Genomic DNA, 134,157 nt, shown 5'->3' on the forward strand with positions numbered 1-134,157 from the left:
ATTGAAGGCCTTGCCAGGCCCGGCCAGGCCTTGCTAGGCTTGCACAGTGTGGTGGCGTAGAGCTGTGTAGAGCCGCAGTGCCGCAGCGCCCCGCCAGCCGCGGTTACGTAACCTAAGCGTGAATGCATGCTGCACGTCGAGCCACCAACGAGTGAGGCACGACTAGGCGCGGCTACGCGGCCCGGCTCGCCAAGGCGCGGCTACGCGTACGCGGCCAACGATGAACAGACGAACGTGTTGTAGTGTGCGCCCCGCGGCCCGCGCGTCGACGGCCCGCCACTCACGCTCTCGCAGTGTAAACAAACATCGGCCGTCGTTCTTTCCGTTTTTATTGTCGTTGTTATTTGGCGGCGAGCGGGGAAGAAATTACTACACTGCCAAGGGAATGCACACTGTGGCGCCGAGTAGTAGACCAAACAAGGCGACCGCAGTGCTGGCGGTGGCGGACGATGGGACTGCCTCGGAGTCACGATCGGCCAAACAGGCCGAACAACGTCGAGGACGCCGAGGACTCGGGGCGAAATGAACCGGCGGCCACTATGAAAACAGCGAGAAAGTGCCGGGGATCGAACGCCGAACGCCACTTTGCAAATCTTTCGTTTCGACTGGTTGTGCCGAGCTTTCCACGGCTTTCCGCCGCCCTCTGCTCTGGGACTCCGTCGACTCCAATGGGCCCAGGCAAGCCCAGCTCAGCCCAGCTGGTGCGGCTGGTGCAGCTGCGGGTGGGGAGATGGCGATGGTGATGTGACCTCGCGGCGAGGCTAGGCGAGGCGAGCACGAGGCGAGCACACCGCGGGGACGCTGGAAAACGAAATCCCACGTGATTTGCAAACGGCACTGCAGCCACTGCAGCACCAGGGACGCCTGTAGTCCTTCCTTCGTGTTTTCGCCTTTTTCGGAGTGCAGTACAAAGGACATCCAAGGACAACGGGCAGTAGCAAATGTCCTATGCACAGAACGAGGCGCCCCTGGCGGTCGCGCATCGCTGCCCAATGCTTACTGCATGGAGCCAGTCTAGACCATTGCACACACACAGACTCAGTCACACACACAAACTCCGAGCGTGCCGCCGTGCGTTGTGCAACAGTGGCCACATGTCCTCGGCCCCGCCGCTTCGCCGCTTCGCCCATTGTCCTGGAGTCCCGGACGGCAGGACGGCCTCAGCGACAAATCCCTCGTCGGCGGCCCTAAACTCCGCGTCCGTCGGCGCCGCGGCGCTTCCGGGTTCAAACCCAACCCGCGGCGAAACACCGAAACACCGAACCCGCAGCGCGCGTGCGGAGAATCCAACAGGTTCTCGGTTTTTCGATCCTATCGCTTTTGATCGCGGCCTGCCGAGCGAAAACGCAAACGCACCCCGACGCGGCGGGGCGCGCGGTGCGGCCCGGGCAGGGCAGGGCAGGGCGGCGTCGCTCCGGTCGCCCGTCGCCCTGGCAACGGGGCTTTGGAACAAAATTTCGGGCTCCAGAGGGCTGGTCCCGAACACGGCTCTCGTCGCCCCGTCTCCCTCGCCTCGGGGAGCGCAGCGCAGAGGTGCGAGAGAGACGGCGTTGTTCGGAATCAGCCTCCAGTTGAGCCCCTCGCTTCGTCTGCCGCTGGCTGCCGCTGGCCCGGGCCGGGCCGGGTCGCCCTGAGGGGCGGCGGCGGGGGCGGCGGGGGCGGCGGGGGCGGCGGGGGCGGCGGGGGCGGCGGGGGCGGCGGGGGCGGCGGGCGGGCGGCGGGGGCGGCGGGGGCGGCAGCGCAGCGCACTGCACCACCATGGATCAATACGTGGCGGGGTGTGGGGCGACCGGGACACCGCCGGCACGGCCGGCACGGCGGGCACGATGAACAGACGACGCGCCTAGCGGGGCCTAGCGGGGCCTAGCGGGGCCACGGCACGGCGAGCCAGGCTGCCAGGCAAGCCCCGAGCCCTCTACTAAAACAGGCCGCCCAAGTGGCGAGCGCGTCACGTCAAGTGGGGCAAGTCGGCGAGGGGCTGCCCCGAGCTGCCCCGCCGAGTGAGCCCCCGCGGTAATCCGAGCGCCAAAATGAAGCGCACTCCTTCAAAGTAAAATCAAACCCGGCTGCAGCGAAATAACCAACTTTGTATCGGGGGTTTCTGTCGTGAACCGGGTCCAGGATTTGCCAGTGGAGGCTCCTCCTTGGAGGGATCCAGGCGGTAAAGTTTGGGAAGGAAGCCACGTCACGTCTGGGAATGCATACGGATGCCACGCCGTGCCACGCCCTGCTACCCGTGTCTGGCTATGCAGATTCCTGCCTTGGGCGAACCCTCGTCGCATACTTACTGCCAAAAAGTTAACGGGTTTGACGTGGCCAACATCGAACAAAACATGGCGTGGTTTTCCTCCGCCCGTTTATTCGCAAACAATCTCGAAAAGTATTTAGCAGGGAGTGCCATTGATTTCCGCCTCCACTTTGCAGAAAAGCCCGTCAAAGGCCGGACAGTCCGCGGGGCAGCGTCCGGGAGGCACAGGTTGGCTGCCTCCCAGCCTGCTCGCCGCCGTGGCCACGGAGTCCACGGCGTCCACCGCGTCCACGGCGTGGCGCTGGTGCCAGACTGGTGCCCCTTCGATCAATACCGACACAAATATGCCACGATACTGCGCGCCACCCTCTCTGGACCCCCGCAGCCCCCGCAGCCCCCGCAGCCCCCGCAGCCCCAGCGAGCGCCTCCCGCGAGAGGCCGGACCGGGCTGGCCTGGCTGGCTGGCCTCTCGAATGCACCTAGAAACAGGAGAACAGAGGCACGCCCCCGGCGAGCTCCTTGACAGCGTACTGTACCTTCGCCCCCAAAACAATGGGCCTGCAGGCCGGGCCCGGGCCGGGGCGCGGGGAGGAGAGAGGAGAGGGCTGAGTGCTGAGGGGCGGGGGCGGCGGGGGCTTCGGCTGGGGCTGTACGTATCGACCCGGACCAGAAGGCAAAGCGTCAGGCCGCCAGGCCCCACGGAAAACTCACGGCCTGCTATCGAGTCCATGACGACCTGACACTAAAAACATAGTCATCATCGGAATCGTGTCGTATCCCCATCGATGATCGTCTGCGCCGCCGCGGCCTGGATTGGACTAGTATTTTTGTGGCTCCGCGGGAAAGAAGGCGAAGGGAGCCATTCGTGCCCGGAAGTGGTTAGAACAGCGGTTCTCAACCTTTCTCGTCTCGCGACCCCAAATTTGAAGCCAAAAATTTCCGCGACCCCCAGGAAAAATTTCGTGACTCCACGGGACCCCTCCTTTAACATGCCACGGCGTCTGATCCAAGGCGGGCATTTTGCTCCCTCAACGGGAAACTGGTCTTTGGACCTTCCTTTAGCATGCCTTTGTTACGGAGTGCAATTATCAGTCTTAGTTTGGGAGCAGTATTGTCTCAAAGTTGGCCAAAACGCTCAGAAATGTCTTTGAAAAATCATGTTTTGGGTCGATTTTAAGCAGCCACAGCGTCTGATCCGAGCCGGGCATTTTGCTCCCTCAACGGGCAATTGTTCTTTGGACCTTCCTTTAGCATGCCTCTGTTACGGAATGCGATTATCAGTCTTAGTTTGGGAGCAGTATTGTCTCAAAGTTGGCCAAAACGCAGTCACAACGGTCTTTCAAAGACATTTCTGAGCGTTTCGGCCAACTTTGAGACAATACTGCTCCCAAACTAAGACCGATAATCACACTCCGTAACAAAGGCATGCTAAAGGAAGGTCCAAAGACCAATTGCCCGTTGAAGGAGGACGAAATACCGCCTCGGGTCAGACGCAGTGGCTGCTTAAAATCGGCCCAAAACACGATTTTTCAAAGACATTTCTGACCGTTTTGGTAAACTTTGAGACAATACTGCTCCCAAACTAAGACTGATAATCACACTCCGTAACAAAGGCATGCTAAAGGAAGGTTCAAAGACCAATTGCCCGTTGAGGGAGCAAAATGCCCGCCTCGGATCAGACGCAGTGGCTGCTTAAAATCGGCCCAAAACACGACCCCAGCTACCTCGCCGCGACCCCTTAAAATTTTTTCGCGACCCCACTTGGGGTCGCGACCCTAAGGTTGAGAACCACTGGGTTAGAACGCCAGCGTGGCTGGGAAATGTTTCTGTTTTCTTTCAGCCCATATGGGAAGTCGTTCCCTGGACCGCTCCAGTCCTTTGTCTACCCGGCCGGCCGGCCCGGCCGTCCCGTGTCAAGGGGGCCCCGGTCATAAGCCGCCCGTCACCCGCGCCGCGGCCCGCACCGAAACTAGGTTACTGAGAATTGGGCAGGCCCGGCAGGCCGCGCTAGGGCGGGCTGTCGTTAAACGGTGCAGTAGACTGAGGGTCGTTTTCGTCGCTCTGTTTCTCTCGCGCCTATGCGGGACGCCCCAAGAGTGCGAGAGAGACAGAGCGACGAAAACGACTCTCGGAATCAGTCTGCAGTAACGGTGCCGGCGAGGTCGCACTATGCCCATTCTCGTCGCATGGGCCCATAGGCCCATAGGGCCATAGGGACGTCCGCGTAGCCGTCGGCCCACCGGAAGTTCCAGCAGTAAAAGGCTGTGTCGCGGGGCTGGCGGGGCTGGCGGGGCAGGCAGACAGTATCGACAAGCCGCCGGTCCTACACCGTTATTACGTTTTAAACAACCCAGAGCAACGCCTCCCTTACGGCCTCACGGTGTGGGCGTCGCGGTCCGTTGGAGGGGGTGCCGCACTGCGCTAGCCCGGCGCCCCTGCACCCCGCCGCGCCCCGCAGCTTCCAGCCCCACCCCCGTGGCCCCCGCGGCCCCCGTGGTCCCCGTCGTCGGCGTGCATTGCAGAGGGGATGCTCCAGATCGGCGCGCTGCCACCTCCGCCATGGTGGCCGTGCTGCTGGCAGCCCTGCCCGCACTGCCGTCGGCAAGCCGTCGGCGGAGTGCTGGCGGCGTCATGAGGGGAAGGGCGTGCCCTGGCGTGCCAGCGGAGGGCGCCGAGGGTCCGTCAACTTGGTGACCCACTTCTGGTAGTGGATGGCGTGCTGGCCGTCGTTTGGAGTCCCCTCGCGTCCCGGCCGCTGCGGGCGACAGCAACCCCTCCAGTGTGGCCGCCACCGCCCTGTCCTCACAAGGCCCCAGCACCGGGAAAGCGCCGACAGCGGCGGCAAATTTGAAAACGGGATGCCGGACTCGACTGGGATGGAGTCGGATCCGGCAGAGCGGTCAAGCCAGCGCCGTCCCGGCCGGCCTGGGCCCACCTCGCTATTCCGAACCGATCCGAGCAGTGGGATCGTCGCTCTGTGCCCCTCGCACTCGCGGACCGTCGCCTAGCGTAGCCTAGCGGTGCGAGAGAGACGGCGCACATCGGTCTGCAGCAGCTGCCGCTGCAGAAATAGCCACGACGCCCCGCGGCCGGCTCGGCGGCGCTCGGCGGCCTGCAGCCAGTGCAGTGTGCACCTTGCCGAGGCGCCCGAGGCCACCCTCTTGCACGGCGGATTAAAATAGAGGCCCGCTGCAGTTGCAGCCTTGCAGCCTTGCAGCCCCGCGACAAAGTGACGACCGCCATCTATTTTTCAGCCATAGCCCAGGACGGAGCCCCCCCTCCCCGGCAGGGCTGCAGAGTGGCTGCAAATGAATTATGAAAAAGTTTGGAACGGCCTCTCTGCCAACGCGGCAGCTCGGCTCCATTGGCAACCCTGCGTCGCCCTGGTGGTGCCGGGTGTAGTCCTCGAGGGCCGAGCCGAGGCCGAAGCCGAGGCCGAGGGCCCCACCGAGGCTTCCCGAGGCCTATCGACCGGTGGGGTAGGGGCCGCCAGGGCCGCCAGCCCAGCAGACTGATTCCGAGAGTCGTTTTCGTCGCTCTGTCTCTCTCGCACCTTTACGGGACGCCCCATGAGTGCGAGAGAGACGCCGACGAAAACGACTCTCGGAATCAGTCTGCGGGGCGGGCCGCGGCCGGGGCTCCACACCGTGGCCGTAGGGGTGGGACAGCCAGCCAGCCGCCCGGTGAGGCTGGGCCGGGCCGCCACGCCAGGCTACGGCCCACCGCAGGCACGCCACGCCACGCCATGGCACGGCACGCCACGGCACGCCACCCCCGAGGCAACCAGCAGCCCCAGGTCACAGCGCGCTTGGAGCTGGCGAGCCCCCTCAGCCGCCACGCCGACTGATTCCGAGAGTCGTTATAGCGTCGCTCTGTCTCTCTCGCACCGATACGGAACGCCCCATGAGTGCGAGAGAGACAGAGCGACGACTCTCGGCATCCGCGTGCAGCAGGGGGTGGGAAAGTCGTTCGCGCTGCTGGAACGACGTCGTCCCCCGCCTCCACCCCACCCCGCGGGCCTCTACCCCCTCGGTGACCTGCTTCCCGGATCCTGGCGGGGGCTGGCGACGCGGTCCGCTGCGGCCAGAGCGCGCTGCCAAATTCGGCCAATTCGTGCGAGAAATAAACCCATTTCGGATCTGAATCGGTGAATCAATCCTCCAACGCAACTCAAACGCGCTCTCCTCTCGCTTCTGTGCACCCCGCGGAGAGACAAAGCGACGAAAACGAGTCTCGGAATCAGTCTGCTGCTCCGCCCCCTGGCCTGGGCCCTGGGCCCTGCGCCTGTGCATGGCCCGGGCCAGCATGACTCGGTCCCCCGCAGCCCCCGCAGCCCCCGCAGCCCCCGCGGCCCCCGCGCACTCGTGGAACTAGGTCGAGTGCGGTATCTGCCGTCCTGAGGCCCCAGCCAGCGGGGCCAGCCTAGGCTGCCTAGGCCAGCCCTGGCAGGACCTCTATGACGACCATGCAGGGAGGGACGCGTCACTTCGAGAGCCACTTTGAGAGTCACTCCCGGACTCCCCCAGAGAGACACTCCCATAGTAGAAGGAAATTGAGATGTGGGAACATCAGTGCCAATATTTCGGCAGAGGGGACCTTATTGAAATTCCGATGTTGAAACGATAGAATTGAAAACCGATATACATCGAAAAACGAGGCCCAGCCCAGGCCCTGCCACCGACGCCTTCCCTGCCCAGGGGCCACCCCCTCCCCCTCCCCTGCGCGATGACCTACTTCGCGCGGAGGGGAGGCAGGCGTTGCCTTTCGCGCGGGGCAGCGCGGAGCTTGATGGCACGTGGGCTGGCTACAGTGTACGAGATCCACCTTGATCCAACCCCCATCCAGGACCATCCCGCCGACCCAAGGCGGCGCGCAGGGCGGGGCGGGTAAGCCGGCCGGAGTGGCGCGCGGAGATCCGCCACTTAAAATTCACTTGGAAATCAATTTGGCCGCCGCACGCGTATGACGAAGGAGAAGAAGAAGGAGAAGGAGCAGGAGAAGAAGAAGCAGAAGACGCCCCGAATGTCGTCCGGGTGTGCGGCGTGCGCGGTGACTGACTCGGTGTCCGCCTCATCGTTCTGCGAGAGCCCCTCGGGGCCCCCGAGACTCATTCCGAAGCGGCGTATACTCTATCTCTCTCGGAGCGCCCTGCCCGGCGCCTCATGAGTGCGAGGGAGACAGAACGACGCAAACCGCACCGTTCGGACTCAGCCTGTCCCGCTCTGTTCGTTCTGTTCCTGCTCCAGGGCGTCACCATTGTGCGGGCCGAGGGGCTGAGGCTCCGTGGGGCTCAGACAGGCCGCAGGACTTGAGCCGGAGAAGAAAAGCTCGGGAGAAGACCCGGGGATGCCCCAGAAATGCCCCAGAGATGCCCGGGGCTCAGCGGAGGCACCGGAGGCCGGACCAGTCTGGCGCAGCGTAACCACCCCGGCGTCTCTACTGGAAACACCTCTCAAATACACAAACACTCAGCAATCACAAGAGCAAAATACAAAACACGACTAACCTAACCGTTAGTTAGGTTAGGTTAGGTACCAGAGGCGACTAGCCGGGTCGTGCACGATGAGTTTCGTCGGGATTTGTCACCGGGCCGGATTGTTCTCTTTCGAGTAATGGATTGAAACCTCGACCGCTGCTCGCGGCTCCGCCCGTCGCCACACTGCTAGCCCGGGGCCCCGCGGTAAAGCCCGACCGCGCTGTTTTTGCACTCTGCGGTTTGTGGTGCTGGGGGCAGCTGCTGCACAGCCTGGGACTGTACGCAGCCCGACTGTACGAGCGGCAAAAAAACAAACAGAAAACTAAAACGGAAAAAAGGAGGACGTAAGTATCGAACGCGACGCGCTCTGCCGGGCTCTGCCTGTCCGAACTCCAAATCCAGCCGCTTCTGGCGTGCCTTGTCAATCAGGCCTCGTTTCCCCCCCAGTCCGCCAGTGGAGGAGGTACTTGTGGCACTTGGCGCCAATGAGGCAGCGCGCCAGCGTAACATCGGGGATTAAAAATGCCGCTCATTTCCAGTAATGGCAAAACGAAAAATAAAATAAAAGTGGCGCGGTTGGCAGCAGTGGCTGCCAATAATGCTACCGCTCCGCCTGGCTCCGCCGCTCGCTTGCGCTCGCTCGGCTCTCCCTCGCCATTATACGCACGCGAGTCCCGGATGGCTCGGCGTGGCGCGGCGTGGCGCGGCGTGGCGTGCATACACCTCTTGTCAAGGTTGCCAACCGAAGCGACGGCTAGCGCGGCTAGCGTCGCTAGCGTCGCTAGCGTCCAGCCCCAGGCCTGCCATTTATTCAAATCGGGGCGTGGTGTGCCATCCAGTCATCCCTCTCTCTCGCTCCCGCGGCTGGCTCTTCGTTCTTCCGGCTCGGCCGAGGAATGTGTCAAAAATGTCGTGAGCAGGCGGGCAGCGCGCGCAGCGTAGGCAACCCTACCGGCCGGCCTCCCAGCCGAGCGATTTCGATCAGCGTTTCGGCGCCCCGCCTCTACAGCCATGAGAGCGAGAGAGACAGGGCGACCCAGGGATCCAAGCAGAAGCCTCCTCGCTTCGTTCTGCTTTGCCAGTCTCTTTCTTTGTTGCCGCGCTGCTCCTACACTGGGCCAGCAGACCGTTTCCGAAAGTCGTTTTCGCCGCTCTGTCTCTCTCGCGCCCGCGGGGCGTCCCGTCGGTGCGACGAAAACAGTCTGCAGACCGGCGGGTAGCGCCGCGACGGACATGGCGGAGCGTGGCGGAGGCACGCCGCGCCGGAGGGAGATAGGCCCTCTTCTTTCTCTGTCTATCCCACCTCCAAATTGCCGGGCTTGTCCTTGAGCGCGGTCTGTCGGTCGCCCGGTCACCCGGAGTGAGCAGGTACCTGCGGCTGCGGTACCCGGCGGTACCCGAGCCTCGAGTAGCCGGCAACCTACTGGCAACCTGGCCAGGGGGCTCACTCCGAGCCCTGCTTTGGTCGCTCTGTCTCTCTCGCACCCCTGCGGCCCCATGAGTGCGAGAGAGACAGAGCGACACCGGCAGCGCAGGAGCGGGGCGGCGTCCCGTCGCCATGACGACGCGCCGCCGGCTACCGCCGGGTCAACCGTTTGAACCTCCGCGCGGGCCGCGCGGGCACCTGGCGCCGCACCAGCACGCACCAGCCCTGCACGAAGCTGGAACGCGCGGGTTCATTTTGCGGCTCTCCGGAATGAAGCGCGCTGCTCAGCCTCTGCTGCTGCAGGCGCGCCTTTTTTCCGGCAGCCCGGAAAGCATCCATCATGGACAGCTTCAACCAGGGCGTAAGGCCGCCACCCACCCTCACCTCGCCGCGCCGTGCCGTGCCGCGCCGCGCTGCCATTGGTCGGCCGGCCGCGGCCCCGACCGACGGTCGATAGCAGCTCTGAGGGGCCGGGCGTGCCGAGCTGGGGCCGAGCCGGGGCCGAACAGGGGGGTGCGCGCAGCCCTGCAGCCCTCGGCTGCCCTCGGCCTCGGCACAGCCATGGCACTGCCAGCAGCCCCGCGGCCCCCAGCCAGCCAGCCCCGCAGCCGTGGTGCTGGTGGTGGTGGTGGTGCCCCTCATCGAGGGAAACCAATGAGCGACGAGATGGGGCATCTCGGAGAGAAAAGATATCAAAGAAACGTTAGTTTGCTCCATCAAAGTCACTTTGGTCTCGGGGGATTTCAGTTTGACCGCAGTCGGCGTTCGGTTTGACCAGCCAACGTTTTGTTTCTGAAGGCTGGCGGTTGGTGCCGCCCTGCCTCGTGCGTTTGAAGTCGTGTATTTTACAGCGACCGGCGTGCAGCTCAATTTTGGAGCGCCATAAACTGGGATACAAATATCGAGCCGGAATCAACATATTATCAAATTAATTCAGTACGTACTCAACACCCGGAGGTTTTTCCGCCTCTCGTTCAAACAAAGACCTTTGTCCAGGGCGTCCAGGGCACTGGTAGGGCGGTGGTTGTGGCCGAAATAATGACCTAGTTCGCATTGCGGCGGTATCGATTGAGCGACCGGGGGGCAGGCTCGGGGGCAGAGAGGAGGGGGCTGCGGGGGCTGTGGGGGCCGCGGGGGCTGCGGGGGTGGAGGCCCCACACAGGCCTGGCCCGGCACAGTCGGACTAACTTCCTTTGTTCTCCGCTTTCGTTGCAAAACAGTAAGGGTAGCATAAGCCCCACGCTCGCGCTCTGTACCGGCGGAAGGGAAACATCAAAACGCTCCCGATGCAGTGCGACCAACGTTTCAGCCAGTAGCGTTCCAGCTTATCGCGAACGCAGTACCAAAACACATCGCCATTTCCATCCCAACTCGGCTGAAGCGTGAACCAATATTCGCTGGGCTCAACACGCGACGATGGCGAGAAACTCCACCGGCGTGCAATTCGCAAATCCACCTGCCTCGAGGCACTTGAGAGCGCGTAAAAGCTCTCTCAGCTCGCGCGCGTTTTTATTCGCCGCCAACGTTTTCATTTTCCTTTATTTTATTCTTTTTACTTTTTTTTATGATTTCCCATCGCGGTCTCCCTGGTTGCCAACTTGTGCCGCATATGCCCGCTCTTTTTCCACCGCGCGCGACGCGAGGTTTCACAATTGCTTGGCGGCGGTCTTTTTGAATGGCGCGGGGGAGGGGCGGGGCTGTCTACGCCGTCTACGCCGTCTACGCGGACGCGGAGGAAGCTGCGCCCTGGCGCGCGCGCGCGTTCCAAGGCCGCCACAAAATCCGCGCCAAAACGCGCTAACGCTTCTGCGACGGAAGTTGGAAAAACAAAAACAACAACTCTTTCTGCACGTGCAGTCTGCTGCAGGCGTCTTCGTTGCCAGGGTGCACCTAACCTAACCGCAATCGCAGTATAATTGGATTATCCAACAGCAGGGGTGCGTCGGTCGCCGTGTTGGTTAACCACCGTGTGGGATGTGTGTGTGTGTGTGTGTGTGTGTGTGTGTGATTAATCTGCATCCATGTCGCGCGACACGTGCACGCGTGTGCAGGACACTTTGGAACATGTGTGCTTTATTAAGGGGGGGGCACCTGTTGTCTCCCCCCCCCCTCCCCCCTTTTCCGCCCTGACTGCTTTCTTCCGCAGATTCCGTCCATCTTTAATGCGGCGAGCTGAGCATGCAGTTTGCATTAGGGGAAGCGGGCTGTGGCGTGAGTGTGTGTGCGTGAGGGGGGAGGGGGGGGGGCCTTCCGGACGGGGACGCGGGGGAGGCGCCCCGGTCGCCCCTCGAACCCCGGGACTTACTCGGCGGTCGGGACTCGCAGGCTGCATGCAGGCCGCTGCCGTCTCTCTCGCACTCGCGGGTCCTTCCGTCGCGGTGCGAGAGAGACAGAGCCAGGCTACAGGTAGGCTCAGCGCGGCTTGCAGGTCAGGATGCATAATTCAGGGCCCCTCCCTGCCCCTCCCCTCCCCCCTCCGGTGGGGCGGCCAGACAATCTCCAAGTCGGATGTAATCTGCCCTAACGGTGCTGCACACTGCTTGGTGTTGCCTAGCGACAAGCTTGCAGGGAGTGGCGGCCCGGCGGCCCCCTGGACGGTGAAGGGGTAGTGGCGCCCCATTGGCAGGCATTTTGCGATCGGGATCCCAGTTCAGGCTCACGTTGCAGTTCGGGGACGGCACCAGGGCTCCACCCGGCACGAGAGGCAGCTGCAGCGCTATCAGCCAGTCTCTCTGTCTCTCTCGCACTGCCGACGACGCCCCTCCGACTGGCGGCACGTGCACCAACCAGCCGATAAGCGGCGTTGCAGGAATCAAAGGCCGAACACCGAATCTTCTGCGACAGAAACAGAACGAGGTGATCCTGGCAGGAGCCCCGCTGGGCCGCTGGCCGGGCCGGCGGCGGCGCATGTTACGACTTCGGACGGCCTGGGCACGACGAGATGAACGTTGAGCTCCTATCTCGCGGCCCACGCTCTTCGGCGGTAAAACTGCCGACAGGCCGTGTGTGTGTGAGTGTGTGGCTCAGGGAGGTGAATGGTCGAAATTTTATCGGTTTTGAACCGGGAAGCGCCCGGGCGCAGCGGGGCCGAGTGTCAGGTCACCAGACTGTTTGACTGTCTCGGCTAGGCGCGCCGTGCCGCGCCGTGCCGCGCCTGCCCGCCCCGAGACCTTGCAACTGTGTTGCCATGTCGCGATAGGGCCACAAGGCGCGAGGCGACATACTACTCACACAGTCACACATTGTCCAACTTCTTTCTTTCCTTTGCCCTCTCGCCGAGCAGCGCGTCTCTATCCGAGAGGACGGCACCGCCGGGTGCGCGCGGGTTGCGTCGTTCAGAGCGCGTTTTGGCGCGCGAAATATACCAAATTGGCTCAGCCAGGCCCGCCGGCCCACCTCTCTGCCTGGACGCCGGTGTGTGCGGATACGTGTGTGTGCGTGTGTGTGAAGGGCATATGGGGGACGTCCGGCCTGCGTGTCAGTTTTGCCTGCCTGCCTGCCTGCCCGCTTGCCTCTGCCTGCCTGCCTGCCTGCCCGCCTGCCTGCCTGCCTGCCTGCCTGCCTGCCCGTGGAGGGGCGCACGACGGACACGCCCAGCTTCCCGCTTCAACAAATTCCGCGCCTCACATTGTAGTTTGACTCGTGGAACCACCTTCCCGGCACACCGCGCGCGCCGTCAAATTAGAACCAAACACAAAAGAAAATGAACTTTTCGGTTCGTCTAGCCGATCGCGTGAATTTCTGTTAGGGCTCGACACGTTTTCGTGTTCAAGTGCCTTTATCTGCACTATGACGCACACACGCGCTCGCACACACGCACACCGATTACCTGCACGTGCCCGGACGGACAGGCCACGTGGACAAGGGGAGCCATGCGTAATGCACAGTGGTGCAGCCGGCCGGGAATCAATTAGACGCATCAGTAAAGGCCTACGTGGACGGCCAGGTTCCAACGAAGACGTCGACGAAGAGTCGAAGACGTGCCTCTGAGGCCTGCGACTTGTTGCCGAACCCTTCGCACCTATGCGTGATACGAGTGACTCAGCGTGCCGCCCGGGGAGGGCCAGCACCCTGACTCATCCAAAAGTCAAGAGAGAGAGAGAGAGAGACAGACAGAGAGACAGAGAGTTTGAACCTGCGACAGCGCGTGCAACCACAGCAAGTTCTTGCGGGGTTCGAACGTTGTCGTCGTGGAGGTTCAAAGGTCTGCCCTGTCCTACTGGACCTTAGAGCTCCGTGCCGCGTGCGCGTTGGCAGAGCGAGCACGATCCGTGCGCCGCGCTCCGTGCGTTCCGTGAGCTGTCGTGTGCCCGCGGTGAGGCGGAGCACAGCGACAGAGACGGCCACTACACAAAAGCTTTTGCTTGTCCAGTTTTTGATTGATTTCGTTCCCGGAATCAATCATTGTGCCCGACAATTTTCCGTTATACACAAATCGTGAGACAGCAAAAAGTTTGGTGGAAAACATTTTGAGTTTTGTAAACTTGTCAACGGTGTTTCTGCGAGTGTAAATCGCCGTGCAGATTACGCTCGCCGCGAGTCCAGACGTGATGTTTGTCTCGTCAGCGAGAAGGTGAGAGAGGAGAGAGGCGAAGAGCGGAGGAGGAGGAAGAGGGAGGAGGAGAAAGAAGGAGGAGGAGGAGAAAGAAGGAGGAGGAAGAAGAGTCGAACGGAGTGGAGAACAGAGGCCGAGAGGACTATGCCGTCTAGATTGGCACAATAGCTTGATTGCAGGGGCCATGTGCCATGAGCCTCGCTTCAGCGGCTTCGGCCCATGGATGGCGTGGCGTTGCGTCCCATGGCACTGCCCATGGCGTGAGGCGCATAGAGAAGGACTCGCCCACAACGAAGGTTAGATACACCAACCAAGGTCCCAACTCAACGAATCATTGCACGTCTCTTTGGGAGCAGTGACTAATCAACTATCCGAAATGACATCATACTTTCGGGGATTCATTCCTTTACCTTTTGCGGGAGGGCAGCCCCAAACTATCATCCAAAGCACGAGGAGAGAGAAAGAGAGAGACTCAGAAGTTTGAACCTGCGAGGGCGGCTTACAGCAGGTAATTGGGGGTTCGAACGTTGACGTCGTGGAGTTCAAAGGTTTTCTGAATTCATTGGACTTTGACATTCCGTGCCGCGTGCGCGTTGGCAGAGCAGCGGTCAAGCCTCCCGGGCGGGGATGAAGTAGGGTGTTCGAACGTAAGGCGGCGGAGGCCATGACCAACGGCCACTGACCAACGCTCTTCGCAAAAATTTTGATTTTTAAATTCCCGGAATCAATCATTGTGCCCGACAATTTTCGTCCCAAAATCGGGTAAAGCCTAAGGGGGAAAAATTTAGTGGTTTAATTGTAAGGTGTTTCTGCGAGTGTAAATCGCCGTGCAGATTGGCGCGGCGAGTCCAAGAAAAACGGTGTTTTCTAGAATCTAATTTTGAGATTTGCGAGACCAGCCCAAGCATAGCGGAAAGCTCCGAGGGGGGATGAAAGAGAGGGGAGAAAGAAGGAGGAGGAAGAAGAGTCGAACGGATGGAGAATCAGAGGCCGAGAGGACTATGCCGTCTAGATTGGCACAATAGCTTGATTGCAGGCTTTCCGAGCCTCCGCTCAATAACCGCTTCGGCCCAGGAATCATATGCCTGCTAAATCTAATACAAAAGAATCCCATGCGTGAGGCCATAGAGAAACTGCACATGCAAACAGTGGTTAGATACACCAACCTCCCTAAACCACCTTTCAGAATGGAGATTTGCATCTTTTCGACGGACAAAATTGAGCCCTCGCTCCGCCGAATGAAAAGCCAGACCCCTTTGCGGATGACACTCCCTCATGCGCGTCATCGACGAATTCCACACAAGTCCGGCCGCGCCGAGCGGGAGAGAGGAAGGGTCCGAATTCGATTTCGAGGAAGCCATGGTCGCTGCTGCTGGTGCAGGCTGCCCTGTCCCCGCCCCCCGCCTCTGCCTCCACGGCCCGGCAGCAGTGCGGGCAGCAGACCCTAGTGCTGCAGAACAGAGACCCCCAACCCAAACTCGCCCCGCCCTCATTATAAACCCCGCCAGCCCTGCCTTGCCCTGCCTGGCCCTGCCTGGCCTGCCCAGCCCTGCCTAGCCAACCGGCCCCCTCCGGCAGGGCTGCTGGGCAGGCATGGCTGGCGGGACTAGGGCCCCCTCGAGCGGGTAGAGGCGAGGCGGTGGTGGGGGCGGCTAGGAAGATGGTGGAATGCACCACCATTAGGACGGGCTAGGACGGGCCGGCCAGCCCAGCCTCGCACCTCGCACCGGGATTGGATTATAACCAAGCGCGACTATGAGGATGGAAAAGTCATTACGCGGTCCAGCCGCCCCCGGCACGTCCTGCCCGTCGCTCTGTCTCTCTCGCACTCACGGGGCCGGCCGTGTAGGTGTGAGGGGCTGCGCGGGGCTCGGCGGGGTGGCCCCGTGTTCCTCATTAACTCGATAAGGGCGCCTCGCCGCCGCAGCGCCGCATCAAAGCGACCTGCCTCCATTCAAACTCGCCGGCGGGGCCGGCGGGGCTGGCGGGGAGGGGCGCGGTGTTCTTTTTAGCGCTGCTGAAACTGCCAAACGAAAATGGCGGCCTGGCTTCGCCGCGCTTGCCCGATTCCCGGCGACGCGACACTGCTGTGCGTGCTCGCGACGTGCTCCGCCCTTATCAGGATATTTCTTGGAATTCCTGGCCGTTCCTGAGTGGCCTGGCGGGGCGGGGCGGGGCGGGGCGGGGCTGCATACCGAGGGCCAGACCCGGCCGGCTCGGGATGACGCGAGGCCCGGCTCGGCCCGGCTCGGCTCGAAAAGCGCGGGAAAGCAGATTTCGCCGCGCCGCCGCGCCCCGGCCGCGGTGGAAAAACTAAAAAAAATAGTTTCGGCGAGTTCGGCAGATAGATTACGCTAGAGATTACGCCCGCGGCGGCCTGCAGAGTGATTCCGAACGGCCCTGCGTCTCTCTCGCGCCGCGTGGGAGCGAGGGAGACAGAGCGACGGGGCTCGGTTCGGAATCGGCCCGCTGAGTCGGCCCGAGCACGCGCGGCGATAAGATTAGCGCCCTGGTTGGCGAGCCCGAGCCGGCCCGGCGGGCCTAGAGGCGGGCCTCGTGCACCTTCGCGAGGCGCGGCGCAGCGGCGACGCAGCCAAAAGGGGGAGCTTCGTCCAAGACCTGGTCACGCTGAGGGCGTTCTTGGTGTGCTCGCGGACGGGCGGGACGTCGCTCTGTCTCTCTCGCACTCACGGGCAGGTGCAAGAGAGACGGAGCGGCGGAAACGACTCTCGGAATCAGTCTGCTGCTTATCGGTTTCCGCCTCGGCGCCGAATTCAAACAGGTTGAGGGTCTAGTCGGCGGGGCCGGGCTTCTCCGCCTGGCTTGGAAGTGAGTGACGGCTAACCTATACCGGTGGGAATCCGTCTCCGTCGCCCTTTTCGGATTAATCCGGCGGGAATCTAGTATCTGCGGGCGTGCGGCCCGTGCGCGAAGCCTTGCGCGCTGGCGGCCCGCGCTAGCCTAGCCTAGCCTCTAGCAGGCTGCAGTGTGCTGCAACACCGCGAGCGGCGAGGCGAGGCGAGGCTGGGCCAAGGCCGCGGGTCCGCCGGGGTCCGCGAGGTGCTGCTCGGAGTCCGCGGGCCGCCACGCTCCGCCACGCCTCGCCAGCTGCCTCTCCGCTGCACGCCTTCAAAGACGGCCGTCCGTCGTCGCGCACACCCCGGCCGAACAGGCAGCCCGTCCGACGGCGGGATCAAGTGTCCGCGGTTCGATTCCCCCGGGAATTTCACTCTGGCGCGGCATGTTTATAAACATGCGGGAAGGCTACTGTACAGGCGTCTAGTTGACCCAGAGCCGCGCCGCCCCGCGGACTTGGGCCGCCCGCCTCGGCCCTCGCCGCCATGCGTCACCGTGTAATGACTGGAGGACACTTCTTCATCCTGGAACGACTTTGCTGGCAGCAACGTCACCTTTCGGGAATCCACCGCGAGAATCGACTCGTCCATCACGGATAGATTTGCAAATCCTTTTCTTTGCGACAGAGAAATCAAGGCCGACCGCACTGCAAAACCAGGGCCGCGATTTCGGTGTGGGCACGCAGCGTGCCACATGTCAAAAGGACATGAGCCATGCCAGGCCGGGCAACATGCCGGGCAAGGACGACATGGAGGGAGGGCAATCCTTGTGTATCGCCCACCAGATGCTGCCCAGCCTGCACACTGTGCCTGCACAGCTAGGCCTGGCGGTCCGACCGTCCGCTGCCAACTGTTGAACAGCAAACAAATGACACAGTGGGGCCAACACATATGCGGGCCGCGCCACAGTGCCGCCTTTGTGAGCGCGCCTAGATTTTCGCAGGCACGTCCCGGCCGCTGCTAGATAGCAGCGACAGCGGCGCCCCGCCGCCCGGACGGCGGAAAAAACAACTAAAAATACTGGCCCGCCAGCCCGCCAGCAGTGGAGGCGAAACGCACGTTGCACCGCGCCTTTTTTTGCCGCGCCAAGTCAAGCAAGCCGAGCCAGCCATGAGGAAGAACATGTCCTGCCGCTCGATCCTGACTGATGGTTTCCATGACGTCACCGTGACCTTGGCGGCGCAGCGCGGCACGGCAGTGCTTTGTTTCTGCGTGGGTAATAACCGAGTAGTTGAGCACCTCCTCCCCCTCCGGCGGCCTGCCGGGCCTGTCTGCTGCCGCCGCCTGCAGAAGACCGCCAATTCTCCTATTCCTATGTGTCGGTCCGCGGCGCCTTGTCATGCTCGATGCAGCGAGTTGCAGCGGGCGGAGTGAGTTGAATGCATGAACGAATGAATGAATAAATGATCAATCAATCAATGAAAGAGAGAGTGGATGAATGAATGAACCTCTGCAGAAACTGCCCTTTCTTGGTGGCTTTGAATGAGTTTCTGCATATTCCTGTACGCGTCAGGAAGGATATGTGTGAGTGTCCGTATCGCGCCCGAGCGATCCATGCGAGTGTGTGTGTGTTTGTCTATGGCTGCGCCGAGCTAGAGTCGCAGCTAGATGAGGGACATGGGGGAGAGGAAGAGGGCGTCAGGCGGTAGGAAGCGAGCCTCTGGGTTGGCCTTCAGCTGACATCGCGCGAGTAGTAGGGGCTCAAGCTGCCCCGGCGCGCCAGCGTAGTGCAGCAGTGTGGTGTGGCAAGGAAACGCTTGCGTGGTGCGGGTTAGTTCAAAAATGCGAGATGTCGCCGTACCAACCGCTGTCCTCTACGACCAAAAAGAACCGCGGCCCATCTCGAGCATGCTTGTCTGCATTTCTCTGCGGAGACTAAAGGTGGTGGGGGTTGCGCGGCCTCGCCCACCTGGGCACGCTGGGCACCTGGGCCGGGCCTGGCCGGGCCATGGCTCCGGAAGTGCTGGGCATAGCAGCGGGCAGAGAGGTCCGACCCCGCGCTACCAGCTCCCTCCCCCAACAGGCATCTTGTTCTTTTATTCATTTTCTTGGCGAGCCCCTCGTTGGAAACCAAGCGCCGCGCTCGGTTTGCTCCAATGTCTCATTCCGTCCGCTGGGCCGCGCCGCGCTGCAGACTGATTCCGGGGGTCGTTTTCGCCGCTGTGTCTCGCACTCAAAAGGTGTCCCGTGTACGTGCGAGAGAGACAGAGCGACGAACACGACTCCCGGAATCAGTCTGCCGCCGCGGCTGGCGCGTTATGTGCTGTGTCAGCGCGTCAGCATTTCCAGTCCCTGGGAGTCGTTGTCTGTGGCCAGGCCACAGGCCGGCCACGGGGATCCGGTTGCATGTGGCTGCACTATGCGCCTGCGTTGCACTCGAGGGCGATCACTGGCCGGGGCACAGCAGCAGTCGCCGGACACTCCGCCCAGCCGGCGCAGCCAGCCACCCTGGAGGTCTCCGACGAGTACGACAACTTGCTGGTAGCCGAAGAATGTGAGCGGCTGCTCTATGGCCGCGTCGGGCTGGGCTGAGCCTGTGGCTGAGCCGAGCTGGGATGTCTAGTCCGACCAACGAGCCACTTCCTCATTGAGAGCGACTACCACCGGGCCGGCAGGCCGTACGCCAGGCCGCCCCCACCACCGGCAGGCTGTTCAAACTGGCTTCCCGCGCGCGCCAAAACTCCCGCCAAAACGCGCGCTGCCAACCATGCGGCGTCCGCGAAAATTCCGCAACTGAACAGACAAGAGTGATGCTCTGCGCGAAGCGAGCGAAAAGCACGACGCAGGCTGTCTCTCTCGCACGCGCGGGGCGCCGCGTGTGGGAGCGAGAGAGACGAAGCCGCTGCTGATTTCTGCGCCGTTACGTCATTCCTGGACGTTGCGTTAGCTAGTCGCCAGACAAGACGCCGCGGCTGCACGCACAGAAATGTGAAAGTATTCTCTCTAGAATGTGGGACGGGACGAACGCTGCTCGCGGCGTGGCGTGGCGCGGCCTGCTGGCGTGGTGGCGTGGCGGCGTTCCTAAAAGCTTGGTGGTATCGAGCAAACGTGCCGCTACCAGTTACGCACGACACGACTCTTTAAAAAATAAAAAGCCGAAAAAGAATTAAAAGAAAAATTATAAATTATAAAATAAAATTTGCTTACTTGATCCAACCTGCTCTATTGCCTTTGTCGAATTTCTATCCACCCTTTCCTATGCGCTTTCCCCCTTCACACACACACACGCACTCTCATACACATAAACATAAACACACTGCGCAATGTCCCTCCCAGCGAGGCGGTGTCCAGTGTCCTGGCCACGTTGCACAACTTCATCGCGATGGCGATGATACGGAGAATCCTCCTCTCCCACAAGTCCTCCTCTGCGAGCTAGGCGAGGGAGGCCAGGCCAGTGTGCGTGGGCCAGCCGGCAAAAAGCGCGCGGAGAATGGAAGGGAGGGAATGATAGACTCAACCCTTATGTAACGCGTTGCCGCGCGTTGCAGGCGGGTGCAACTGTGACCCCTGAACTACTGGGCTGGCCGGGCTGCTGGGGGCCTCCACCGCCATCCCCAGCGCCAGGCCCACCAGGCCCGCCAGGCCCGCCAGGTTGCCATTTCATCACATAGAGACGGTGTGAGAGCCACTCCGTTTCTTCACATCACTGCCCTCCGGGAAAGCAGAGAGAAGCCCTGCCCGCGGCAAGCCAGACAAAAATTGGAGACGAGAATTCAATCTCGAGAAAGGCGAGAAAAAGAGGCTGGCAGCGGTGGGATTCGAACCCACGCCTCCGAAGAGACTGGTGCCTTAAACCAGCGCCTTAGACCGCTCGGCCACGCTACCCGATGATAATCACTGCAGTGGACACCGATGTATAGATACAACAGCTCGGGCGCGGCAAACGTGTAACACCGGCAGCGAAAAGTGTGATTCCGCCCAGGATCGAACTGGGGACCTTCTGCGTGTTAGGCAGATGTGATAACCGCTACACCACGGAATCGCTTGTGTGCTGTAAACGTGCAGAGCGCGGGTGCCGCTTCGGGAGCGACCGCGGGACAGGCTCGACCCGAACCCGAAGCTTGCAGCCGAAGTGGAGCCGAAGGGGGCCCGGCGGGAGCCGAGGGCAGGCAGGCAGGCCAAGAGGGCCACGTGTGTCGCGGTCTGGGTTCGGCGTCGCCGCGTCGCGGTGTCGGCACGTCGGCCATGACGAAGGGGCCCGCAACGAGGGACAAGGGTCGAGTGTTGCCTTAGTGCCAAAACCCCCCCGCCATTGTCGGGCACGCCATCGCCGGCATCGCGCGCTCGTGGAGAAGAAGACCCCCGCCTGGTCGGACTCGCCATGTCGGCTCCAATTGGCCGCCAAGTGCCACCCACCCACACGCGTGCTGGCCGTGCTGGCCGCGCTAGCGCCACCGGGACGACAAGTACCCGCGGCGTGACGACGTGCCGCGTGCCGTGCCGCGTGCCGTGCGGGTCACGAGTGCAAGTGCAGCCAAGTGCACGCGGGAATGCCGGCCGGGCGTGCTGCCCTCGTTTTTCTGTCGCTGCACTTTTCTAGTTTGAGTCGGCCGGTGCAGTACCCTCGAAACGCGGCGCGATCTGATACGCCCTGGACAATGGACACACAAGTCCTGCTTGCTGCATTGTGCGTGGCGCGGAGTGGCGGGGCGGGGCGTGGGGCAGGGCGGCCGCGGCAGTACTATTCTACTACAGCGTCCTACATGAGTCTAATTTAGCAAGGCCCCGAGCCGGATCGGGGGCCGCTGTACGGCACGGCACGGCCTCAACAAAGTGCCGGCCAACGGGATGCATTTTCTCCGCCGCCGCCATTTGTCGTATCTCACCGATTTGCATAGGCATGAACATGCCCACCGAGTGGCCGTGTGTGTGCGTTGCGGCGTGTGCGTGCGTCATGGGCGTTGCAAATAAAGTCAATTTGTACCAACGACCCGCACAGTGACTGACTGTAGCCTTACTTTTACCCAAGAGGCTCTGTTCGAACCAAAGTACCTAACCTAACCTTGCCGACTGCACCCTTACTTGCAGCCCGTCCGGCTGCCTCGCTGCCTTGGGAGCGCCGGGCCGGGCCGCGATACCTCTCGGCCGCACGGCTGGCCGGCGGGCGGCCTACTCCAGGCACCGCAGGGGCCTCCGTGGCGGGCTGCGGGAGCAGCACCGAGGCTAACAGGTGTCGCCCGAGTAGCGTAGCGGCGAAGCATGCGAACCAGCAAAGCATGCCCTTTGCAGTGCATCGCTGCATCGCAGTGCAGGCCCTGCAGGGCCCCACTGGCCTCGCACCATTAGGCGCTAGATTCCCCGCCGCGACACTAGACCGCGCTGCCCCACATTCACTCCTTGGGCAAGGCCCCGCACCGCCGCGCCACGCCGCGCCACGCCGGCTCAAGGATGGAGTAACCAACCAACCAGCCCCGACACAATCGGCCGGGCCTCCCGAACCAAGCACCACGGCCAGGCCTAGGCGACACTGGACCGTTTCGCAAGCCACGCCCCCCGGACCCCCGGCCGCTGCGCCGCCATGGTCATGAATGGTAGTGCGATCGCGGCTTCGCGGCCCCTCGGCGCACCTGCACGACCTGCGCGGCCCGCGCGTATCGGCGACCACGTGCATTCTAAGTAGGTCAGGCCGAGCGGCGCGCCAGGACTAGTCTCTAGCAGGGCCGGCTGGCTGGCAGCCTGACTGCCGGGCTGGCCTCGACGTGGCGCGGCGCGCTAGAATGTTCGCCGCCCCCCTCCACCGCCGCGGCCCCGGCTAGGCGACCAGCTATCTAGCGGTCGGCCTGTACTACGTCTAACTGGGCCAGGCTAGGCCAGGCCCGTTGCCTAGCTCGCCAAGAAGGGCGTGTTCGTCCAGGGGAATCATGCCGTCTCTCTCGCACGCACGAGCGCCTCGTGTGGGTGCGAGAGAGAACGAGCGACAAATCAGTCTCCTGGGCCACCTCGGCGCGGCATCCCTCAGGATAAGATTGTGATGCCGCACTCGCAAGGCGCCGACAGAGTCGTTGGATTCAAAGCCAGTCTAGCGAAGGCGGAAACCCCAGTGTACGTGTTTTCTCCTTGTGAAATGGGGTTGGCAGGCAGGACGCAAGAAGCAGTGTAGACTCGAGGTTACTTTTATTAGACAAATGGCACTGAGGTTTACACAGGTAGGACGTCATCACTGCAGGCAAGCCAGTATCCTCTGCGCTGGGGCGCGCCTGCCGTGACGACCTGCACTGGAGCACTTTGAAAACACACAACACTGATATCCAGGAGAACCAGTCTCGACGAAGAGGCAGGCTCACTCGGGGAAAACCCCAGAGCCCGGCAGGTGGAAGCGACGAGGCAGCGGCCATGATGATTTGAAGTTTTTGGTGCGGAGTATAGGAGAGAGAAAAAGACTGACTGACATTAAATTCAGAGCCAAAGCCCTTATCTCTCCCCGAAGCTCCAAACACCTTACACTGCTAGGCAGCGGTGCACGAAGAGGCGCTCCAGCAGCCGGTGTGACGTCACTAAGTCCACTGGAGGCGGCGGGCGGCAGTCGCGCTGGAGAGGCAGGCAAGTCCGCTGGCTGCAGGCTGGGCGGGTTGCTATCCAAGGGGCACTAGAGCACTGGGGACGACTGGGCGAAGGGAGGAATGCGGTCCTCCTCCGACGAACCTCCGCTGGCGACTGGTGCTAGGCAGGCCGCGGCCCGGGCACGGGGCCTAGCCTAGCGCAGCAGCCCCCACCACCGAGCACCACCCACCCCCCACCGCGCCGCCGTCTTGCGCAAAGGCTATGATGGCTCCGCTGCTCCGCTCAATACGCCATGATGTCAGACCCCCCACCACCCTCTGGACTAGCCCAGCCCGGCCCCTCCCGCGGCGCCCCCGCCCCCCTGGCGGAACAACCATGACGGAAGCGGGAACGCACTGCGCGGGGATGCAAAAAAATTTAAACCCGGAAGGAGGACTCTCACAGCGTCCAAAGCACGCGGCGCGGCACGGGGTCCAGTCCACAACTGCAGAGGGGAGCGATCACTAAGCAGGGCACAGCACTGGCAGGGCCGTAGAGTCCGAGGCACTGGGCGAGCCAGGCGGGGCGCGGGGCACTGGGTCGCGGCAAAGTCCGAAGTAATCCAAGAGGGGCGCGGGAGGCAGTGCCAGGCAGGTTGCTAGGCTGCCCAGTGGGGCACCAGAGCTCGCGGCCCAGCCTCGGACGACGGCCGAAGGACCTGACGGGCCGACTGCACGCTGGGAACTGGCGGGGCGGACGGGGAGCGGCGGACGCGTCCCGTCCTGCCCCGATGACGAAGCAGGCGAAGCAGGGCACGCCGAGCGAGGCCCCACCACCCCCACCACCGCGAGGGGGAGGGGGAGGCCGGCCGCCATTGGTCCGCGCCGCGCTCGCTGCTTCCTCATTGGCTGAGCAGGGTCAACGATCGCTGGTTGGACGAGAGCGGCGGCTGCGAGCCTGCGCCGTGCCGCCGTGCGCTGCGCCCTCGCAACGTCTCTCTCGCTCGCGCGGCGCACGCCAAGCGCGGTGCGAGAGAGAGCTGGGCTTACGTCATCCACGCAGTCGCGGCGGGGAGGGGAGGGGGCGCGGCGCCGGAGGGGAAGCGGGCAGCACCGGAAGCTGCAACGCAGGAAGAAGGGCGTAAGTGCGGCGCGGCTCGGCACGGCCAGGCCCGAAAGTAGGTTGGCCCGCGCTGCCTGGCCGCCCGGCGCTGCCGCCAAAGCACGCCTGTTCCCCAAAACGGACGGCGGCCCGAACGGGTCCGAACGCCCAGCGAACCCAGCCGAGTCGACGTGCACCTGTTATCAGGCCGCGGGCAGCGCCTGGCAGCGAGGGCCGCGACGAATGCAACGCAGCCTCACGTCGCCGAGGGATATCGCCGCATCGCCGGCGCGGCTAACGCGGCAATACCCCGCGCGCGCCGCAGCCACTGCAGCGCGGAGTACCGACGACGGCGAGCCTCGGCTGGACGGACGCGCGCGAAGCGATAGTGCAGCAAACGGCTCACACAAGTCCCTCTCTAGGCAGGAGAGCGGCGTCGCGGCGCACACTAGTGCAGCACTAGTGCGGCTCGAGGCTAAATCGTGACTGGCGTGACTGCAAATAGGCCGGGGCGAGGCAGGCGAGGCTAGCCAGCGAGCCAAGGTCGCGCGGATTGCATAGACCGGAGGGGAGAGGGGGGGGGACACGTGCAGAACGAGCGAGGCGACGACGGCGAGGCCACGTGGAGACGGAGCGACACTGCGACAAGCCAAGGCAGTGCGATAAGCTATGCACCCACCCACGCCACTCCCACACCTAAACCCGTGTACATCTGGCAAGCACCCGACACGTTTCGACACCCCGCTCCCTGCCCCTCCCCGTCCAACCAGTCCGACAGCTAGCCGAGCCAGCTAGGCTAGAAGTGTGTCAAGGCCAACACTGCCTTGGACTACGGTCCACTCTCTCCCTTTGCCTCTGACTTTCACCGCGCACCCACCGACAAAATGTGCCTGGCCTACTACCCCCTCCCCCCCAATCCTAGCAACAAAGACACGAGATTCAACGCGCGCGAGACGACAAAGCAAACTCCCGCCACGATGCTTGCCTTGCGAGCCGCCATGCGGCAAACCCCGCCTCGAAACCGGGAACCGCCACCAGTCCAAACCCGCGCCGCACGCCCGGCGCAGCCAGGCACAGCGGCACAGCCTCGCGCCCAAACCCTTGGAGGTTATGTCGGCCGGCGAGGGCCCTGGGCCGCGCAGCCGGACACAGCGCAGGGCGGCCCTTGCAACCAAGGGCTCAAACGGCCACCCTGGAGACACTCTCCGGGCTACGGCGGCGTCGCGGCGTCAACTCCAAGGGGAACGCGAACGACGCGAACGACGCGAACGCAGGAACAGGGACAAGGTGGACACAAACCGGATCCAAGATGGTCGGCCGGACGGACGGACAGACAGACAGACGGCCTGGATGCAGGAACAAGGCACTGTAACGGGACTCGCCGCCACGCCACGCCCTGCCTGGCCCTGCCACGCCGCGCGGTCGACCGTTACCACTTACGCCGCACCGTCCAGCGTGACGGTTAGGACGGCCTCGGACACCGCGGCCACGACGGCCAGCCCTCGCGCCTCCTCTAGCCGTGGGCCGACGGCCGGCCCGGCCACGGGAAGTGAGGTTAGCTACTGGCGATGCACCTTACCGAAGACTGGGGCAAGCTGGCGGCAGCCGGTTGACACGGAACACACTCTTGCGGCACCAAACACTCCTCTCTCTCCAGAACCTCCCCTTCCAACCTCCACCTCCTTTCTCTCTCGCGCTGCCTTGGAGCAAACCGACCTGGCGAGACAATCAAGCGTGGTGGCAGCAATAATCCTGAGGGCTGAGCGCCGCGTCGGCGGTGAGGCCAGACAGGCAGAGGCACGTCGCGAGGAAATCACTGTGGGCCGCGAGGCTGGCTGCACCAAGGCCTGCGCGCTGCGCGCCTCGCGCCTAGGCCAGCAAGGCCGGCGGCAGGCAGGACACTGCCTGGAGGCCTACAGGCCCAGGAGCAGTGGTGGGACGTAGGACCGGCGAGGAGCAGAGCTGAGGACCGACTGAGCCAAGTCAAGTCGCTGCGCGCTCGCGCTCGCTCGCCGTTCGAAAGGACCGCCTCTCCACTGGCCGTCTCCGCGTGGATACCGGATTCACTCTAAGCTGGCGCAGTGCTCAGTTCGCGCGAGTTCCCGCGCACCAGGCGACGCTAGCGCGCTCTGGCGGCGCGGCCCGCAAGCTCGACGGCGTCCTTGTCGCTCCCGCTCGTGTCCGCCGCGCGTCGTCTCGCTCGCTCCCGCCGGGCCGCCGAGGCCGGGGAGCCACCGCTGCAGCGCGGCGCTGCTGTGGTTGCTGCTGCTGCGGTGGTGGCGGCCGTGCCGCGTCGTCCGCCGCGTCCACCGCGTCGCCGTGAAGCCGAAGCCGAGCCGCGGCGATGGCGGCGGCCGCGACTCGCAACGCACACTCGCACGGCCACACGGCCACCGCGAGAAGCAGGCAAAGACTTGGGGCTCGCTTTGCCCTGCCTCGCCGTCGGCCGCCTTGCTGTGCTCGCGGCTCGGCTGTGCCAGGCTGTGCTCCTACGCGGGGCCGCGGCGGTGCGATTCGTAATTGGCTCCCGATGACGTCATGGTACCCTTCGCTGCCTGGCTGGCCCAGGCTGGCCCAGGCCTGCCGTTCAACCGGGGTGGAGGGGGGTGGCTTGGTCGCGTGGGGGAAGGCGCGGGGAAGGCCAAATGCGTGGCGGGGGGGGGGAGTGAGAGGATTCCCCCTCGCGGCCCTGCAGCCCTACGGCCCCAATGAGACACAATTTGGGTCTCTCGCGAATTTGCCTCGCTGTCTCTCTCACTCTCTCTCGCTGTTCCACCGCCAGCTCGAGTGCCTCTCCTATGTAGGACCGCGCCGTGCCCTGGCCGTGCCCCGGTGGCTCCTTTTCCGACGCCCCCCCCCTTTACCCCAGTGTCCTGCCTGGTGACCCACACTGGCGCTGCGCCCGGATCCGCCCCCTTCCGCCCCCCGCGGCCCCCACGGCCCCCAAGGCCCCTTCACTCGGAGCACCTTTTCGGCAAGCGGCTTACTCGTCAGTCTCCGACGGGGCCGAAGGTCCGCGGCCAGGTGACACCTTGGCCCGGTATCTGATTGGAGGCGAAAACCGCCTTTTCCGCAGCGGCTTCTGTATTTCACTTTTCTTTCTTTCGAGTCTACTTTGGGAGTACACCATAATATACCGCGTATCTCCACTCCACAGCAGTGCGGCACTGTGGCACTGATTCCGGGAGTAGTTTTCGTGACTGCATCTCTCTCGCACGTACACGGCACGCCCCACGAGTGCGAGAGGGACAGACAACGACTGTCGGAATGGTTGTGCAGTGAACAGGGCGTAGCGGGGCGTATACAGGGCCGCTCCATAAATAATTTAGCGGGTCAGGCACCTCCAAGTTGCCACCTTCCGAATGCATGAGAACGGGAATGCGTTGCCGCGTTGCCATTGGCCATTGCCTGCCAGACTTCCTGGCCGGCCGACATTCCTCCCGTTTCCTTGGCGTGTGTTTCGATCACCACGCCGGGCACCACGCCGATCCCGGCGACAAGTCGGGCCAGTGTAGTTGCCTACCGCCGTCGTGTGTTTCCACGGCATCTAAATTGGTAATCGGGCCGGGCGGCGGTGGCACTGCAGCGCACTGCACTAACGTACTGCACCGCGGTGCCGTTTATCGGCCCTGCGGTCTCTCAGACTCGTTCCGACAGTCTCTCTCGCACTCGCGAGCTCATGGGCGTTCCGTGCAGGTTCGAGAGAGACGCCGCGACAAAACTGACCCTCGTAATCAGTCTGATGCGATGCTCGATTCCTGAATGGAAACAGCACGGCGCTGCCGCAGCTCATGGCTGCCGCGCGCTGCCGTTCACCACCGCCCCCTTCTGCGTATAATGACGCCGTCACGTCACTGGGAAGGCACTAAAAGCTTGAGAAATTGCTCACGACACGCGGAGCCACGCGGAGCGCGCGCGTGTTTTCAAAACGATGAAACATTGTCTGCAGTTTGTGTGTGTGTGTGTGTGTGTCTGTGTGTGTGTGAGCGCGCGCTTATGCGGTACGTACACTGTATACCATCCAAGACACCTTTAGCCCTGCTGAGGAGAACCGGTTCCTACCCCTCCTTTACCTCTCTCACACACACAAACACACACATACACGCACATGCGCGGCTGATACTACTATTCTGTTTGATGGAAACACATTATACAGCGAATAACGGCGACTCTCCAGCTGTCTTAGCGCTCCGCGCACGAGCACGCATTTTGGCCATTTTTAATTTTCGCAGTGTGGCCGCGTCAATCATGCCACACGTCGCACGGCTCCGCGAGCTCCGCAAGCACGTCACGAAGAGGGCGTTCCGGGCGAGCGCGTCACCGGCCGGCCCGCCTGCCGGCAGCTCCGAAGGGCAGTCTCCGTCTCTCTCGCATCCGCGCGGGACGCCCGTCGAGTGCGACAGAGACGCGGCAATGAGATCATCTTTCGGAAGCGGCGCGGCGAGGGCGGCAAATTTGGCCGCGCAAAACGACCGAAAACGCAAAAGGGCGGCGCAGCCATCCGAAAAACCAAACCGCGCACGGCTCTTTGTCTTATCTGATGGGGTGGGGTGACGGTGGCGCGCTCTCGTGGGGCCGTGCGTGCGGGTCTCCGGCGCCCCGCCACGCCCCGCCACGCCCCGCCACGCCCCGCCACCTGCCTGTCAAGTGTGCGGCGGGTAACTGCCGCGCCAATCTTGGGCTGCCGAAAACCTAACCCCACCTAAACTGGTCGCGCCTCGCTGCTTCGCTCCAGGCAAAGAGGCAACGCGAGGCAAAGAGAGCCCTGTGGCCGCGCCACTGCGCCGCCTCGCTTGCGAAATTTCCCACGTCCCCTTTGTTGTGTGCGCACGGCTGGCAAAAGCTGGCCAGGCGCAAAGCAAGCCCGCCGTGTGGGACGCCTGGGGAACCCTTGGGGAACCCCCGCAGTATGGTTTCGTCGTGTTTCGTAGAAAGGAGAAGGAAGGAAAATAAAAAGAAAGGACGACACCGTGTTTTTCAGAAATGCCCCAGGAAGTGCTGCGTTCGCTGCGGACGCGCGGTTAGAGGCCGGGCGGGCCTAGCTAGCTAGCGCGCTGATTTGGGTCACGGGGTCGTACACAATCGACTCATCGATCATGTTCGACTCGATGTCCGATCAGGCCCGGGCTGGCTGCCTTCCAGCGACTCCCAGCTGGGTATGTGGAGGTGTGGCCGCAGCCGACGATTCCGCGTGTGCAGTCGGGCAGCCACTCGATGAAAATAATAAAAATCCCCGCGTTCCTTCCTGCTGTTTTCTGCTTTGCGCGACTGTACGGTATCCGCGTGTTCGCGCGCGTGTGCGCTCCGCGGTGCGTTTTTGCTGGGGCGAAACGGATCGCACCGCAGCGCACAGAGAGAGGTGTGTCTGTGTGCAATAACACTGCGTGCGTGGCTTTATCATAATACCACTGTACACGTGTGCCAAAGGAAGTGGCCAATTAACTTCACACGAAGACTTTAGTGCTGAGACTGTGTGCGAATCGGGAGTGTGTGCATCTCCCTCCGGCGCTCGTCACGCGCGGCTGTCGGAGTGAGACAGATAGACAGCCTGCTGGCGTGCACTTGGCGGCGGCAGCCTCGCGTTGTCTAGTCGGCCTTGGGCCACACCTGTGTACAGCTGCAGCTGGCGTCTCCTGGCCTCCTCCCACAGCAAGTGGGCAGTCAGCCCCGCGAGTGCGAGAGAGACCGCTGCACACCTGGCCGGCGTGCACCTGCCCGGCGCCCGGGCGCGTGTTTCAGATCCCTGCGCGCTTCGGTTCCGGCCGCGCCCCCTGCTCTGCCTGCCGACTGATTCCGAGAGCCGTTTTCGTCGTCTCCCTCGCACTCATGGGGCGTCCCGTATGGGTGCGAGAGAGACAGAGCGACGACTCTCGGAATCAGTCCGCTGCGCGCCGGAAGCAATCAGGAGAACGCTGACAATTACACGCCCAGGGCCATGTCCAAGCCCAGCTCTAGTTTCAGCTTCCAGTGGCGAAGCAGGCGAAGTAGGCGAAGGCGAGCGAGAGGAAAAATCTGGTCGAAGTCTTTCCCGCCCTTCCCTGCTTCCCCCCGGCGCTTCTAGGCGCTCCCTGGCGGCGTTCTGACGCCACACCGCCTCTGGCAGTCATTTCACTCGACTGACGTCAACGCTGCAACACACTCACACATACACACTTCATCAGCCGCAGGTATCAAACCGTAGCATTATACTAATTCCATCGCGTTCAAAACTCCGGCAAATTTGCCGTTCGTGAGACTGTCTGAGAGATGAGGGACCACCATCATGACCTTGAGCTGCAAATTGGACCCGCACCGCCCGTTTTCCCCGACACTTTTCCGATCTCCTCCCCCCCCCCTTCCCTCTGCCCCCTCATTACACGCCGATTGCGGCTCGGTGCCTCCGCTCTGCCGTTCTGCGAATAGTGCAGTGCACTGGCAGTGCCGTGCGCATAGAGAGGCTGTCCTGGAATGCAGGCCTCTCGTCCAGCCTCTCTTCCTCGGACTCTCCAGGCCGCCGCGGCTCCGGCTGAGACGCACGGACCGACTGCTGCTGTGGAAACGTGGAAACTTCCGCGATAAAGCGAAGACGGGCGGCGGCGCTCCGTCGCTCTGTCTCTCTCGCTCCCCTGCGGCACCCTGCGGGAACACCCCGTGTGCGAGAGAGACAGAGCGACGACGGACGCGTCTCTGGGAAAAGTTGGCAACAAACAAAAAGGCCTCCGAAACAAAAGAAAGGTCCGCAAAACGGCGGCGGTTTGGTTGGCTGACGCGCGTAGGGGTCCGGGACGGTCCGGGGGCGGGTTGCGGGTTGCCGGCCTGGGTTGCCGGCGAGGCCGGGCCGACCGACGCACCACACTGTAATGACCGTCCCGTCCGCTATTTAAATAATTGGACGGATAACTAGTTGGCCGGGACGGCGCCATCGCCGCCATGCCGCAGCCTCGCGTGCACGCACCAATAGCTCTGTCTCGCTCGCACTCGTGGGGCGTCCCGTGGGGGTGCGAGAGAGGCGGCGTGTCGCCGTGGGGCTCTACACTGGCGAAAAGCGCTGTCGCCCCCCCCCCCAACTTCCGGGACTTTCCCCGCGATCGCGGTCCATCCGCGGATGACAGTGCATGCGAGCGATCCGCCACGGCGACGCCACACTGTATACGCCGTCTCGGATGTCCCGGCTGTCTCGGCACTGCATGGAGGATGACGCGGCGCTTTCCAGGCGGGGCGGGTCGCGTCGCGTGTTGCATTGTCAGGACTTCGCTAGCAGACAAAACAAACAGCCTCGGTGCGACTACAGGGACTGCGGGGCGTAGAGCGAGAGAGAGAGAAGGACGACGACAAAGAGCGACAAGCCGCGGAGTCGCGGGCATGCAAGGGCAAGGCGGGCCGACCCGGATATTGGGTGGAGGACCCGAGTGATCTTGCTTCTTTCCTCGCGTGTGCACACACTGGGAACGGGGCGGTGTTTGCCTACTGCCTACTTCGCGGGGTGCAGTGCCTGCCGGGCACTACTACGCGGTGCAATGCGGCGCACGGTGTGGAGTAATTCTACCGGATCGATTAGAGTCCCGGCCGGGCCGCCGGTGTGGAGGCCGTGGAGGCCGCCGGCACGCAGAGAGGGAGGGACCGCGCGTGGGGAGCACACTGTTGGAAGCCTCGGTGGACTTGGAGAGCGCCAGCGCGTCTACACCACTAGCCTTTGACGGTGTCTAGAAGAAGGGCCTCGAGAGGAGTCTCTAGGACGTGGACGCGGGCAGAGGCAGGCCAGGGCAGGCGAGCGCCCCGCCCCGCCCCACCCCACCCCGCGTCCCACTACAGCGCGCCTCCCCCTCGCCCGGTCTCGCCCGGCACCAGCACGTGGTGGGGTCAGCGACCGGAGACCTCTCCGGCCCCCGCGGCGCACCCCACCCCGCCCCGCCCGCCCCGCGCTGCCCGCCCCGCGCTGCAGCACCACGACTGCACCGGGATGCATCTTGCCGTGCTGCCGCCACTGCCGCCATGGCCACCGCGCCCAGGCCCGTTACACTGCGGACCGGCCGGCATCATGCCGGCATGCAGAACCACAAGCTTCGGACAGTCTTCGGACTTGGGACGTCCGAGCCCTCGGAGGGTTCACTTTGTCTGGCAACGTCGGCGCCCACGTCACTGCTATCTGACCGCGTCCAAGCCCGCGCTAAGCTGTGCGAGCACCCTGAGAACTCGTCCGAGACGCACTGCATGGCCACGGCCAGGGCCTCGGCCAGGGCCGCCACCGCCCCGAACCAGTTACGGTCAGTTGGCGGCGTCCCCGGTCCGCGGTCCGCGGCTCGGCCGCACAAAGAGTCTGGAGGTGTGGAAGGTGTGAAGGCGTGAAGGTGTCGGCGGTATGCGACCGCGCTAACCAGGTTCGGCATCGCCCGGCATTGCCCGGCAACGCCGCCGCGGCGACCTAGTTTGGGTAGCAGCATTCGCGGTCTCGCGGTCTCGCGTCTCTCCGGGCGCGGCGTCCGATAAGAAGATCGTGCACGACGCCGCCACGCCGCACCTGCAGCAGGATACGCCGTGCGCCCCGGGACCCGGCACCTGCCGAGGCAGACCAGCTTCCCGAAGAGTCATTCTCCGTCTCTCTCGCACCCACTGGACCGGCCCCTGTGTGCGACAGAGACAGCCGAGGGCTCTCTTCTGATACTGGGCGCTGGGCCGCGCAGAGTCCCTCGCCGTGTCAAAGTACGTCAATGCGCCGGGGCGGCGGCGGCGGCGGCGACGGCGGTGTTGCCACGTCGCCGTGCCGACGCGAAATTCGCGGGCTTCGCTGCTTCGCTGCGCGCCAGGACCTGCAGGGACCTGCCGGGGCCCTACACTCTACCGCGGCCTGGGCATGCCTCTGCCACCGTGACATCGTGACCCTCTGCTGTGTTTATTTGGCTTTTCGGGTTTCGGGGGCCCCGGAGCGCACGGCGCCGCGCGGCGCAGACCCCCCGCCCTCCCCGCCCCCGCCCTCGTTTAGCCGAGTCGACGTGAATGGCAATGAGAGGGAGTGAGACGGCATTACTATTCCCACCCTATCAGGTCTAGACGGGGCTGTAGACACACAGGCCGGCCCCCCACCCACCCGCTCGTCCGTCCCGGTGGCCTATGGCCGGCGGTGGCCCTGCTCGCCCTGCACGGCCTGTCCGCCGTGCGGCACGACCCAGTCCCACGCTTTCCCTAGTCTAGCTGCACAGTGCCACACAGTGCCTGCAACGCCGGCTCACGTGTTGCTAACTGTTTACGCGTGTAATGTGTGTGTGTGTGTCGTGGTGTCGCCTGCGTAATCTGCACTGCTCTCTGCCAATATTACGTGGCGTCTGCACAGCAGCAGCCGCCTTCCCAGACGGGTGCGTCTAGACGCGCCCCGCCCAGCGTCGTCCAACGCGCGCCTCGGCTCGTGGGGGATTCGGGGGGACTTGAAGCGGGCGGCGGCGCGGCGGCACTCTAGGCGGCCGGGCCGGGCGGTGAGCGGCCAGTCACTAGGGCCAGCCGGCCGGATGCTCGATGCTATCTACGGTGGTCAAGTTCAGTGCATGTCCAGGAAACGCTGGCCGGCCGCGCGCCGCGCCACGCCGGGGGCCTCGTTCTTGTTGGGGGGGTTTCCCGTGTCCGGCGTGCCCTGGCCGTGCCCTGGCCGTGCCCTGGCCGTGCCCTGGCCGTGCCCGTCGGGATGCCGGGACGCCCGGGACGCCGGGATGGGATTTCCAGAGCGAAAGCGGTTCGGCAACGCCGCCAGCCTCGAGTCTCGAGTGTGGTGCACCCCACCGCAACGTGCATCGTGCGTGTAGCCACCCCTTTTGCTCGTGCTTTTATTTCTTGGCACCCACCTTCCCTCGCGGACTGCCCCGCCCGCCCCGCCCGACCCGCCCCGCCTCGCGCGTCTTCGCTGCTGCACCGCCGAGGGAGGGCGTGGCGGGCGTGCTGGCCCTGCTTCGGAGCGGCCCTGCGCGCCGCGGCCCCGCTACGTCCCGCCCCGCCCCGCCCCGCCCGCTGCAGAGGGCGATGTCCTCCGAGCCTTGCACGTGGTTCCTCGCGAGGGCCCGTCCCTAAGGGGCGTGCGCTGCGGGGCGGGGCGGGGCGGGGCGGGGCGGGGCGGGTGAACCGCGAGGGCAGCAGCCTCACCACGACCACAGACAGGCTGATTCCGCACTACGTTGTGTCGCCGTCTCTCTCGCACCGGTGCGTGACCGCGCATGACTGCGAGAGAGACAGAGCAACGACAGCGATGTGTGCGGCTGCGGAATCAGTCTGCAGAAGCACCGACGTTATGTGGACTGCAAGTGCATGGACCTGGGAGCAAGACTCGGTGCCGTTGCATTGTCTCGGCCTCGGCAAGACCCATGCTTCCCCACTAGCCCGCTTTGTTTTGCCTCTGCATTCCATAGAGGGACATTACGACCCCAAAATATTTTTTCCGCGACCCCAAGGTTGAGAACCGCTAATCCACTAGAACCAGGAAAGTGTCCCGGCGCCGGTCGTTGGTTTCGGGGACCCACTCTTGCTGTCTCCCTCCTTCTCTCTCTCTCTCTGCCTTGAGGTCCAGTTCTCGCAAGCCCTTCCACTGAGGACGTCGACCTCTCGGGGGACCTTGCAGGTACAGCTTGAGTTCCCTGGAAGTGCCTGGAAGGCCTGGAAAGGGCTGAAGCCGCTGCGAACGCTGCGAGTGCACCGCCACCGTGGCGTCGGCGTCGTTCGAGGCCCCCGTTTACACTTGCCAGGTCCAGTGCTACGTCGTCCACGTCCACTGCCGGCGACACAGAGACCCGGGGCCGGGGCCAGGTGCACCACCTTCCGGCCGGGATGGGCACCCGGGGCCGCCGGCCGCCGGGCACGGCACACTGGGCACCACGGCGGCCCAGGTGCTTTCGGCGGGGCCATAACCGTTATGTAAATGGTGATCTAAGCTGCCTTCTCCACGTCCAGGTCGTCCAGGTCCACCACGTCCACACGCCGCGCGTCTCCTCGGGTTGTTGCACCGCGTTGCAGGCGGGCAGAGCAAGGCGGAGGCAAGGCAGGGCCCCGTCCAGGTCGACGCCCCGAGCGGGCTACGCCGGCTACGCCAGCTACGCCGGGCCTTGCTTCGACTTGCAGCGGCGCAGCCTGCACCGCCTGCACCGCAGGCTGCAACAGCGCCGCGCGGTCACTGCCCGACCCTGAGCTTGGGCCTAAAGCAGCGGTTGGTGGCGTAGCAGCGCGGCAGCGCCGAGCCCCCGGCCGAGCCGCCGAAACGGGATGGGGCCATCGTGGAAAAGGCTTCCGACTGACAATTTTGGCAGAGTAGATAACGCCCCCCGCGCCGCGAGCCAGCGAGTGCATTCCGACGACGGCCTCCTCACTTCGCGTCGCGGTGCAAGCGAACAAAGCAGCCTCACCTCCGGGAACGCGAACGCGAGCGCGTCGTCGGCTTGGTTATCCTGGTTATCGTGAGACACAAACAAGACTTATCGCTGCACAGCAGGGAGCTGAGCAGAGAGCACGCCGGTGACGCGCGGCACTTCGCCGACCACGCCACAGAGGGAGTAATGGACTACGCCACCGGCGTCTGTCCACTACAGCTGGACGGCGGCGCTCGGCCAGGCCATTGACACGACCAGGCGGGCGGGGTAGGGGGCGTGGCGGGGTAGGGGCGGGGCGGGGCCCCCTCTCCCTTTCAAATTATAGTCGGTGCCCGCAGACACCCCGCAGGATGCACATGCACCGTCGTGGAATTTCGCGCGCTTTTTCCTGCGCGAGGTCGCTCTTGGACGGCCCCTCCTCAAGAGGGCGACAAGAAGCTCGAAAAAGTCCGTGACGGCGATGGCGGCGCCCCGCGGCCCGCGCACGCCGGTGGTTCGAAAAAGCTCCGGAATGGGCGCTGGCCACGCAACCCAGCGCCACCTGGAGCGCCACGGCGTGCCAAGGCGGCAAGCGGGGGCGTGTCGCGGCCCGTTCGATTCCTCGACTCGATTCCTCGACACCACACCCCCGCGGACCGCGGTTCGGAGGATGGTGTTTGCCTGGGCTGGACAGGGCTTTCGAGAGTATTTCTGGCAAACACATGCCGCAACCTCCGGGAAGGACCTCCCCTGTACGATTCCTTGGATTTCCCAGACACGGCGCCCCTCGTCGGCCAGGTCGCGGACATCCATTGTGCGGCGGCGGGCCAGCGCCGCCCGAAGCCGCGATCGGCGGTTCGCGGAAGCACTCGCTGACGGTTCAACCCGGCCATTCGTCCGCCCGGCCCGGCCGTTGGCGCGCTATTTGCACAGCACCCTCCCGTTTGGAGTAACGACCATATCGCGGTGTGGCGGTGCGGGGAGGCGGAGGGGTGGGGGAAGTACTTGAAGTAATTGCACGCCACAGCCCGCGTAGTCCCTACCGATTGCCGCCGCCCCACTGCCACCCCGCGCGCCCCGCGTGGCCGCTATGGCAACCGCAACCCTTGCCGCCGTCCGCGTGCCCGCGCGTGCCCGTCCACCCCGATCCGCGAACGCAGGGTGCAGGGCGGTGCAGTGTAGGCGCCACCCCGCCCCGCCGCTAATTATAAACCGCTTGTTAGGGCTGCTTTCTTTTCAAAATGACGACTTCCCCTCCGCCGTGCCGTGCTTGCCGCCCCCGACGAGGGGGCGGTTTGGCTGGTTTGGCGGATCGCGGCCGCGCCGTGCCGAGCCGCGCCGTTTCACCGCCACTGTGGCGTGACTCGCGTCACTCGTGCTTCCGGCCGCACGCGGCTCGCCGTCGTGCTCGTCGCGGTTCGGCGCGGGGAAAAAAAGAAAACAACGAAAACGGGTATTCGATCCCGCGACGCGGTGCTGCCTGGCTTCCCTGCTCGGCTGCAGCGGGCTGCCTATGGAGGCGCGGCTGGCTATTCATATCCGCCGCCCCTTCCTGCTGCTCCTGCAGACTCACTCCGAGGAGTCGTATCACCGCTCTGTCTCTCTCGCACCCATGTGGCGGCCCGTAGGGGTGCGAGAGAGACAGGGCGACGAGGCGCTGTTCGGGATCGTTCTCCTGCTGGCGCTGCCGGCCGCGGAGACTCATGGTTGCTCATGGCCCGCCGGCCGCGTCCGGGACGGCAGCGTGGCCAGACCGCCAGACGCGGGCGACACGCGACGCGGACACTGACGCGCTCCCCGGACGCGCCCCTGCTCGTGGCGTGGATAAAAATAGCGAATCTAAAATAAGCGACGCGGCAGGGCAGGGCAGGCAGGCAGGGCGTGGCGTGGCGCCGCGGGAGTATTCGCTTTTAGACGACCCCTCTGATCTGAGTGAGAGGTCCGCGATGACCGAGTGACGCGGCGCGTCGCGGCGAGCTGCACTGCTGCCTGCCAGCCGGGCTGGCCGCCACGCCCTGGATGCACGCCCCCTAGAGCCCCAGCACGGTCCCAGCGTCCCAGCCGGCGGGCCGCGGGCATAGAGGTAGGAAGTATAGAGGGGGCACGCAGTGCGTGGGCAGGGTCGGCGCGTGCGACAAACCCCATCGCGAACCCCAGCAACTCCCCTCCTAGCCACCACTACAACCCCCCTCCCTACCCCACGCCCCGCCCCCCGCCCCCGGGCCCAAAAAAGGAGAGGGGGCACGTCAGCGTGCGCTGGCCGTGCGGCTGCAGGGCTGCGCCCGTGGGCCCGACTAGGGGAGGGGGATGGGGTGCGTTTGGGGTGCGGGTTGCGGGGGGATCGCGTAGCGTTGCGTGCCGGCCCGGGGCCCCGTGCACCCCCTATACCCCCTCCCTGGCCCCGGGCCGCGGCGGAGCTACGCGGAGCTGACGCTGACGGCTGACGGCGGGGCCTCGCGCCTCGCGCTGCCAGCTCGCCAGCCCGGCAGCCGCCGCCCTTCGGTTGCCATGGCAGCGGTCCCTATCTGCCGCTCGCGCCGCTTGCCGCCGCATACCCAGCCAGCCCTACGCACGGAGAGACGAGTGTACACAGTGACGTAACTGCCTCGCCATTAATCAACGCGCTGGCGTCGCTCTGTCACCCTCGCACCCGGGCGGGACCAGGCGGCACGGCCTGCGGGTGCGAGAGAGACGGGGCGACGACAGCGAGGAATCAGTCGGCCGGCCGCGGCGCGACAGCGAACCGACAGCGGGATGAGGGGCGCGCGAAATTCGGCCGCCGTCGGCAAAATGGTAGAGCCTCCTCCTCCTCCTTCTTCTTCTCCGCGCCCCGCGGCCACACCCCAGCGCCACCCTCCCCGTCGCGGTGGTGGCGTCATGACGCAAGTGCAGTGTACGGTGACGACGGTGACGCAGGCCGACCGCACGTCACCCGCCTATTTCGGGCCAGTGTGTGTGTCCGGGAGGCTCCGCTTGCATCCCAGTCCCAGCAGGGCTGCAGGGCCTGCAGGGCCACAGGCCGCGGGGCCTACAGGGCCACGGCGCTGGCCTGGTTGCTATGCGCCGCGCCGCCCAGCGTACGGCCCGTGTACCGTTGGGCCGTGGCGGCCGTGGCAGGGCCGGGCCGGCCGGGCCGCGCTGGCTTTTGGGCGTTGGGAAGGGCCCTTGGCCGAGCCCTTGGCCGAGCCCTCCGTGTCCCCGTCGAGGGCCGAGGCTGAGGGCGTCCCCAAGCTCTGCTAGGGACCTCTCCGGCGCGGCGCCCGGCTCGAGTGGGCGGGATGTTCTGCAGTGGGGGAGCTTTTTACGGGCTGGCGGCCTGGAGTCATGTAACCAAAAATTAAATTTTAAAATCCCCTTGATCCGGTGAATGCCTGTGGGACGGGCCGCAGCCGTTTCGTAGGAGCGTGCTAAGGCTGATTCCGAGCGTCGTTTACACGGCGCCCTGTCTCTCGCGACGCTCCGCGAGTGCGAGAGGGACAGGGCGACGTAAGCGACTGTCGGAATGGGTCTGCTGGGGGGACTCCTCGAAAGGGTCCAGCAGTGGCGGCGGATGCACTCCGCGCACCGCGCGCTCACCTGGCCCGCTGGCCGGCAACAACGCCGTGCCACGCCCTACGCGGAGCCGCCACGCCACCGCCCCGCCCCGCCCCGCGCGGCCGCGAGCTGCTCGCCGGCCGCGGCACATCAGCGCCGCCCAGCGGCCGGGTCGACGAACTCGTCGGGTCGCGGAGCGTCGCGGAGGTCATTGACCGATTTCCGCGTGCACGTGGAGGCCTCCCCCTCCACCCCACCCCGCCGCCCCGCCGCGCCGGCCTCCGTACGCACCGCGACGCCGCGCCGACGCCGCGCCGACGCCGCGCCCTGTACCGAGGAGGGCCGAGTCTGGCCGAGGCCTGCAGCGTGACGTCGAGCAGTGCAGCAGTGCAGCACCACACACGGCCGCGGCGTGCGGCGTGCGGCAGGCAGCAGCCCGGCGACGCGACGCCTCGCCGCGTCACTGTCACTGCCAGCACACTGCCAGCCTGCACGTCCCCGACGTCCCTTATTGATCGCGCTGCTTGCTTCCGAACGGCGCGCTCTCCCCCTCCCTCTCTCTCTCGCACTCCAGGGCACGCCAGGGCACGCCAGGGGCGGAACCGGCAGGAAAAAGGAGGGGCGGCGGCGTGACTCCCTTGTCTGACCAGACGGCTTGAAATGCTCGGTGAAAGGAGAGAGGACCCAGAGCGACGAGGGCGGCGTGTTTATTCGAGGGGGCAACGCGGCACTGCACTGCGTAGCACTGCACACGCATCCAGGAAGTGTCGGGTGGGCGGCGGTGGTGGCGCCCGGGGGAGGGGGCGGGGGTCAGCGGGGCTGGCACACTTGAAGCAGGACATGACAAAGCCCACGGTGTTATGATGATGTGATGATCCTCAGGGGAACATAATCTTTCATCGCGGTGGCCGAGCTTTGGGCCGAGCGGTCTCTTGAGAGTTGAGATGAGAGTTCCACCGCCCATTGGCTGTAGAACCCTCACAGCCTGAAAGCCAACACCAGGCAAACTCGAGGGAAACAGACAGCCTCAACGAGATGGATCCCCTACAGGAAAGACAAAGACGGTCGCTGAGTCACATTTTCTTTTCTTATCACACACCCTCCTGGCAGCCCCCAACCGACACGCGAACACGCTAATTAAATTTTTTGATTAATTCGCTTGTTTATTTCCCCCCTTTTTTCGCTGTTTTGTTTGCGATGGTGGCCAGCCGTGATGGATGGGGCGGCCCTTGGGCCCAAGACTCGGCGCAAGGTGGCCGTGCCCGCAGTGCCCGCAGTGCCCTTATTCCCAACGCAAAAGCAACGCGGACTGTCGCTCTGTCTCTCTCGCACTCACGGGGCGTCCCGCAGTCCCGCAGGTGTGCGAGAGAGACAGGGCAAGTCCACTGGAGCCTCCAGGGCTGCCCGGCGCCACAGAATTATTAATGGCCTGCAGAATGCGAAATGCCGCCTTGGAGTGTAGAATGCTGGAGCAGGGCTGCAGGGCTGCAGGGCGCCAAGGGCCGCACGCCGGTATGCCGTGCCGCTCAAATCGGGTGCCCCAGTTCCGCACCGCGCCACCGCGCCGCACAGCATCGCTCGCAGCCTCGCAGCCACCAGCTCCACCAGCCACCCCTCGCGCGGCCCCGCGGCCCAGCCACGGCCCGGCCCGGCCAAGCCTCGGGTGGGGCTGGATGGGGTCAGGGTGGGTGGCAGCCTGGAGCCTGGCCCAGCCATGGGCCAGCCCAGCCCCGCAGCCACAAACCCTCTCAGCCCGGCAGCCCGGCTCCAGCGAACAGTTCCAGGTGTTCCAGTCGCAAGGCCAACAAAGAAAGAGCTTGCCTGCGCTCGTGCAGAGAATCGAAATTGGTTGCTCTAGGCTAGGTAACGACGGTGTGTGGAGGTATCGCGCAGACGTTGGGCACCAGAGTAACTCTGTAGGCTGTGCTCACTGCTTGTTGCAAACTCACTCGGTCAGAACCCACAACGCGGACCCTTCCCTGCTCCAAATTTATCTCCTGGTCCGACCCTCCCCGAGCAGGGGATGGTGCTGCACTTGATGTGGCGTAATGGATTCCCCACCTCGGCCCCGCAACCTCAGGGTGGGACGAACGGCCGTTTAAGTTTAATTCCGGGGGTTGAATCCGAATTGAAAGTTGGAATCATCATCGCCACCCTCCCTCGCCCCGCAAGCGGCAGGCAGGGCCTTGCTCCAGGCTGCAGGCTCCGCTCCAGGCGAAGTCCTGGTGGCGTCCATGGGACGCCTGCAGAGCGTGCAGAGTGCTGCAGAGTCACCGATTCAAAAGGGCCCTTATGGCATTATTTTGACAGGATGCTCACATCTCGGGGGCACACGGCAGCACAGCGCGGCGTACAGTTTTCCTTTCCAACATGTTAACTACGAGCTGCTGTCCCAAAAAAAGTTGAAATAATAGAGCTATTATTCCCGTCCCCCTCCCCCTCTGTCCTCTCTCCCGTTCCTTTCTCCTGGCCACATGGCGCCTCTCTATGCGGCTGCCGTGCCATGCCCTGCCCTGCCGTGCCGTGCCCTGCTCGCTGTAACGATCGGGTGGCCCCAAGCCCCACGGTGCCCCTGTGGCCCCAAACGGCCCCACCAGAGGCTAAAGCGAGCCGGCCGACCCGCGCGCTGGGACCGGGAAATGGGTCAGCTGTACAGCAGGGCATAGCGCGGCATAGCGCGGCACTACGCCCTGCCTGGCTGCGCCTGGCCTGGCCTCCATCTCAAGAACAAATTACAGATCAGGAAACAAGTTAGGAAAAAGGGGGAAATCCAAACAGAATTTCCCCGTCGAGTCGCATTTTTGCTATTCGCCATGTTCCGAAAAGCACGCAGGCTAGTGGGTCGCCCTAGGATTCCCAGTCGAGAGTCCGGACAACAGTGCTGTCCCGGAACTGTGAAGGATTGGGGGTTCCATCCCCGAAGTCCCGCTCGCGTTACTTGGTATGTATTTGTCCCAGGGGTGTTTTGAGCGCACTTTGGGAAATACATCAGTTCCACCCCATCGACACCTCTTTCGTCACAACTAACACAAATACAGAAGTTCAGGTCGTAGCTGGCTTTAGATGGGAGCTGCGCTGGAACACTGTTTTCAAATTCACCCGCCAGTCGCTCACCAAGGGGTGGTGGGGGGAAGTCCGAGTGACGTCACAGGGTTGCAGAAATCACTTTGAATGACTGAAGTACCGCAGAAGTTTCCGTTGTCACCTCTTTAACCAGTCCTTGGCGTGCTTCGCCATTCTGCGGATGATAGTTTCGCCTTCCCTCACTTTCTTTATTGAGTTCGTGCGAGTGTAGGTCCTGTCATGTTTCAATCTACGAGAGGCCTGGCGACTCTCAGGAGCCCTCTGTTGAGGTTATGTTCATCTGAGTTGGACTTGTTTTTAAATGTAAGTTTTTAATGTCACAGTGTCATCGTCTGTGAGTTTAATTACTGTAGTTTAGAAATTGCGGTTTTGGAAAAAATTACCTCATGTTATTCTCCGTTGCACCATGACTTCCCACTTATGTAACTCAGTCGTTGACACTTTAGCTGAAAGTTTTATTTTCCCTTTACAGAAGACAGTAGCAAATCCTGGTAGGAAAAAGTCGACATGGGATCTGCTTGTGTATCGTTCTATGGCTACCATGCGCAGACCACTTCCAAGCCAAGGACCCCCACTTCATGCTTATTTCCTATTGGTAATTATGTGATTACATGAGTGTCAACTCTTGTCTAAACAGGGCTTTTAAAATTTTTAAATTCTGTCCATTTCTAGGCTATTCCTGTAACTGCATTTGCTCTTGGCTGCTGGCAAGTTAAGCGGAAGACTTGGAAAGAGGAGTTAATTGAGCACATGCATCGAAGACTACACCGGAACCCCATACCCTTGCCTCTTACGTAAGTAAATTTTATTAATCAGATACACTTTTTCATCTATTCCCCTTTGCATTTGCTGTTTTATTCGAATAGTGGTTTTGTTTGTCTCTCCCACTACAGAATGGAGGAAATTGAAAAACTTGACTACTGTCCTGTGGTTATAACAGGACATTTTGATCATTCAAGGGAGCTCTATATGGGCCCTCGAGCTCAGATAAATGTGGAAAACCATAAGGGGGGTGAAGGTGGCGGTATTTTCTCAACTTCAAAAGCAGGTTACAATATTATAACTCCCTTTAAGCCAAACGATCGAGAGTAGGTATTCATTAAATGTAGTGTGATTATTTCCACTGTTCCCTCCCAAAATGTACACCTTTCAATTTTTTGCAGCTATTATATCCTAGTGAATAGAGGCTGGGTACCTGCTGATCGTAAAAACCCAGCCAACCGAGCTGAAGGTCAGATTACAGGGGAAGTAACTCTAAATGGAATCATTAGATTGCCTGAAGCCAGAGAACCCTTCATGGTAAAAAATTCACCTGAGCGAAATGTTTGGGTGTATCGGTAGGTCTTCATTTTTTAAACCTTAAATAATAAGCATGATGTGATAAATAATTTTGTTTCAATATTGTCAAACTCTTTGTACAGGGATGTTGACAAAATGGCTCAGATAGCAGACACAGCTCCAATTTTCATAGATGCAGGGGAGGATTCATGGATTCCGGGTGGTCCTATTGGTGGTCAGACTAACCTTTCTATTCGAAATGAACATCTACAGTACATATTGACCTGGTTAGTACGTTATTAGTCTTTTTGTCAGTAGTGTGATCTGAGTTTTCATTGCTGCCACTATAAAATTTAATTTATCTTTTCAGGTTTTCTCTGAGTGCTATTTGCACTTACATGTGGTACAATCAATATATAGCTGCTCCAGGACTCAGGGGAAGGTTGAGATAAGTGTGCCGAAAATACACTATTTCCTTGTATCACATTTTAACTCATTTTATTTCCCACCCATACTCATATGTGTAGGTAGAACAAATGCTCTTTTAATTAAAATATCATATTTCTCTAGTCAAAAGAAACATTGCATGCAGAGAAAACATTCACAAATTTGCAACTTGATATGTAGTGTGAATTTTTTCATTATTAGGCTGTGATTATCCCTCTCCTTCCTCTTATACTCATCTGTATTTGGATTTATAAAGCCCTATGAGGTGCACTCTCTTTTCTGAACTACTATTGTAACTTTTAATCTCAAGCAAGAATTCTGTTTCTATATGTATGTGTTCACAGTTTAAAGGATCATAAAACATGTAAGCATGTGTCTCATTTCCACACCCCAAGTTCCTGTTCCTGTTCAGATGTGCAACTATTTCTGAGTGTGAAACGCTCCACATAGCATCAACCAATTTGCTTTGCTTGAATTGTATTAAGAAGACGACTTGCTTTTGTTTCAAGTAATTTTCTTTATTGCAATCACTTATACAGAAAAGGAATATTTCTTTGAGGGCAATCTTGTTGGGAGTTCATTGAGCAACCTGTAACTAATATAGATCTAATAGCTTAAGCTTCAGAGTCAAACAGCGAAGAAGAACTGGGAAACATGCACAGTTCCTAATGTAATTAAAATTACATGGCAATTGTAATGCAATGCAATGAAAGGAAACTCATCCGGTCTACCAAAGTGACAAATGATACATTAGGATTGCATGTGGCAAGTGCTTTACCACAAATTATAAAATATTCCAACAAGCATGTGTTATCACATTATTTAGCAATTTGCATGATTGTTATCAATCAAATACAAAATTCTTACATCCTATTACCCTTAATGTTAAACCAAAAAATAATTCCCAACAAGTATTTCAAAATACAAAATCAAACTTTGTTCTTTGGACTTGCAGTAAAAATAGTCTCTTCCAACAGGCGCATAATAGCACCGCAGATTCCCCTAATTTTTTCTTTTCTCGAATTCAGTACATTGACTATTTAGTAAAACTATGGGGCATGCTCCCCAACAAACCATACAAAAGTCAGAAAATTCTACATAAATAAATATCTTGGTATATATTGGCAACAAATATCATCTTGCACATTTACATGTGCATAGCCTTCTCATAACTGACTGAACAGAAGGTGATGGAAAAATAAATTGCCTTGCTTCCAGTCTGGTGATGTGAACAGACACAGTTAAATCATGTAACCAGACATAATGCTGAAATCATGCATGATGCTTCATCATAACATTGGACCCCCTATTTCTGGTAAGTGTTTTCACATGGCAATCACTAGTCCTACACTAAAAATTGAAAACTGTCTAAGATCTTGTAAGTTTCACAATCACCTGTAAAAAGCTTCTTCAACTAACTAGAGGTAAATCACAAAAAGTACTTAAAATGACATTTATGACCTAAAATATTTCTGTACATGGACAATTCAAAATATACACATGTCAAATACAAATTTCCTGGGTGTGCACAATCAGGCAAAACAGATCACAGGTTGCTGATGTATTTACAAATGACACTGTCTGCCCCGAGTAAAATTAACATTTCATGATTAGTCACTTCTCACAGAAGGGCAAGTCAAAATCAAAACATATGATAGGAATAGAAAAAGAGGCATACGTTACTTATAAAATAAAAGCAATCACCATATCACACCTTAGTAAAATTTGTTTGACAGAAGTCTCACATAGAATAAGTACTATCTTCATATAACTGAGCTCTCTTTGAGCGTGAAAGTACATGCATAAACACTATGCAGCCCTTTGAACACATAAAATACAGTTCATCGAGAATAAGTAAAACTGACAAAAGAAAATTGCACGACGCAACACGAAATGAACTATCTGACGAATACAATTGCAAATATTCGAAATTCATTTGAAAATAATTGAAAATATCTATTTCATCCAGTCAGACCTCATGTAACAAGCTACTATATTAAACACTTTTATAAGAATTCAAAGGAAAGCTATGCGAGATATGACAAATCAAAAAAAGAATACATAAGATAAAAATAAAATGACAGTGTTTTTTTTTAAAACAAAAAACAGGACAACTAATTATAGCACTGTCAATGATCACATATTTTGATAACATGTATTAAACAAAGCATTGAAGAACAGTAAATGCTAGTCATAGCCAATAGAGGAGAAAAAGTGCCAGAAACAAAGTAAATACTTTGCCAATAGATGTGCAACATCGGCTCTAGACATGAGACTCCTTCCTTAAAGGTGTTAATCGTAATCCTTTGGCTAACATTTGAGCTTCAAGGTCTTTTTCCTCCTCTTGGTACCTGATCAACAAGAAAAAGAAAACACAGTCAAACTACTAAAGTTGAAAGGAAATTTCCACTGCTGAGCAGCGAGCCTTAAGTGCTTTGATATAAGAGGGAAAAATTGGAAACAAGGAATGGTGAACTACCAATTTTGGAGACTTTTGTTGGATCAAATTGGGAATTCATGAGGCTGCTGTGTTGCATACTGGCTTACCTTTTCTTGTCGCTGAGCAAGGTTCAGCTGAGAAAAGGACAAGGGGGTGTTGATTTTGACTTGACAAGACAGTGGGACTGGATACAAGGAGGGAGGGAGCATGGTGCACATTCCATGCAATCCATAAATGTGGCTGTTTTGCCCATTTCACTAACCTAGTTGCAGTTGACTATTTGGAATGGAATGGGATGTTAGCACAACACACAGTGTGAAAACTAGGACCCAAAATATTCAAATGCAGTTCACCATAAGTTTTACATTGCACTCTCCGAGTGGCTTCCAATTAAGGACCCAATATATATCAAGCAGTTTTGTAATTTGCAGTTTTGTCATTTTTGTTCACCTCAAATAATTGAAGGGCTAAGGAGCAGAATATTGTTAACTTATAGTAACAGCATGCAACTAATAATGCAATTTTCTAAATCACAAGTGGGGGAAGCCATCACAGCAGAAAGAAATAATAAAAGTAACAAAGCACATGCAGAACAAAGTCTGTTTGTAATACGTTCTTTCTGAGAAAATTATAAGACTACAAAAAATCCGAAGAGACTACGAATAAGAATTACAATACAGTTCAGAACAGTGACTAGCCATGCACAGAGAAAAAACTAATTGTTCAACCAAAAAAAAAAAAAAACAACAAAAGAACAAGGCAATAAATCAAAAGAATGCAAAGAACTCATGCATCACCAAAACCAACAGAAAGGGAAAAAATAAAAATAACAAAGAATAAGCAATTATGAGACAATACTGGAAAAGTTAGAAGAGACCAATAGGAACTCCAATACAGTTTGGGAAAAAATGACTAGTTGTCCAGCAAGAAGATACTGAGTAATGACAATGCAGTAGCTAAAATTAATAATTCTTTTACAATAGGACATTTTATGAAGGTGTAAACATTCCATGCAACACCAACACCAACAGGGGATAAAAAGGAGTCATAGAAGCACATGCTAGGATTCTGGGTCTGGAAGGAGAAGGCCAACTACAACATAGGAAAGTGCCCAAGCTACTGCAAGCTGTGCTAGCCACAGCAGTAGGACAAGGAAGCGTTGGGTTTTCTGTGGCCTGTGCCTGCGCACTTGTGGCATATTGGCCAGCCATCCGCACCTTTGTCGATCAGCTTCTAGTCGTGCAATGAGGGAATCCCGTTTCTGCACAATTTCGAGCATCTCACTTAGAATTCTGCCTTCAGTGGCCACATCATCGCCTGTCTTACTTGCATCTGAAACAAAAAAAGAAGAGGAAAAACTATAACAAACAATTCTAATAACATGAGTTGAAAATTGAACTGAGGTGCACTTTAATGGCTTACCATCTTTAGAGAGACGATCCCTCAATTCCAATTGAAGACGAGCATGCCTGTCTTCCAGCTCTAACTCTTGGGCTCTAACTATCAGTTCTCTTTCATAACGTCGTAGTTCCGACCTCTCACGCATCAAAGTAAACCATTCATGAAGCAAGTCCACCTCTTCACGCCCGCTTTCTGAGATTTTCAAATAAAAGCATTAGACATATAAACAGGAAAATTTTTAACACTAAAAGAAATGATCCCACCATTGCCTTCTCCTCGTAGAGCTTTCTCAACACTAACTCCTTGTTGTTCCAATTCTTTCTGCTTCACCTCCAGTTCTTCCAGCTGACGCTGTATCTCCTGAGCCATTCGAAGCCTGTAGAGATCGAAATAAAATATTTAAATTAAAATAACCCTAAGATAAGAAATTCAATGCCTTTTCACAAAAGCTGCAAGATAAATAGTTGGCTCCTATATAAATTTCACTCTGGTTACTTAAGCAATACCTTTTGAGTTGTGCCTGGCGAGACACACGTCTGCTAAGGCGAGTTTGCTTCTTTGAAGAAGATCCATCAAGTGACAGTGAACCATGGGTTGGTGTTGACATGCCAGTTGCTCGGGAGTCATCCAAATCTTCTAACTCAGATTGGCTGTCATCTACACAAGCATCAACATGCCACTTGGTGCCTGTAGTATCAAATATCAATGTGACTTGGTATCAACTACTTAATTGAATCGGAAGTGCTTAATGAAACAATACACAAAATTAATTTGTGCTTAGGATCAAAATACTTTTAAAAGAACCTAGAACGACCTTAACATACAGTAAATATGTACACCAAATGAAATAAACCAAGACTTACAAAATTACTGGATACCCAAAGATAAAATATTCTATACTGTATCTAACAATAGAACACTACTAATTACCTGAGGCTCTTGGTAGATAACTGGATGGTGGAGGTGGCACTGGAGGTGGACCAAGGACAGGCGCCATTGCAGTATTTGCTGAGGAAGCAGCTGCAGCTGTCATGAATCCTCCACTTCCTAGAGACGAATCTTTTCCGGAAGCTGAACACTCCTGTACCTGCTGCTGGGACAGAAGAAAAAAAACGAAAAAATTAGGGCACAGTCATAATTAGCCTAAACAGTACATGAACAAATGGACAGACCAGAAGAAGTAAGGTACTTTTAAGAAATGCCTTTACAAAAAGTTCATTGAGTATCAGCACAAAACTATTATTTTATTAACAACAGCCCAAAAGAATCAAGCCAATTGAAATTTTGATGAAAAATATAAAACAAATAGAGAGGTAATACAAAAAATGTTAACCAACTACTACAACAAACATGCAAAGAATTTTAAATTGACATAAAGTACAATACTACCATCTCACAACACTGTTTCAAGTTATACATACAACTTCCAAAATAAAAGGGTGTGATTAAAAACCCAATTCTAAAAGTATAAGAATTAGTATTCAAGTTAAGAGCCCAAGAACAGAAGGACAGCACAAAAAGGATTTTCCTCAATGAAATCGATCCCCTCAAGTGGAAAGGAAATTTAAAGCACCCAAAATATATAGTCCACACATTAGGAAAATCAAATACAGCTAGGATTAAAAATTGTACCCCTTTAAAAGCTTTCCAAAAGTGTTGACATGCTTAAACCATGACCCAATAATAACAGTTGTAAATTGGAACAGGAAATAGATAAAACAAAGTAAACAAAAACAGGACACTACCAGCAACAGAAAACAAGAGAAAATACAACTCTCAAAGAATGCTCAGAGATTAGAAACAATTATTTCCTCTCAACAGACAAGTATCCTTTTTGTTGAAAAAAATTGTTGCTAATCCCTCCACATTCCTCTGGTTATAAACAATACTTTGGAAAGAAAAAAAAAAGTATTAAAAAAAGAAATTTGAAAGATGCAACAACCATAAAATCCACAGCTACCAAACAAATTGTCAAAACAGCAGACAAGGTGGCAAAAGTGCTTACTTCAAAATCAAAAGAATAGTCATTAGCTCCAACACGGTCCAGCTGAAATGGAACAATCATGTTCAAAAACTGGTTAGAGTCAAGTTACCAAATATTTTATCTGATCACAACAACCAGGATTTCATGATCAGTCTTTCCCAAAATTTCACAAAAATCGATCAATGGAAATGGAAGGTAGGTATGGAGGTATGTTCAACTAAGAGTCTTACCTTGATTTTGTCCTTCTCTTTCTCCTTGGACTTGTGAGCAAGACGGAACCGCGGGAATTTAATGTGTTCCCGATCTCGCTCCCGGTCCCTGTCAGGAGTGTTCTGACTTGTGCTTGGGGGTGACGGGCTGGAGGGGCTACCGCTTGAACTTGACTTTTTGTGAAAGAAGTCGGAAACAGCTTGAATTATGCTTTTCCGTCTTTCTGAGTCTTTAGACTTAGGTCTTGGTCGTAAGGTAACCCCATCTCCACCACTCACCTTTAGCTAAACACAATTCGTAAGCAAAGAATTTGTTAACAAAAATATGATGAAAACGTGTTTGGTACAACTAAACAATTAAGAAGTTATTTTGAAGTAAGACTGAATAAAATAGATAACAAATAAAAATGAATGAGCATGAAACATCAACAAAAAGTTATTAATAAAGCCTGAAATTTGGAAAATTACCAAACAAATATCAACTTTATTGGTAAAATAAGATGAAAAGAAAAAAAATCTAGAGCTATGCCACAGTACCTTTGAAGAACCAGCATCTGCACTGCCATCAAGTACTGGAGTTCCTTGCACCCTTTCTACACTGGAATCCAGTCTTCGGCTTGCTTTTTCCTTCAGGGCTTTGATGTAGTCTTCAGGACTCAGACCAAGTTCTTCATCAGATTTTAGTCTTGCTCTAGCTCTTGCCTCTCTACGGGCACGCTCTCTATCAGCAGTTCGTTTTGCTTCCTCATGCTTCGCTCGAGGTGGAGCAACAGGAGTTTTGAAAACATCATCAGGAGAACTAAATAACGCTTTGCGGATATCAGGCAAGGAAAAGGCCTCTGGGTTAGTAAGAGGGGTATCAGGTAAAGCAGCAGAGGTCTTTTCAGCAACTTCATGCAGTTGATCCACCCCATGTACTGAGAAAGGACGGGCTCTTGTTTCTGACATTGCTCTCTTCTTCATGGAAGTTAGTGGTGTCAAATACTCTTCTCTATCATCAGGAGTTGACAAGGTTCGCTTCTTCACAGACAACATGGGAGTATAGAACTTTTCTTTTTCATCAACCTTGTCAAGAATGTCATTATCACTGTGGCATCTGCTTGGGTCTTCATTTTTGGCATCAGCATATGTATTTGCTGTATTTGATAATGCAGGAGGTGCTACCGCTTTACTACTTTCAGTTTCTAATTTTCCGAGGTTAGGAATACATCCAATAGAACTGGATCCACTCAGGGGACTCAAGGAGTTCCTTAACCCCTTGCGTGCCTTTCGTTCTTGAGGAGATTTTTTCTGGGCCAGAAGCTTATCCATTACCATATCATGAATCAAACTTTTCTGTTTAGAGCGCTCTTGGGAAAGTTGCTGTAATTTTCTTGATGTAGTAGGAGACTTCAGTGACCCACTTCCTGCATTGTTAGTTGGAGAATTATTAGGTTCTTGAGGAGTCGGTGTCATATCCAATTGCAACTCTGCAGCACTCTTCTCCTCTATTGGGGACACCAACTCGGGAGATGATTTGTTGGACCGCCTTGACTTCCTAATATCAATAGAATCCTTGGCATTGCTGAAGGGAGAAACTCGACCCTGAAGCCGCTTCACACACTCAGCATACGCTTTCTGATCTCCTTCGTCAGCCCCTTTAACAAGAGCAGGAGGAGGAGGATCAAGCGGGGTATCGACAATAGTTACCATGTCGCTGGTGGTAGTTGTGGCATCTTCTGTAGAGGGCTCAACATGGTAGGAATTGTCTTCATCAAATAATTCAACTGTAGAGGATGTGCCCTTGTTTTGGTCCAAAATACTTTTAGAATCTGAACTTGAGCTGGTGGTATTTTCAGGAGATGACATGCTTGCGATGGGAGGAATGGTGGCATTGCTATCAACAACCGGAGTGGCTGCATCTTCATCTTCCTCATTGTCCTTTAATTGCACATAGCCATTTCCATCAGGCAAGCGCAAAAGCTCTTTATTGATGGCACATGGCGACGTTTCATCAGAATTCACAAACTGTGCATAGCCCTTATACCTAAGGTTTTCCTTGATAGGATTATTCTGATCATCTGTGCTACTTCCTTCTTCTCCAGTGTCCATGAATTCAAGATTTTCTTCTGAAGCAAGAGCATGCAAGCGAGGTACTGGAGCAGGGGCATGGGCAGGACTGCGAGCATTGTCACTTTCAAAATCTTCAAGGTCCTCACCGGTGGCAATCTTTGCCGGACGAACATTTTCAGCACGAACAGGCTTCTTTGAATTTTTGTGTTTCTTGTTTCTACGCAATGTCACAAACTCAGGATTAATGTTAAACTCCACATCATCTAGGTCTTCAGATACACCTGGATTTGCATCGTGAGCCCAGTCTGAGAGCTCAGTTTCGGTAAGTGGAGCTTGGCCAATGTCCGTTTGGATAGAAACTGGAGAAACAGGACTGCTGCGACCGCTCCCCGGCCCAATGTGTTTGCCTAAAGATGATAAGCTGATGGAGCTGAGGGGCAGGTCCAGTGCAGGCTTCACTGGGTGGACAGTCACTTGACGTTGAGAGACATCCTGGAGCAATTCACCACACGAATTATGGACTTCGACCCGAGGAGGTAGTTGCTGAGATTCTTGCTTCGCCTTGTCATTTCTTTCTTCCTCTTCCTCAACTTCATCCACAAGACTGACATCTGACGAAAGGGAGTCACTATCCATATCCCCTTTTTGTCCCTTAACATCCTGCCAAGCGATAGATGGGACAATTATGGAGGTTTCATGAGCTGGACTTCTCGGCCTGCTGTCTGTTTGCTTGTCTGAAGCTTCATGTATATTATTCTTCTCTTCATCAGAACCCTGAATAATTAGAGAGTCTGGTTGAAGACTGTCGAGTGGCTCCTCTGGCTCGTCTTTGGGTATTGAAGTCCGACAATTTTCCACTCGGAGGGGCTGTGAAGTTCCTTTGCCACAAACATGTTCAAACACATTGTCAGAGGGCAGTTCTTTATGTCCAGGTAGTGAGACAGCCGCTACATCTGGAATACTCTTGTCTAACTTTAATGATAATGACTTCTCTAAAGAAGATTGACGACAAACATGGGGGAATACCCCAGGGACTGGAGGCAACTCCTTTTTGCCATAGGTGGCAACTGTTGAGGCAGTGATACTCGATGTTGCAGATGATGGTAAAGAAGGCTTGGGAGAAGTATGAAGTTTAGTTGAGCTCTGAAGAAAGGCCTGCATTGTTGGACTGGGTTCTGGAGCTGGGTTCAATAGTTTCTGATGTTCTGAGATTTGATCAACAAAACTTTTGAATCTTGAATCCAATGTTGTGGCTGAGCCCGATTTTTTGACTGATCCAGCACTATCCCCTCCTAGGAGGTACCTCTTCTTGAGTTCAAGGGAAAGCTTTGAGGCAATGCCCCCCGTGGATTGGGTTCGATTCAAGAGGTAGTCTCCACGGCGGGGGTTTATGAGTGGCGACGGCCGCACTGGAGTAGGCTGATTGACCACCTCATTTACGACCGCGTTATTGTTCGACTCCACTTTGTTCTGGAGAGGGGAAAACTGCAACTTGATACCCGCTGATTCTTTTGTTATATTACCATTAACTACATTCCCACTGCGTATCTGGAATTGGAATTTTAAAAGAAATTATAAAATGAAACTCTCTTTGAGCACAGGAGGCCTAAAAGCAATAACACTTCATTGAAACCCACCTGAACTTTTTTGGGCTCTTCAAGATCCTGTGTAAGATGATCACTAATAATGATATCAGGGATCTCATGTCTTGTGGGTGTAGTCCCATCATGCTCAAACTCAGAATCAGTTTCAATCTCAGTAGCTGAATTTTCCACACTTTCAGACTCTGAAGAGGTCTCCTCTGACGCAACCTGAGGAAATTAAAAACATTAATAAACAAGACAAAATTAAATGCCTTGGTTGAGATCCTGAAAATTTGCCAAGAGGAACACGACAAGAGACAAAGGCAAACCAAATGATATGAGCGCTTAATTAACAGGCCATGTCAGTTAAAATGCAGTCTGAGGATGAGTGAATTTTGATAAGTATCACACAACACAAAATAGTATATGATGAATTTGATGAGTCGAGTCCAAATTCACCACTGATCCAAACAATGCAAAGATGAGTGAACTCTGCTGGGAATTAAATGCCTCCTAAATATAAGAGAGAAGAGAATCACGCAGAAGATAATGGCAAGAGAAAGAGCATAAAGATTCAAGCTATCATTCCTATAGATGCAAAAGGTGTATCAATATATATATATAGAAAGAGAGAGGAACTACATATCATTCCTTTCAAGCGCTCAGTGTTACGTCAATTATCATACACCCCTTGAAAACAAGAAGTTCCATAATTCAGCTAGAGCTATGTAGTTAGTGCACTTTGAGAACTCACACTTTGGAAGAAATATATGCAAGACAGAAATATTTACACAATAAAGACATTACATGTGCTATTCACAGTAATATGCAGAAGAATGAGCAATCCAGGAGCCTTCGTGTTAGAGGATCACAAAGCAGCTATTCTTTCTCAACAATTTTTCCAAACGCCACTGTGAAAATCCAGTCAGGAAAAACTTTGTACAACACAACTCATGTCCTCATCCTTAAAGGAGAACCTCAAAATTTGGTTAATGACCACACCAAAAATAAAAAAACACAACAAAAAACTCTAGCAAACAAGCATTTTTCATAAATACCTGGAATTAAATGGCTTTGGAAAAACATGATGCAAGAGGTGCTACCAAAAAAATGTGGTTGTGATGAACTCTGACCTCTAAGTGAGGTGGAGTGAGAGAAAAGCCCACACCTACACTAAGTAATAATATGGCAGTTTAAATCTTAAAAAGAAACATTTGATTTGTTTGATAAAAGACGTAACACAAAATCTTCCTACAATAATTGAAATCACGATCATTTATTGGTTTGCTCAAGAAAATGACTAGAGAAAAACATCACAAAGTAATAAAGACAATAAATAGAATGAGGCAAAAATAATCCCTACACCCCTGATGCAGGTGTAGAATTCCAACAATGGTCACATAAAAATTGGCACAATACAATTAATTACCTATGAAATCACACAATTTTCTTTGGATTTGGAGCCCCTGGTGCCAGAGGACGTACGACTACTAGGAGAGGAGTAGTAAGAATTTGGGGAAGATGTATATTTTGAGGTATATGCTGCTCCTAGCGAGCCACTTGAGTTGTAAGATGAAGATGAATAATTCTGTGAAGGATAAGATGGGGATGAATAAGAAGATGTGTAAGATGGAGAAGTATATGGGGATTTCATAGATGAAGATGAGGCATAAGATGATGAAGGCGTGTAAGATGATGATGGGGTATAAGATGATGATGGGGTACTGTAACGTGAAGTGTAATTGTAAGTGCTGCTGGGAGTGCTGTAACGAGAAGTGCTGTACGAAGAAGTGCTTGGTGAATTGTATCGACTGGCAGTCAAGGAACTACGTCGCGATGACAAAGAAGAGAGCGCTCCACTAGAGCGACGGCGATATGATACAGGAGACAGTGGCCTGGAAACAGGAGGAGATAATGGTCTTGAAGGTGGGATTGGAGCAGGTTTGGATAAAACTTCAGCTTCTTTGGGACTCTCAGGAACTAAAAGAGGGCTTTCAATTGTTTCAAAGGAAGTTTTCTCTGAAACTGAAGCATTTACAGGCTCAGGACTGCTGGATTGTTCTTCAATCAAGTTTGAAGAAGGTAAATCCGGGTTTGGTAGCGGAACAATGTGACATACCCCAGGTGAGGCAGGTGGGGAGAGAGCAACAGGAGAAGCAGTCAGATTTCCTGTGGGGGAGGATGGCCTTGAAAGTGTAGTTGGAGTTGTCGGCAATGATGATGGGGTAGCAGGAGGAGAGGAGGGCGTAGCGGATGCCGTGCTATGACCAGAGTCATGTGCGTTTGAGGACTTTGCCATTTCTTTTTCTTTTTGATCCACTTTAGGCTCAGTTTGTCCTTTAGCTCCCTTGGGAAGTGGGCTTGAAAGAGTTGAGACAATGCTATCAGCGCTGCCAGTCTTATGCTTCCTCCGTCTTGTAGGGGTGGGTGGGGCCTGAAGACTTGAGTCCTTATTAGACAACACATTATCTTTTGATTTCTTTTTCACTCGCATTGGTTTGGGAGAGGGCGGAACAGATGAACTGTTTGAAACTCCCCCCTCCCATTTGGGAGATGGAGGGGCTGATTTAGAAGCTTTCAAGCTATTGAAATCAGGTGGAAGCAAATCACGTGGTTTAGACCGAGCCTGCTTTTTAATAATAGAAGAGAGAGCCTCTTTTTCACCCGCAGACGAAACAATAGGGGGACTACTAATGTTTGAAGTGATCTCAGTTTTAGATTTCAAGTCAGTCGGTCGATTCACAATAATAGGCACAGATTTAGATGGCAGAAGAGATGCTACATCAACTATTTTTGCAGCCACAATGATATGACTGTCTGGTTTCTTTACAGGGGGAGGTGATGAAGGCAGTGGTGATGAGTTTGCATGAGCTTCAATGGGTTTAGTAGGCTGTAAGACTGCCGTACAGTTCATATTTATAACCGACTCAGAGTCGGACCAACCTGAATGTCCATGAAGAGAATCTGAGTCTACAGAAAAATTTGCAATGGACATCTGATCAGAGTCAAAATCTCCACAGAGGTCATTAAATAATGCATCAAAAGCAATTGGAACTAGATCAGAAGGTGGGGCGGTAGTAGGAGGCACAAACATTCCTTGCAGAGTTACTGGTCCTGATGTGGGTTCTTTTGATTTAGCTGAATTTATCATAGAGTTAAGGGAATTCAACCGCTTCAAGTTTTCAAAGTTTAAATGAGAAAGGACTTCAGGGGGTGAACTTGGCAATTTGGGTGATCCACTTGGAGTCTGCGTTTGGGATACAACTGAGCCAATGTCAGACACCAAAGAATCCACATCAGAGTTCACAAGTTGTTCACTAGTTTCATGATCGGTATTGATGGTCTGGATAGCATTAACAGGGATGTCACTGTCAAGAGTGGTAAGGTCACTCAAAGAACAAAACAGCTCAGAAGAACTGCCGTGGGGAGATGTGGGAAGAGTCTTCACCTCAGTATCTGAGCCAGTGTCAGTATCATTCCTTCCAGGCAGGCAGTCGGGCACTTCCAGGCGCACTTCTTGTTTCCGTAGTTCACGCTGACGAATTTCTTCTTCACCTTCAGTGGCTGTGTCACTGTCATCATCTGAAATTTATAGAGAGAGGGGTCAGCTTTGCTTTTCCTTGCCCATTGAGTTAAAAAAAAAAAAAAAAAAGAATCTATTACACGCTTACCTTCACTGTCATACTCCTGGTAACTGAAGTCATCACTTTCATCCTCATACTCATAACTTCCACTTTCAGGCTCATCATCTTCATCAGCATTGGGTTCTAGGGCGCTGCGGTCCTTGTCACCGGCTCCGTTTTGCCGAGCACCGTCGGTGCTATACCGCCTCGTCCAATTCTCTGCTAGCCGAAGGGTCTCATCAGCAGTTAAGGGAACATCTATTGCTTCTGCAAAGGCCTCTGCACCATCATCATCCTCATCACTGAAATAAAACATAACAAGATTTAGTTGAAATACAAAAAAAAAAAAAATGACATGCAGTCCTGGGGTAAATAACTCAATTTATGTACCTGAGATCAGACAAATCGTCACTTGAATCACATTCGGCTGCAGATGCTCCAAAGTTGCGATCAGTCCATTCATCTTCGTCCATTTCACTGGGGTGGTCCTCCTGGTCAGAGGAACCTGCAGCACCAGCTAAATTGGAGAATGTGATACGCTCTGGAGTCTGTCCACGGTCCAAGTCCAAATCAATGTCCAAAGGCTGGGGCTGAGGAGTGCTGGGAGTCTTCTGGTCTTGACTGTCAGCAGTATCAACACTTGAAGCAGCATATTTGCTCTGAAAAAGAAAAAAAGGAAACACTTGCAAAACTTCTACCCTTCTAAACATAAAAAATACTAAGAAAATTATTTATTATTAAACACTACTTACCTTGTCTGGTGGCTTAGCAATTGTGAGCTGACGCGGTATGTTTTCTTTACCAAGTATATTCCTAAGCTCCTCACTTTTACGAGCTGTCTTCATCTTTTGTGTACCATGCATACCAAAATGATGGGTACAGAAAAACCTACTTCCAAATTTACCATCACGATCAAATGCATAGCTACCAAGTCGAAGTGTTGTGCTACAGTATTCACATCTGAAGCAACCTCTGTGGAAAAATCTTCCCTCAGCACTTAGACGTTCCATTAAATATACCCGTTTATTACAGAAATGACACATTTCAGATCCTCCTTGGGCAGGAAGCACCAATGCAGGTCTCGAGTTCTGCAGAAGACAAGAAAGTTAGTTAATATTTACCAGTCATAAATGCAATGAATTTGTAAATGCGGCACTCACCGATCGTTGAATATTCGTTTTTTCAGCTTCTTGCTGATTTTTATGAGCTAACTGAGCAGCCATAGCTGACACTTTTCCAGCCTCGAGAGACCCACCCTCTTTGATTTTCTTTTCAAGCTGCTTCAAACTCATGTCTATTTCAGCATACTTGCTTGCAGTTTCCTCATCAAATCCCTTTACCCTGAGCTTTCTTTCCATTGCAGAAAACTGAATGAAGAATAAATAAAGTGTCAATTACAGGTTTAAGCATGTTGCAAAATGGGGTACGTCATGTCCAATGACAAACCTTATCATCAAATTGCTGACGGCTCCACTTGGGAACTTTCTCAGCACGTTGGCGAGGGCTACGGCCTGTTGTTTTGTTTTCAGCAATCTTCTTTTCAATTTCTTTAACATTCCAATCAGTCTTTTCAATTTTTCCTGCACAGAAAAAACAAACCCTTATGATAGTGGAAGTGGGCACTGGATGACAAACAGGCTTTTTAACAAAATGTTTACCAATGGCTCTGTTTAGGTCTCTTGGCTTTTTCTCTGTAGCTGGTACTCGACGTAGTTTATCCTCAATGTGTTTGATTCTACCAGAAAATTCAGGGTCAACAGTTCCCCTTTTCATTTCTTCTTGCAAGCGATCTCGATCCTGGAAGCAATTTCAAAGGTTAACCATCCCATCTACATTATGAATGTACCTAGAACATACAGTACAACATTACATGCAAATTCTAAACACAGAAAAATAGTTGAGAAGTAAAGTTTCAATTATTGCACTCCTGAAACACAGTTTTCACTTGACAAACTGAAAAGCACAAACAAAATAGAATACATTTGTTAATGGGAAAATAATAACAATTTCAAACCATGCTGATTAATTAACACTGGCAGGCAACAAGTTTTGAAGTCACAAAAGAAGGCCTGCAAAGCAAAATTTCAGAAACCATCACGACAGCAGCGACACAACATATAGTGTTTAGAGGCCAGATTTCACAGATTATGAAGCCATGAAAACAATGTGCACAGAATAAATCCATCCAGGCAGCCTTACAGGGTACAACAGTTTCTGCTCCAAACTCTTTACTCTATCCTGAAAATCAGGAGCCGTCATACGGTACATGAAGAGAGAGTAATCATCGAATGGTGTATCATCATCATCCGAGCGTGGCGCATTTGCCTGGAGCATCTGAATACTTTTATAAAACTGTTGTCTTGTAAGCATTTGCATGTACTTGCTGCGCTGCTGTCGCTCAATGCGATTCTGCTTGATCTCTTCAAGGCGCTTTATACGCTCCTGAAGCCGAGACATCTGCTCCTCCTAAGAGTACACCATCACCAAACACATATAAACGAAGTGTCTCATAAAAATAAAATACTGCTACCTTTAAATGAAATATCTCTGTTCTTCTTACTCAACTCACCAAGCTAAGACCCTTCAAATCAGGGGGAGGACACCTCAGAGCTATTTGTTCTTCCTATACCATTTACAAATACTCCGTGAATTTTTGAAAATATTCCCAGTGAACAAGGCATCAAAAACCCAAGTCTTGGGCCATATAAATAGAAGATAAGATAAAGAAGAACACACTTACCAAAGTCAAGGCACTGCGATCAGATGCACCACTACGTCGTTTTCTATTCCTTCTTGATACATCATTGGCATGCCTTCTTTCAGGATTGCTAATGATTGAAGATGCTGTACCATCACGATCACCTCTGTCACTGCCAAGCTCTCGATCTGAAGCATACTTTTTGCGGCCTGAAGACGGCCGATGGTTGGTGATTCGGCCAAGCAAACTGACTTTCTGTTGGGGTGTAAGTTTACTCAATTCTCTCATGCGAGTTGCAAGCAGAGCTTCGGACGTTTTCTCTTTTTTATCCTTGACAATATCTTCATCATCCAGCTTCGGATGCTTTATGTGGGGGATTTCACCTCTGAATGTATCATAAATCTGAGAGAGATATGACAACATTGCTAGTTTATCAGGTACTTCGCATTCCTCCATCTCTTGAGCTGTCATCACTGGTGGAATACCAAGCTCACGTTCAAGAGTGTCAAACGCTAGTTGATTGTTCTCTACAATATCATCAGGCTTAAGTGAATGGAAATCAATTAAGTCAGGTCGATATCTATGAATGATAGCACACAAGGCTAAGCCGTTCTTGAATGAAGATGTCATATCCGAAATATGGATATTGTCATACAAAGCCACCTGCTTCTTCAGCCAATGCAGCAATGTATCTGGGTGGACTTGAGAATCTTTCCGGCGTCTCTTCTTGGGCATCTCAAGAGCACTTGCTGCACTCGGGTTCAGAAGCATGGCCTCTAGTCCTGAAGGATCGTCTGTGTCAAAAAGACCCCTCACTTGGATGGGCAACACAGCTCTGCTATTGAAATTTGGATATCGAGTCTGAGGCTCCAGTGTGTAGGCATTGAGGTCCCTGTTGAGGTTCTCTGGTGTGGTTTGACCAAGTAATCTGTAAATGGATTCTCTTTCAGCCAGAACCTCTAAAGCTGAATACTGGCCACTACCCCATGCTTTGATGGCCCAACACCCATCCAAAACACTCAAGAAACCTCGAGCACAGCCTGATCCAGTGGGCCAAAATGGCTGCAAGCAAAAAAAAATTAATTAATTGAGTGTGCTTTAGACATCTATGGGCAGGAGACTGAAACTGTAAACAAAAGTACCTCAAGTAGACTGTCACCAACAAGGAGGGTCAGCAGTTTGTGGCCTCGCCTTTCAACCACACGGCTGGCATTTTCTGCTGCATACATTGAGGTGAAGTCAAACATGGCTACATCTGGCTGGCCATAATGATTGACAGCAAACTCAGTGTGGGGTAGCTTATAATTAGTAGAAAAGTCTGCTGCCTCCCTGGCATACTCCATCAAAGCTTCTTTGTCTACATTTTCTGGGTCAAGCAGTTTGGCAGTGTCAGGATAGTCCTACAACAAGGGGAAAAAATGCCGTATACACACAAATTATTGACAAGGTACATTTTCTTAGCAAGAAAAACTAAATTTGGTATAAAAAAGTAAAATCAAAAGAAAATGGATTTTACCTGCAAAATCACATTTTTGTTCAGAAGACTATGCTTTTTGGCAGTCATTACAAAATAATGTGTTTCATCTTTATAGTACACTATGTTCTCCAAATCAATACCAGTAGCAGCATATAAATCTTTGAAAAATTTCTGATTAAATATGAATGCTACTCCAGATATTTCTTCAACCCGAGCTTCTGCTTCAGACCGTCGATTTATAAAGTTAGCAGTGATAGCTATAGCTAGCTTTCCTCGAAATTCCTTCCTTCTAAAGCCTGATGAAAAAAATATTGCAAAATCCAGTCAAGTCAAAATTGGGATAAAACTAATAATGCATGTCAATTAAAGCAAATATTGTTTAAATGAAGGTACACTACCTTCTAAAGTGTTGCGTTTGCCATCAGCCCCAATGAGTACATCAAATTCATACTGTGAGACTGGATGGTCTGGAGGACTAGTTACACACCTCCATCCAATTCCTTGAAAAAAATACAGAGAAGTTAAAGAAATATCAGAGGATGTGTCCAAAGTTGAAAGCAAAGAAGTATCTTTTTTGCTTACTTTCTGTTTGATCCTCAGGGGGAGGAACAATAGCCTCAAAGCCAACACCTTCATGAAATTCGACACCTAAAATCAGAGCTACCTTCAGCAATATACATTGTAGTTGACGAATGCCTGAAACAATAGAGAGTTGGCCATTAATATTTTAAGAAAATAAAAAAATCTCAAACCTCTCTTAAACTAACAATTGGACCAGCGATAACTTACTAATATGGTCAATGGCACCAGCACAAAATTTTCCAAAAAACTTTTTGGCTCCTAACGCCCGAAGGTCCTGAATGACAAAGGGCCACAAGTGCAGCACATTGTTCCTAGATATCCTATCTCGTTTCTCAATTACTACAACTTTGCATCCTAAAAGCTGGGCTTCTATAGCCGCTCGCAGGCCACACGGTCCTGCGCCTATAATAAGTACCTGAAAGAGAGAAAAGATTAAACGTTAGAAATTGAAAAATCAAAGAAATAAAATGACCCGTACATATACCACAAAAAAGAGATATGATCCCTCTTACCCTTGTATTTGGACATGCTTTTCCCCGATTGTAACACTTATGACTGGCGCGTTTATCAAACTTGTTCCAGAGGGGCTGGGCTTTCCATGAGCGTAGTTTTGACTGGAAAGAAAGAAAACAGGTGAGCACAATCGACCAAGAGAGGAAACGAACATCCGGCAAATCGAGTATCATGCATCGCACCTTGAGCTTGAGGTAGAACTGGGGGAACGGGCCGGGCTTGAGGTGCAGCAGTTCGCAGAGGTGGCGGTGGAAGCCGAGGATGGTCTTGAGGGTGTTGGCCGAGCAGAGCTTGTCGAACACATCCGAGGCCAGGGCCACCTCGGGGGACACGGGCTGCTTGCGGTGCTCCATGTTGACAGCGTTCACCGCGTTCACGGCGCGCGCCCTTCACTGCATGGTGAGCTGGGTGTCCTGGGGCGAGTCATCTGCAACAGGTGGTCCACGGCCTTCAACAATCATCCCCACGGCAACGCCATGTCCTGCAGAGCACTGCAGAGCAGGACAAAACACCCCGAAATGAGCTCCAAAAACGCGTCCGCTCGCACCGCGCTGCGCCTGACTATGCGATGCGCCCCGCTGTGGAAGAGATAAGCCACGCGCCTCCGAAAGCCTCCCCTAAACCGAAGAGACAACCACCCCACCCTCGCCAACCCCCGTCGGCTTGACCTTTCCGCCACGGCTTGGCGTGCAGCGCGCGCGTGCGTGAGGCGTGCGGAGCACGGGGCGTCTCTCTCTCTCTCTCGCACCCCTGGGGGGACACCTGCCTCGTCGCGTTGTCTCACTCGCACCCAGACGGGACGTTGCGTGACTCTCAGAGAGAACGACTGAGCGCCGCCGAAAGCTCAGCTCGAAATCGCGCCGCAGAGGGAGGCGAGGCGAGGCGAGGCACCCCTCAGAGGCCCGGACTTCCCCGCCCCGCCTCGCCCCGCCGCCGCACCAACAAACCCTCTTCCTGTTCGTACAAACATGCCCACTACTATTCTCGGACGCGGCCCGGCCGTCTTCCCCGACCTTAGCGTGGCGTGGCGTGGTCCGGCTGGCCTGCCCAGCAATGCAGAGGAGCGGTCTCTCTCTCTCTCGCACCCCAACGGAGAGCTCCGCGAGTGCGACAGAGACAGAGCGACGAAACGACTCTTCTGAATCGCTCGGCCGGGCGGGATCAGGGGCGGGACCAGGGGCGGGGCGAGCAGGACGCGGGGGCAGCGGGTCCGCCAACGCCAAACAAGCAGAGTCCCGGCCAGCCAGGCCCAGCCGGCCCAGCCAGCCGCCGGGCCCAGTCCAGAGCACAGCCTGGCGGTCAACAATTTGTTCTCGTGACTGATTGCGCGGCCGGTACACCCCACGCCCCGCCCCGCGACGCGGAAACACGGCCGGGGCGAGTCCAAGCAGGACGGCCGCGTGGCGCAGGGCAGCTAGCAGCGGGCCGGCCGGCGGCGAGGATCAAAAGCAGCACGACGTCGGCCCGGCCGTCGCCGGCGACCTGGGCGAAAGCGTGCTCTCCGCACCGCCTGCACCGCCCGCACAGCGCAGCGCGCACAGAGCCGCGGGCCGGGGCGTCCGCGGCGCAGCCGAGCCGTTAAACGAGCCGAAATGAAATAAAGACCGAGACCAGCAGAAAGCCAGAGAGCCACTCGACCCGAACGCCGCCCCCGCGGCGACCCGAACGCCGCCCCCGCGGCGCGGCGCAGCGCGGCGGGGCTCGGCGATGAGGGCTTACAGGGGCGTCGCGGCGTCGCGCAGCTAGAGCCCGCCGCAAAGCCGGAGGGGTGGGGCGACGCGGCGACGCTCTGCAGGAGGACTTCGCTCTGTCTCTCCCCCGCTGGCCCCGTGAGTGCCAGAGAGAGAGAGAAGGCGACTAAAGCACTGTTCCTGCTGGGGCGATGCCGCGATGCGTAAGCGAAAGGAGAAGGGAAGGGGGAGTATTGGTGGTAATCAGGAAGCACCGCATTGCGAGGGGCGCGGCGGGGGAGAGAGAGGGGGAGAGAAAGAGAGAGGGAGGGCGATGGCACACCCAGTGTGGCACTTAGCCATCATGCACGCACGCCGCCACGCCCGAAGCGCGTCACGAACGTGTCACGAACGTGTCACGAACGGCGCGCGCGTGTGTCGTGTCAGTCGGCAAGCTGATTCCGAATAGCAGTGCCGTCGCGCGGCCCCTCTCTCTCGCACCCCTGCGTGGCGCCCCGCGACTGCGAGAGGACAGCCTGGCAGGTCGTCGCGGCTGCTAGAGGCTCGAGGGCCCGAGGGAAGGGAAGGAAGGTGCCTCCGTGCCGCAGTCGCGCTGCCGCGAGGGGATTTCTCTCCTAGAGTGTGTCCACGACCAAGGTGCGAGAGAGACAAAGACACTCACCTGTCTGCTCCGTCCGGCCCATCCTAGCACGCCAGCGGCCCAGCGGCCCAGCGCACGGCCTGAAAAAGACAAGACAACGGCGTTACTTTTCATTCGCATAAAGGTCACGCGTCACGCGAACCGCCAGCAGTGCTGCCTGTCTCGCACCTACACGGGACGCCCCACGAGTGCGACAGAGACAGAGCGACCAAAGCGACTCTCGGAATCAACCTGCAGGCGAACGGCCACGCCGGCCACGCCACGCCGATGGAGCGCGACGCACGCAACAACGCCCTGCACTGCACGGCGTCGCTCCGTCCCTCTCGCCCTCACAGCGCGTCCCGGACGTCCCACCACGAGGGTGCGAGAGAGACAGCAGCTTTCGGAATCACGAGCCGCGCCGCCGCGCCGCCACACGCACGCGCGTGTTAATGAAGTAATGTAACGCAAATAGGGTGTGCGAAAAAACAGAAAGACACACACCAACGACGGCGAAAAAACGACAAACCCGAGCGAGCCAACCCACACGGCGCGCCAGTCTTACGCACAACGCGCTCATAACGAAGCGAAGCGAGAAAGTCGCGGAGGAGGCGGAATGGGAAAGGGGGAGGGGGGAGTCGAACTGGGCCAACGTGACGAAGGGAAGGAGCGAGGCGGCCAGGGCCAGAGGGCGCAACAGATGCACTAGAGATGGCGGGGCGCCTCGCGGGACGCGGACGCAAAGTCACTTCCATCACCCCGCCGGCCCGCCGCGGAGGCCCTGCCTGCCCGTCGCTCCGTCTCTCTCGCTCCCCCGCGGAACGCACCGCGAGTGCGAGAGAGACGTAGGGGGCTGTTCCAGGCTGTCGGCCTGCGGCGTCGCGGGGCGTGGCCGGCCGCTGGCCCGTGCCGTCGCGTGTGCCGAGTGTGCCGAGCCGAGCGGGCTGGCGGGGCTGGCCGCCAGCGCGGCGATATCAAAATCGAGCCACCTAATTGCATCGCGTCGGCGTGCGGGGCGTGCGGGGCGGACCCGCGCGGCTCTGGCTTGGCTCTGGCCGTGACCGCTGACTGCACCACCGCGCCCAGCCCGGCCCATCCCCGTCACCCCGGCCGGCCGAGGCGGCGGGCTGCCCGATACCAGTCCAATATCCGGGGCGCAGCGCAGCGCGGCAGCCCGCCACGCCCGCTATCGCAGTGGCGTGGCGCGGCGCGCCCGGCCATCGGCTGTTCTGTGTGGATGCACCTGCCACGCCGCCGCCACGGCCGTCACGGGGGCCTTTATCAGCAGGACGACGAGGGGCAGCGACGCGCTGTCGATCGAGCAGGAAAACACGGACCAGCGCGGCCAGTAGCGCTTCCCTCCGCCCGACAAAAGCATCGATAAGGATTGGACAACGCGACTAAATTTGAGAGTGTCTGCTTGGCCCCGAAGGCTTTCGCGGCGGGCCGTCTTCGCCTGGGCGTGCCTGGCTGTGGCGTCGGCGCGGTCCGTGGGCTATTTTCCCGTCGGTACACGGCGCCGACCACGGCACCGCGGCACACAGACAGGCGCGACCCATCACGGCACGGCCAGAGCATCATTGCCTATCCGCGGCTCGGCCAGGCTCGGCTTGCTTGGCCTTGGCCGGCAGAGTGCCGCCAAGTCGACCAAGTCACACGGAGTGCCGGCAAGACGAAAAAACGGACACGCGGACTGACTGCGCGGACTCGTGTGCAAAGGAGGAGGGGGCGCAGGGGGGGCAATCGGACCGACACGCCGAAGCCCGGCGATGGGAGAGGATCCATCAAGGAGAAGGGTCAGGCCGGCAGGCGAGGAAGGGTTCGCGGGGAGAGGATCGCGGCGGCGGGATGCAACGTGGCAGTGACTGCGGGGGAGCGGATTCAATGGGACAGCCAAGGCCGAAGCGCCGAAGCGGCGGCGTCATCTCAGCCAAGTCTTTGCCGAGTCCGCTGCACGCCGTCGTCGTCGTTGGCAGTGTAGTCGTCAGCGCGCCACTCTGTCAATCAGCCAGTGTCCGCCGGCGCGGCACAGCAACGCGCAGCAACGCAGCGCAGTGCACTCACCGCGGCGACAAAAAAAAAGGAACAGCTCAGCTTTGCCACTGACGGTGGCGATATAGCGATAATAATGATAATAAAGTTAGCAGGACGGGATAGAAAGCGACGCAGCGTCGGCGAACACCCGACCAACCAGTTGCAGGCAGATCGACGTGCGAAATGTGGCACTCCAAGTGCCACCGCCATCACCATACTTCTGCCGTACCGTACATCACAATTTAATTTTTTTCGGACGATATTTTTTTTTTAGAAAGCCGGGGTGTATCTCTTCTTCTTTCTGAGCGCCTGCAGCGCCTGCTTGTTGATGCCCGGCACCGCGTCACCCACCGCACCGCCAACACTTTCGCTCTTACGGGGATAAGGCGGTGCCCCCGATGCAGGCCGCGCGGGGCGACACGCCACGTGGGGCAAAGAGGTCCTGTCTCTCTCGCACGCCTTCGGCACTGCGGCACGGCCCGCGAGTGCGAGAGAGACAGAGCGCGTTCGCAATCGGCGCGATAGCCTTGACCGCCGCGGAGCCACGGAGGAGCCGGAGGGGCTGTCTGTCTCTCTCGCACTCACGGCCTGGCCTGGCCGACCAAACCTCGCCGTCCCACGTAGCGCAAGGCGCCCGGCCCGCGCAGAGTCACTGGCCACACTACCGCGCATTCACAACAAACTCAGTCTCCAGTTCCATTCGCCTCAACCAGCACCGAGACTCTCCCGCATGATTTTCACGACAGCATCATTTCCCATGACTTTCCCACGATTTCCAGGTTTTCCGCGACGCGCGCGGCAACCTTGCACGACGCAGTGCGATTTCTTGTCCTGGACCGCGCCTCGCGAGCACTAGGCGTGCCTCGCTCCGTACGTATGTTCGTACGTCTGGGCCGTACTGTACTGTTGTACGTGGGACTGCTGCGAGCCGTCCGCTCCGCGGTCGTCGTTTTCGTGGCTGCGTCTCTCTCGCACCCGCGCGGCACGCCCCGCGAGTGCGAGAGAGACGGAGCGACGAAGGCGCCTCTCGGAATCAGTCTGCAGGCACGGCAGGCCCAGGCACGGCTAGGCACGCCCGCAGGCCAGGCGGCAAGCGGTGTAAAATACCACTAATGCCGAGTCGAGTGGTCGAGAGTAGTCGAGAGCTCGCGGCGGCAGCGTCTTGCCCTGCCTGCCGGCCAGCCGCACGGCCAGCACGGCCAGCTTCCAGGCACGTCCGGAGGACTCCGGTCAGAGCACGCCACGGCACGCGGCACGCCACTGCGAGGAAAGGCCACGAGCAGGCCGAATCTCGCCAGCATTTCCCCGTCCGCCCGGCCGCGGCCCTGGCGGCCCTCGCGGAGGAAGCAGCCTGCATCATGCATGCAGTCAAACATGCTCTCCGCGTCGCCGAGTCGGACGGAGTCAGTCCCGCCCCGGCCGGCCCGCCGCGCCGCGCCCCGCCGCGCGCGCAACTTTCTTTTAAACTCAATATCCGACTTGGCCGTTTTCAAGGTGGACGGACGCCACGTGGGAAACATGGACGCATTTTCCGAGAACCTCCCCTTCCCCTTCCCTTCCCCGCCGAGACCGCGACACACCTGCGAATGCAGGTGCCGCGCTGCCGCCTCGGCTGCCCGGTGCAGCATGCCGCGTCGTCTGCTCCTTTTGGCCGCCGCCTGCCGCCGCCTGCTATGCCGCGCTGCAGGTGTCTGTCTCCGCAGATGCACAACAAGGCGGTGACGCCATCGCCCGCCATCGGCTCACATCCCCCGCAGCGCGTCGCCAGGCCGCCAGGCCGCGGAGAGCGTCACCGTCGCGTAGCCTATGACGACCCGCCCCGCTGTTGCTCAAACAGCACGACCGCCGCGCGCGACGGAAAAAGAAACAAAACAAAAGACAAGAGCGCTACAACCCTTTCGCTTTGGTCTTCACTTCTTCCTCGTCCTGGACACAGACACACTCACACACACATACACGCGCGCCGCATCTCGGACCGTAATCACCACGATACCCCTCGCGGGGCCCCCCATTTCCCCGGCATGCACCACGCGGGGCGGGGCGGGGCGGGGCGCAGGCAACGCCTAGAGTACACTGGTAAAACAAAGGCATAAAAATTACGCCCTTAAGGGCATAAATACTCTTTTACGCCCTTCCAGGGGCATAAATCGTTTTATGCCCTTGGGAAGGGCGTAAATGGTATAGGAATTTCAAGCAAAATTTTAATGCCCTTCCCAAAGGCATTAACGATTTATGCCCTTTAAGGGCGTAAATCGTTTACGCCCTTAAAGGGCATAATTTTTATGCCTTTGTTTCACCAGTGTACACTGCCGTCAACACGGCGACCGCGGCGCGCGACCGAGCCGAAACCAGGCTAACGCGCGCCCGCCACGCCAGTGCAGCAGGCTCCTTCCCGTCTCTCTCCAACGCCGCAGCAGTCCCGGCAGCGCGCGAGCGGGACAGAGACAGAGAGAATCAGGCTGACTGGGTGGTAAAACGGCCGGCCGGGCGTCCGCAGTGTGCTTGCTAGCTGTATTCCTTCCGCTGCGCGTTAGCTCAAGCGGCCAAGCGGCCCACTTTTGAACGCCCCCCCCCCTTCCCCTCCGCCTTGCCAGGCCCTGCCAGGCCCTGCCGCTCTTTCCGGCGGTTGCCCCTGCTTCTAATGTACCGTTAGCCGGTTGGTTCAGCTAGCCTGACGGACGGCGCGGCCCGCGGCCCGCCCTGGCCTGCCCCAAGGAGGAAGAGGCCCCGCCCCGCCCCGCCCTGCCCCGCCCCGCCGTAGCACCTCGCAGACTGAGGTAATACGAGAGAATCAATGGCTAGGACCCCGGGACCCCGGGGAGGGGAGGACCCGTTCGTGCTAGAGGGCCCGGCGGCCCGGCGGCCCGGCACTGCACTGCGTCACTGACTCCGCTCGACTCCCCCGCACCGCCACACCGCCACACTGCTAGACGCGCTAGACGCCACTAGCGGCGCCCTCCGCCCTTCGCGGCGAGACAGCCGAGCGATGCAGGTCTGTCGCCCCGTCTCCCTCGCACCCGCGCGGGGAGGCCCGCGAGTGCGACAGAGACGGAGGACTGTCTGAACGGCGCGGCAGGCAGCGGCTCGGCCAACAACAAAAACAGTACTCCAAACCAAAGCCACCACCGGCTCGATACGGACTTGCATAACACTCGGGGGGGCGGGGCCGGCGGGGCGGCTCAAACAGTGACGCGTGTGCGAAGGGCGCGCGGCGGGTCTCTAGAGTCTTGGCCGCCCCCACCGGTCTTCTGGCCCACTGTGCAGTCCTCCGCGTCCTCCTCCGCGGCGGCCGGCGACTCGACTTGACCCGCTGTAATCTGTCCCTAGATTACAGTGGCAGGACGTGCGGCAGACAGATTCCGAGAGTCGCCTTCGTCGCTCCGCCTCTGTCGCACTCGCGGGGCGTCCCGCACAGGTGCGAGAGAGACAGCGGGGCAGGCCGGCACGCCTCGTTGCCCCGGCTTGGCCGACCGGGTCGTTGCTCCGCGGCAGCGCGGCTCCGCACAATTTATAAAAGGAAGGCGCTGCACGCGGCGCGCGGCGCGCTGGAACCTTACGTCACCGCGCACGCCACGGCCCGGCCACGGCCGGCCAGGGCCACGCCCGCGCACGATTAGATCGCATAGCCCGGCGTGCGTGTGAGTGAGTGCTTCTCTGTGTGAGTGTGTGTGCATTTCGCTAGCTTGCGCAGCTTTTGATAAGGAGGCCGGCAGAAAATAATAAAAACCCCGGCAGCGTTCTCCGGAGACTCCGCGAGACAATAAAATGGCTGGCCGCGGGGCGGCGGGGCCGCGTTGGAGGTGCACTCGAGTCCGTCGTCATAGCCAGGCTCGGACTGGCCCCCAAAAGGCCCCAGCGGATAGAACTGCAAAGGCCCCCGATCATCATTATGTTTTTACCCTTCATGACCAACTTTGCGAGGCTACCGCTCCCAAACTAGTTGCGGTCAATAGCCTTCCCGATACAGGGCATGAAAGAGAAGGGTCTTAAGAATACTAGGGCGTTGAGGGAGGCCTTTTACGGCGACTAGATTGGACACAGTGGCCGCCCAAAGTCAGCAAAATCAGCAAATTTCCGAGATTCGACCACTTTTTGACCAACTTGGTCGGAAAATCGTTGCGGTCAAAGCCAAAATCGTTGTGGTCAACGTCTTCCCGATACAGGGCATGAAAGAGTAGGGTCTTAAGAATACTAGAACGTCGAGGGAGGCCTTTTACGGCGACTAGATTGGACACAGTGGCCGCCCAAAGTCAGCAAAATCAGCAAATTTCCGAGATTCGACCACTTTTTGACCAACTTGGTCGGAAAATCGTTGCGGTCAAAGCCAAAATCGTTGTGGTCAACGTCTTCCCGATACAGGGCATGAAAGAGTAGGGTCTTAAGAATACTAGGACGTCGAGGGAGGCCTTTTACGGCGACTAGATTGGACACAGTGGCCGCCCAAAGTCAGCAAAATCAGCAAATTTCCGAGATTCGACCACTTTTTGACCAACTTGGTCGGAAAATCGTTGCGGTCAAAGCCAAAATCGTTGTGGTCAACGTCTTCCCGATACAGGGCATGAAAGAGTAGGGTCTTAAGAATACTAGGACGTCGAGGGAGGCCTTTTACGGCGACTAGATTGGACACAGTGGCCACCCAAAGTCAGCAAAATCAGCAAATTTCCGAGATTCGACCACTTTTTGACCAACTTTGGTCCCAAAATCGCTGCGGTCAAAGCCAAAATCGTTGTGGTCAACGTCTTCCCGACACAGGGCATGAAAGAGTAGGGTCTTAAGAATACTAGGGCGTTGAGGGAGGCCTTTTACGGCGACTAGATTGGACACAGTGGCCGCCCAAAGTCAGCAAAATCAGCAAATTTCCGAGATTCGACCACTTTTTGACCAACTTGGTCGGAAAATCGTTGCGGTCAAAGCCAAAATCGTTGTGGTCAACGTCTTCCCGATACAGGGCATGAAAGAGTAGGGTCTTAAGAATACTAGGACGTCGAGGGAGGCCTTTTACGGCGACTAGATTGGACACAGTGGCCACCCAAAGTCAGCAAAATCAGCAAATTTCCGAGATTCGACCACTTTTTGACCAACTTTGGTCCCAAAATCGCTGCGGTCAAAGCCAAAATCGTTGTGGTCAACGTCTTCCCGACACAGGGCATGAAAGAGTAGGGTCTTAAGAATACTAGGGCGTCGAGGGAGGCCGTTGACCGCAATTAGATCGGACGCAGTGGCCGCCCAAAATCAGCGAAAACGGCTACTTTCGTCTATACTAGGATTCTTTGACCAACTTTCTGACGTTACTGGTCCCAAACCCGAAAGGCCCCGGCAGATTTTTCTGCCTGTCTGCCGTGGCCAGTCCGAGCCTGGTCATAGCGACGGCGCGACGGCGGCGGGAGGGACACTGGAAGTGGAAGGACTCCGGCCGCTGCGCCCAGGCAGGACGACGAAGACACGCCGGCGCAAGGCCCGATCGGTATCGAGGCCAGCCCGAGGGCCTGCAGGGCCTGCGGCAGGTCCAATCCGTCTCTCTCGCACCCCTAAGGAAGGAGCGGCCCCGGGAGAGCGAGAGAGAGAGAGCACGCCGTTCGGAGTCAAACTGCAGGCCGGCACAAAGGCCTGCCAACATAAATCCGTTGGGCCACATGTCGCGGCGCGGCTATGCGGCATCCCACGGACGGCAGGGCAAGCGGCAGGGCGCTTGGCAGGGTTCGTCCCAATGCGAACCCGCTTCGTTCTAACGCCCCCCCCCCCCTGCCAGGACTGGCCAGGACATGCGAACAAAGGCGCTGTTGTCCGCCACTGTCGGGTCGAGGCAGATTCCTTGCACCGCTCGCACCGCGGTCCGCCCGAAGCGCCTGCCAACTCCGGGGTAGGCAACCCGCCGCGCGCCGCTGTCCACGGGCTGCCTACCGCGCGCGGCGGCCGGCCCACGAACTTGCCGACAGCCACGGCTCCGCCGCGCCACGCCTGCGTGTTGTGTTAGCATGCGCTTTCCGCTTCAACGCCTCCACTAAATCGGCCCCAAATTCCTCCTTGGGCAGCGAGGCGGCGGTTCCCATGCCGAGGTTCCCCGGGTCCCTGCCAGTCCCTGCCAGTCCCTGCGCGACAAGGCGAGGAAGCGTCCGACACCTGGGGGCGGGGCTGGCGGGGCTGGCGGGGCCGGGCCAGAGGTGACTGCACTGCGGAAACAGCCGGCCAGGCTGGGCAGCGCAGCGCTCTGCGTGAGTGTGTGCGTGTGTGTTCTAGAGCGTGCCGGGGCGACAACCATCAGCACGATACCCTGGCGCTTTAACGAACTGGGCCCTGCCGGCCCTGCCCATCGGGCCCACCATCTGAGCACCTGACAGACGCAGGAGCAGCGCAGGGCCAGCAGACCGCCAGCCCGAGAGGGTCGTCTCTCTCGCACTCGTGAGGCGCCCCGTGTAGGTGCGAGAGACTCTCGGACTACAGGCGCTAGAGCCCCCATCTGGGAGCGGCAGCTGCAGCAGCTGCAGCAGCGGCACGGTCATGGACCTGCAAAAGGGCGGCCTCTCCTTGGACTTCCCCTTCCGGTGTGGCGGTGCTGGCCGTGCTGGCGGTGCTGCGGGCCGCAGGGCGTGCCGGCGCCACCGGAAGCCTATCGCGCCCGCTCCACTATTTCATCCATATTTCGGGCCATTCTTTTGTTCCCTCCCTCTCTCTCTCCCCACGGAAGCCACGACTCACTGAGTGCGTCCAGTTCCGGGCCGTCATGCGGCCGTTCCGGACCGAGCCCCCGCACCGTGCCCCGCCGCGCGCGCACTCATACATGCAGCGCGACGCACCGCCATCACGGCCTCCGCCGCGACCTCTGGGGATCTCTGTCGCCACCACCGCGGCGGCGGCCCTGCTGCCCCAATCCGCTTCCCGCGCTAAATTCAAATTTAAATGGCGCCCTTGGCTGCGGCCCGTCGTCGCGCCGCCCCCGCCGCCACCCCAGTTCCACAGTGCAGTGCACACCGCCCCGCCGCCGCCGCGAGTTGCAGAACAAACCGACGCCGTCATCACAACAAGGCCGCGCGCCGCGCTGTGCATGCACTTGCCGACAGCCCGCGGCCCCGCCCCGCCCCGCCCCGCCCGGCGCACTCAGGCACGATGCAAGTGCCCGCGCCGCGCCGGGCCTGGACTGCCGCGTCTCGTTCGTATCAGAGCGGGTGGAACGTCAAGTCAACGGGGTCGATTCGACGTTCGACTCGACGGCCGCATCGACAGACAGTCGCGTCGACGGGCGAGGCCCTAAACCCGCTCCTCCTGTCCCGGACACGGGGTCAACTTTTCTCGTTACTTCTCCGCCCCGACGGGCCCGGCCGGCCCGGCCGAGCGAGCGCTGCCGAGGCGGCGCCTTGGCGGCGGCGGAACTCCCGTGAGAGTATCGGAAGTGACTCCATTCCCCCCCGCGAGCCCCGAGGGGCGACGTTACCACGTTACCGCGTTACGCGCGTGGCGGTGCGGGAACGCGGCAGTCCGTCTGCGGGGGGGGGGGGGGGGGAGGAGCAGCGGCGGGGAGGGGCGCGATCCTCTGCGCTAAACTTAGCGAGGCGGACAAGCAGGACAAGATGTCGCTAATACGAGCAACACATGCATTCTCATGGATAGCCGCGACCGCGCCCCGCCCCACTCGGTCCTCGGGTGGCGGCCCCGCACCGCGCCGCCGTGCCGAGCCGTGCCCCCGCGGACTCGCGGCCGACGGGTCAGCGAGCAGCACCCCGCCCCACTCGCCGCGCCCCGCCCCGCCCCGCCTCGCCCGCCGCCAAATACGGACCGGCAGGCAACCGGGCGGGGCGGGGCGTGGTGGGGTGCGGCGGCGGGGCCAAGGCACTCGCTCAAGGCGGTAGTTGTGGCCGCCGCTGCAGACGTTCCGAATTAAAACGAAAAAGGCCACACTGTGCCGCGCTGCGCCGCAGCATACAAGGAGTGGTGCTCTTCGTCCTGCTCGTCGTCCTGCACTGCCTGCCCCGCTTGACGCGACGACGCGAGCGCGCTCGCCCCGACCCGTCGTAAAAACCAACGGCCTGCAGTGACCCCTTTCGCCTCGCATGATAAATACGTCGCCGAGCTGCACGAGAAGAAAACAGTGGCTTCTTTTTAGCGGGCAGATTGTTGGGGCGGGGCCAAGGTATTTCGCGGTGCCCGCAATGACTGGACATGACGACGACGACGACGACGACGACGACCGGCGCACGCGGCTTCTGCTCGCTCTGTCCATCTCGCACTCGTGGGGCGTTCCGCAGGGGTGCGAGAGAGAGAGACGACGCTGGCACGGGCCGCCGGCGCGCGCAACGCGGGCAGGTGAGTGGGAGGCACGCCGCGAGGCTACATCCGTACGTCAGTAACGGCGGTAACCAGGACCGAAAAATACCCCCGCCGGCCGGCCGACCCGCCGCGTGTTGAGAGCAGCTTCCTTCTTTTTCCGCGGCCGCGGAGGCGGCGGAGGCCGCGGCCCACCCGTCCGCCCGCAATCGTCGAAACGCGGCCAGAACGGCCAGAACCCTCCCGGTGCATCATCAAAATTACATCAAATGGCCCCGCCCCGCCCCGCCCCGCCGCAGGCCGCGCACGTGCGGAAGCGGACGTCAGCAGCGCGGCGAGGTGGTGCGCGCTGGTGCTCGCCGGGGAGGCATCTCGACCTTGACCAAGGTCCCTGGTCTCATGCTGGCGCGCTGACGCCGAAGAACACCCCGACCCTCTGCAATCGTAATCGACTGACCGGGCATCTCACAGCCTGGCGCAGCCTCCAGCCCAGTGGTTCTCAACCTTAGGGTCGCGACCCCAAGTGGGGTCGCGAAAAAATTTTAAGGGGTCGCGGCGAGGTAGCTGGGGTCGTGTTTTGGGCCGATTTTAAGCAGCCACTGCGTCTGATCCGAGGCGGGCATTTTGCTCCCTCAACGGGCAATTGGTCTTTGAACCTTCCTTTAGCATGCCTTTGTTACGGAGTGTGATTATCAGTCTTAGTTTGGGAGCAGTATTGTCTCAAAGTTTACCAAAACGGTCAGAAATGTCTTTGAAAAATCGTGTTTTGGGCCGATTTTAAGCAGCCACTGCGTCTGACCCGAGGCGGTATTTCGTCCTCCTTCAACGGGCAATTGGTCTTTGGACCTTCCTTTAGCATGCCTTTGTTACGGAGTGTGATTATCAGTCTTAGTTTGGGAGCAGTATTGTCTCAAAGTTGGCCGAAACGCTCAAAAATGTCTTTGAAAAACCGTTGTGACTGTTTTGGTCAACTTTGAGACAATACTGCTCCCAAACTAAGACTGATAATCGCATTCCGTAACAGAGGCAAGCTAAAGGAAGGTCCAAAGAACAATTGCCCGTTGAGGGAGCAAAATGCCCGGCTCGGATCAGACGCAGTGGCTGCTTAAAATCGACCCAAAACATGATTTTTCAAAGACATTTCTGAGCGTTTTGGCCAACTTTGAGACAATACTGCCCCCAAACTAAGACTGATAATCGCACTCCGTAACAGAGGCGTGCTAAAGGAAGGTTCAAAGACCAATTGCCCGTTGAGGGAGCAAAATGCCCGCCTCGGATCAGACGCAGTGGCATGCTAAAGGAGGGGTCCCGTGGGGTCGTGAAACTTTTCCTGGGGGTCGCGGAAATTTTTGGCTACAAATTTGGGGTCGCGAGCCGAGAAAGGTTGAGAACCGCTGCTCCAGCCGCCCGATTCCGAGGGATTCGTCACATCGCGCTGTCTCTGTCGCACTCATGGGACGTGCCGCACGGATGCGAGAGAGAGACGATCCTTCGGAAGCCCCCCGAGGGCGTCAGCGTGTTCACCGTGCGCGCTGCACCCTCGGCAGGGCATCCGCGCGCGGTGGGGCGTGGCGGGGCGCGGCGCGGCGCCTATGACAAAGTCAGCCGCTTGGACGGACAGGGGCGGACAGGGGCTAAAATAGTCCGTCGCGCGGCGGGCGCAACCGTCGCGGGTGTGGGTCGGGTCGAGGGGTGTGCTGCGCGAGCGCGGAGCGCGGCCAGACGACCCGGCGCCGGCCACGGCGGCGACCCGCAGGTCGCTAATTCCGACGCTGTGTCCCTCTCGCACCCCTACGGGACGCCCCACGAGTGCGAGAGAGACAGAGTACGACGCTCGGAATCAGCCTGCAGGTTGGGCTCCACTCCACGCGCACCTGTCCGACGCGACGGGGGCCTTGTCGCGGGCAAACCGGTGCGACGTCGTCCGTCCGTGGGCTCGGCGTGCAGGGCGTGCAGGCTGTCGCGCCGGGCCGCGCGAGCCGCGCCGTGGGCAGTCCAAGCCGACCGGTAGGCAGGACAGGCCGGACGGGCAGGGCGCAGGACCCATCGGCCCCGTGGGCGCGCTGCCAGCTGCCAGCAAGTCCGCGCCGCCGCCACCGTCGTCCTGTACGGGCTTATCCTCTCAATTGCTCCACCACCAGCAACAACAACAACGCCATGCTGCTGCTGGCGGAGACGAACAGTGTCAGCCCGGGCCGCGTTAAAAATACCGCCACAAAACCAGAACGCGCGTTCAAAAAAAAAAAAAAAAAAAAAAGGGCGAAATGACGGAACCGTCGTGCGTGTTTGCGCGTCCGAAAACTTCGGCCAATGTTTCTGCCTCTGAATCTGCTGGCGACGACGTCTGAGGGCCATCAAGCAACCCCCGGGAACATTGTCTCGTGGCGCGCGGCCACTGGCGGCCACGCCACTCGCAAAACAAACCACCGCCCGCCCACGCACGCGCCACGCACGCGCCACGCACGCTTTCAGGCGCGGGCAGAAAGATGGATACAGCGACAGACCGAATCCACCGCACTTTCACTGCGGGCCGCCCCGTGAGTGCGAGAGAGACAGAGACACATCACGCACGCACGCGCCTCAGGCTGTCGCAGGCATGCAAGCAGCTGCCCTGGGTCGTCACCCCGAGTCACCCCGCCCCCTTCCGCATGCACGCACACTGTCGGGCCCTTCCAGCCTCGGTCCGGGCCGCCCCCAAATCGGCCGGAAAATGACGTCACCGCGGCGCACGCGCCGCAGAGATTCGTCTATTTTTACCGGCGTGATTTAGGCCTTCCCGCGCGCGAGCGCACGCGTGCCGGGCACGGCAGACTCCGTCTCCGTCGCACTCGAGGCGCGTGCCGCGGGGCTGCGAGAGAGACGGCGTGCACGGCGTGCGTCGCGCGTCTCGGCCGGCGCCGCTTCCCTCCCGGACAGTGGCGGCGTCCGCGTGGTGTCGTAGGCCCCTACGCTGCAGGGGCAGCGGGCGGCGGGCGGAGGGAGGCCGAACCGCGGCGGACCGTTTTAGATTTCGCCAAAGCGACTTGCATGTGGGACGCGCTCTTTGGCTCGCCGGCCCGCGGTCCGCCGCCAGCCTCCTTAGCCGCATCGGCAGAGTACGCAGTCACGCAGTCCGATTTGCCGCGCCACGTTTCAAAAACCAGGAAATAAAAACAACAAAATCAATAACAAAAGGCAGGAGGCCGCCACGCGCACACCCCTGGAGGGACCCGGCCTGACCGCGGCCGCGCCCAGCAACACGACGCCGAATGAAGGGGATAAAGTAAGGCCCGGCGACGTAAACGCCACGCGCCCCATAAAAGAGGGGGACGGGGAAACGGAGTAATTGAGCGAGAGGGAAAGAGAGGAAGCGCGGAGGAGAGAGAGTGAGAAAGAGAAACGTCCAGGGGGTGCGTGGCGCGCCGCCGAAGATAACGCCGAGAGCGACCTTGAAGGCCCTGACGGCCTCGGAGGCCTTGACGGCGAACACGATGCTGCCGGCCTTTTGGGCCCCCCGATCGCCGAGGGCCTGGAGGAGGACCGACTCCGTGATTCCGCACAGCGTTTTCGTGCGTTCTCGCGTCGCTCCGTCCCTCCCGCACCCCTGCACGCCCCACGAAACGCGCCACGAGAGCGACAGAGACAGTCGGCCACCCACGCCAAGTCAAAACAGCGCGGCCGCCGCACGCGCGCCGCCGCTTTCCCCGCGCTTTTGGCTTTTAGTATCCAAATTAGCGATTCCGCTCGGTTCCTTCGTTATTCCCGACTCAATAGCGCGCCGTCGTAAAGCCCCAATTATTTCGGGATCGGGGCGATAACGCGGGAAAGCGCGCGTTTTGCGGGCGGCGCGAATGTTGACTTTTAACAGAGTACCCGCGGCATATTGGTCCTGCTTGGCGCAACGCCGAGGAGACGGGGGCCCCGCAGTGCCTCGCCCTGCGTGTCCCACAATAAAAGGGTTCCCTGACCTCAATGAACCGGGCCGCGACGACCGGCAGGGTGCGCTGTCTCTCTCGCACGCACGCGCAACGCCCCGCGAGTGCGAGAGAGACAGCGCGACGTCAGTCTGCAGCAGATGCGGCGGCGATACGGGAGCCAAGAGCGCACGGAGGGCGGCGGGGGCGGCGGCGAAGGGAAGGCCCGTCAAGATAGCTGATAGTGCGACGTGTAACGGGGCGCGCATCATATCACACACACTGAGTCACCGCGCACTTATCGTGGCTAGGACCCGCTCCGCTCGGCGGCCGTCGGCCCCTCCGTCGGCCCTGCCTTTCCCCGATCGGAGTCCGCCGGGCCGGGCCGGGCCGGAGTCACTCCAGCTCCAGCGGCTGGACTCGGACTCCGGCCCACGGCCACGCGACCACTTTCTCCAGCCTTCAGCCGCCGAGCCCCGGCGTCACAGCCGTCACAGGCCCGTCACAGCCACGCCACGCCGTCACAGCCCCCGTGACTGGAGGCTGCCGACGCGGCCGACGCCTTCGCAGAGACGACTTCCACGACACTGCATGAGTCACTGTTGCAGCGCGCGCGACGCTCCGCCAAAAGTACAGACGGGCTGCACACTGATTCCGTCGCCCTGTCTCTCTCACAACGATGCCCGGCGAGTGCGAGAGAGACAGAGCGATGAAGACAGCAGGACCAGCCGGCCCCTGGATGTTCCTGGAGCGACGTCCTTGCAAACGGGAGGCGCTGCGGCGGGGCTCGAACCCGGGACTGACAGGATGTGCGTGGCGGGGCGACGGGCCGACAGCGAGGGGTGGGCGAAGAGGTTGACTCACACTCGGTGACTCGGTGGGGACGGGGACTGGCGACACGGTGGGCGATGGGCGAACCGTCCGAACGACACGGCCTGGCTTGGCCTGGTCGCGGCCCCAACAGGGAGGACGATAAACCAACTCCGTACAGTAAACAAAGACTGCAGTACAGGGTACAGGCCCGGCCAGCCCAAGCCAGCCTAGCACCACTGGTCACCCATGCGCCGGAGCGACCCAGCTGGACCCAGCCCACAGGACTCTACCCAAGACTCGGCCGAGACCAAGGGGCTTCAAGCCCTCCAAGTCCTTGGCCTTCCCTCGTATCGAACCCCCGATTCCCAGAGCTCCACAGAGCCGCACAGAGCTTCGCACGGAGTCCTAGAACAGCTGTAGGACTCTGACTCCGGGGTGTCACCTTGAGTCCTTCGAGCTACAGGGCTACCCATAGGGACAGGAGAAGCACGAGCTGCTCCACAATGGAGCTCCAACAGCAAACCCACTGAGGTGCCGCCTCCCCCCAAACACTGACACTGAAGTATCTGGTCACCTGAGTGAGTTTATGCAGTCGGCAAATTTCAAATGTAAGTCACCCACCACCACCCTAGCCCACTGACAAACCATGATTCCCCAACCAAAACCACTGCTTCTTAAGATTGTTTTGCATCGTCTTTTATGAATAGTTTGGCAGAGGACGATAATCCTGCAACTATAATAACACCAAAAAAGGGGATACAGCTGGTCCTATCTCAATCAGAAAAGTATCAAGCGATTGATAAGATAGACTCGTCTTATCAGAGGAGAGTGTCAATCTAAATTCAATTCGAATATAATACCAGTACTACACAGTCAGAAATATAAGGATAAGATAAACTTATGAATCTCTTAGAAAATATCAATGCATTTTGGGTGGAAGTGTTTAGGCTTACTACATGGCACTGCAAGTTTCCAGAAAGTCAATTTCCTCCTGGCCATCTATAAGGAATTTTTATTTCATAGAAGAAGAAAATGAAAAGTTATACAAAGAAAATAGTGACATGCTTACCATGGCCATCCATAACCACAAATTCCCTTGCAATGGTTTGAGAACTAGTACACTAGGAATATTTTAAGAAAAAATGGCCAATATTTTGTACAGGTTTATGGCATGACACATTTAACGACAGAAACGCCTTGAATTGTTTAATACATTAAACGTTGACTTGGTTTCTCCAAATAGAAATTTACCAGACGACAGACTGCCTCGACAACTCACGAAGTATTCGTTGTACAAATTCCGAAAGTGAACTTTCAGAGGCAGAAACTTATAGAAGAAATTGGCTTTTAAAATGTACCAAATTCGTAGAAAACCGGCATTTAAAAGCAACAAAAGGACCGCTGGCAGCAATTCGAAAAATTCTCATGCACCATACATGCTATAAGACACTATATTTCAGAAATATTTATCAATGTGTGGGTCGCAATATCATTGCGTGCTCTACTTACCGATAAGGTTAGAGTTAGGTATCCAAACTATCCAAAAGGAGGGTTTCGCACAGATTAGAGAACGTTTCACTTAGGTCCACTGACAACACTCATCCATCCATACATACACACATCACCACAATCACAACACAAACTGACACCTTCACGAGAAACGAGTGACAGACCACTCCGAAGACTTTCGACGGCCGACGGCCGACGGCCCACGGATGGAACTTGTTACGGAGTTCACCACCAGAGGGCGTGCGGTGAGAGGGTTGAAAAGTGTAGAAGGCGCAGGCGCAGCTTAGAAAACATAACCTCTCGACATCGTGCTTCAACTCAACGCAAATACTTCTTCTCCCGTTAATTTTTGAATTTGTCCATTTGAAATGAAGTCTATCAATCCAACGCTGACAACGATTGAACTTTCGGAATTGAAACAGTATTTTGGGGATTCTAGTGACAAGGCGGGCAAGTCTGTGTGTGTTTATTCGGAAACCAGAGAAGACCTTTCAGAGACTTTTGCAAAGCATGACAGGATTGAACAAGTATGTGTGTGTCATGTTGTTTTCGTTGTACGTAAAGTACTGAAAAAGTTTTAACTTTGATTTGTTGGTCCTTCCAGATTGAGGGTGGGTCACTTGTGACCTTTTCCTCTTCGAAACGGGCAAGGAAAGCTGTATCAACCCATCATGGAAAAAACGGAAAGATTGTCTGTCTGGGATTTACTCCACCTTTAATAGCCCTGGGGCACAATCCTGACATCTTTGTTATAAGAAATTTGGTAGAAGGTAACTGTTTATTTCTGTGAATGTGTATTTTGCTTTTTATGGTTTGCTATTTACTATTGCCCTGTTGTTCTTATTTCTAGAAATAACTATCCCTCAGCTTTGGGCATTCCTCGATGGGGACAAAAATCTTGTCTCTCATATTAGTATATTGCCAACACCTAACCGTGACGTTGTTATTTTATGCAAGGTATGTAGCTTTGAGAAATTGTTCTTTCCCTCTCCTTGTGATTGCTGTCTTAAAGCGTCATTGCTCTCTTTTGCAGGATAAAGAAGGGCAGAAGCAACTTCTGAGCAAAAGTGGAACCAAACTTAGAAAGTGGACCATACAAATTGAACTGTGGTGGGAATTTTGTGCCCGTTTGATGACAGGGAAGGAGCTATTTGTAGAGAATTTACCTGAAGGTACAACTGTGTATATTTTACTGAATCAAGTTTTGTAGTTCATAGTTAACAGAACTGTCTTATACTCTGGGTTGCTCATTTTCTTTTTTGTAGGTACCACTGTGGATTCTTTGAAGACGCTTCTTGGGGTGGGTGATGATGATCTTGAGTTTGTTCAGTTTGATGAGGTCCATCAAGTGAGCCTTATAGTTTGCAAGGTTAGTATTTATATTAAAAATACATGTGTTCTATTGTTCGTTAAAATTTCTGTTGTCACTTATTTTTAAATATCTGTTTTGTTTAGACTCGATTGATAAAGCAACAAATTTCTAGTAGTGGTTTGGAAGAGCTCAAGTTTAGTCTTTTACCAAAATTACCTTCTGATAATCAGGTCTTTATAAACAACTTGCATGAAAGTAAGTTTAGTAACAGTAAGAGACTTTGACCGCATATTTTTCAGTGTCTTATCCTATTGTCTTTGTCTCATATTTTTCTTTGTATCAGCTTCTACTGAATCAGATGTTCAAAAATTAATGAGTGGTTGTGGCAATATTATGAAAGTTATATGTTGGCTAGACAACAAAACTGGCCGCAAAAAGGCCAGGGTTATTTTTGAGGTAAGAAGATAACATCATTTTAAAAGCACATTTTTATTACTATAATTATTTGACAGCTGAAATTAATCTAACTTTGGTTTTTCCTTGTATCAAACAGGACGCAGAAAGTACTGAAAACGCCTTGAAGCTTGGTGGGACAGAACTGAAAGATCTGCCTGTGTCAGTGTGCCGACTAGCAGGATCCCAAATCCCCAAAACCCCAACAGTGAAAACCTCAACCCCAACTACCCAAATCCAAAAGGAGGTCTATATCATTGCCACCTCCTGCCAGCTAAGGAAAGTTAAGCCAATCGACCTGTGCTTGATGTTCCAAGAGTGTGGCTACATTGAAGATGTTAAGATGCCTCCAATGATTCAATTCGAGAAGTCCACACCAGCTGTCATCAGATTCAGGGTGAGCTGTCGATGTGTGGAGGGCGGGGAAGGCCCGGCGGCAGGCTAATTCCAACCAGTCTATCTCTCTCTCTCTCTTGCACTTGTGGGGCGTCCCCTAGAGGTGCGAGAGAGACAGCTCGCTCTGGTGCTAATGCGTGGCATGCTCGTTGCCCTGTTGCAGGACGCGGAGGCAGTCGAGAAGGCCCTCTCCATGCGCTCTTCTGTGCGCGGTCTTCGCCTCGTCGTCACCCGACAAAAGCCGAGACACTTCCAACCCCCTGGCGCCAGGCACGTTCGCTGGAAGAACTCTCGCGGCAAGCGCCATGGCGGCAAGCGAGAGTACGAGGACGAGGAGTCAAACCCCGCCAAGAAGCAGAGAGTATTCGCTGACTCGAATGAAGACTGATACGGAAAAATAAAGACTATTCGTTTATGCGACCATTCTGGCTTGTTTCCTTCCCTGATCACCCGTTGGCGGTCCCCGACACAGCTCATCGCGTCTCTGCTCAGCGCAGCGATTTACGCTGACAGTTTGAGGGGACGTCCGTGTCGACTCGACGTGGAGGTTTTGATCCGAGTCCTGAATGAAGCACACTTCCACGAAAAGTCTTCAGCCGACCAAACTGCAAACGTCACGACTGATGACTACAGTGGGGTCACGAGACACGCCTCCCACGTTTGATGTTCACTGCTGCTTGTTGTCTGCGCTCTGCGTTCGGTCCGGACTTGAAGTTTCTCTGGGGAACTCCAGGGCTGGTCCGCCTGTGGGGTAGGCTGTGCCGGCGCGCACGCCGACGCAACAGGCCTGCCTACCCCACAGGCGCTTGACTCTTGGGCCGCGTCATCCCGACCCACGCACGCACACTGTGATTCTTGTTGGACGGCAAATTTGTATCCCTGTTTACCCAAGCACCTTGATGAGTCAGCCATTGGGCGAGCAGCCGGGGCCGGGAAATTCCGTCCCTTTGTTGGCGCCGTCCTTCTCCAGTGCGATCGGCGGCGTCACTCGCGCGGTGGAAAAGACCCGGCGTTTCCAGCAGGCTTCGTCACTCCGTCTCTCTCGCACTCATGGGCCGTGCCGTCGGGGTGCAAGAGAGACAGAGAAACGAAGCGCTGGTCGGAATGAGACGGCAGTGGAGGGGGCAGTAGTGCAAAGACTACGGTGGCGGCATCACGGCGCCCAGTCGCTGGACCGGCCGGCCACCGCGAGCACCCCGGCAGGCCGCAGCTTCGCCATGCTCCACCCCGTCCCGATGCACGCCGTCCTGGCGGCGCTCCTGGCCACGGCCGTGCTAGAGGCCGCGGCCGGCGTGGACGACGCCTGCCTGTCGTGCCTGTGCCAGGCCGCCACTGGATGCGACGCGAACCGCGACTGCGACGGCGACACTTGTGGCATGTTCGCCATCTCCCGGCAGTACTGGAAAGACGCCGGCGAGCCCGGCGGAGGTGGGTGCGGTGCTGCGGGCGCTCTTGACGCCAGCACTGCCTTCTGTGAGTCATTGCCAGGATGTCGCTCTGTTCCCAGACTTTGAGACGTGTGCTCTGGACCCGGCTTGCGCGACGCAGTGCGTCCAGGGGTATTTGCAGCGCTTCGCGAGGGTAGGTAAACCGCGCACCGCGAACGTCTTTACAAATCAGAGTCTCAACCGCATTTCTCCGCGGACTTCCTTCGCGTCACCAGGACTGCGACGGCGGCGTCGGCTGCGCGGACTACAGCCGCATTCACCACCTCGGCCGCGAGGGCTGCAGCGACGCCCTGGACGGCGACTTCGCGCGCCGCCTGGACACCTGCAACGCCTCCATCCCGCTCGGCGACTTCTACGCGCGCGCCGTCGCGAGGCCCTCCCGGCAGGATCGTCAGGGGGTACGCCACAACCGTCGGCCGACTCCCCTCCCCACTCTTATCACCTCAAACTCATTTCTTACCCGATTTGCAGAACTCGTGGAGCGGCGGCGGCGGAAACACTGCGCCTCGGCAGCCTTCCGGGGGAAGTCAGGGAAGTCCCAGCTTCAACTTCAGCCCCAGCCTGAGCTTGAGCCGGACCGTGACGGTGAACCCCACGTACCAAAGTGGCTCCACGCCGGGCAATCAGTACCAGGGCGGAACCAGTGGCTACCAGTCTGGCTATGAAAGGAACGGGGGCTACCAGAGCGGCGCCACCGGCTACAACTCGGTGTCCGGCTACCAGAGCGGGGGCTACCAGAGCGGAGCCTACGAGGAGGGTGGTGGTTCTTCTTTGTGGTCAGGGCGGCGTCGGGTTGGCGGCTACAGAGGGGGCAGCGGCTACGGCCAGTCCGAGTCCGGCTGGACCGGAGCGTACGGGCAGCAGGGCAGTGTGCTGTGGGGGGCTGGAGAGGGCTACCGCCCCTACAGTGGTGGGGCGTACTCAAGTGAGTCTACGGCCTCCACCTAGTCTTGCGCTTGCAAACACGGAAAAGTTCCTAAATTTTTCTCTTTTTTTTTGGCGGGTAGGAAATGGCGCGGTTTCGGCGTCTCGCGGCGTGTCTGCCAACTGTCTCAACTGCATCTGCAACGCCCTGACCGGGTGCGATCCGTACGCCGACTGCAGCAACGGTGGCTGCGGGGCCTTCAAACTCTCGCTGGCCTACTGGCAGGACTGCGGCTCCCCAGGACAATGCAAGTATTTTTTCCAAAAAACAAAAAACAGCAACAAATAACAAACTATGAAATATTAATTTTTAAAAAAATCTTTGCAGCCTACGAGTACTGCACGCGTGACTACTCTTGTTCCAGCTCCTGCGTCCAAACTTATGTCTACAAGTACGCTCAGGTCAGTTCTTTCCCCTCCCCTTCCTTTTTCTGGTCAAAAGTTCTAGCTTCAACGTATCACTGATTTTTTTTGACACGCAACGCAGGACTGCAACGGCGACGGGGTTGTCGACTGCCGAGACTACGCTCGAATTCATCGCCTGGGTGGCTTCGGGTGCCGAGGGTCTCTCGACTGGTCGTACAGAACGCGCGTTGACGCATGCTCAGCCTACTGAAGCAGGTGGAAGTCGAAATACAAGCAAGCTAGGTGCGAGGCGGCCTGTCACTAGCTGTCGCGCGCGCCGGGAGGGTAGGCCACCCATCCGACCATGAAATGGCCAGTGTTGTAAAATTTTAAGATCATGAATGTGTTACTGACCCTGACCTTGATTCTGTGGCACTTCAGCCAGGGTCTCAGAGCAATCTGCCCTCACTTGAAGAGCTTCACTAATCCAATCAAGGTAGGGACCACTTGTATGGGTTGGTGATGGGGGGAAGGTAGCAGTAAGATGAAGACAGAAAATTGTCAAATCAATACATTTATTTAGTAATGCTTGTGATGAGTGAATTAAAAAAATTCATGAGAAAATCGGAATGATTTGTACAAAGTGCACAATAAAAATGCAGGTACCAGTTACAGGGCACTACTGAATAAAAATATTGAGCAGACTAAGGTAACTTATTCGTAGATCCAGGAGGTAGCAGCGGGCTTCCAGTCGACCACTTCCTTAGGCTGGAACCACAGGTCAATCTCCTTCTTGGCAGACTCAACGGAGTCGGATCCGTGGAGGATGTTACTGCATAACATGAAATAAAGACAGGTATAAATTTTGGAACGTAGATAAAGCGGTTGACGGTTTACCATAGCTAGAAAACTTACCGGCCAACCTGGATGCAGAGGTCACCTCGGATGGTGCCAGGAGCAGAGTCCTTGGGGTCTGTGGCGCCAAGGATCTGACGGCCAGTCTTGACAACGTTGAGACCTTCCCAGACCTATCAACAAAGTGAGATTAGAAATCCATTCAAACGCTATCAATGCGACCTTATGGGAGGCTCTAGCTCTTACCATGGGGACAACAGGGCCAGACGACATGTACTTGCAGAGACCAGGGAAGAAGGGGCGGGCGGCAAGGTCAGCGTAGTGCTTCTTCAGGAGCTCCTCAGTGGGCTGCAAACAAACAGTCACATATCAGTCTGCTGACCCGACCTTGAACTTGCCAATGGAGCCAACGGTCGCCCTGACATCCTGACACTGGGCGGTTCGCCTGTCCGTTGACACCTGCACCAACGTCGAACGGTCCGGGCGGCTTAGCGACAAATCCATTCATTTAATCTTTCATTCAAGCAGCGCGACGCCATTGGCAGGACGCGAAGCTCGCCGAGCGTGGGGACGGACCGGACCGACCAAATCGGCCCGGGCTTAACCTACGGACCGCCACGCGGATCGAAATCGGCACTTGAGATTGGGTGACCAGGAAACAATACCAAACGGTGGCGTCGGAAAAAGAGCAGTTCTAAATTTAGGGCCCGCGGTCGCATGCCAGCAAAGACATGGGACGAGCATAGCTCAGGTCAGCTGGGTCGGCATAGCACTGGCTAATCCACTTACCCACACGAACTTGAGACCGACGAGCTTGAAGCCCTTCTGTTCGAAGCGCTTGATGATTTTGCCGACCAGACCGCGCTGAACGCCGTCAGGCTTGACCATGATGAAAGTACGCTCGGTGACGTCGCCCATGTTTGCGGCTGAATTTGAAGATTGCGGTGTCGAGAGAGACGGAGCCGTGCGGTCACCACGAGCGTGTTGGCAGGAAAGGTGGCGGAAGTGAGGACGGAGAGCCGGTGCGGGCAATTTAAAGAACAAAAACAACAAGAACAAAAGAAACAAAAGACTGGTGTGGGACAAACTGCCAGTTTCAGTAACACACGAAACAGGTAGAAAAGGTGCTTTGCATCTGCGTTGGAGGTTTCAGACGAACTACTTACTATGAAAACGTCCAAAACAGTTATTTCAAAAATAATTTATACATTAGAACAGAAAGCGCTCACGAAAGACTGGATGCACGACTATTTTCTGATATTCGTTGTTGGCTTTAGTGTCATCACGTGACTGTTTCAACATGAAGGAACGCGGCAGTTTTTGAATTTGAGGGAGCAGAGACTTTTCTTTTTGGGAGATCCCTGACGTTTCATTCAACTTATCATTGATTTTGTAAGTCTTTAGAGAACGTGTTTTGTTGTTGTTGTTGTAGTTTTTTTTACTTTTTCGGGAGTGAAATAATGAAAGATTAGTTGCATTAATACATATTTATTAGGTAGAAATGAGTACACTTTCAAAAATCACAGAGTTATAAAAATTATCACAGATATCACACCATGTTGGTCTTCAAGTAGTCATTTTTATCACTGAGCTCTTCTGGAGGGATGAGATGAGTTCTAAGGAATTCTTCCACAGTGTCAGTATCCCACTTTTCAATAGCCAGAACCTGAGATAATGGAATAAAATGAAAGAATCAATAAAAATCAGCACATTCAAGAAGGATCCACCAAAAAACACACATAGGAAAACAGGAACTTAAATGTACCTCTTGAATGTTGCTGTCTTCATCCAAAAGCTTAATCACGGGATCCAAACCTCGCACATAGCGAATGTTCAAGTTGGGAAATTTATCAGGCCTGTCACTCTTGACAAAAGCTATATTTAGGAAAAATACAAAGGGCGAAAGTTAGATACAAAATAAGTGTAAAACAGAAGTGTAAAGTGTAAGGGTGGAGGAAGATAAACCTTGAATTTGAGGATAGGCTCCAAATTTGCAAGTGCAAACTTCCAGGCGTGCTTTAGGATATCGCTTGACAGCATCTGCACTTTCATCCTTGTGGCAGCATTGTTTACAGTGGTCCCTAAAACATTCAAGAAGTTTTTATGAGCATGGTAGATTCAAAGAAAATGGACGGCAAAAAAAATTACGTATTTGTTAAAAAAAATGAAGATTTTTTGGGAAGAACAGGCTTACTTCAATTCATTGAGATCAAATTTACTCAATTGGTCGCAGGACGAACATAATAAATTTGCTTTGTTAAGACCCAAAGACCAGCAATCTTCAGCGGTAAATTCAGCAAAGGAATGTACCTGAAAAAATGAAGTCGTTTAAGCCTAGGAATGCACGAGTTGCAGAGCAGAATGAAAAATAATCATTGCAATACTCTCAAAGCTACAAAAGGGTTTGTTAATTGTTTATATCATCCTTAAAGTAGTATATAGAGCTACCATAACCTTCGCACTTGACGGACTTAAAAGGACCTGACAACTGCTGCTTATTTCCTTCGAGATACCTACCAGACTACTGAAGAAAATGAGGCAAAAGGCTACAACGGACACACTGCCCATTTTGATTCAGAGCTTGTTGACAGGGAAGTCGTTAAGAAATACGAAAATATAAACACCGAGCTTCGTCAACCATTCAGCAGATGACAGCAAGGAGCATCTTGCCTGCAAATAACGCGCTCGCAAACCGGCTTTCAACTGCCAACTTCTCGCTATCAATAACTCTTAAATTGTCACGTTTGAAAGAAAATCTGCTTTTTTGCACCTTTGAATCTCTTTGGTGTTCTCATCCTCTCCTCATGCTGCCAAATTCGTTTCTTGCCGTGTAAAATGAAAATTGTGTAGGTTGGCGATGGTCGTGACGTCATCGCCCTTCCCCGCATAAACATAACCTTTCTGTTGTCTCTTCTTGTTTTCACAGGTGTTTCTGCTAAGAAAGTTCTGCTGTGAGTTTTTGCATTTTATGGAATGATCAGTCATGTCATTGACACGCTGCAAAATACAAAAACCGCTACAATAATTAACTGAATTCTCAACTTGTTTTGATTATTTTGAGGATCTAATTTCAGGGTCATTGAATGAAGAGGTGAAGTATAGTTCTTCAATGGAGCCCTCGCAAAGTTCAAAGAAGTTGCGCCCTGGTCCAAGAGCTACACCCCGTCCAAGGAAAGAATCATCTAGTGCAGCGTCCAACAAGCTACCAGTTCTAAAACAATTAAACAGATACAACGATACAGAATCTCAAGAAACAGAATGTTTGCTATGCAGTGAATGCTTCTCTCTACCTAAAAATATCGATACTTTTCTGACACATCTACTGTCTTCTCATCATCTCGTGATTGCTGATACCCACTGTATAGCTGATTTTAAAAGGTATTTTTGGCTCCAGAGATGTGGTATTGATATTATTTATTCAAAATACATTACTCTCCATTATCTTACTTCACAGCTATATTGATTATTGGCGACCTAAGATTAGTTTGGCCAATTTAAACGAAGTGTGCACTGTCATGCATGCTCCTGTGAAGGAACTGGGTACAAATCACCACGTAGAAGGAGAACAGCAAGAATTCTTCCTGCTATCTGACATCCTTCCAGAAGATTGTGCCTTACGTCGGAGCTATCAGCAACAAAGACTGGTGATTTTTGGAATAGGGGGTGTGGTATTATTGAAAGGATATATGTAACTTTCTTAGAAAATTGCTTTAATTTCAGGAGTGGATTCTTCAAAGGCAGCAATTTGAAAGGGAAGATACTAATTTTAAAAGAGGTTGTCTGATTTGTCGGACTCAAATGTCTGGTACGAGAGCTACCTATCTGCAACATTTAGGTGATGCTCATAACATACAACTAGGACGGGCTGACAATCTAGTGTTTGTAGATGAGCTCATTGATCAGATTGAACAATACTTAGAGAAGTAAGCTTCTTCCTCTTATTATTGTCTTTTATTAAAAACAAATAACCAAAGTGCCTAATTTATTATTGTTTGTATATTCAGATTTCAGTGCATATATTGTGAAAAGTTCTTCACTGATAGGCTTGTCCTCCGAGAGCACATGCGTAAAAAAATGCACAAGCGAATTAATCCAGGCAACCATCTGTTTGACCAATATTACGCTGTTAACTACCTAGAAATGGGAAAAAATTGGCAACAAGTTGCAGTAAGTACTACTGGCATGCCTAAGCTGCCTTCAGTTTGATTCTTTGATGCTAATTAGTTTGGTTCTGACAAATTGTTGCAGGACGAGAAAGAGGGTCCTGAGTTGGGAGGGTACACATCTGGCAGCGAGGCTGCGGATGGGGATGTGGCAGATTGGGGTGACTGGAATGAAGCAACCACCATGACAGTAACTTGCCTATTTTGTGAGACACAATGTGACCAATGGGAAATTGCTATTCAACATTTGAAACAAGAGCACAAGTTTGATTTTCACTCTGTAGTGGGCCAGTTGGATTTTTATCAAAAAGTATAAGAATTTGCCTTGTATGAATTTTGTTGGCATTCAACGTCCCAACTCAAACTAACTTTTGCTCTATGCAGGTCAAATTGGTAAATTACATTCGAAATCAAGTGGAGAACAAAACGTGCATAGTTTGTGAAGAAAAGTTTGCCAATGGAGTTGATTTGCTGATTCACATGGATAACAGTAATCACAACAAATTACCAGACAAAGACCTTTGGGACCGTGCGGAGTAAGAAATTGCAGTAAAGCTTTTCAACTTACCCACTAATTAAGTTACCGAAAAAAATAAATAAAAATAAATTGAATTTTTGTAGGTATTATTTCCCTACGAAAGAAGATGATGGATTTCTTTGCCAACTCGATGATGGGAGAGCAGACGATGAGGGAACACCAGATTGTGTCACAGGGGAGGATCCAGATACTCAGCTGCAAGAGGCATTGTAGGTATCCACACTTATCATCCTCTTTTGGTTTTGGAAGACATTTTGTTTGTACGAATTTCTGACAATTTTACAGAGTGGGAGGTCGGTTGTCGGAAGTTATTGAATTAAAAGCAGAACTTAGTCAGCCACTTCAATTGCCAGTGAACACAAATGCTGACATGCAAAAGTCTGAATCTACAAGAGTAACACACCATGTCAAATTTCAAGATGCTGAAGAGAAAGAGAAGTAGATAAGGCACTATTGTGGATGTTTGGATTAATGAAGTGGAAAATTTGCCTAATACTGTACTGCCAACAAAGACAATTATCTGAGTTAAATGATCATGAGTGATAAAGTGCATTGAATCATATCATTGTAAATAAAATTGTAAAGTATAATTGTGGATATTTTTTATGAATGATGAATTAACATCTGTACCCTAAGTCAAATCTACTGTGGTGTTTTCAACTGACCTTATACATTAATTAAGTACATGGTGATTGGCTTTGAACTAAAGCAATGAGTGAATCTAAACTGTCGTTTTCAATGGCTCTTCTGATAGACTTGAAGAATTCCAGATAATGGTGAAAATTATGGCTGGAACAAAATTATGAAATTATCACAAAAGTCTGATGAATAACAGCTTATGAATGAATGACAGAGGTTCCATCCTTACATCATAAGAAGAACTCTCCCCAACAATTCATGGGATGTAAGAAGATGATGAATATATGCTTTTGTATGATTTTTGCAAGCAAGACACTCACAGTCCTTTGAGATTGGCTCAAATACTTCTTTGTATCTAGCAAAAGAAATTGTATTTCAGCATGGAAAAAAATACAGCAAGAAGGGCAGTTTCATTAGTAAACAGAACTTACGAGACATCTTCCAGACAGATCTCATACCAAAGACCATCAGAGTTTCCCTTCGGTGTTTGGTCTGAGGCAAGCATGGTTTCATTGAATAAGAATGTGAATGCTGATCCTCGTTCAGTTGAGAGGTAAGGCAAGGATGTATCAAACATGTCAAACCCAGCAGCCACAAGCTGCAATAGAGTGACAGGATTCCAGGCTCCGTGTATAACTCGCAGTTTTTCCTTGGGAAGGTGAGTCTGCATGACATAAAAGGCACAGTGAGATTAACACTAAAAAAAAAGAAAGGACATTTATTCATTCATAAAAATATATGTTGTACTCGTCTCACCAAACATTCAGTGACAATAGACTCCACAGAAATGAATTTAATATTTTCAACTTCTGGTCCGTTATTGTGAAGACCATCCAACACATAACCAAATACATCATACTTGCTTAATTCTTCTAAGAATGCTCTTCTAGCATGTGTGTCATATCCACCCTCTATAGGAGCTAGGAATGCCGAGTCCTTCAGCACCTGAAGAAATTAAACCATCAAAAAGGAAGTATTCTTGTACTCCACATTATGTCCTAAATTTCAGCTTGCACCCTCACCCCTGATGCTTCGTGTAATCTGTAGCACTCTTGGAGCAGATGTGACGATCTTGATACACATTTACTCACTCTTTTCTTACTACTATTGCTATCTGTATCCCCATCACACAGTGATAGATACACATTAGGTTTCATACTTTCGATCATGGCCATATACCTGCACAGATAAAAGTGGTTACAGATGATTAAAATCAACATAAAATAAAATTTAACTATCGTAAATAAAAAATTATAAAGATGTTCAAACCTTGAAGGGTCAACGATTCTCTTTCCATTTTTGGTCCAAATGGCCACTTTGTCTGCCTCATTATAACCCGATGGAGTCAAGACCGCAGGATCTTGAGGTGTGACATATGAAGGGTACTCCTAAGGTGAAAAGTAAAATAAAGGCTCTATTGTATAATGGACAGTAAATAAAGAGATAATGTTAAAAATAAGTATCTCACCTTCAGGCCAACAAACTCAGAGAGCCCTTTCCCGAATGATTCAATACTGGTACAAGATGTGAAAATTGTAGTCAAAGGCATGTGCATAAGCAGATTTTCAGAAGTAATCATTTGGAGAACATCATGTGTGATGTGAGGTACATTGCCTCCCTGAAAACATTGGAGGCATATAACCACATTAAGTCTCACCTTCATCAGAAATGACAAGTATTTTGACAAGTGAAACGACATAATAGAATCATTATTAAGGCAATTTAATTTAAAATTTCTAATGTGAAATGCATTTTAATTGACAATTTGTACTGGACATAATTGTTGCACTCACTGACCCTCGTGTACACAGTAAGAAGGGGTGTTGGTAAGGTTTGACCGGCTATTGCATCAATGCCAGTCAGACAACCTATTCTCCCAGACGTCCTGATATGGTTCACACTGAATTTCATGCTAGAACGAGAGGCGAAAACGTCTATTTCCTAGGTAAAATAGTTTTGGAATTGATAGATCACAGCTTGGTTAAGTTTGTTTATCTCGTGAATGTAAATGTGAATATGAATGAATTATTAAAATTGGTCTTGAGTCGATCGATCGAATCGAGTCCAATACTCGACACTGAAATCGATCGATCGATTCATTTTCAAGGTCCAAAAACTGTTCTGCTTCTCCTCCACTTTCTTTCTACCGCAATTTCGGCCCTCAAATGCCAGTTCAAATTGTTAAGGCTACATTTAAAAGTGCATTTATGCTTCAATTATAATTACAGCTTTGTTCTGGTTAAAGCTGCTTGACAACGCAGTAAAAATGAGTAATTGGAAGGTAAGCTTCAAAGTATGACGAAAATTCTGTCAAATGCAGTCTCTGCCATGTAACCTCTTTTAGAGTTGAATTCTATTTATTTTTCTTGGGGAGAGGGCCGAACCATAATTATCTTTCTTCATCTCTTTACGTTATGTTGTATGAATTTTGTAAATTGCGTCTACCTAGCATTCAGATTAACATTTCTCTCCTCAACTTATTTTAACAACTATCATGTATTTGTGTGTCACTATTTTAAATCAACCAACAACTTTACAAACTTAATGGAGGTGTCTTTTCTAGCTCCTGAGGGCAATTCTTCTGCCCAGGAACATTGCTTTGGCAGCAGTACCTATAGCTGTCAATGCAAAAGAAGAACCACAGAAAGGAAAGACTGCCCTGCGACCTAGTGAACTTCCTATTTATACCGAAGAACTTGTAAAGTAAGAATCTTACTTTGCTGGGTTCTAAAAATTCGTTTGATGGTTGGAGATAACTATGTTATACTATTAATGTTTTCTAGAAAAGCTGCACCTGAAACTGCAAATGATGAAGTTAGTGCTATTGAAGAGCTTGTCGGAACAGTGAGAAAAGAATTCTGCTCACTTGCTGGTGAAGTTAACAGCTTAACCAACAAAGCTTCAGCAGTAGTGAAGGAAAATTTGGAAGCTTCTAATGGTTTGTCCCACCAAAATCATATTTCGTTTCTATTTTTATGTCTGTTGTGTGTAATGTGCCTTACCTCTGTTCCAGAAATTCTTGACTTCCTGAAGGAGGAGGATAACGTTCTGCCAAGAGCTGGTGCAATTGCACTGGGTGGTCTGACAGGTTTTGTCTTTGGCCTACGAGGTGGTTTCTTCAAGCGCCTCATCTACATGTCATTTGGAGCGGGAGGTGTGGCTGCTCTTTGCTATCCTAAGGAGGCTGAGGAATACTTTAACGAAGGGATGGTCGAGGTTCGAAAGTATGGCCTGATTGGTCACCATTTAGCCACATCAAGTAAGTGTTCTCTTGTTTGCTTAAATTCTTGTTGAGTAAATTAGAACTACTTTTCTCAAAGCTCTTCTTTGCGTGGTGTTTCTGAACAGTTTTGGATGATTTACGAGGAACATCTTCAGATTCTGGTAGTTCTCCTGCTAAAGAAGAGAAGGAGAAGAAATGAGGCTGATTATGTCTGTTGTTCATAGCATTGTAACAATAGTAATGGCTGTGTAAAGTTTTCTGTATTCTGATCCTGCGTTCCAGACCTGGTCCTGATGCCATCATTTCATTGTGAGCAGTTTTTAATTTTGGTTTGTTGAGCTGCTCCACTGCTGCTTGAGTCTAGTCTGCAGCTGTTAGCAGCTGAACCATCATCAAAGCTTTTAGAATGTAAAGGGTCCAGCAAACCTGTCTCTTGTTTACAGATGCTCCTGCCGTCTTTGATTTTTAAAACCTTGCTTATTGCCTAGATTTGTCATTTATTAACTCATTTTTCTTAGTTTCGTATTTAACGACATTACTTTCTATGACTCAGATTTCAATTGTACTGTAAATAGCTGTTGCTGGCTTGCAGCTGTCACAAACTGTTATGAATCTTTGTTATTTTGTTTTCCTGAAATACAATCTTTACAAGGATCATGCCATATCTATAACTAGTATGATTAATCCTTTGTTTATTGAAAACTACAGTAGGCTGTTGGAGAAACACTTACCCCTGTCGTTTAATTTGCTTGTACAGGCTTCAATTTCTTTGAAGATGAAAGCACTGATGAAAAGTGGCTTTATGAAGATGAGTACATTGAGAGTGAATTTGACTCTCCAAATCCAATCTTTCATGATTTTGAAGATGGTATTGCTGAGCTGGTTGTGGAACAGAAACACACAAATGCTGTGGGACGCTCCATTAAATGTTCGGAACCAATGCCAACATTGGAGCACAACCACCCATTGATATGAATTATTCCCGAATAGGAATGTATGCAGTTTGAATCTTCTCAAAAGTGAAACTGAACAATTCAGGTTTGACGCATTTATAAAACAATCAGATATATTTGCTTCACTGCCACTGCCTTTATTCTTAACTACAAAGTAGATAGAATTACACAAACTGGCATATTTGGATTTAATATCAAGAGAGCAAGTTAGCCTGGAAGAAAATAACATTGCACTAGATTAACTTCAGTAGGACATGAAACCATTTGTCACTGAGAGAGAGAAACACGCGCATACCCACATACACACACACACACACACAAGGACACAAAATAAAATGCAGTGGTATCTGTAGTGGCCTAAACTCTAGTCTTAGTCACCTTAAAGCTCCACAATAGATAGAAAACCAAGGTGTGGCTAAAGAAAACCCAACAAAGGAGAAAAGAAACAATTTAAATCACATACAGCTTTGGTCTTTGAGTAGGGATGAAGTCCCCAAAGAATAAATTGAAACTATCCATAAATAAAATATAAAAACTAAAAGCAGACAACATAGTAACAAACTTATGTTCAATAGATTGGACATTGCATTTTAAATTAAGAGGATTATTTACAAAATCAAGGTGGGGCCATGAGGAAGCCTTCCTCTTGTTAGAACTTAATGAGTCAGGCTCGATACCAAGGATCAATCTTCATACATTCAAACCGCAGCCAATGAGCCATACAAACACACACAAAAATTTCAATACTGAGCCTAGATTGTATGACAGTACATAATCAATCATGAAATAGTGCCCAATTATTCAACCAGAACATTTATCAAAATTCAGACGGACATTTTTCTTTTTCCAAAAACGTACTTAGATAACAATCAGCCTTACATGACCACACATATTAGATACACAGAAGAGAATACTGTATACCAATCAGAATCACAGGAAATAAATATTAAATACTATTTGAAAGTAAAACAATCATTATGTTGAGGCGCACTTAATAAAAACTTGCCAAGTACAAAAAAATTTGCTTCTAGGAAAGGAGACACAGTTACCATAACACATTTACATTAAAATTGTTAAGTCTAAAATCCCTGTTCTACACCACTTCATAACAAGTAAAGATATATAAATTACTCAGTTCTTGTCGCTGTACTGTTTTAACAATGGTTGAGTAGTTACAGAAGACAAGGTTTTACACACATCAAAAGTACTTCTCAAAATCAATTTAACATAATTCAAAGAGTCCATTTATCTACTTTAAGCAAACAAATCTAGATAATTATCTTTTCAGGCCTTGAGAACTTGAAAATAACCTATGCCACTGGTAGGACAGCAACACATTTTCAACTGAACACATTAAATGAAAATGGCACTGGAGACAAAATGAGCGTATACTTTAACTTTTATGATTGTGCAAAAGTCTATCTAATAATAAAGCTACACTAGTAGAAGAGGGGTGGGACCACTCTCATTGTGAGGTTTCATTCGTAATTAGTAATAAATATGAACAATTACAGAACAAGTACAATAAGACAAGACTAGAAACAAAAACAGTTAGGGTGGTTGTTTGTAAAACATGCAGTTGAAGAAAGAATGAATCCTTAAGGAAGTAATGCATTGCAAAGAACAGTGAAAAGCTTGGATCACAACAGAAGTACTCAGCTAGCTTAAATCAAACAGAATGGCATCAGATCAGACAAATTGCCTGTATATGCAGAGATATACACTGCCCACTTCAGCCAAATGCCCTAAAGATTGGTTCTCCTGAAATAATACAAGAGAGATTTCCACTAATGAGTCTAATAAACTGTTGTATTATGATTTGCAGGACGTCCACACTCCTCTTCGAGCTCAATCCCTTAAGTTGAGAAAAGTTCAAATTTATTTTCAGACTATGTAGATACTGAGAAGCATACCAACTGATTGGATAATTAGAGGTAAAATAAAAGGTGGGCTTGAACTACAAGAGATAAACATGCTTCACGTGAAGCACACTCTATAATTAATACCCACATATAAATAAATTATCCAGCTATTGTATGTCTAGATACTTCCATTTAATATTATGATACGCTTCCTGTGCGTTACCCTCTCTCCCTGGTAGATGACATGAGTTGTTCACATAACAGGACATTTGAGGAAAAGACTAAAACATTACATCATACAACAAAGCAGTCCAAAGCAAAATTTCCTCTTTTATGACTGTTGCAAAAGCACATAGCAATCAAGTTGCAATCACAAAACATGAAAAAAAAAGAAAACCTCACAGGTTACCCACGTATGGGTATAGACCATGTTCCTCAGCAACTGATGAGGGGGATGATGGGGGGCCATTCTGCTCCTCCTCCGCGAGCTGTTCAGAATAGTAATGAGGCGAGCTCAAATAGTCAATTACTCTTCGTGGAAGAGGAAGAGAGGAAATTAAATCTCGTCGCACAACTTTCAGAATAACAAATCTGAAATAAAGACAAAAATAATGAGAAACTTAGATATACCATCAACATGTCCAGGGTGTTGATGATAATTGTAAACCATACCTGCACATGTGTTGCAGGCTTTGCACCTGCTTGAACCGTGAGACAGGATGAAGTAATTGAACTCTCATCGGCCCAAGAACAGGTCGACGATGTAAAAAGAAGAGGTATCTGCCTGACCGTGAATGCTCTACAGCGTTTTCAATAAAGTCAACTATAGTATGACTTTTGAACTTTGTACAGCTTCCAAAACTGAAGTTACCTGAACAAATTAACATCCTAAGTATTCACAACATGTTAAGGCAAATATTCACAAAGCACACACCCAGAAAAATACCTTGGTCTTGCTCAATGCGAACGTGCCGTACACAGCTGTTTAATTTAAAGGTAAGTGAAAATATATAGTGGTCATCACTTGAGTCTCGGACGATAAAAGATCCATCAGGTTCATTTGATAGAATTTTCTCAGCAGCCTCTCCAGATATCGGGCCCCAGTACCAGCCATACTGTTAAAAAAAATCACATTTTATTCAGGGGGATAAGATCCATGGAATTACTGAAAATCGGTGAATCAATTAATTGAATTCTACCTACATCTTTGACTTTTTCAATACTGGATGCAAAATCTACACTGGGCTCATCATCATCTACAGAGTCATCCGGAACTGTTTGAGCTACTTCATCTGTTACTATCTCTTTTAATGTGCCATCCCGTGCAGGAAGAGGTGGTAAAGCTCTGGTTGAAAAACGAGCCTGCGGAACAGAAGAAAATCATAACAGTTGCAGTTGAAACATATGAGTTAGTGGACATTTTGAAAGCACATACCTTTTGATGAGATGAAGTGTTATTTGTGCTAGTATCACCAGGATCATGACCATCATCATCACCACCAATAGTCCTTCGTCTTCTAGATGTATGCTCAGGTGAGATAAGACGCCGAATCCGGAACATATTGCAAAATGTCTGCTTCAAAGTAGAGGAAAAACTCATGCCCCGTTTAGGTTTTCCTTCAGGAATTAACATACAATCTGATCCTTCAGGACTGGCTAAATCCAATGTGTCAGAGCTTCCTTTACTTTTCTTATTTCTGACATTAATACTGAAAGTACTTTTTTTTTGAGATTTCAAGACTGGATTGTTGTATGTTACACTAAGATTTTCTTCAATGTTCTCTATTGACATGGTTCCATCAGAATTTTTGGACTTTGATAGAGTTGATAAACGATGGGATTGCAAGCAGTTATTAGGCTTCTTTCGATAGTCTGATGAATCACTAGAGCTCGAATACAGAGAACTTAAGTACCGTCTGACTTCAGCAAGTGTCATATGAATTGGCTCTCCAGGAGTCGCACACTCCATACTTGCGGATCGCCCTGGCCTGCTATGTCTCCTTTGGACAGATTGTTCTGGTAAAAGAACTCTAGGCTGGATGGTGGTGCGACTAGAAAGTGTTCTGCTTTTGCTGGGTTCTACTTCAGATTTTTCCATCTGTTTCCGCTTTCTTCTTTGATGTCTTTGACGCTTTTGCCTTTGAGGTGGGATGGGAACTGGGGCTCTGACCATGTCAACAGGCACAGCATACACATCACAGTCTACTGGGACATTGTACATGTCACAAATATCACCAGTAGATAATACCTCATGAGACATAGCTGAAGTAATGAAGCTTGAATCGTCTACTCTGTTTGCAGCAGGGACTGATAATGAATTGTGGGAACTAGACAGTCTTGAAGAAAGAGAGCTCCGAGAGGCTGGTCGACACAGTAAGTATGGCAGCTCAGGAGTCCAACAATAACGGAAACCTAGAGACGGTTGTCCATCGGATGTGAGAGGTTGTTTTCCATCACTTTTACTACGCGGATGACAGTCCTCAGAACAATGAATAGACCAAGAAACTTCACTGGAGACCAAAAGTGCTTCCTCCAGCACCTGAAAACAAAAAAATATAATCTTATGCAAAACTCTGACTTTGAGGACAACACCCGAACAATGAAAACAATTACAAGGCTTACTTGAGTCACCATTTTCACAGCCATTTTCTCTAGCCACTTAGGAACGCCTGGATGTAGGCGGGCAGGGGTCAATCTTGCAGGCGCAATAGCTGAAGCATGAGGTCGCACAGACCTTCCTAAAGTGACCTGCGGAGACGTAAGGGGAGAATCTTGTGGTGTGCTTGAGTATGGTGACGAATCTTGAAACTCTGGAGGAGGTTTAATTGCAGGAGGCTCTGACCAGGATGACAAATCATTTGATGAATCGTAAGGTTTATCAGAAGATAGTTGGCACGGAGAATCGCAAGCCATCATGCTGGAGCCTCTTTGCCAGTGGTTCAGGATTCCCCTGCACATAGTATGTGGTTTGCAGTGGGGGCCATCTAGTAATAATGCGTTTTCATCGCCATCATTTCCCTGCTACAATTAAAGGTAATGCATTATGCAAGTGCATATGGAAGAACTAACCTTAACACAACGTCAAAGGAAATTATGAACAGAGAAAGAACTTACCTCCATGGATTAATTTCTCCAGTCTTTCAATATTCAGCCTCTGATCAATTGATTGTGTGCATAAGCAGAAGACACTGATTGCCAGCATAAGTGCTCTCTGGAGCTTTCAGTCCTGCAATTTAAAACAAGCCATAACTTACTGACAAAACTTCTCTGGCAAATGATGAGAATGTCACTGGAAAAACACCAACACATGAAATATTGCAGTTTATAAATTGGGTGTTAAGACAACATCCTATCCAATTGCGTCAATAAACAAAAAACAAAACAAAAAAAGTGTGACACAATCCCCATAGGTCCGCATATTTAACTACTTTCTTGCGAGTTGAGTTTTGGTGGTTAACGGGGTACATAAGTCCGGGTAGTATCAATTCTTTTTTTTTTTTTTTTGACACGGATTTGGAAAGAAGTCGGATGGTTAAAATAAAGTGTGTCGTCTGTACATAAACCAAAACATACTTTCGTCCTGTCACGACTGCTCATTTCAAAATCACCATGGCCTAAGGATGTTAGTCCATTCGCCTCCATGTCATCATCTAAACACTTACAGGTTATGCTGACTCCTTCTAAACTTCACCAGGATGATATAATCATACATAAAATCATTGCAAACGCTGCTAAGTGCTTTCAGTATTTCTTAACCTTAATTCGCCATATTGGAACAATTTTCCAATTTGTTGACTAATCTTCTGCTTGTTGTGTATGGCTGTGAAAATTCCATATGACCAGCATTACATGGTCTATGTCTAATCGAAACAGGGTTCCGGAGCTCAAACCACTCGAACCTTCAAAATAATCTTATTTTCAATCCAAAATATACAAAGTAAGCCACATGTATTCTAATGTGTCCTGCAAAAAAATCCAAAGAAAATTTCATTTTTTTGATGTTGGTATTGGTACTCACTGACGTAAAGACCCGCCAAAGTTTAAATCGGTGAGAGAAAATACCATTATTTTGGTCGTTCATATTTTATTTTGATGTTTAAGACCAAGGACTCAAAGCCACTCTTTTCACATAGCTGATATTGTGATTCTCTGGGTCTGGTAGTGTTCATGTCGGATCGTGTGCACAAAATACCCCATAACCTAACCCCTCAAGAAGTAGTAGTACGAGAACAGATTGGAACAGATCGAGGGACTGCAACAACGCTTATGTCTATTTTCGCCAATGTTGACAGCACAGCGGTTGACATCTCAATAATATTCCAGGAAAAGTCTCAGCGTCTTCACCTATTGTTAGAAAATACAAATTGTTCTTTTCGCCTGTTTTAAAAGGTCTGCCTGCAATCATGAACTTTTCAACTTCACTGAGATTAGTTAGTCAAAAGCTCCCATGTCACTGCTTTCAATCATTGACCAGTGTAAGAACAAGTGTTAGTCTAGCAGAAGATCCGAGAAGAGCTAATGTGGAGCAAAGAGTAAAAAAATTCCATGAAATTCCTGGACCTAATTCTCTTCCATGGATCGGAACGTCGTACCTGTATCTATTTGGTAACTAAAAGAATTTTCAGTACTATCTTTTGTTTTTATTTTTCTGTAAACTTATGCTTGTTTTGTTCTCTGTATAAAGGGGTTTACAGTGCCAAACGGCACAGAGCTGCTTTCCAAAAGTACTTAAAATATGGCCCCATTGTAAGAGAAGAAATAAAGCCTGGTAATTTTGTTGTATCGATCTTTCATCACAACGATATGGAACACCTGTTTCTGTCTGAAAATAATGTTCCTCAAGCACAAAGTCATCTGCCTATCATAGAATTGCAAAAGAATCACCCCAATGCATTACTTCCTGTGTACGTTTCCTATATTTTTATTCTCCTATTAAAAGTTGATTATAGATTGTTCCGTTAATTATCCTTAATTTTAGGAATGGCGAAGATTGGTTGAAGCTGCGTAAAGAATTCCAGGATTTTAGTTCTCCACAGCTTCAAAGTGCTTATTTACCAGTAGCTGATAAGGCGATAAAGGACTTTGTTACGTTCCGCACATCACAAAACATAGATGACTTCCTTCCAGAATTATTAAGGCTATCCCTACAATGTGAGTCTTATTGGTTCTGTTTGTCCATATTCTAATCATATTTCATTCTTAGTTTTGTAATTTTTTCATATACTTTCAGTAACTTTGCTAGCTGCATTTGATAAAAAAATTGACTGCTTCTCATCAAAGGAAATGAAACCTGATTCTTTGTCTTCTCATGTAATGGAAGCTGTCTTGACTTCAAATCGTTTGCTGTGTTTATTTGACAAGCTGCCGTCAAACCCCAAGGATGTCCCTTCCCTCTGGAAAAAATTTGAGAAAGCTATGTTGCTCATAGAAAAGTAAGTTTTTGTATTTTTGTTTTTCTCTATTTCAACAAGGTCAATGAAATAACAAGTTCATTCATAATTTTTAAATCCTTAAAATTACCCTCAGGGTGTCAGTGGAATTGGTTCAAGAAAAGGCCAAGTCTTTATACCAAAGAAATATGAAAAAATCTGAAAGTGCTGTCCCCTCTCTAATTGAATTTCTCCTGACATCATCTAATTTGAACTACAAAGATGCTGTCAGAATATCCGTGAATTTGCTTCTCGCTGGTGTTGAGAATGTAAGTATAATTTGCTCATCACAATTTCTATTAAGGATAAAGGTGTTTTGCTAACATCGTTTTACTGGAAGTATTTTTAACTTTGTTTTCTAGACTGCATACACAGCATCATTTGCACTCTATCATTTGGCAAAAAATGAAAGAGTCCAAAATATGCTTAGACTTGAATCTCAGAGGATTCTTATGTCACCCACTGATCCCATTACTGATAAAACCCTAGAGGATGCATCTTATGCCAGGGCTGTTCTGAAGGAAGTGTTCAGAATGAATCCTTTGCTCCCTGGTTATGGTAGAACAGCAACACAGGACATTGTATTGTCTGGGTACCACATACCGAAAGGAGTGAGTTTGAAATGTGTACTATGAAATTGGTATGTTGTGTGAAAGTGGATTTAACCATTGTATTGAATTTTCCAGACCACAATAGTAACCGAGAATCAAACTGCATGTCGTCTCCAAAAACATTTTGTACGACCTAACGATTTCATCCCTGAGAGGTGGATAAAAGGCAGTCCTGTGCAAGTTAAGGATAATCCTTTCCTTGTATTACCATTTGGCTTTGGATCTCGTTCGTGTGTAGCTCGTCACCTTGCTGAGCAGCAGCTATTGTTGCTTCTATTGAGGGTACGGGTTCTTCTCTTGTGAAAAACAACCTCCAGGACTGGCCACAATATATGATGCTGATGCTCCATTGGTATTTCAGGTGGTTAGCAGCTGTGTTGTCAGTTGGACTTCAGAGGAGATCCTTGATTGCAAGAACCTGAACTCGACAATCAACCAACCAGACAAAGACCTAAAATTTACTTTTAATAGAATTTTCTGAGAATTCCAATTTTTAATACAATTGTTTTGATTTGTACGTTTTCCAGTTCTCATGATCATATGTTATTTGAACTCAAAATATACTTGCTTCCTTTTTTTTTCCCAATTTTTGTTCTATTTTTGTAGAAAAAGTATTTGTGTTCTTTCTGGCAGTCGTAGTACGCCCGCCTTCCCGCGCTGTTTTTGAAGCATTGATTTCTCATATTGACTTGCTGTTGGAAAGGGACGGGGGGGGGGGGGGGGTATTCAGGGTATGCGGGCCACCGCACCGCGCCGGGACTACCGGGGCCGGCGTGAAAGTTGAGAGTGAAAATTCATTCAGTGTTCAGAGCAGGCTTCTTGACTTGTGACGTGCTTTTAGGAAGAACAAATTCCTTCTCTCTTCAAGTTTGCTACTTGAAATCATTTGAAATGCATGTCGTTACTTGCATTGCACCAGTTAATATTGCTGTTATAAAATATTGTAAGTAGTTTCTCTGCACTTGGGTGTTTTTTGTTTTTTTAGGTGCCACTACAGAAAAGCATTTTTTCTTGTTTTCAGGGGGCAAGCGAGATGAGGTCCTCATTGTTCCTACCAATGATTCCTTGAGTGGAACTCTTTCCATGGAACAAGTAAGTTTAAGTTTTCAATTTTAATGCAATTTAATTGTGAAGGATTCGCTGTTTGGATTTCCCTGAGATGTTTAATATATTTTTTGCTTTCCTTTTCATTTTACCTCTGGATTGATTGATTTGTGTTTTCACTTCAAAGATGCATGCCAAAACAACCATAATGGCCAGTCCAAATTTTAAGAAGAACTGTATTTGGCTGAATGGAAAGTAAGCATACTTCTAGTCTAAATAGCTCTAAAATATTTTTCACATGTACTTCTGAAGCCACCCATTTGCAATTCAGTATGCTGATTTCTGATCTGAACTGTACCATTATACTTGTTAATGGGGTCCAAGGTGTGTCTTATCTCAGATGCCTCTCTTTTTTCGTTTTCAGAGAGGAATCCTTTGACAATGAACGTTTGCTGACTTGCCTGAGAGAAGGTGACGCTCTTCCGTTCCTTTTACTACTGCAAGTTATTTTTATTTTAAAATCAAATCGTTTTTATTGCAGTTCAGAGACGAGCTGAGCGAGATGGCGCCAATAAAGATCTTCTCAAATGGCACATTCATGTATGTTCAGAAAATAATTTTCCTACAGCAGCTGGTCTTGCATCATCAGCTGCTGGTTATGCATGCTTCGGTAAGATTTTAGAGTTTCAGCAAAAAATTCTCAACTTGGATCAAAATGTCAAATAATGTCAATTTGGTTGCAGTTTATACCCTTGCACAGTTATATAGTGTGAAAGGAGACGTATCCCAAATTGCACGTCAAGGCTCTGGAAGTGCCTGCCGTAGTTTGGCAGGTGGATTCGTCAGATGGCATATGGGTTCTGCACCTGATGGTTCAGATTCCATTGCAACACAAGTTGTGCCAGAAACTCATTGGCCTGAAATGAGAGTCATTATTCTTGTTGTAAGGCTTCCGATCAATTTCAATATTGGTCATAAATTTTTTTATACGCTAGTTTTCTTCTAATTCTCATTAATTTTAACAGGTAAATGACAAGAAGAAGAAAGTTAGCAGTACATCTGGCATGCAGCGATCAGTTCTAACAAGTGAACTTTTGAAGCATCGAATCACATACTGTGTTCCTCAGAGAGTAAAAGATATTGAGAAGGTAATGGAGTTCTCGCTGGACAAGGTTTAAAATCCCCACCACTATCACCATTGATAATTTTCTGTTTCAGGCAATTATCTCAAAAGACTTCAACACATTTGCTGAGATAACTATGAAAGATAGCAATCAGTTTCACGCTGTGGCATTGGACACTTATCCACCAGCAGTGTATATGAATGATGTCTCTCATGCCATTGTTGACTTCATTCATTGCTTCAATAAGGCCAAGAAGTCAACAAAGGTCGCCTATACATTTGATGCTGGTCCAAATGCTTGCCTGTATTTATTGGAGTCGGCTGTGGCAGAGACTATAGCTTTAGTCAACCACTTCTTTCCTGGTCACAATTCAAAGAACATTATTCAAGGCCTTCCAGTGCCTCCAGCTAATGTTCAAGTATGTATGCATATGCATGCCAAGGATTCAAGGCATTTGAATGGTACTCAACCGTTAACTGAAATGCAATTTTCTTTTTTCTTTTTAAATTTTCAGGAGACAATTGCTGCAATTGAGAAAATGGGTGTGGTCAGGCATGAGGAAGGTTTGCTGAAGTTTGTGATCAACACACGTGTTGGAGAGGGGCCAAAGCAACTGACAGATAGCAGTCAACACCTGTTATCTCCCTCTGGTGTTCCAAAGCGATTAGCAGAATGAACTTCTCAACCTTTTGCTTAAATTATCTGTTTTGCTGTTGCAAAGAACCCATGGATCAAATGGTGATGGACTTGTATGGTGGTGGACCAATTCAACTTGTACCAAGCAGATAGCTTAGATTTTCAATATGGACTGAACTGACTGAACTGTTACCATAGCTATTTATTTTTAATTGGAAGGCTGGCACTGATGGTATGACTCTCTGGGGGCACAATGAAGTGATCATGTTGGGCCCTATTACCCATAGGAACAAAAATTATAATGTTAAAATAAAATGCAACTGTTTATTTACATGTAAGGGTGTTTACTTTTTTTTTTTTTTTGAAAATACCCTTACTACAAAATTACACTGCAGTCAAGAGCCAACAGGAAATACAATTACAATGAATGATTTTTATGTATATATTTTCTGTAACTTGTATTAACATTGACATTGTGAACAGAAGGCTCAGATGAACCCAAGGTGTACATAGCAGCTAACCTATTTTAAGATGGATCCATATTTTCACTCAGCACCAGGAATTGTGGCTCCTTCTGCAACAAGATAAAACAGACATGAGCCAAAGAAATATTATCATTTATGAATCATTAGTACACAGAGCAATCATGCCAGGCACTTCTGTTAATGGATGTAAAAATGATACAAAATAAAACAGTTTTTAAAAAAGGCAAGGCAATAATATCACAAACGACAAGGGAAAAAAAAGATTGTTAGAAGTTACTCCAAATACATTATTTTGATGTCAACACTATGATAGCATTTAATGAAAACCAAGACATTAATTCGTCACACAGCACTCTTAAAACAGTTACATACTGTGTCATCCAGTGACTTATTCAGGCTCTATAATAAAATGAATGACGGTAGGAAAAACATTAGATCAGTATTTCTCCGTTGGCTGTCCACCACTAACCCTTGGTGAACTAACAACTTGACAGGAATTATTCGAGATGACGTTACGTACTGTTGGGCTTTCCGTCCTTCCAAGGTGTCATTCTGACGGATGAGTCGTCACGCTTGGTGGCGGCAGCACGCAGTTCGGGCTTCAGGGCTTCCCTCACCAGCTTGGCGGCGATGTTGGAGTACCGAATGTAGCTGGAAGAGGGCAAGAGAACAATGAAAGTCTCAGGATAGATCTGGCAGCACTTCCATGCAGACTTGCTGAAACCTCACCAAGCACACAACAAAGTTGTTCACAGTGATTGACTCAATCCGGAGAAAAACAACAAATTCAATTACACACTAGCGTCTTCCGATGACCACACATATAATGAGGACAGCCATGAAATGTGGGAGCCAAAAATTCCACAGGGTGTCTGTCCATCAAGGTTAAAAAGGCACAAGACAAGCCTTCTTTAATCGTGGGTATCTCACTTAACATTTGTTCACTCAAAACAATCACAAGTACTTACGTAAGACCTGCTGCTCTCCAGCCTGACATGATGATCTGTTGGGTATTTCTCTACTTTCAGGGCAGAAAATAGCAGGAATCCTTCCTGCCGACCGAAATTGTCTGCGACTTCTGCAACTTGCAATGGCGGACGGGATGGAGAAGAAGAAAAGAAAACAGGACCCAGTCTGACCAACGCTAGATGATACCTCAAATTTCGATAGTCATAACAAATTCTTTAGGCGTCAAAACGGATAAAAAGGACTGAGAAATAGAGAACTAACGTCTCCAACGTCTTCACCAAGAGTTCATCCACGGAATAAAAGACAACCTCTCTGACACGGACAATATGAGAATTTCATGGCGAGGCGCGCTTTTCGAACGGCCAAAACGGACCGCACACTGCACGCTGATGGATTCCTGTATACGTGCCTGAGAATAAAACGGGGTGAGAAGCAAACTGCCAAGCGTCTTTTGAAAAATGTGGGGATGCAGTGTCATGCAGCAACCATTGGCGATGTGGTGCTCGAGAGCGTGAGAATGAAATGCGAGGTGGAGGGTCCAGAGTCCAGCATCCGGGACTGCCTAGCCTCCGGGCGCTCGTCCCTTCGCACAGCCCTTAGCCGAGGTGACGGGCGGCAATGTCAATGCGTGCGACGAACCAGCCGATAGGCTGGAGGGCTGGATGGAGGTCTAGAGATCTACATCGTGCGGAGGCAGTGCCATGACTGTGCCATGCCTGTGTGGTGCGCGGCCTGGCAGAGCCGTGTCCGCCGCGAGGCTGCACTGCTGGTGCTGTACAGCATCAACAAGAAGCAGCACCTCGTCCCGATAGATAGGGCGCCCGCCCCATCCAGGCTATCCAGGCCCCACGCGGGGTGCTCTCCCACCGCCACGCCCCCGCCGCCCCTGCCGCCACCCCCGCGGCCTCCACCGCCACCCCCGCCGGTCCCGCTCCGCTGGCCGCCGGGCCGCCGCCGCTGGCCGCGCTCCGCTCGCTCACCGCGCGCTCGCGTCGCTCTAACCCCCCAAAATCGATAATGAAAGAACCGTTGATCGATTTTCGGCAGACGGCAGCAGGGACGGCACGGCGGGACGAGGCGAGGGCTCCCAGTGCTCGGCGGGCTTGGGCACAGCGCGGCACAGCACGGCGCAGCGCAGCTCCGCGACCACGCGCGGACCGTTCTCCGCGTCCTCGTCCTCCACGAGGGCGGCAGGACGTCGCCAGAGGCCGGGCACGGCAGTGCGCGCCACCGCCACGCCGCGCCGACACGACTGGCCGACGGCCCGGTGCGCGGGGCCGGGCTGGGACCGTCCTCGTCGACCTGTTGTCCTGCCGGGCTTGGGCTTGGCGCGCTTCACGGGGCAGGACGTGGTGGTCGTCGCCGTGCTGGTGGCCGCGGCCATATGGGCCGTGCGCGTCGCCAGTGTCGCCAGCGGCTGCAGCAGTGACAACCTCGGCTAGGAGGACAAGCTGGCGCCGCGCGAGACAGGGGCCGTCGCGGCGACTCCCGCAGGTAAGTGAGGCAGGCCGGGACAGCCGTGGTCCACCGGCCATCCTCCGCGCCCGTGCACGGCGTCGCGGCGTCGCGGCCCGCTGCCCGCCTCTCGAGGGGAAGTCCGCGCGAGGCTTGAGGCCCCGTACGCGCTGCGTGTTATTGTGGGAGGGGGCTGGCTGGCTGGTCCCCAGGGCCGTGCGGCGCGTGTGGCGCGTGCTGCTCACGCCGCGCGCTCTTCGTCTGCTCTTCGTCACGCGCGTACCAAGGGGGAGGCAGTGGAGCAAAAGCCGCCAATCCAGTCCTTTCCTCGCCGAGTGTTACGTGGTATTTGAACCGAGGCCTGTCCCGGTGCCGGAGCCGCGACGCAGCTTCCCTGGTACTGGGCCGACAGTCCGACAGTGCGCTGCTGGGAATTTCTCATGCCTCGCGCCGCTTGCGCTGCACCGCCGACGAAGCCTCCCGCGAGAACCGCGGTTCGAATCCCCGCCAAAATGCAAACAAAAAGAAAACGGGAACAGGAATGGCTTGCCAATCCTTCTGCGCAGCATTTCCAGCAATTTCGCCGCCCCGTTTTCATCGATCCGCGCCAACGAACGGACTCGCGCTACAGTCGGGGCGACGTAGCCCGCGCACCGGCGACGCTGGCGACGCGACGCCCCTCTCCGCCCCTCCCCGCGCCGCCCGGCGCCCTCACTACGCCGCTCCGGCTGTAGCCCTGGAGCCCTGGAGGCGAGACGCCCCTTGGTCCAGCGCTCCGGCGCCCCGCGGGGGCAGCCCAGGGCAGCCCAGGGCAGCCGGGAAGCTGTGCGGTGCCACTTCTTTCCACGTCCGGTACTAGGCCGTTTGCTGTTGTTGTTGTTGCGCGGGGGAAGGGGTGGGGGTGGGAAAGGGAGTTCTGGAAGGCGGGACAACGGGTCAGGGGTTTGTTGCTGAAAGGGAGCAAGCAACAGGATAGTTCCACACGGCGGGACCGAGATAAACCGAATGCATCACATGGCGGGATTTAGAGTGTCCCGCAGCAGGAGCAGGGATGCTGAGGAGAGGGGGGGGGGCAGCTGCAGAGTGCCCTGGCTCTCAGAGAACGTCGTCATCTTGATGGTGGCGAGCGACAGAGATAGCGACAGTGACGTTGGCTGCCCTGATTGCTCCGTGCACTTCGTGTTTCCGGGGCAGGCGACCAGGTCCCCGCGCTGATGTGTTGGCTGTGTTGTGCTTGGGGTACCGGGTGCCCACTCATGGCGCGGCATGGCTGCCCGCAGCGCGGCTGCGGGGGAGGGGGAGGGGGAGGGGCAGCAGGGGAAGCAGGGGTGGGGGCAGGAGCCGCAGCAGAGAGGAGAGAGGAGCCCGCGCTCAATACGGCCGGTATCGACCCTGGATCAATAGGACCAGGACCAGCTACTGGCCTCCGCACCACGCTCCGCCACGCTCCGCCACGCCTGGATCCAACCCCCTCCGCGCCCCCTCCCGCGGCCTTCCCCGGCCCCCGCACTTCACCTGCACCCTCCGCCCCGCCGCGCCCGCCGCGCCCCGCCCGTCCCCGCCCCGCCTGCAGCGCACCCCGCCACCGCCACCCCGCCCGTCGCCTTGATTCGCGCGTCCCTTCTGTCCCTTCACGCCCGGCAAGTCATCTGGGCCCGCCGCGACCCTCTTGTCCTTTTTCCCGATCGCGGCGAGCGACGACCCCTCGGCCACAGCCTCCCTGCCGCCCTGCCGCCTTGCCACCGCGGGCGGGGACGACGCCGTCGACCGCCACCGCGTCAGCCACCGGGAGCACGGAGCGCGCCCCAAAAAAGCACTCCTTCGATAGTCTCACGTTTGGCCGCGCGGACGGTGGGTCGGACGGGCCCACGCTAAATACCAAGGGCGGGGCGGGGTGGGAGGGGCGGTCACCCGATCCAGCTCGCCGAGTTCTGCGATACGATGGGAAATCGATCGAGCTTGTCGCGGCGCAGTGCCTGCCCGTTCCTCGCCCCGTCCGGGACCCCGCGGCCCCCATGGACCCCGCGGCCCTGGACCGCGTCACCGGGCACACTGTTGTGGGCACACTGTAAAGACGAAACCTAATGTCGACGTGTCCGACCGCAGGAATGGAGCCTGAATGCTACCAACTGAAATGGCACAGCTTCGAGGCGCACATGCAGGCGTGCGTGGCCACGCTGCTGCACTCCGAGACCTTCGCCGACGTGGTGCTCAGCACGGCGGACGGCCGACACATCTCCGGCCACCGCTTCGTCCTGGCTGCCAGTTCGACGTACCTGCAGGTCAGACTTGTAGACTTTAATTTGAGTGAAAGTGCACGTTTTTGCCCCCGTACCTGACGGGTTTGTTTCCTTGCAGCGGCTGCTGGGCGCCGGGTCCATGGTGGCGCACAACCACCTGCCCGTCGTGGTGATCCTGCCGCCGGAGGTGTCGTACCACGCGCTGTGCGTGCTCATCAAGTACATGTACAGCGGAGAGGCCACCGTCCCGAACTCGCAACTCAACGCTGTGCTCAGGGCGGGCGACATACTCAAGGTCCGTCAGTCAAAGTTACTTTCGACACGATTTTGACGCCACGCTTTCAAAAATGATCCAACATGACGCCATTTATTTTGAATGTGTAGGTGCGCGGGCTATGGAGGCCTGGCGCCAGCCAGCACGGCAGCAGCAGCAGTCGCCCCCACCACCTGGTGCAGGCCATGAAGGGCTACATGCGCCGCAGCGCCCCCCGCTCCGATGAGTACGCGGCGGCCTCGGCGGCGGGCATGGCCGTGCACCGCCACTTCATGGACCCCGCGTCCGCGGCCTCGGCCTCGGCCGCCACGGCGGCCCCCGCCGACCATTCGCCCCACGACGCCAGGGACGCCAGGGACGCCAGGGGCGGTGGCCGTGAGATGGGCCACGAGGACCCGGCCGAGGCGACCAGGTCACCGCCGAGGTCCCGCGGGCCCGGCAGGCCGCCGCTGTCCAGGATGCCGTCGCGCCTCGCGTCGCGCCGCGGCGTCAAGGAGTACCGCGACAGCAAGGACGAGCTGAAGGCGCGGCGCCGCGAGGCCAGGCGCAGGGAGCGGATCCACCTCGTGGCGCGGGCCGCGGCCGCCGCCGCATCCGCCAAGCCGCTCCTGCAGAAGGCCCCGCCCGCCACCAACGGGCTGGCCGGCCTGCCCTCCCTGGCCGCCTTGCCCGCCGCCGCGCCCGAGCAGGTCCTGGACGAGCGGATGCAAGAGGCCGAGGACGCCGCGGTAGCCGAGAGCGTCGGCGGCACTGTCATGAAGGTGGAAGGTGCCGAGGAGCGAACCGAGGGCCTCGCCGACCACGCCAACAAGGCCGCCGACCGGCCGGCCGAGGCCGCCGCCGACGAGGAGGTCCCGGACGACGCCAAGCAGACCACCAGCCAGGAGGCGAAGCCCGACGCCAGCAAGCCGGCGAGGAAGAGGCCGGAGAGGGACCGCGACGACGACCTGGCAGACACGCGCACCATCCTGGACGGCATCGGCGCGCTGGCCAACCTCGTCGTCGGCGAGATGAGGATCAAGGAGGAGCCCATCGAGTGGGACATGGAGTCCGAGGTGCGGGAGGCGCTCATGGAGGACGCGCACGAGCCTAACGAGGTGCCCGCGGAGCTGCGCGTCAAGCCGGTAAGTACCCCCGCGAACCATCCCCTTCTTTGAGTACACCATGTGCCGGACAGGAATCTACACATCTATCTCCTTCTTGACTTGAACGCAAACTGCAAACTGTCTGCAGGAGGCGGTGGAGACCGGCAGCGTGGAGATGATGTTCTCGCCCCTCAAGTGCGAGCTGTGCAACGTGACCTTCTTCAGCCCGGGGCACTGGGTGCGGCACGCCGAGCAGGAGCACGGCGAGCTGCGGCGCCGGCCGCGAAGGAGGACGCCGAAGGGCCGCCAGTCCTCGGTGAGGGAACGCCCTGGGGGCCCTGGGGGAGGGAGTACTGTGGCCTGAAACGGAAACGATTTTTCTAACGGACACGCCTTTCCAGCACGACTCCGACCGGTCTGGCCAGTCGGCGCAGTCGATCAGCACGTCCAGCGAGCGGACTAACGCGGGGACCCCGGGCCCCGGGTCCGGCCCCGGGTCCGGCTCCGGGTCCACGTCGAGCGTCGCGACGCCGGCGTTCGCGGCCACGTCGTCCGGGCCGTCGGGCCGCGGGCCGTACGCGCAGCTCGTGTGCGAGGTGTGCAAGGAGGCGTTCACGTCGCCGGCACTGTGGGCCCGGCATCTGCAGACCAGCCACACCGACGAGGAGCTGGCCGTGCACAACAGGGCCAGCAGACACGCCCAGCACCCCCAGAGCCGACAGCGACCCCACCAACCGCAGCAGCCCCAGCAGCCGCAGCAACCCCAGCACCGGGACGACAGCCCGCACCTCGCGCACCACCGGTCCGACGGCCTCCACGGCCACCGCGGCCCCAGCCACCACAGCTACCACGGACCTGGCTACCAGGGAGGCAGCCACCGTGGAAGCAGCCACCACGGCGGCAGTCACCACGGCGGCAGCCACCACGGCAGCAGCAGCAGCGGCCACAAGCAGATCAAGTGTAAGTGAGGCCTGGTACATGATTCTGTCCTGTTGAGGGCGGCCGACGAACCCCGCTTGGTCCCGTAGCTCTCTGTTGCCCCGAGGCCTGCCATGCGGAATTCCCACCAAACGACAAATAACTTTATAAAAGTATCGGAGAAGACGCTCTGGACAACGCAAACGCGCAATCGAGTGGGGTTCGTGGGCCAGCCGGTCTTTGTCGCGTGACGGTCGTGATATTGGAGGACTGTGGCGGCAAACTTGCCAACAAAAGCCCAATTTCTTTTTGTCATTCTTTTGAAAGGTTACCCCACCTTGCGGCCTGTGCCGGGCAACGTCATGTCTGAAATGCATCGTCTCGACACGCGAGTCAGGGGTAAGGAGAAGGGGGTCTGCTGCTGGCCATGCCTGGGCCCAGCCCCGCATCGCTCGCTCGTTCTTCGTTTGTCCACAGCCACGGCGTTTATTGGCAGCACTGTTGCGATCACCACGCTCCGCTAGTCACGTCACGTGTGTCTTTGTTTTCTGTGTGTGTTCAACTTTTTATGCAGGTGCAGAGACAGAAGAAGGATGTGCTTATCCATCTCGCCTAGTCCGATTTTTTAAAACAGCGTCTTTTTTGCTGCCTCGTTTTTTGGGAAGGGGGGAGGGAGCACCCTCTCCCTCTGCGCTGCAGTGTGGCTTCCAATAAAACTGTATCGATTCGAGGTTCGAGGCCCGCGGGGCGGCGCGGGGCCCCCTTCAGCCGCGCCTACGCTTCGATCCACTGCGTGATTCCCATCGCTCTGTCTCTCTCGCACCCCCGTCCGGGCCCGTCCCGGCCTTCGGGCCGCCCCATGAGTGCGAGAGAGACGGCGCGCAGCCTAGGCTTGCCAGGGGTGTGATTACCGCAGCCCTAACGAGAAGCACATAAATGCCAGCCAGAGATAACGACTGATGTTTCAGCCGGTCTGTCAAAAGAAAACAAAGTGTCAGTAGTCAATTTTTTTTTCGCTCTCTCCCTTGCACATTTGGACGGGAGTGTCTTTAGCACAGAAGCAAGCAGCTTTAGATGCCCTACTCTATAAATCCTCCATCCTTCTGGCGGAAAAAAATGCAATCGTCTCTTTTTCTGTGCTTGTCTGTCTCCTCTCATCTTTGTCGCACCTTTTGTTTTTGTTTAGCTTTCGACTGCACCTTTCTTGTTACCTCTGTGTGCGTGTGTGTGTGATCTTGCATGTTACGCGTGTTGCAGCTTTTCGAGAGGCCTTGAAGCATAAGTACAGGGCCATCGTAGCCCCCGCCAAGCGCAATCAGTAACTCGGTGAGTAAAAATCACCACACACTCACACACCTACACACACGCACGCAAGCACGCACATACTCACTCACACATTTTCCGCACGCTTATGGAACGGAAAAGAAAGAAAACACAACAGTAATTCAGTCCACTGGAAACAAACAAACAGGAAGTTTTTTCGAGAACAAAAGTTTTTTCGGTCTGCCACGCACTTGAGGCCGTACGACCGATGCGACCGGCATACGACAGGCTGCCAGCCCCGCCAGCCCCGCCGGCCGCTCGGCGACCGTATCGATCTATCCAAATCGATGGTGCAGTGCCGTGATGGCGGATGCCCGCTCTGCCCGCTCTGCCCGGCTACCAACCCCGCTTCCCGGCGCTCCCCTCTTCCCCCTTTTGGCAGTGGATTTCTTACCCCTTCCCACAGCGGGCTGCAAACTTTTCGCAAGCTTTTCCCGCAATCGCGTTCACGCGCTCCACGTACTATAAAGAATTCAGGGAACTCTCTGTAACCTGCTTCCCCGTGTCGCACCGACACTCCTCTCGTGGCCTTCGGGATGCCGGGAACGGCCGCACTTTTCTTCGGCACAGCACGTCGTAGACGAGTGTGTGGTTGCATGCGCGCGCCGGACAGTCACATTTGAGTTAATATAAAATGTATTTAGAAACAGAAATAAAACGCGAAAGAAATCAAACAGTTGAACGATGTGAACGCGAGGAAACCGGTTCCCTGCCTGCCTGGCTTCTCGGGCGGCGAGCTGCAGTGCGCTCAGGGCCGGCCTCTGTGTTACAGTGCGAATCCTAAGGCCCAGCAGGTGTGCCGGGAGGTTAGCCGGCACGCCCCGGGGCGTTCCAGGCGCTCTAGGCGTTCCAGGCGCGGCCGCAGGCTTCTGGAACAGCAGGGCGGTGCTGCGCGGCCGAGGCCGGCCGCCCGGCTGCCGCGAGGTGGACTGCCCCGTCTGCCACAAGCCGTTCCCGTCCCAGGCCTCCATGCTGATCCACCGGCGGACACACACCGGGGAGAGGCCCTACGTCTGCTGGCACTGCCGCAAGGGCTTCAACGTCAAGAGCAACCTGCTGCGGCACCTGCGCACGCTGCACGGCCTCGTCGTCAGCCCCGGGGCCTTGTCCAGGGCCTCCAGGGCCTCCAGGGCCGCCGCCCAGGCCATGGCCCAGGCCGAGCAGCCGGTCTAAGGGGTTTGCCCTGTGTGTTGCAGCGGCCCTGAAGCGGTGCGGCCTCTGCTCCAAGGCCTTCCTCTCCAAGGCGTCCCTGCAGATCCACCGGCGCACGCACACTGGCGAGCGCCCCTTCGTCTGCCAGCGCTGCGGCTACGGCTTCAGCGTCAAGAGCAACCTGGTGCGGCACATCCGGACGCTGCACCAGGGCGACGACGCCCCGCCCATGCCGCCGACGCCGCCGGATGACCGGCACGCCAGCCCCTCCCCCGCCAGCCCCGCCAGCCCCGGCAGCCCTGCCAGCCCCGACAGCCCCGGCGCCGACGTGGAGTAGGGGCGCAACGCGCAGCAATGCGTCGCTACCCCGCGCTGCGGAGGCCGGCGTCGTGGCGCCGGGGGTATCGCCGGCCCACCCCCACCCCCAGCCCCGCCGCCGGCCTCGCCGCTCCCTGTTCTGTCGCATGCGAAAACCAGTTACCTTTCTTCCTGAACACTGGCTCCATGCTTCGATTTCCTATCTTCCTTTAGTAGTGCATTATCTTCTTCTTCGTTCTTCAACATAACAACTTCCCGAAGTCAGTCCCGCTCGAAATGACTAGAGCGTCGTGTCCTCTTCATTCTATTTCTTTATCTCCCTTAAAAGCTCGTCTTTGGTATTGACGTTCGCGCCTCGTCGAAAGGGAAGAATAACACTTTGTTGATACCAGCTTGCATTTTCTCTCATGTGATTCAATTTATTTTATTGCCGTCCTCCATAAATATCGTTAGAGACTAGCGGGTCACTGTGCGCTGCCCCGAGAGCTAGATGTATATTTAGTTGCGCGCTAAATTGTAAGATATGTCATTCGGTGCGATGAGGTTTGTTCCTAACATTCAGACAAAATGAAAAACGCCCCAGAAACGGATGCTCAAAATGTTTGTTTGTCAGGAATTTCCAAACCTCACCGAACTAAAACGTAACGAATGTGATTTTTTGAAACTTTATACTAGTCATACGTTCATGTAAAGTTGTTAGAGTTCAGTAGATTCAAAACTGGCTGTAAAAGCTTCCTGGCGTTGCAAACGCCCATTATTTTCGTAAGTTGATGTGAAGTGCGAAGCTTTCGCTGTCCTTACAGGTTTGTTACTTTGTTCTGTGTTAGTGGACGTGTGGGGCGACATAGCTCTCGCATTTGTTTTTTTGTTGTTATCGAGTGCAGCAAATACATATTTAGACTGCGTATGGTTGATTGTGCTCCAGAGTCTTTTTTGTTTTCTCTAGACGCAGTAGAGCTATATTGTTTACGATCTATTTATCGTCTATTTATCTGTACTGGAATACTATTATAAATATCTTAATCTATGATGAAAGCATCAAAACTCAGTCCCGGCCTAATCCTCCGGACCCACTGTATTGTGTGACTGTATCTTCTTGTTCGTAGAAAAAATATTTTCCCCAGAGTTTCCCCACTTGCTATGAGAGCTATGTGCCAATCCTTCGTTTCTTCCAAACATGATTGAACGAGCCTTTTCCTGGTCAGATGTGTACTCGAATCGTAGAGTGATAATGATGGATTCAGAGCAGGTCTGTAAGAGGAAAAGAAGAATAAATATTTACTACTCAACGCATAAAACGTCTTTTATTACCCTGACACCTAACGCTATGGGGGAAACCAAGAGAGAAGGGCTCAGTAAATTTAACGAAAGAAATAAAAATATATAAACAACAAACGAACAAAAATATGCAAATGGGGGGACGCGGGAGTCGATCCGCGGTCACGAGCAGCACAGTGCAGACGCGCTAACCACTGGGCCAACACCAACACTTCCGCTCCCCGCCCACAGATGGCGCCAGCGCCGCCTCCGCGGGCAGTGGCGGGCTGGTCGCCCGTCCCCACTGGCGAGGGGTAGCGACGGCAAGGGCTGACGGCAAGCCGACGCGATGCACCGGCCGCCCTCTAGAAAAAACAAAGACGATTTTTTTTGCGTGACTGTATTGGGCCGCCTGGCTCTGTCACAAGGAAGAGAACAAAAGACACTTTCCCTTTCACTGAACACAGCCCAGCCGCCTAACGACGCCCAGTGTATTACGTATGCATATTTTACGGGGCTTCATAAATATTTACTGGCCGCGAGGGAAGAGAGAGGGGAGGGGGTGGGGGTGGGAGAGAGAGGGGCAGAGGCGTCATACGTGACACCGCCGCCGGAAACAATCCCCCGGAAAGGCGGGAAACGTAATTTCGGCTTCCTCGCTGGGTGACGATCATTTTCCGGGCGAGATCGCAGTCCGACCGCGAAAATGGAAACAACCATTTCAACACTTACAAGGAATGTTTGGTTAAGGCGCGGGACGCCCGCCCGAAATGGCATACGATCATGTGTGGTCTAGCCCTTAATGGTAATGGTAATGGCAGGGTAGGCCTTCCGGGCCAGGCGGCGCGCGGCGCTGTGCTGCGGGCTGGCCTACCCTCGGCATCACAGGCGCTAGCTGCGCGCCACGCGCTTCGCCAGCCTCGCCAGCCTCGCCAGCGCAGCGCTCTGGAAGTATCTGCCGCAAAATGACCTCCGGAGAGACGGGGCGAGCCAGGGCGAGCCAGAGCCACTTCTTCCCTTTCATCATCATCATCATCGCGGCCGTTGTTTTTCTCGCTGTTCCTCTCCTTGTCTACGCCGAAATGTCCTGCATAATCCGGGCATTATGCCGCGGTAATGATGTGGCGAGAACTCGGTTCTCTCTCTCTCTCTCTCTCTCTCTCTCTCTCTCTCTCTCTCTCTCTCTCTCTCTCTCTCTCTCTCTCTCTCCCCGCACCCGCGGCACGTCCCGCCAGAGCCGTTCGGGGTGCGAGAGAGACGGAGCGTTCCGGACGCGGCCTGCTGCTTCGCGCGCTCCGCGCTTCGCGCCGCTCAAGGCCGACGGCGTGAAAAGACAACGTCCGCGACCACGCCAACGGGAAAAGGGTTTCGCCGCCCCTAATGTCTCCTCTCTCCGTCGCTCTGCCCCGGCGCGCCGGCGGCGTCGGCCAAATGACGGGGAAAGAAACAGGCTTTTGTTTCCTGACCCGCGAGCGAGGCGAGAGTGTAGTGCCGCGCCAAGTTGCGCGCCAAAGGAGGGCCCGCGCGTGTGTGCCGCGAAACGCGAAATGAAAGCAAACTTGCGCAATATTTCGAAATTGCCGCCGACGGCGTGGTGCCGGGGAAGCCTGGCAGGCTGGCAGGCTAAGCGGACTGAACGTTGGGCTAGGCCGGCGGGGCCGCCGGGGCCCCGCGCATGCGCTCCGCACCGCCGCCTGAACCAGGTCGCCGCCAAAGCCCGCCGCCGCAACATTTTTTAATTTAGACAAGGCGGAGGAAATTAATCGGGGTCTGCACCGCACGCTCGACGCTCGGAGCGGAAGTAGCGCTGCGGTGCGCCGAGGGCTGCTGCCGTTCCGTCTCCCTCGCACCCGTGGGACGCCACGTGACGCCGCGCGCGTGCGAGAGAGACACAAGGACGCTCTGACGGAGAGATTTGCCCGCTTCCGTCAATATTGCGGTTGGCCCTGTCGGGCCACGCGCGTCGCCTGCTCCCGTGCGCCGTGCCGAGGCTGTGCCACGGCCGCGCTGCCGTCTTCGGGGGATCCAAACCTCATCACCATCTTTTTTCATCCTCCTCTCGCGGAAAACGACGTCTGAATGAAGTCGTTTGGGGGCGCGAGTGAGGCGAGGTTAGGGCCCGGCGGTCACCTGCAGACAAAAAAAAGTGTTTTATAAAAAAAAAATTAAACGGAAGTACGGTATTTGAACCCGGGCGCTGTTCGTGCAGTTGGTTCTGCAGCTCGTTGGCGCACTGCAGTGCAGGTGCGATGCCGGCCGAGGTAAGAATAAACAACTGCCGGGCGGCGGACATTGTTTGCATACCTGCAGTGGGGCAGCAGCACGGGTGGCAGCTAGTGCAGTTAAAGTAGGGAGTTACAGAAGTCAGGGTGGACGGACCCGCAGAAATAGAAGAAGAAGAAGAAGAAGAAGAAGAAGGAGAAGAAGAAGGAGAAGAAGAAGAAGAAGGAGGAGGAGAAGAAGAAGAAGAAGAAAGAGAGGGAGAGGCAGGATATTGCGGGCCTCCTGTCATATCGCCGCCGCCGAGCTCGGCCGAGCCAGCCACTATTTCCACATGTTTCTTCATCGAAGTGTCATAAGACGTCCGAGGGGTTGTTTGCGCAGCTCTTTCTGCGCGGGTCTCGTCTCGAGGCTCTCCGAGTAGTGGCGCGGCGGGGCGTGGCGTCGGGCTGAATGGGGCCCGAAGACTTAGCCCTCCGGTGCCCGTGGTAATCACGGGTGGACAGGGCCTCCTGAGGCCTGGCCCCCAGTGTCCTCGACGCCCTTCAAACGTGCCCTCCCTCTCCCCCCCATCGCGCTCTCTCACTCCCTCACGCGCGGCCAAGCCGAAAAACCAAGGCGAGTGGGTCGGTACCCCGGCAGCGTCACAGGCAATTCCGGCCCCGAGTTGTGCGAAGGCCGCCACCCGTCGGGGCGTCGTCGGGGCGTCGTCGGGGCGTCGTCGGGGCGTCGTCGGGGCGTCGTCGGGGCGTCGTCGGGGCGTCGTCGGGGCGTCGTCGGGGCGTCGTCGGGGCGTCGTCGGGGCGTCGTCGGGGCGTCGTCGGGGCGTCGTCGGGGACCCCTCCTCCTTTTCATTAGCATTCTTGTCGTTCCTTCCCTTTGATGTCCCTTCCCATTGAACTAAAACCCCCTGATTCCCCGCAGGCCGGCCGACGGCGGCCTCTCTGGGGCACCGAGTCGGATGTGGAGCCGCAGCTTTGGATACATCATCATGCCCCATGAGTGCGAGAGAGACAGAGCGAAGAGCGGCCGGTCTGCTCCGCATCTCGTTCGATACCGGGAAAACAGCAGCGCAAGCACAATGCCACCCGGTTTTTCCAGCTTTTCTTTTTACAGTGCAGCCGCGACAGCGCGACGCCGTGATGCATTTTTCAGTCGGCCCGGCGTCACTGTGCGGGCTTTGCCGGCCTCCTCGGGCACCGCCAAGGCCACCCCGTTCTTTCGGCCGCTTCAATAGATCACAACCACGCGGCGGGCACAGCGAGTCCGGCGGCCAGCGTCGACAAAAGAATGTAATTTTGATGAAGCCGCGGGGGCTGCTGGGCTGACCAGCGTCACGGCCTCGGCGGGGCGGAGCCTCTGACCTCGGCTTGGCCCGCCCGGGCGCGCCCCGCCTCGGCACACACAGGCCACGGCCCGGCCGGCCCGGGCCACGACAACCTGGCTATAAACAATAAGGCTGCTTGCCGGACTGTCAACACGGACCGGTCGCCCCGTCGGCCGAGCGGTCGGCGCAATGAGGCTGCTGGAGCCCCACTGGGGCGGCCCGGCGATCCGAGCCCTGCAGTGCTCTGCAGCCAGTGCGGCTACAAAGCCCGAGGGCCGCGGCCAACGACATCGGGATTTTCATTTTCGGCCGGCCGAGGGCCGAGAGCGCCGAACGGCGTCCCCGGCACGGCCAGCACGGCGACACCTGCAGCGCCACGACCTCCTCCTCCTCCTCCTCGACGACTTCATCAAAGCCGTCCTCCTGGCCGGCGAGTTAGGCTGATCCGGCTGGGGGCCGCCCGGCCCGCCTTTGAGGTCGTCTTGCGTGCGGGCCGCCGGGCCGGAGCTTCCCCCTCCCCCCCCTCCCGCAGCCCGGCTCTCATTGACTGTACCGTATTTGGAGCACAAGGGGTGTTAATTGGCTAGCTGGCTTGCTGGCTTGGCTGCAGCCGGTCTGCCGTAGCACGGCCCGGCCGGGCCAGGCCTCGGTTTTGTGTGAAGGTGGGGCCTCGAGAGCCGCCCCCGCGCCGCCCCCGCGCCGCCCCCGCGCCACCCCCGCGCCGCCCCACCGCATTGTGGCGACAGACGCGTAAACAAACCCGCGGATTAATTTGCCAGGCCCGAAACCCAAGATCCCCTCCCCTCCCCTCCCCTCCCTCTACTCCCCGTGACGACCCCGCGCGGCCTGTGAGTGGTGACCGGAAATGGCGGAGCGGAAGCATACTACTCACCCTTCACCGCCGAGTCAATCAGAGGCCGTTGTCGTACACGGGGTTATTCATTGCGAAACACACAAACACAAACACACACACACACACACACACTCACACAACACCCTATACACACATTCGCTCAGTGTGTTTGTTCCGCGTTGAATGCCAACAGAGCAAAGGACAGAGCAAAGTGGACCAAAATTCAATTGCCCAGATTTCACATGCTTCCGTTTTTTTACTTCCGCCCCGCTCCCCCTGCCCCGTCGACCAAAGAGATGACACATTAATTCTGTACGTGAAAGTTTAAATCAGAGAGGCTCGCCGCAAAATACAGAAAAGCCAAAAAAAAAAAAAAAAAAAAAAAAGCTCTTTGTTGGAAGCGGGACAATTAATTAGTCGAATTAATCCGGTCGGGTCGACAATGCCGACAATGGTGGCCTCGCGGTCCGAAGGCTCCGCGCTCCGCCGCAGGCTCCGAAGACACAGTTCGGTCGGGGATACCCCGGTTGGTGCAAAAGTAAGGACTCAGCGCAATTTAGCAACTTTTTTTAAAATCCTCAAATTAAAATGAAATTCTTATCGACATGTGGCTGGCCTCTGCTGGAAAAAGATAAGCTTGCCTTCGTCGGCACGCGGCCCTCTCCGGAGGGCCAGGAGGTACACTTCGGCAAACTCGCCGACCACAACAATTCCAGCGACTACAGTGTACGCCCCATTTATCGGTGTTTTGAATGAGAGGGTGGCGTGAATGCTGGAAGTTTTCCCCTCGGGCGTGTCTTCAGCGTTGTGGCCACTCGATCTGACAAACGCACACAGACTCGCCCCCCCTCACTCACACGCCCCCCCCCCCCCCGGGGTGCGGCCCGTGGCAGGGCCACTACTGTACCTCTGTGCCCTTTCTCGCCTAACTTTGGCTTTAATTGATTCGTGGCGTGTGGGCCGAATGTGTCCACACGCCCGGCGGCCCTTTCCCGCCCCGAGAGCATTCCTCCATCCCGAGGCTTTCGGACCCAGCCTGGGTCCCGGGGTAATTGGCATGCTCCGGGGATGGAGCCAAGGATGGAGCTTGTGGAGCGGGAGACGAATATTTTTGCAAAAGGCAGCAGTTTAACTTGCCGGTCCTTGTTGGTGGTGAGGTGGCGCTCAGCCCAGCGGCCCGGGGCCCTGTCGTACCGCGCGGTACCGCGCCGCTAGGCCCGGCTCTAGGACGCGACTAGAACAAAGAGTTGTTGTTGTTGTTGTTTCGGGGAGTTGAAAGGACGCCGCTGCACTTGTAAGCCAGCCGTGGCGCTGCCCCATTAATATTCTTCATTAACTATTGTACAAAACGACCTGGCTCCGCGCCCGGTCGTCGCCGGCAGAGTCGACGCTGGTCTCAACCGCCGCTCGGCAGACCCACGTGATTAAAAAACAAGAAAAACAAACAATTGCTTTCGAATTTTGAAATTTTGCCGCGTTGCGAAAACTAGCGCGGCATACAAACGACCCGCAGCGGCCTCCCTTCCCTTCCCTGGGAACTCCGAACCCTTTGCCGAAACCTGAGCGTTACGACTCCCCCAAGATTCGAAGCCCCCCCCCCCTCCCTCCCCCCTTTCTCCTGACTAATGAGGACTCGGCCCAACTTTATAATTAACACGCAGCTCTCGCGCCATAATCATAATTAGTCCCAATAAAACGCTCCTCGGAATGGCAGCCGAAGTGCGCGGCCCACGTGTGTGGTCGCCGGTTGGCCGAGTGGTCATGGTGCTTGCGTACGAATCTCAGTAACGCGGGTTCAAATCCGTGCTCATCACACAATCGTTTTACTACACCTAACCGCGGCAGGATGTGTCCGTTCGGACAACCTACGGCATCCTCTCCGGCCTCTGTCAAAACGGCAAATTTTCGCAGATTTTCGCAGATTTTTGTCCCTCAGATTCGAACTGAAGCTCTGAAAATGGGACGGCACGCCATCGTCGGGAGGCGCTCGGCCAGAATTTCGGAGTCTAGCTGCACACGCACTGACGCACTGACTCGCGCAAAGAGCACACACACACACACACACACACACACACCACGACGCGCGCGCGCGCACGCACGCTCGCTGCGTGCACCCCTGCGTCCGAAAAGGCTCAAAGTACGCCCGCTCCCTTTTCTTTGCCGGCTCGGCACTAGCAGCGACCCACTGCGCGGTGCGGCGCGGTGCGCTGGCCGCCGCGCCAGTTGAAGAGGCCGAAAACCTCGTGAAAAGATCCCGAGAAAGGGCACCCAAAAAAAAGGAAAAAAAAAAGAAAAATAATGTGGGGCAACTAGGTGTGTGTTTTTGCCGGCCGTTTTGCAAGCAGCGGAGCGCCCCTACTTGCCGCTCGGATGACGCGCAGTGTGTGTGTGTGTGTGTGTGAGCACCCTAATGGACCTTATGAGTCTTACGACGCGATGGCCAATCCGGACCCAACATCCCGACCGACGGGGTGCCCTACGCTCGGCGTTTGGTGTGAAGGATAAGGTGTGGTGGGGTGGCGAGGGGGTGGCGGCCGTGCGACGGACACACTGCGATGGCCAAAGTGGCGGCCCCGGTGGCGGCCCCGGCGGCGGGTGCCGTGCCCGCAAAGGCCGCAAAGGGCCGCAAGCAGGCCAACCGGCCAGACTGACTTTCGACACAACTCCCCCCCGCCGCCGCCACGCCGCCACGCCCGGGGCGCCACCTCACGGGGCTAACGGGCCTAACGGCACATCAACTTGCCGAGCCAACGACTGGCTGCGCCGTAAACGCGGCGAAAGCGCGATTAAAATTAATTGGCGTTTATATCTGGCAATGAAAGCGGCCCGGATTACTGCATGCCGATAAAGTGTTTCGCGAGAGAGCGCGCGCCGGATCGCGCCCGGATCGGCGAGCGCTGTTGGAGGCGAGCAAGGATCGCTCGTACCGCACGCTGCACGTCACTGCAGGGGGGACGGCGGGACGGCACCACAGTCTCGGCGTCTCCGCCTCTGTGAAATCGCAGCCCCAGGTAAGGGTTCGGAAGCCACAGGCACCTTGCTAGGGGGACATGGGTCATCCCTCACAGCCACGGCCCATCCGAGGGGCGTCACAAAACAAGCGTCAAAGCCCGTCCGAGAGTCATCACAAACTTGCATCAGTGTCTATAGTTTCTTTTTTCTGCTCGGGAAACAGCTAGCTGTCCTCTGCTGTCCTCAGTGGGACGTGGGCTCCGCGCCCCGCCCGCCGTGCAACCAGGTACACTATGCCGAGCGCGTGGCTCGGGCACAACTGGGGCGTAATAAATCGAGGGCGAAATTTCATCTTCCTTTCCCAGGGGCTGCCTGGGCGCGCGTGGCGGCGGTGCCGTGGCGGTGCCGTGGCGGTGCCCCCTCCGTGTCGTGCCTGTCCTTGTTGTGCTCGACGAGGGCCTAGAGCGACAGCACGCCAACAGACCCGTCCCGCGGCTCTGCGGCTCCGCGCCGGTGACTCGTAAAAGACCGCATAAAAGTCGCGGGCTCTAGCGCGCCAGCTCGCTAGCGGCAAAAAGAGTCAGTTAGTTTACTGGCGCGGCGGGGCGTGGCGGGGCGTGGCGGGGGCGTGTTTGAGCAGAAAAGCAGCGCGCCGTAACAATATTGCCCGGCAGGCCGACCGACGGCGAGAGCTGGCGAGAGCGGCAAGAGGAAGGAGGTCGGATTAATCCTCCTCGCCTCGGATTAGCTCGCAGCGCTTCTCGTGTCGAGACTGCAGGGACTCGGTGGAAGCCGAACCACTCGGTCAGGTTAGGTTAGGTCGGGCCGGCTCCACCCTCTACCCCCGGCCCTGGCCGTTCTATTATACATGGCACTAGTTCCGATTTTAATGGAAAAACGCTTCGCCGGCGGCCTCACTGACCGCTCTATAGTTTCTAATAGCGTTAATGACCCTCCTGATTGTGTGGACCGGCTGGGCCAGGCTGGGCCGGGCGGGGGCCGCACGCGCACTGCGCGCATTGCGCTCGGGCCGCCCGGTTTGTTTATTCACTTTAACCGCATTCCGCGCCGTATAGCCCAGCAAGTACAGCACGGCCTGGACAATAAGCTGGCCGAGGTCTAATTTGGACAAACAATTTCCATCCACAAGCAGTGGCGCCGCGGCCGGCCCGCGCGGGACTTTATAAAGGCAACCCCGCGACCGGGACCGGGACCGGGCGATTCCGGGAAGCAGTTCGAATACATTTCGTTCAAGCCCCGCCGGGCTGGTTCCAAAAGACAGTGCTCTGTCTCTCTCGCGCCTCCCCGCAACGCCCAGCGAGTGCGAGGGAGACAGAGCGCCGTGCGGAATGGGGGTGCAGACCCTCGGGCCAGGGCCGGCCAGGGCCGCGGGGCTCGGACCGTCCCAGTGGAACCGAACGCCACCGGACCGCCACCGCACCGATGTCGCGGCAGGGCGGGGCGGGGCGGGCAGTCTCAGAGGCCGAGGCTGAGGCTGCGCACTCAAAGGGGATTCTTTTCAACTTTTATCGTTGCCGGTCGGTCGAGCAGGGCGGTGTGCGCAGCAGCCGCGGCGGCGCTGTCCTCTCTCTCTCTCTCTCTCTCTCTCTCTCTCTCTCTCTCTCTCTCTCTCTCTCTCTCTTTTTCCGGCAGAAGAGTGCCAATCCGTGCCTCACGTGTGATTTGGGACTCGGCGTCTGCGCATCGGACAAGTGCCGAGAAAATGCCTGGGGTGCGAGGACGCTTGCATGTTTGGGCGCGCGTGTGTGTGTGTGTGTGTGTGTGTGTGCGCGTGTGTGTGCTGGCTTACCGACGACGAGGTAGTTCAGCTTCCGGCCGTTGAGGACTCCAGGGGCACCGGCGTCGCCTCGGCGTCGCCCGACCTCAAACGGTGTCTGCGAACTACCTTCTCCCCGACCACGCGACCACGACATGGTAGTCGCGCGCTGTGGCTGTGCGAGCTGTGGCGCTGGCGGACTTGTTTTCAGGAAGCAGCTCTCTCTCTCTGTCTCTCTCTCTGTTTCTCTCTCGCTCGCAGCAGAATGGCAGTGTAGACACCGCCCCGCTCGGTGGACGCCGACCGCGGCAGCAGAGAGGCTAGGTCACACAGACCAGGCTGATTACCGCAGTGACCTGCCCAGCTCGCCCGCTCCTCTGCCGCCCCTGGTGCTGGTGGTGCTCCTGGTGCTCGTGGAGGGCGGGAGCCTTTGCGAAACCTTGATGCATTCACGCCGGATGAGGCACTCCCCGCCGAGTAACCTGCTTCCCCACTCCGGGCGCGAACCGCGCGCTCCGTCGCTCCGTCTCTCTCGCACCCCTTCGGAGCGCCCCGAGTGCGAGAGAGAGAGACAGGTAGTCCCGGACGCAGCCTGCCGCAGGTCAAACGGGGCCTCCTCAAACACCCCGTGTCACGCATGGCGGCACTGCAGGCCGATTCCGAACAGCGGCGTCGTCGCTCTCTCTCGCACTCGCGGGGCGACTGAGAGGGCTGCGAGAGAGACGCAGCGACGAAAGTGCCGGCGGCCCCGGCCGGGGGCCCCAGAGACGCCAGCCACGGCGTGATACTGCTTCAAAAGATGGCTTACATCTCGAATAATCCGCGCAGGCAGCGCAGCCAGCGCCTTCACGGTGATGCCTGGCTGCCGCGCTGCCACCCATCTGGTGGCGGCAGGGTGGAAAAGGGGAGGGGGATCCCTTTGGGATTGAATAACCGACCACAACACAGGCCACTGCACAGCGCTGCACAAAACGGGCCCTGATACGAAGGGAGGGAGCGGCCCTGCGAGCCCCGCAGCCCTGCAGCGCCGCCGAGGGCCGGCAGGGCCAAGGGTCAGAAGTAAGGAGAAAAGGGCGGGCATTATGGAAACCTAAATAAGGAGCACGCGGGGCGGGGCGGGGTGCGGCGGGGTGCGGCGGGGTGCGGCGGGAGGGCAGGGCGTCTTCAAAGGCGCTGGCTTCGGGCCCTTCTGCCCTTTCGGCCTGCGACGGCCCCGGACGCACTGACGTACCAATGGTCCTTTCAGGCCTCCAAGAAGGCCTCCAAGAAGGCCTCCAAGAAGGCCGCCGAGAGAGGGGCGCCGCGTTTTTTGAGCAGCCCGAGGTGTGGCACTGTTTAAAGTGTCCCGGACTTTAAAGTTACCTCCGGGTTCCCCCACCCCTCCCCTCCGCCTGCTCCACCTGCTTGCCGCTTTGTGGATACAGGTCCTTTTGGTGCGGGCCGCGCCGAGCCGCGCGCTGCGGCGGTCCACCTCGCCCACCTCGTCCAGCCCTGCCTGCCTGGCCCTGCCGCTCTATTCACAGGCCCTGAGCCCCCTCCCCTTCTTTGTTTTATCTCTTCCTGGCCGCTGCACTACATGCCCGCAAAGAGTCTCTCTCGCACCCCGACGGCACGCCCCGTGAGTGCGAGAGAGACAGGGCGACGCCGGCCGGACTCGGCCCACGGGCGTTTCACGAGTCGCGGCCAAAGTATAAAGGAGTCGCAACCTGCTCGCCCATATGGTAAAGCTTAACGCACCAACCGGTCCCCGCAGCACGCCGACGGCGCCGCGGTCCACGAGGAAGACTGCGACGAGCTCCACGACGAGCTTCACGAAGAGGCGACAAAGCCGCGCCGCTGTTGCACTAGTAAATGCAATTTTAATCGTTGTCAATAATTGAATCATATTTGGTGGTGGTGAAAGAAGCAGGGCTTGCTGGCTGGCTGGCTGGCTGGCGGGCTGGTGGCTGGCTGGCTCGTGGTTGGCTGACTGGTCCGGACAGAGAGACAAGGGCACCGCGGTCGAGTGAACGTACGCGTACCTGGTGCTGGGACACACACTGCCATTGTGGCTTGTCCAGGGTACCGAATGAATTTCTCATACCACGTGCCGCACAAAGGACACACACACACACCTTGGGAGAGGCAGTTCACACGGTCAGCCGTGCGAACCGACCTATCTCTGTCCCAAAAATGTCGCCGTCCTGCGGAGTCTACATCAGTTTTCGAAAAGAGAATGAGAGAGAGAGAGAGAGTGATGGGAGGGGTGAATTTTCGAGTATGGGGCGGCCGGATACTTGAATGGGGGCCGTGCTAGCCCTGCCATGGCCGCGCGACGGACCTCGGCGACGGTTTGGTAACGCCGGCGGGGCGGCAGGGGAGGGGGTAGGGAGGGGGTGTCTGGATACAACAATGCTGCCCGAGCCCCGAGCAGCCCCGCCCGGCCCCTCCCGAGCCCCCCGACAATGGCCCGCAGAGCCACGGAGCCACGGGGGCCGCGGGGCTGCCTAGTGATCATTATCACAGGCCCGTCAAAGGTGCCGCCTCCGCCTGCCTCCAGCCCCGCCCCCACCTATCCCGCCCCGCCCCTCTCCCTAGCGCCTCTCTTGAGACGGCCCTCGTTCGAGTTTTGTCGCGCCGCAACCCTTTAGCCTTTAGCGCGCTCACCACACTACTTCCACAGTGCCCACTTCTCTCTCTCTCTCTCTCTCTCTCTCTCTCTCTCTCTCTCTCTCTCTCTCTCTGCTAGGCCGGTGAAGAGCGCGCGCGGTGAAACTAAACAAAGACAGAAGGGCGAGACACAAAAAGAAGGTGAAAGAGAGCAAGAGAGAGAGAGAGAGATAGAGAGCGAAAGCAGACGACGACGCGACGTCGTGGGAGAAGGCGGAGGGGGGCAAAAAATTATCACAAGGCACTACGGTGTGTGAGAGTGACGCGACGCCCTCTCTGACTCTCTCTCTCTCCGGCTACAAATGGGCAACATCAAGCGTCGGCACGTACGATGGTACGACGACGGTACGACGTACGCCCTCTGCAGCGCTCTGGCCGCCCTGGCCGCTCCGGCCGCTCGGGCCGGGGGACACCAGCTCCACCACCCTCCTTCCTCTGGCTGTGCCCGCTGTGCCCCGTCGCACAGTGGGCCAGAAGACCGGTGGAGGCGGCCAAAACTCTAGACGCGTTTTGAGCTCCAGAGTCGCCAGGTGGGACTCGAGACAAAAGACACCTCAGAGCAAGGCTTCTTTCTTTTTTTTTTCGGAGCGTGGCGTGATTTTTCTTCTGGTTGTTGTCGTTGCGGCCGTTCATAGAGTCTTCCCCGAGGGTGGCCGCACTTCGGCCCAGTGGACCGGACGGGCGGCTCTGTGTGCGTGTGTGTGTCTGTGTGTGCGTGTGTCTGTGTCTGTGTACGTACAGGGTGTCGCGCGTCCCTACGAAGGCACAATAGCCCTCCGTTCGGCCGAGTATCAAATTCAGATAAGGCTCGCCTGCCTGCCAGCGGGCTGATTTCACGGGCCGCCGTCCTCCCTCTGTCTCTCTCACACGCATGACAGGTGCGAGAGGGACAGAGAGCCAAAGGCGCTGTGGAGCGACACCGGCAGTAGTCGGAAGTCGGAACTTGTTTGCAACGTGTGTTATATCCTCTTTCTTCTTTGTCTTCTCCGCAGAGCACGGCGTCGGCGCCGGCCGCGGTGCGAACGGACCCCCTTGCCCGCGCTGACAGCACGCTGCCGGGCTGCCGGGCCCGAGCAGGGACTTTGACAGACGGGGACGTCGGGACACGGCTCGGCCCGGCGGGGTGGAAGGAGGCCGAAATGGCCTTATATTCACGCATTCACGCCAAACCTATCAAGATATGATGGCCTTCGGCAGGCAGTGGGTCCGTCCCATCCCGTCCCATCCCCTGTCGCCCGACAATGTGCCCTCTGCCCTCTCTCGCTTTTGTACCGCGGCCCTGCGGCCGTCGCGCGGTCGCCACCCTTCCTTATCTGCTGCTTCTTGCTCCTCCTCGTGGGTAAACAGGCGCGGAAAACCGCGGGAAAAACCGCTTGGGAAACCCGCTGGAAACCGCGGGAAACCACCACCGGGCTGAGTTTTGTCTCATTCTTCCCCAAGCGCGACTGTTGTGTGCTTTTTTTTTGTGTCTCTTTGTCGGAATGCTGAAATTTTAACACCGCCGCGCCACTGTGAAAAAGTTTGTGAAACCAGGCCGCGCCGGGCCGCGCGCGCCGGGATGCGGTCAAGGTGCATAAACTATGGATGAGTAGCGGAGCAGCCGCGCACTCGCTGAGCGGCCAGGAAATTCCTTGGCTGCGCCGCGCGCCATGCGGCCCCACCTCGCGGGACCGAAAAAGTTGTGGGTGTGCGAGAGAGAGAGAGAGAGAGAGAGAGAGAGAGAGAGAGAGGAGAGAGAGAGAGAGAGAGAGAGGGGGGGGGGGAGTCACAAATGTCACGGTAATCCAACGGGGCAGCGGCCTGGGAATGCGGATGTGGACCCGGCGGGAGATTGGATAAGAGTGGGAGGGGAGGGCAGTGTATTGAGACTGCCGTAAGGTTGGGTGCCTGCTGGCTGATTCGGAGTCGCTCCCTCTCGCTCGCACTGCCGGGGCGTCCCACAGGCGCGAGAGAGACAGAAGGCCGGTTCGGAACCAGCGCACGTCCGGCGGGCTGCTGCATTCTGGGAGGGCCGGGGGAAGGGGAGAAGAAATGTAGATGAGCACAGGTGGGGCGAGGCCACTGCGAAACGTAAAACTCATTTCGAGAAATCTCGAAGCGGAACGACGGTTGTGGTGTCGGCGCTTGCTTCGCCCCTCTTGAAAGGTGAGGGTTGCGTCGCCTGGGGGACGCCCCGCGCCCCGCCGCCCCGGCACATCGGCGGGGGCTGTTAGAGCCACTGATTGCTCATGCAGGCCTGAAAGAGAGACCTAATTGCATCAGCTCGTCTATTTTGCTTGGTTCCGGGAGGGTTCTGGCTGGTAAGTGGATTGTAGAGCGGTCTCTGTCTCGCTGTGCGTGCACTGCCTTTGGCTTGCCCCCGGCGCGTCTTTGGCCTGCCTTTGGCCTAGCCCAGGGCGACCCCAGTGGAGTGAGGCACGCTTCGCGCCCCGGGAGTTGCACTTGGAGCTGCCTCCGTCCGTCACAAATACTTCCAAGTCCAATTTTTTAGCAGATGATACCTTCACACGTACGAGAAATTTGAAAGGGAAAAGAAAAAAAATTTGAACTCTACACCCCCTCCCCAGTCTTAATGGGGAGGCCTCCTGCTTTACTTCGGTGTTCGGGATGGGAACCGGTGCTATCAGGTACCTGGGGTTAATCCCGTCAGCGACCCAAGCGTTCGCCGGGGGACCCAGTAGGACCCCAAAGCTCAGGCAGCTGGGTGAGAGCACCCAGTACGAAGCTCTTTGAGGGGCGGGACGTAGAGTGAGACGACAGAGAGACAGAGAGAGACTCAGACAGAGAAGAGGTTTGGTGGGAGCTTCTTGTTTTCGTAGGGTTGGTTGTGTACCCCATGGTACCCCCACTGTCCGGCGCTCCCGTACCGAACATACAGCGTTTTAGGCCAGCTTCAAAGGACTTATCATCGCCTCCCCGACGAGTCAAGGAGGCACCACCCGCAACCACACACCGGATGGTCTGGATTGATGGATCAAATACTCCATCGCTCCAGTGCCGAGGCCAACCCGCCGAAGCGGATTGCTTTTTAGACACCCACAGCGGAGTGGCCAGGTGAATGTGACTCTGACCACTACGCTATCACGCTTGTACGTCTGGTGGCGTGTTGGACGACGGGTTTGAGTTGCAGTGGGAGGAAGGCAGTCGAAAAATGTAATGAAATGATGAGAATCGATCCCCGGACCCCGCCATAGGGATCACACGACTTAACGCTCTCGGCCACCACGGCCCATGATGAGGGAACCGGCGTGAGGTGGGTTCTTGACGCAACAGGACTCGACTGACCCGGTCAAAATTTCGCAAGAAGTTGGGGGAGTCGAACCGCCGACCCTAGCATTGGGAATCGACGCCTCTACTCCCTGGACCACCACGTCCCATGCACGGAGTGGGCTCACGTTCACGGGTTTCAACCGCACTGGGTGAGGCAGTAAAATTAAATGGAAATATTTGTTAGGAGTCGAACCTCCGGCATGAGGGTCTGTTGCACACGGCTCCGCTCGGATGGCCTCGAACCACCACCCTTAGGATAGTAAGTCGAAAAAACGTATGTGACGCTGGTATTCGAACGCCCGCCTGCGGTGACTCGATCCCACGTCTCTAACCTCTCGGCTATCACAACAGTTGTGAAACGCGACGGATCATCTGCTTTCATTAACGTTCGTTAAATGAGATTTTTTTAAAAAGTTACACGTCGATTTTTGTTGTGGTAGTTTTTCTCTTTTTCAGGATTTTTTTTTCTGGAAGGTTGAGAACAATGTGTGATGCTCAGAGGGCGGTGCGGCGGTGC

The 134,157-nt window shown here is 55.2% G+C and overlaps 14 protein-coding genes and 2 non-coding genes across 28 annotated transcripts; 8 read left to right on the forward strand and 8 right to left on the reverse strand.

Annotated features, from left to right (window-relative positions):
* Window positions 1-20,303: 20,303 nt before the first annotated feature.
* Trnal-aag lies at window positions 20,304-20,385 on the reverse strand. Its single transcript has one exon. It is a non-coding gene; the product is annotated as a tRNA-Leu (tRNA).
* Window positions 20,386-20,469: 84 nt separating this feature from the next.
* On the reverse strand, window positions 20,470-20,542 carry Trnav-aac. Its single transcript has one exon. It is a non-coding gene; the product is annotated as a tRNA-Val (tRNA).
* A 21,539-nt stretch (window positions 20,543-42,081) lies between these two features.
* LOC117640580 (surfeit locus protein 1) lies at window positions 42,082-44,149 on the forward strand. The gene is made up of 7 exons (XM_034377162.1): window positions 42,082-42,359; window positions 42,529-42,651; window positions 42,729-42,850; window positions 42,950-43,144; window positions 43,220-43,393; window positions 43,478-43,621; window positions 43,705-44,149. The coding sequence occupies exons 1-7, from the start codon at window positions 42,276-42,278 to the stop codon at window positions 43,784-43,786; spliced, it is 924 nt and encodes a 307-aa protein (XP_034233053.1). The 5' UTR covers window positions 42,082-42,275; the 3' UTR covers window positions 43,787-44,149.
* Window positions 44,150-44,278: 129 nt separating this feature from the next.
* Window positions 44,279-81,318, reverse strand: LOC117640578 (F-actin-monooxygenase Mical). 10 transcript variants are annotated; one of them, XR_004587439.1, is made up of 29 exons: window positions 81,162-81,318; window positions 64,696-64,754; window positions 62,526-62,770; window positions 62,343-62,444; window positions 62,038-62,245; window positions 61,831-61,944; window positions 61,647-61,748; window positions 61,288-61,544; window positions 60,914-61,171; window positions 59,814-60,833; window positions 59,643-59,696; window positions 59,273-59,539; window positions 58,732-58,870; window positions 58,520-58,653; window positions 58,234-58,440; window positions 57,826-58,161; window positions 57,464-57,732; window positions 57,122-57,375; window positions 56,899-57,032; window positions 53,505-53,678; window positions 50,353-53,415; window positions 49,837-50,100; window positions 49,628-49,669; window positions 48,553-48,715; window positions 48,129-48,309; window positions 47,886-47,998; window positions 47,644-47,814; window positions 46,329-47,553; window positions 44,279-46,132 (listed from the first exon to the last, which is right to left on the reverse strand). XR_004587439.1 is itself a non-coding variant. In XM_034377156.1 (29 exons), the coding sequence occupies exons 3-29, from the start codon at window positions 62,694-62,696 to the stop codon at window positions 46,045-46,047; spliced, it is 8,400 nt and encodes a 2,799-aa protein (XP_034233047.1). In that variant the 5' UTR covers window positions 62,697-62,770; window positions 64,696-64,754; window positions 81,162-81,318; the 3' UTR covers window positions 44,279-46,044. The 10 variants fall into 10 exon arrangements, 9 of the variants coding, with proteins under 9 accessions (XP_034233047.1, XP_034233043.1, XP_034233042.1 ...); XM_034377156.1 differs by having other exon boundaries at window positions 47,439-47,553; XM_034377152.1 differs by lacking the exon at window positions 44,279-46,132 and having other exon boundaries at window positions 46,139-47,553; window positions 48,553-48,712.
* A 71-nt stretch (window positions 81,319-81,389) lies between these two features.
* LOC117640579 lies at window positions 81,390-83,745 on the forward strand. The gene is made up of 9 exons (XM_034377161.1): window positions 81,390-81,688; window positions 81,766-81,931; window positions 82,012-82,118; window positions 82,195-82,333; window positions 82,427-82,530; window positions 82,617-82,728; window positions 82,817-82,929; window positions 83,027-83,323; window positions 83,486-83,745. Exons 1-9 carry the CDS (start codon window positions 81,530-81,532, stop codon window positions 83,708-83,710), a joined length of 1,422 nt encoding a protein of 473 aa, XP_034233052.1. The 5' UTR covers window positions 81,390-81,529; the 3' UTR covers window positions 83,711-83,745.
* A 771-nt stretch (window positions 83,746-84,516) lies between these two features.
* On the forward strand, window positions 84,517-86,711 carry LOC117640521 (loricrin-like). The gene is made up of 7 exons (XM_034377044.1): window positions 84,517-84,750; window positions 84,830-84,903; window positions 84,986-85,168; window positions 85,242-85,695; window positions 85,778-85,942; window positions 86,023-86,096; window positions 86,182-86,711. Exons 1-7 carry the CDS (start codon window positions 84,540-84,542, stop codon window positions 86,308-86,310), a joined length of 1,290 nt encoding a protein of 429 aa, XP_034232935.1. The 5' UTR covers window positions 84,517-84,539; the 3' UTR covers window positions 86,311-86,711.
* Window positions 86,652-87,915, reverse strand: LOC117640525 (nucleoside diphosphate kinase). The gene is made up of 4 exons (XM_034377049.1): window positions 87,684-87,915; window positions 87,141-87,242; window positions 86,955-87,067; window positions 86,652-86,871 (listed from the first exon to the last, which is right to left on the reverse strand). The coding sequence occupies exons 1-4, from the start codon at window positions 87,810-87,812 to the stop codon at window positions 86,754-86,756; spliced, it is 462 nt and encodes a 153-aa protein (XP_034232940.1). The 5' UTR covers window positions 87,813-87,915; the 3' UTR covers window positions 86,652-86,753.
* A 451-nt stretch (window positions 87,916-88,366) lies between these two features.
* On the reverse strand, window positions 88,367-89,600 carry LOC117640524 (selenoprotein F). The gene is made up of 5 exons (XM_034377048.1): window positions 89,412-89,600; window positions 89,089-89,204; window positions 88,860-88,975; window positions 88,660-88,769; window positions 88,367-88,560 (listed from the first exon to the last, which is right to left on the reverse strand). Exons 1-5 carry the CDS (start codon window positions 89,460-89,462, stop codon window positions 88,444-88,446), a joined length of 510 nt encoding a protein of 169 aa, XP_034232939.1. The 5' UTR covers window positions 89,463-89,600; the 3' UTR covers window positions 88,367-88,443.
* Window positions 89,601-92,185, forward strand: LOC117640520 (zinc finger protein 277). The gene is made up of 10 exons (XM_034377043.1): window positions 89,601-89,740; window positions 89,821-89,845; window positions 89,969-90,272; window positions 90,349-90,538; window positions 90,615-90,817; window positions 90,899-91,061; window positions 91,143-91,367; window positions 91,442-91,593; window positions 91,679-91,804; window positions 91,881-92,185. Exons 3-10 carry the CDS (start codon window positions 90,004-90,006, stop codon window positions 92,035-92,037), a joined length of 1,485 nt encoding a protein of 494 aa, XP_034232934.1. The 5' UTR covers window positions 89,601-89,740; window positions 89,821-89,845; window positions 89,969-90,003; the 3' UTR covers window positions 92,038-92,185.
* LOC117640522 (queuine tRNA-ribosyltransferase accessory subunit 2) lies at window positions 92,183-94,267 on the reverse strand. The gene is made up of 8 exons (XM_034377045.1): window positions 94,032-94,267; window positions 93,703-93,852; window positions 93,504-93,622; window positions 93,257-93,413; window positions 92,991-93,179; window positions 92,666-92,898; window positions 92,464-92,589; window positions 92,183-92,384 (listed from the first exon to the last, which is right to left on the reverse strand). The coding sequence occupies exons 1-8, from the start codon at window positions 94,143-94,145 to the stop codon at window positions 92,273-92,275; spliced, it is 1,200 nt and encodes a 399-aa protein (XP_034232936.1). The 5' UTR covers window positions 94,146-94,267; the 3' UTR covers window positions 92,183-92,272.
* A 92-nt stretch (window positions 94,268-94,359) lies between these two features.
* On the forward strand, window positions 94,360-96,123 carry LOC117640523 (MICOS complex subunit MIC27). Its single transcript, XM_034377047.1, has 5 exons — window positions 94,360-94,515; window positions 94,798-94,937; window positions 95,018-95,172; window positions 95,248-95,493; window positions 95,583-96,123. The coding sequence occupies exons 1-5, from the start codon at window positions 94,501-94,503 to the stop codon at window positions 95,654-95,656; spliced, it is 630 nt and encodes a 209-aa protein (XP_034232938.1). The 5' UTR covers window positions 94,360-94,500; the 3' UTR covers window positions 95,657-96,123.
* A 64-nt stretch (window positions 96,124-96,187) lies between these two features.
* Window positions 96,188-102,172, reverse strand: LOC117640518. 2 transcript variants are annotated; one of them, XM_034377040.1, is made up of 8 exons: window positions 101,935-102,172; window positions 101,387-101,498; window positions 100,895-101,290; window positions 99,708-100,811; window positions 99,476-99,634; window positions 99,219-99,387; window positions 98,945-99,143; window positions 96,188-98,863 (listed from the first exon to the last, which is right to left on the reverse strand). In XM_034377040.1, the coding sequence occupies exons 2-8, from the start codon at window positions 101,390-101,392 to the stop codon at window positions 98,671-98,673; spliced, it is 2,226 nt and encodes a 741-aa protein (XP_034232931.1). In that variant the 5' UTR covers window positions 101,393-101,498; window positions 101,935-102,172; the 3' UTR covers window positions 96,188-98,670. The 2 variants fall into 2 exon arrangements, with proteins under 2 accessions (XP_034232931.1, XP_034232930.1); XM_034377039.1 differs by having other exon boundaries at window positions 100,895-101,293; window positions 101,935-102,170.
* Window positions 102,173-102,226: 54 nt separating this feature from the next.
* Window positions 102,227-104,898, forward strand: LOC117640519 (cytochrome P450 302a1, mitochondrial-like). 2 transcript variants are annotated; one of them, XM_034377041.1, is made up of 9 exons: window positions 102,227-102,320; window positions 102,662-102,877; window positions 102,957-103,176; window positions 103,251-103,423; window positions 103,503-103,704; window positions 103,799-103,970; window positions 104,064-104,312; window positions 104,388-104,594; window positions 104,674-104,898. In XM_034377041.1, the coding sequence occupies exons 2-9, from the start codon at window positions 102,676-102,678 to the stop codon at window positions 104,791-104,793; spliced, it is 1,545 nt and encodes a 514-aa protein (XP_034232932.1). In that variant the 5' UTR covers window positions 102,227-102,320; window positions 102,662-102,675; the 3' UTR covers window positions 104,794-104,898. The 2 variants fall into 2 exon arrangements, with proteins under 2 accessions (XP_034232932.1, XP_034232933.1); XM_034377042.1 differs by lacking the exon at window positions 102,227-102,320 and adding an exon at window positions 102,328-102,571.
* A 144-nt stretch (window positions 104,899-105,042) lies between these two features.
* On the forward strand, window positions 105,043-107,454 carry LOC117640526 (diphosphomevalonate decarboxylase). Its single transcript, XM_034377050.1, has 9 exons — window positions 105,043-105,255; window positions 105,334-105,404; window positions 105,544-105,611; window positions 105,781-105,827; window positions 105,898-106,026; window positions 106,100-106,299; window positions 106,382-106,504; window positions 106,575-106,898; window positions 106,995-107,454. The coding sequence occupies exons 1-9, from the start codon at window positions 105,204-105,206 to the stop codon at window positions 107,154-107,156; spliced, it is 1,176 nt and encodes a 391-aa protein (XP_034232941.1). The 5' UTR covers window positions 105,043-105,203; the 3' UTR covers window positions 107,157-107,454.
* Window positions 107,455-107,544: 90 nt separating this feature from the next.
* On the reverse strand, window positions 107,545-108,731 carry LOC117640527 (protein stunted-like). 2 transcript variants are annotated; one of them, XM_034377052.1, is made up of 4 exons: window positions 108,570-108,731; window positions 108,122-108,252; window positions 107,974-108,000; window positions 107,545-107,690 (listed from the first exon to the last, which is right to left on the reverse strand). In XM_034377052.1, the coding sequence occupies exons 1-3, from the start codon at window positions 108,596-108,598 to the stop codon at window positions 107,990-107,992; spliced, it is 171 nt and encodes a 56-aa protein (XP_034232943.1). In that variant the 5' UTR covers window positions 108,599-108,731; the 3' UTR covers window positions 107,545-107,690; window positions 107,974-107,989. The 2 variants fall into 2 exon arrangements, with proteins under 2 accessions (XP_034232943.1, XP_034232942.1); XM_034377051.1 differs by lacking the exon at window positions 107,974-108,000.
* A 1,123-nt stretch (window positions 108,732-109,854) lies between these two features.
* Window positions 109,855-118,045, forward strand: LOC117639847 (zinc finger and BTB domain-containing protein 17). Its single transcript, XM_034375790.1, has 11 exons — window positions 109,855-110,064; window positions 112,132-112,307; window positions 112,384-112,560; window positions 112,650-112,914; window positions 113,218-113,663; window positions 113,773-113,940; window positions 114,026-114,088; window positions 114,176-114,584; window positions 114,870-114,941; window positions 117,062-117,283; window positions 118,011-118,045. The coding sequence occupies exons 2-11, from the start codon at window positions 112,134-112,136 to the stop codon at window positions 118,043-118,045; spliced, it is 2,031 nt and encodes a 676-aa protein (XP_034231681.1). The 5' UTR covers window positions 109,855-110,064; window positions 112,132-112,133.
* Window positions 118,046-134,157: the final 16,112 nt, after the last annotated feature.

The sequence above is a fragment of the Thrips palmi genome, unplaced genomic scaffold (genome assembly GCF_012932325.1).
Source record: "Thrips palmi isolate BJ-2018 unplaced genomic scaffold, TpBJ-2018v1 HiC_scaffold_12, whole genome shotgun sequence".
Lineage (NCBI taxonomy): Eukaryota > Metazoa > Arthropoda > Insecta > Thysanoptera > Thripidae > Thrips > Thrips palmi.

Coding starts and splice junctions, on each gene's coding strand:
- LOC117640579 (XM_034377161.1), top strand. CDS start 81,530: ATGAAGTCTATCAATCCAACGCTGACAACGATTGAACTTTCGGAATTG. Junction 81,932..82,011: donor TATAAGAAATTTGGTAGAAG/GTAACTGTTTAT, acceptor TCTTATTTCTAG/AAATAACTATCCCTCAGCTT. Junction 82,930..83,026: donor AGGCCAGGGTTATTTTTGAG/GTAAGAAGATAA, acceptor TGTATCAAACAG/GACGCAGAAAGTACTGAAAA.
- LOC117639847 (XM_034375790.1), top strand. CDS start 112,134: ATGGAGCCTGAATGCTACCAACTGAAATGGCACAGCTTCGAGGCGCAC. Junction 113,664..113,772: donor CGGAGCTGCGCGTCAAGCCG/GTAAGTACCCCC, acceptor AACTGTCTGCAG/GAGGCGGTGGAGACCGGCAG. Junction 114,585..114,869: donor CGGCCACAAGCAGATCAAGT/GTAAGTGAGGCC, acceptor TTCTTTTGAAAG/GTTACCCCACCTTGCGGCCT.
- LOC117640527 (XM_034377051.1), bottom strand. CDS start 108,598: ATGTCAGGCTGGAGAGCAGCAGGTCTTAC. Junction 108,253..108,569: donor TGGAGAGCAGCAGGTCTTAC/GTAAGTACTTGT, acceptor GCCCTCTTCCAG/CTACATTCGGTACTCCAACA. Junction 107,691..108,121: donor GAAGGACGGAAAGCCCAACA/GTACGTAACGTC, acceptor ATCTTGTTGCAG/AAGGAGCCACAATTCCTGGT.
- LOC117640522 (XM_034377045.1), bottom strand. CDS start 94,145: ATGAAATTCAGTGTGAACCATATCAGGACGTCTGGGAGAATAGGTTGT. Junction 93,180..93,256: donor GATTACACGAAGCATCAGGG/GTGAGGGTGCAA, acceptor TAATTTCTTCAG/GTGCTGAAGGACTCGGCATT. Junction 92,385..92,463: donor GGGAGAGTTCTTCTTATGAT/GTAAGGATGGAA, acceptor ATTTTGTTCCAG/CCATAATTTTCACCATTATC.
- LOC117640518 (XM_034377039.1), bottom strand. Junction 100,812..100,894: donor CTGTGAAAATGGTGACTCAA/GTAAGCCTTGTA, acceptor TTTTGTTTTCAG/GTGCTGGAGGAAGCACTTTT. Junction 98,864..98,944: donor AGCCTGCAACACATGTGCAG/GTATGGTTTACA, acceptor TCTTTATTTCAG/ATTTGTTATTCTGAAAGTTG.
- LOC117640523 (XM_034377047.1), top strand. Junction 94,938..95,017: donor TATACCGAAGAACTTGTAAA/GTAAGAATCTTA, acceptor AATGTTTTCTAG/AAAAGCTGCACCTGAAACTG. Junction 95,494..95,582: donor TCACCATTTAGCCACATCAA/GTAAGTGTTCTC, acceptor GTTTCTGAACAG/TTTTGGATGATTTACGAGGA.
- LOC117640525 (XM_034377049.1), bottom strand. CDS start 87,812: ATGGGCGACGTCACCGAGCGTACTTTCATCATGGTCAAGCCTGACGGC. Junction 87,243..87,683: donor TCGGTCTCAAGTTCGTGTGG/GTAAGTGGATTA, acceptor GTTTGTTTGCAG/CCCACTGAGGAGCTCCTGAA. Junction 86,872..86,954: donor CTCTGCATCCAGGTTGGCCG/GTAAGTTTTCTA, acceptor CATGTTATGCAG/TAACATCCTCCACGGATCCG.
- LOC117640580 (XM_034377162.1), top strand. CDS start 42,276: ATGTTTCAATCTACGAGAGGCCTGGCGACTCTCAGGAGCCCTCTGTTG. Junction 42,360..42,528: donor AGTTGGACTTGTTTTTAAAT/GTAAGTTTTTAA, acceptor TTCCCTTTACAG/AAGACAGTAGCAAATCCTGG. Junction 42,652..42,728: donor TTCATGCTTATTTCCTATTG/GTAATTATGTGA, acceptor GTCCATTTCTAG/GCTATTCCTGTAACTGCATT.
- LOC117640524 (XM_034377048.1), bottom strand. CDS start 89,462: ATGGGCAGTGTGTCCGTTGTAGCCTTTTGCCTCATTTTCTTCAGTAGT. Junction 89,205..89,411: donor TCATTTTCTTCAGTAGTCTG/GTAGGTATCTCG, acceptor TCATTTTTTCAG/GTACATTCCTTTGCTGAATT. Junction 88,770..88,859: donor AGCCTATCCTCAAATTCAAG/GTTTATCTTCCT, acceptor TCCTAAATATAG/CTTTTGTCAAGAGTGACAGG.
- LOC117640521 (XM_034377044.1), top strand. CDS start 84,540: ATGCTCCACCCCGTCCCGATGCACGCCGTCCTGGCGGCGCTCCTGGCC. Junction 84,751..84,829: donor CGCCGGCGAGCCCGGCGGAG/GTGGGTGCGGTG, acceptor CTCTGTTCCCAG/ACTTTGAGACGTGTGCTCTG. Junction 85,696..85,777: donor CAGTGGTGGGGCGTACTCAA/GTGAGTCTACGG, acceptor TTTGGCGGGTAG/GAAATGGCGCGGTTTCGGCG.
- LOC117640578 (XM_034377151.1), bottom strand. CDS start 62,696: ATGGAGCACCGCAAGCAGCCCGTGTCCCCCGAGGTGGCCCTGGCCTCG. Junction 58,871..59,272: donor AGCAGAAACTGTTGTACCCT/GTAAGGCTGCCT, acceptor AATTGCTTCCAG/GATCGAGATCGCTTGCAAGA. Junction 47,815..47,885: donor TCTACGAGGAGAAGGCAATG/GTGGGATCATTT, acceptor TGAAAATCTCAG/AAAGCGGGCGTGAAGAGGTG.
- LOC117640519 (XM_034377041.1), top strand. CDS start 102,676: ATGAACTTTTCAACTTCACTGAGATTAGTTAGTCAAAAGCTCCCATGT. Junction 103,177..103,250: donor CCCAATGCATTACTTCCTGT/GTACGTTTCCTA, acceptor CCTTAATTTTAG/GAATGGCGAAGATTGGTTGA. Junction 103,971..104,063: donor TTCTCGCTGGTGTTGAGAAT/GTAAGTATAATT, acceptor TTTGTTTTCTAG/ACTGCATACACAGCATCATT.
- LOC117640526 (XM_034377050.1), top strand. CDS start 105,204: ATGCATGTCGTTACTTGCATTGCACCAGTTAATATTGCTGTTATAAAA. Junction 105,828..105,897: donor GCTGACTTGCCTGAGAGAAG/GTGACGCTCTTC, acceptor TTTTTATTGCAG/TTCAGAGACGAGCTGAGCGA. Junction 106,505..106,574: donor GAGTAAAAGATATTGAGAAG/GTAATGGAGTTC, acceptor TTTCTGTTTCAG/GCAATTATCTCAAAAGACTT.
- LOC117640520 (XM_034377043.1), top strand. CDS start 90,004: ATGGAGCCCTCGCAAAGTTCAAAGAAGTTGCGCCCTGGTCCAAGAGCT. Junction 90,273..90,348: donor TGTATAGCTGATTTTAAAAG/GTATTTTTGGCT, acceptor CTTACTTCACAG/CTATATTGATTATTGGCGAC. Junction 91,062..91,142: donor AAAATTGGCAACAAGTTGCA/GTAAGTACTACT, acceptor AAATTGTTGCAG/GACGAGAAAGAGGGTCCTGA.